The sequence below is a fragment of the Podarcis raffonei genome, chromosome 1, assembly GCF_027172205.1.
Source record: "Podarcis raffonei isolate rPodRaf1 chromosome 1, rPodRaf1.pri, whole genome shotgun sequence".
Classification (NCBI taxonomy): Eukaryota; Metazoa; Chordata; class Lepidosauria; order Squamata; family Lacertidae; genus Podarcis; species Podarcis raffonei.
In genome coordinates, this window is record NC_070602.1 from 94,154,371 (window position 1) to 94,298,549 (window position 144,179).

General features: G+C 42.6%; 3 protein-coding genes across 4 annotated transcripts; 1 reads left to right on the forward strand and 2 right to left on the reverse strand.

Moving 5' to 3' along the window:
• Positions 1-32,326: 32,326 nt before the first annotated feature.
• On the forward strand, positions 32,327-71,451 carry CCDC93 (coiled-coil domain containing 93). 2 transcript variants are annotated; one of them, XM_053405008.1, is made up of 23 exons: positions 32,327-32,477; positions 36,203-36,316; positions 36,923-37,017; positions 38,445-38,556; positions 40,628-40,726; positions 43,491-43,547; positions 45,474-45,574; positions 47,978-48,014; positions 49,425-49,517; positions 50,345-50,395; positions 52,207-52,293; positions 55,190-55,306; positions 57,852-57,914; positions 58,790-58,863; positions 60,003-60,084; positions 61,409-61,480; positions 62,860-62,931; positions 63,243-63,351; positions 65,758-65,840; positions 68,252-68,289; positions 68,859-68,943; positions 70,335-70,448; positions 71,129-71,451. In XM_053405008.1, the coding sequence occupies exons 1-23, from the start codon at positions 32,436-32,438 to the stop codon at positions 71,180-71,182; spliced, it is 1,851 nt and encodes a 616-aa protein (XP_053260983.1). In that variant the 5' UTR covers positions 32,327-32,435; the 3' UTR covers positions 71,183-71,451. The 2 variants fall into 2 exon arrangements, with proteins under 2 accessions (XP_053260983.1, XP_053260992.1); XM_053405017.1 differs by lacking the exon at positions 32,327-32,477 and adding an exon at positions 32,796-32,907.
• A 1,748-nt stretch (positions 71,452-73,199) lies between these two features.
• Positions 73,200-81,922, reverse strand: LOC128421809 (5-hydroxytryptamine receptor 5B-like). The gene is made up of 2 exons (XM_053405028.1): positions 81,005-81,922; positions 73,200-73,908 (listed from the first exon to the last, which is right to left on the reverse strand). Exons 1-2 carry the CDS (start codon positions 81,713-81,715, stop codon positions 73,576-73,578), a joined length of 1,044 nt encoding a protein of 347 aa, XP_053261003.1. The 5' UTR covers positions 81,716-81,922; the 3' UTR covers positions 73,200-73,575.
• An 11,307-nt stretch (positions 81,923-93,229) lies between these two features.
• DDX18 (DEAD-box helicase 18) lies at positions 93,230-109,425 on the reverse strand. Its single transcript, XM_053405042.1, has 14 exons — positions 109,211-109,425; positions 107,422-107,610; positions 106,627-106,773; positions 105,354-105,489; positions 104,326-104,426; positions 104,017-104,216; positions 103,823-103,937; positions 103,154-103,293; positions 101,269-101,430; positions 98,277-98,429; positions 96,714-96,827; positions 95,764-95,820; positions 94,552-94,729; positions 93,230-93,902 (listed from the first exon to the last, which is right to left on the reverse strand). Exons 1-14 carry the CDS (start codon positions 109,347-109,349, stop codon positions 93,757-93,759), a joined length of 1,977 nt encoding a protein of 658 aa, XP_053261017.1. The 5' UTR covers positions 109,350-109,425; the 3' UTR covers positions 93,230-93,756.
• Positions 109,426-144,179: the final 34,754 nt, after the last annotated feature.

A 144,179-nucleotide genomic window follows, 5' to 3' on the forward strand; every position in this document is an offset into this window, starting at 1 on the left:
TCAACGAGGCTGACATGTTAGAGAGTAAAGATAAAGAAACAGCTGTAGCATCAAATCATCAGCTCACATCGCCAGCTATAGAGGCAGAATACACAATTTGAGTTGCATTGACTTATTTTATCATTTATGAAAGATTACCGGATAGTCAGTTGGAAAGACTAGAGTTCTTTGTTTATCTGTAGGCCAGGCATTAGTCATGCACAGCTCACCCTTTTCTGATCATGCAACCTGTGTTTAATTTCATATTTGGAATCCTCTCAAATCCACACCCATTAATTTTTATTGTTAGTTTGTCTTGCTACTTACATCCTGCCTTTTGATACATGATAGATTGATAGAAGATAGATGATAGGTAGATAGATGATAGATAGATAGATAGATAGATAGATAGATAGATAGATAGATAGATAGATGATAGATAGATAGATAGATAGATATAGATAGATGATAGATAGGTAGATAGATAGATAGATGATAGATAGATGATAGATATAGATAGATAGATGATAGAGATAGATAGATAGATGATAGATAGATAGATAGATAGATAGATAGATAGATAGATAGATGATAGATATCAGGAAGCATAGGCAGGTTATTCACACAGGTTTAGCTGATGAATAAACACAGCCAGCCAAAGATATTTTTGGCACCCCTCCCCATCAGGGAAAAAAGGGTGAGTAATGATCTACATTGGGATCTAGTAGGGAATAAAGATCTACATTGGGATCTACTGTCTGTGGTTCCTGCCATCTGAGGCAGCTTGCCTCACAGGTGGGATGGCCCTGTGAATAAACATGCACCTGGCTTGGCCCACAGCTCCCTAATCACAAAGAAATGTGTTAATGGGGCCCTCAGGTTTGGGGACAGGGTGACCCAGGAGAGGACATTCTTTGTGGTAGCCCTAAATTGTGGAATTCACTGCCCACAGTGGTGTTTCTTGTGTTTTTAATATTCTGTTAGGAGCCATTGAGAGTGCTTGGGGCAACCCAATCAGATGGGCAGCATATAAATAATAAAATTATTATTATTCCTGCATTTACAGCTTTCCTTCTGTGCTCAAGATGCACCTCTTTAGCCTGGCCTTTCATAGTTGAGAGATATATTTTTAGGAGACATGTGACTGATTTCTTTTAAACTATTCTCAATACTGTACTGCATTTTATACTGCTATAGCCTGCCCTGCAACTTTCTGGTGAAGAGTAAGTAGCTAACAACAACAACAACAACTTGTTTACCAATGTAGGTTAACACTGCATGAGTTCAGGCTGCTTACCTTCTGTAATCAAAACTTAAAACTAAATAAATACCAGCAAATGGAGCAAAGAAACAAATGGGTGCTTCTTGAATCTGCCATTCTAGGTTGAGCTGTCTCACAGCTGCACAATTTAAGCTGAACCAAGCTGAACGCCCTGGGTGGTGCTCTTGCACAATTCCAAGTTGCTCAGAAGAACTTCCAGCAGACGACGCCTTTTGTTTTGTAAAGAAAATCTCCACTTTGACAAATAGAAGTAATTGGGAATCTTTCACCACCAAGAAAAATATTTCTTGATTTATTGGGGTGAGGGGATACTAGCACCGTCATCGAGAATATTCCGTTAAGAATAAAACATACACGTTTAATAAGCTTTAAAAGCCTATTCAATTCAAAGCCACGAAAGCCACTGTTATCTAAAACCCTTACCAGGTTTCGGCTTGGGAGCAGTCACTGAAAAAGCACAAATTAATAAATGGAGATAAATGTAGGGTTATAGGCAAATGTCATGTCATAGATTTACCTACCAACAAGACACTGGCAAGGTTTAGGTCAGGGGTTAATGAAAGACATCCAAAGGTCATTTGGTGATTATATGAGAGCATGGGTTTAATAGGGTGCCGAGACGACAGACACTGACAGAAGATTTATACCAGAGGTGATGACACTACTACGGATACTGCTGATAAAAAGAGCCCCAATATTGGACTGAACAGAATGATGAATGGCACCCCCGTCTATTCACACTTCTCATTATAAGCTCTTTCACTCTTGGTGGCACTTAGCTGCATTTATTTACTGTGCTTTGAAGGTGCAGGGCAATAGCCCAGTATATCTAATGTGTTTAAATGGAGACTTGCCATAAAAAAAAAATGAAACAAGAGATAAGATTAGGCCATTGAATAATTGCACAGCTTTCCTGCAGAGATTATATTCACTAGCGCTAACATTATTTTTTTCCCCTCCTAATGTTCTGAGTTGTGAGGAGAGCTCAAGTGAATTAATTTTCTAAGGCAGAAGGTCAAAGGAAAATAAACTGATAAGCATTATGCCTGCTATAGAATATGACTTTACAATATTCCCTCACCCTCAATTGTCAGATAGCGGCTACGAGATAATACGCTAAAAGTATATAAGCATATTTTTCACTGCGCCATATGTGCAGTTTGGCTTGTCCTTGGATGCTGTTTTTCTTTGTGTGCCTTGGCAAAGGGGAAGATCAAAGAAGTCAGCGCAAAATGTCAAATAATGAAAATAATGATAAAAAACAACAACTTTGAGAACTGATCTGGGCCTTTCGTGTGTGTGTGTGTGTGTGTGTGTGTCCATATAAGACCTGATGAATAACACACAGTGTCCCAAGAAACTCCTTTTCAAGTAGTTATGTATTTATCAAACTGCTGGAGTGTGTCGTCTGTGAATAAGACCTATCAGCTTTCCAGGAAAAGGAACACTATGAAGAGTCATAAGTACTGCAAATGACCAGCCTTACAAAAAGATTACTTATTTAGCAAATTGGATTTCTATCCTGCTGGCTCAGGGCAGGTAACACAGCACTACAACCGACACTCAGTACAGTAAAGCTGACAAATTAAAACTCTAAATATTTTTTAAACAGAATTTAAATTATCCTAAACCAGCTTAACCCCAATCATCAAAAGGCTGGGATTCCTTCAAGATACATAGGCTTGCCCTTTGATAAGTGTGTATGGGAAGAGTATCCCGCTGTTGTGAAAAGGAAAAAATAAGTTATATTTCAGGCTGAAGACAAGACGATAAGTATCCCCACCACCACCAGAAAGCTGAAGTGGAATAGAATCTTGAGGTGTTAACGTTTATTCCACTGTCGTCTCTGGTGAACAGGTTTTGCAAGTTTCTAATAGCGCTTCAAAACCCTGCACAACCTATTCAACAAGAGACAGGGGTGGGGTAAAGAAATTAATAAATTGAGCACAGCATGGATAATGTGCTATCATCTTCAGCTAAAAAAGGAAGTACTTCTTGCAGTGCACAGTGAAAATTTGGGATACTCTGTCACAGGAGTAGTGATGGCTGGTGGTCACCAACATGGATGACTTTAAAAGAGATAAATTCATTGAGAAGAAGGCTGTCAATGGCTACGAGTCAGGAAGTCTGTGAACTGCGTTCAGTATCAGAGGCAATATGCCTGGAGATCATGAGAGGAAGAATGGAAGGAACACAGCCGGACAGGGTGCTGTTGCGCTCATGCCCTGCATGCAGGCCTTCCCTGAGCATCAGGTTGGCCACTGTGAGCACAGGATGGTAGACTAGATGGGCCTTGGGTCAGATCCAACAGAGCTCTTCCTATGTTCTTATGTTGAAACTATTGTGTTTTTTCAGTGCTTTTGCGAAATTGCAAACCAATTGGAATGAATGCTCTCCACATAGCCAACATTGTCTAATTTCCGTGTCAAATAAAAAATAAAAGAAGATCATTATGAATGGTCAATATGCAGGTTGTCTGGAAACATCCCTAATTTATCATTCCTCGGAGGCAGTGGCATCACTCTTTATAGTTATGGTTTAAGAGGCAGAGTTGGGAAGCAAAACAAAATGGCCAGGGGTGCTTTAGTTGTGATTCCTATATTGAAATGGTTGGGAATAGATGTCCCTCAGGGACCAACTCTTCACACCTGTGATTCTATGAGACCTAGGATTTGAGGATTTGGTCGCTGTTAAGAGGTATTAGAGCGAGAACCAGGAACCCCAAAATTCATAAAAGTAAATACTCTGTTACCCTATGTTAAAAACCATTGGGGCTAGAGGTCTTGAGTACGTTTCCGAGCACAATTCGAAGTGTTGGTGCTGACCTTTAAAGCCCCAAACGGCCTTGGTCCAGTAGACCTGAAGGAGCATCTCCACCCCCAACGTTCTGCCCGGATGCTGAGGTCCAGTGCTGAGGGCCTTCTGGCGGTTCCCTCGCTGCGAGAAGCCAAGTTACAGGGAACCAGGCAGAGGGCCTTCTCGGTAGTGGCACCCGCCCTGTGGAACGTCCTCCCTCAGATGTCAAAGAGAACAACAACTACCAGACTTTTAGAAGACATCTGAAGGCAGCCCTGTTCAGGGAAGTTTTAAATGTGTGACATTTTAATGTATTTTTAATCTTTGTTGGAAACCGCCCAGAGTGGGTGGGTACAAATAATAATTATTATTATTATTATTATTATTATTATTATTATTATTATTATTATGTGTTATCTGGGCTGTAGAGTGTTCACTGTGTTCTAAAGTGGACTTCCCAATGGCCTCCCCTGATCTGGAAGAAATAGAACACCAGCTTGCTTGCCTATTCATATCGTGGCTTCGGCTACAGGTGCATTGCCAGCTTCAAATGCAATTACATCATTCTTTTTCTTAATTCAGATCAAAGCAGGTTAGGAGGAAATGCATCCAGAGCCAGTGAGAGTCAGTGCGGTGCAGTGCTTAGAGTGCTGGACCTAGGGCATCAGGGTTCAAATCCCCACTCAGCCTAACCTACCTCACAGAGTTGCTGTGGGGATGAACTGAGGAAGGGCAGAACCATGTTTGCCACCTTGAGCTCCTTATTGGGGAAGGGAGGATAAAAAAGCAATAAATAAATAACAAATAAAACACAGCATTTCCTAAGAAACTAAAGAACAGATAGCAGGATAGATATGAATTGTGACTACCATTGCATGCACAAACCCCAATCAGCAGTGGTAGCGCGCTGGATGAAGAGTAAATGTGTGTGTGTACACTGCCTTTGTTTGGATAATAATAGTATTCTTGTGCCTAAGCCCCAGCTCTTGACTCCTGGTTTGTGATTCTTGGCTTCTGACTCCTGGCTCCCATTCACCACCCAGCACCGCCGGTAATTAAGGTTGTCAGCTGATTAACACTTTAGCTTTCAGCCAATTAAATAGCTTGTTAACCGACTAATATAGATGTTGCAATATATCAATAAAGGTGATATTTTGAGTATATTTCAATTAAGAGTTCTCTTGACCAAACCGCACACTAGAACGAATGATTCCCCGGCAAATCATTTTGTGCACACCGCCTGAATCATACTACTGCATCTAAATTGTCTACAAGGATGCAGTCAGAGCTGATTTGAAAATTCTCATTGTGAAACCTACAATTAATGATTTAGTAGGCAAGAATGTGCATGTTTTGACCAGCTTGGAAGTGATTCTCTCTTTCCCCCCTTTATTCTATCCATGGGTTGGATTTGAATTACTTATCAGCAAGCAGGTAGATGATCAGGCATAAAAGGCCGCCTTTTGCAAAGTCAGGCCACTGGCGCTTGCAGTGCTATGTTGTCTACTAACAGTTGTGAGCATGCCATACATTTAAAATACATTCCTCCTCTCCCAAGAAGCTACGGTTCCTAGCACTCTTAACAAACTACAGTTCTCAGGACTCTTTGGCAGCGATGCTTTCAATCAGGGCCGGATTTAGGTTTGATGAGGCCCTAAACTACTGAAGGTAATGGGGCCCTTTATATGCCCAGCTGTCCAGTTTGTCAACAACAAATTGTCGCTGTTTTTTGTGTTGAATATATGCTATATGGTAATTTATGGACCTAATAGCCACTTGCGCACAACAAAATATGTATTTTATCAAAGTAGTTGTTGAACTGAAATACAATTAAGAAGAAGTATATTAATAATGAAATAATTATTAAACTACATCATAGGAGCCTACACAACACAAAACACTGTTGCTGTATGTAGGTTTTATTTTATTTGTTTTTTATCTTATATTTTGGATATGTACATCCAGGTTGTTGTTTTTCCTTTAAATTTTTTGGGGGCCCCCAAAAGAGTGGGGCCCTAAGCTATAGCTTGTTTAGCTTATACATAAATCTGGCACTGCTTTCAATGTACAGTCATACCTCAGGTTACAGATGCTTCGGGTTGCACAATTTCTGGTTGCGCACCACGCCGAACCTGGAAGTACCAGAATGGGTTACTAAATCACGCTTTGTGCATGTGCAGAAGCGCTGAATTGCGACCCGTGCATGCGCAGATGCGGTGCTGTGGGTTGCAAACGTGCTTCCCGCACGGATCACGTTCGCAACCCGAGCGTCCACTGTATGATATGAATGCAGCCAAAGTCTCAAGCAGCAGTTTTCTCCATGACTTGCAACTTGATGCCAGAGGTTGAACCTGGAGTGTTCTGGGTGCATAGCATGTGCACTACCCCTGAGCTGTGCCCGCTTTCAAATATGTGTCTCTGCACATGCTCAGAAAAATATCTTGTTGTTATTTGAATTAAGCCTTGGCGCTGAGATTGGTCTCCGAAACTAAAATGTGGCTCAAGGAAAGCCCTGAGCCATAATGACCTAACTGACTGGTGTTTTCGAGCTGACTGCTAATATGGCTGTAGAGCCTGATATGATTCTGGAAACATCCGAGAGAATTCGATAAAAGCAAAATGTTGCCTTTCATTGCATAAAATGGCCAGGGGCAGGGTTCTGTGAGATGTTCACCACGCTGCATGCCAAGAATACTGCACCAAAATTTCAGCTTTTCTAAGGGAGGCGTTTCCAGCTACAGTAGGGAGAGCTGGATAATTTATAGGTTAACATTTTCTTTTTATGCGAATAGCATTTTTTCTCATTTATAGTTAATTAGGTTAAGCATGCATGGGGAGCGAGGGAGGAAAGGCTTTCAGATAGGATCTAAATGATTAGTAATTTGAATAAAGTAAAAGAAACCTCGAAAAGATGTAGCTCTTGCATATATTAAATATGTGCTGTAACTAGCATGGGCATCAGATAGGAATTTTAAAAGACTCCATGTTAATTACAATGCTCACATAAGATACATGGCACATTTTTTATTTTATTTTGCTCATTCATTGTTATTTTTTAAATGCTAGGAATAATTAGACTTCGCTCGAACAGGGGAGGTTATTTCTCTATATGTCTTTTGGTGATACCTTTCGCATATATTTCCAGTCCCAAGAATGTTATTGATATGCACAAGATAACTTCACGCAGTAGGGTGTTGGGGGCAGGATGGGATCACGTTGAGATTTTAAATGGGTTTTTCACCCAGATCCACCCTGAATGGTGCCAGCTTGGGGCTGGTTTCATATGTTTGCTAAGTAATCTATGTAGGGATGCATTCGGACTGCGTACACACATTTTATTCTAGAATCAATGGAGACTGAAGCACTTAATTTTTCTAAGTAGTCCACTCACAACCTAGATCTGTTGCATATTTTTTGCCCCTGAAAATGGCTTCTTGTTCGGTGCTATTTTTCTAGAAAAAGAGGTCCATTGGCCTGATCCTGCAGGCTCTTCTTATGTACACTCAATGCATATTGATTTTGCATTACCTCACAGTGTGTCCACTTGGAAATAGATGAAGGAGCTCCTGGCAATGGGGAGTGAATGCATTGGGGGGCATAAACCAAGATCGCAAAACCACTTCCTTGTTCAACCACCTTGGGCATCTGCAGGGAGGAACAGACGTAGATAATCTAACTGAAGGGAGGGTATTCCAGCATGGATCAAAGAACAACAGCCACTCTTGGGAACAGCAGGATCTAGACCAGGGGTCAGCAAACTTTTTCAGCAGGGGGCCGGTCCACTGTCCCTCAGACTTTGTGGGGGGGCAGACTTTAGTTTTGGGGGGCAGGGAAATGAACAAATTCCTATGCCCCACAAATAACCCAGAGATGCATTTTAAATAAAAGGACACATCCTACTCATGTAAAAACACGCTGATTCCCAGACCATTCGCAGGCCAGATTGAGAAGGCGATTGGGCCAGATCCGGCCCTCGGGCCTTAGTTTGCCTCCCCATGATCTAGAATCAACCTAGATTGAAAGCAGCATATTGAGGAGGAGCATGGAGGAAAAAATCATTTTTGTACAATCTTCGCAATCTTCTGACATCACCAAAGATTACTCTCTACTCCTCACCTTTGTTGCCCCTTCTTTTCGCAGTGCACATGTTTCTGCACTTTACATTACCCACTCCCCCTGCTCTGCACACCAGGATTGTTAAACCTCATTTTTTCTCTGTCCCTCCTTCATCTTCCTGCAGTCCATCCATCCTGCTCCCCAACCCAATTCCTCACCAGGTTTGCCAGTAGCAACACACAAGGTTTTCACCCTCCATGCAGTTCACACTGCAAGGGAACTTCAGACCCAGACTCAAAATTCAGGTGTGCGACCATGTCTGCAGTGCAAGAGATTAAAGAGGCTGCACATCTGCATTTTGAACCATTGTTCTCTGAATTTCTCTTTGTACCAGTAAGGCCAAAACGCACTGGCTCTATTAGCCTTTTTTTCTTGCCTACCCCATTGGGTTTTTGTTTTTTGGCTTTGGCTTCCAGTCACCCTGTAAAAGTACCAGCACCCATTAAGCACCTAGCATTAAGCAGCTTTTGAAAGCGTCTCTTCTTAAGGCAGCTTCCTCTTGCAAAGGGTGACTCAGCCCTTTTATACTACGCTCTGTGGACTTTTGCAATTTTATCCTTTTTAAGGTCTGCTTTTTAAATTGCTGTGTACACTTTATTTTTTGCTGCATATATTGTCTTTCTGATGTCTATCGGTTTATAAAACCTTGCCTTAAAAACAGAACTATTTTAAAAGGGGGCAAAGGGAGGTGTCATCTGCAAGTGAGTGCCAGCATCTTAAACATGTAAGAAGGAAAGACTTCTTTCTTTCTTTCTTTCTTTCTTTCTTTCTTTCTTTCTTCTTTCTTAGTTGCATGGACAGTTGAGAAAAGTAGATATTATTCAGCAATTTGCAAGCAGCTTGCAGACACCAATGGGGCAGGGTCATTGCTTGTCTATCTCTCCCTTGCCGCCCCTTTCTTCCCTTCCCTTCTTCCTTTGGGCAGGTGGTCTAGTGGAACAGCAGCTGATCTCTCTCCTCTCCCCACCTCCCGCAATCTTTTTTTCAAATTTAATTTTAATTGAATGCACTGCTAGGGATGCCTTAAATTGACTCTTTTGGTTTAAATTTCCTAGGGGAGCTTGCCCCAAGATCTCTATCCTAGTGATAACTTATTCTGGCCAATGCATTCAGTCCACATTTATTGTATAGCTTTCTCTCTCCCCCCACCCCCACCCCCTCTCCCCACTCGGCACCTTCTATGAACATTGCAGTTGTTGATGCCTGGGAAATTACTCAAGTGTGAAGTGTTTCAGTGTCTGTCACTTTCCTCATTAGGCTAGCAGGGCGGTCGGAGGGGGGAGGGGAAGGAAGAGAAAGAGAAAGAGAAGGAAATATACCTATGACCCTGCCTTCATATGCTCATTAAAGCTGAGCGGTGCTGTGGGCCTATTGCCTCTTTTAAAAGATGTCTGCATGAAAAATGTTTATTTACCGGAAGGTGCAGAATGGCTTCTGTGTCGCAAAGGCAGCCTCTGCTTACTGCATCCCAAAATAATGCTGTTTGTTTGCATTGCCTGACTCATGTAATTATCTCTGGCAGAGAAGCTTTGTGGGAGGATAACAGGGACACAGGCAGAAGTGCAGCCCTTTCCTTAGCCTAAGCTGATCCAAACTTAGAGATTGGCAGTAACAAGTTGCTACCCAGCTGTAGATGGGATGGAGGTGGACATTAGCCTGATGGGGGCTGCTAGGATGGCCAATGGACTCGCAGCTGTCCATGGAGGCGCATGTCAATTCTGTGTCCAGGGCAGCTGTTTATCAGCTCCATCTGGTACGCAGGCTGAGACCCTACCTGCCCGCGGACTGACTCGCCAGAGTGGTGCATGCTGTAGTTATCTCTCGCTTGGACTACTGCAATGCGCTCTGTGTGGGGCTACCTTTGAAGGTGACCTGGAAAAAACAACTAATCCAGAATGCGGCAGCTAGACTGGTGACTGGCAGCGGCTGCCGAGACCATATAACACGGTTTTGAAAGACCTACACTGGCTCCCAGTACGTTTCCGAGCACAATTCAAAGTGTTGGTGCTGACCTTTAAAGCCCTAAACGGCCTCGGTCCAGTATACCTGAAGGAGCGTCTCCACCCCCATCATTCTGCCCGGACGCTGAGGTCTAGCGCCGAGAGCCTTCTGGCGGTTCCCTCATTGCGAGAAGCAAAGCTACAGGGAACCAGGCAGAGGGCCTTCTCGGTAGTGGCGCCCGCCCTGTGGAATGCCCTTCCAGCAGATGTCAAAGAGATAAACAACTACCTGACATTCAGAAGACATCTTAAGGCAGCCCTGTTCAGGGAAGTTTTTAACGTGTGATATTTTACTGTATTTTTGGTTTTTATGGAAGCCGCCCAGAGTGGCTGGGGAGGCCCAGCCAGATGGGCGGGGTATAAATAATAAATTATTATTATTATTATTATTCTGGAAGTTCCCTCGCTACGAGAAGCCAAGTTACAGGGAACCAGGCAGAGGGCCTTCTTGGTAGTGGCGCCCGCCCTGTGGAACGCCCTCCCACCAGATGTCAAAGATAAAAATAACTATCAAACTTTTAGAAGAAATCTGAAGGCAGCCCTGTTTAGGGAAGCTTTTGATGTTTAATAGGCTACTGTATTTTAGTGTTTTGTTGGAAGCCGCCCAGAGTGGCTGGGGAAACCCAGCCAGATGGTCGGGGTATAAATAATAAATTATTATTATTATTATTATTATTATTATTATTATTATTATTAACACAATGGCGAAGTTATGGGAGTTGAGATCTGTGCCTTGTGTGAGAATTAAGGTCTACCCTTCAAAACTCTGTGCCAGCCAAGCAACAGTGTTGATCCTTGAGAAGCAAAGGGTGGGGTCCCCCTCTGGTGCTGTGAGCTAACTAACCACCCTTTGACTCTAACTTCTATGGAGAGGAGAGGGGGCTTCCTTTGTGAGGAAATAATACAACACCCTGTTGTTTTTTCCTTCTTAGTGTACTGTTGTGTTTTATGAACCGTGTCTGAAGTGAAGAGCACATGGCGTCAACTTTGGGAAGACCATAGCTTTATCTTTACAGTTCGTGAATCATGAATTGCCATTAAAAGAGATTGCTGTTGTCGAATTGACACCTGCTTGCAGGAAGTTGGTAACCAGGTCTTCCTGGCAAACACAGAGTGCTCTGATCTTTTTTGGAACTATGGGGTTTTTTCCAGGTCGTGTATAAGATAGGAGCTTGTACCAGGGTCACAGGTAGCTCATGAGTAGTATATTTTAAATTAAACTTATGCTATCTGCAGATGGCATGATCCATAGAAATAAGCCATGTACAGTAAAAAGTTCAGATTAGCACCCATTGTTACAAATGGCAATGGTCATCTATATTTAGCCACAGAGGTCTACAAGCACAATGATGCTATATTCCATTCTCTGTGTCACACACCCAGGGCTAAGGATGCTCTGTGGTCCCTGGAGATGTATGAGCATATACACACTCGTGGTGGATTTAAGGCAGTGAGGACAGGTCCTCCTCACAGGGTGCCAAGCTGAGGGGGTGCAAAAAAGTAGCAATTAAAAAGTTTAAATTTAAAACCTATATTTACATGGGTACCTACTGAGAAGATCCATTGAAAAGGCAACTGTGACAAAATGAATTATTGTCAAAATAGGAATTATTTAGGGGAGGCACCAAATTTTGTCCTCGCTCAGGGCATCATATTACCCAAGTCTGCCTGGCACACCAACCATACAACCATCTGAAAATCTCAGTGGCAGAGTGCATGTTTTGCATTCAATCCCTGGCTACTCTGATTTAAAATGGATCTTAGGTAGCAGGAGTGGAAAAGTCCTTTGCCAGAAACCTGGGAGGCCTGCACCCATCAAGGGTGGTGGTCCTAGCCTGGACAGGCCAATGGCCTGACTCCGTAAAAGGCAGCTTCACGTGTTCATGGTACTTTCCAGAACAATGAGTCGCCACACCACACAGCTTGCAAAGAACATTAATCCACAAGAAGGATTGCTCTGCATACAGATGTGTGTGTGTGTACACAAGAGCAAGACTGTGAGTGTATAGGTGTGCAATGCACATGAAAATGTGGTTTTAGTTTTTTAATGCACTTCTTTTTATGTGTCTCCCTTTCCTAATTTTTATTCATGAGAAGCGGGGAGGAGGGGTAACAGAGATTGCATAAGGCAGGCACTGAATCTTCATGAAAATGTGCAGGGCAATTTTTAGTTGCCACATCTGACTTGCAGTGTTTATGATCCATTTTTGTTCTGCCACATAAACGTTCCCTCATTAGCATTTGTGTGCAGAGCACTGGAGATAGAACGTGGCTGATTAGGTTTGAAGCAGATGTGTTTCCCCTAGAGAGGAGAGGATGATAAATCTTATGGCTCTTTCTGTTATTTAAAGTTGATATTAGATCCAAAATTAAATTGGAGAATCAAATACTTGACTTGTTCTGCATACACTCTGTCTAATCCTTTCTACATATGATTCTTCTAATTATCTGCATTTACACATTCAAAGGCAATTAGCCCTGAAATTGCTAGAAGAGCAGAGAAAGAAGTGCCTTTCTCTAAGAAGTGCGAAGAACCTGCTCTCTCTCAGCTGAAGCTGGAATTTAATAAACTGAAGTCTAATGCACAGCAAAATGGTGCATAAGACTGTCGCTGGGTGCGTGAGTAGACCTCTATGCATCTGGGTGTCTTGGCAACATTAGAAAAATGCTTGAATAATGTGTATTGCCAGGAGTTCACAACACGAGCCCTGTTTCTCTGAGATCTTGCTAAAGTATGCTATACAGGTAACAGTCAGCATGCAGACTCTGCTGTAGTTGTTTCTCATGATGACACTTCTGCATGTATAAGAACACAGGATGAGCCCTGCTGGATGAGGCCTGAGGCCCATCTAGTCTAGCATCTTGTGGCCAACCAGATGCCTATGGAAAGCCCTGAGCACAAACATCATTCTCCCCACTGGTGATTCCCAGCAACCAGTGGAGGTAGGGCAGTGGAGGTAGAACATAGCCAGCCATGGCTAGTGGCCATTGATAGGACTATCCTCCATGCATTTGTTCAATCCTCTTTCTGAGCCATCCAAATTGGTGCCCATCATTGCATCTTGTGGGACCAAGATGTGAGCAGAGGAGCACGACGGGTATCAGGAGATCTTCTCAGTAACACTGCCAACTTCCAATCAAAGACTTAAACAAATGACTTGCTGCTCAGAGTCAGCTACCATGGTAGGTGTGTCAATGAAAATGCTACACATACACATTGGCTGTCATACCTAGAAGTGGGCAGTGCTGGTGGGCAAAAATTGCAGATGACTCTGAAAACTGACAGGCAATGGCCGATGAATGAAATCTCTTATCACATAACCAAACCCTACCTGAATTCATTGTCCTTCAGAAGTCAAAAGGCTAAGGACTATAAAACTGGAGTCAGGGTTGCAACCTCAGTGTCTAGGCTGGCCATTGAGTTTCAAGGTTTGTTTAGTTAGTCTAAATAAAATCCAGCCTAGTCTGGATTGTCTGTTGTTTCAACATTTGTCAGGAACCTTCTGTCGTTAGAAGCCCAACCTTTTAACATCCAAAACCAAAGTTCCAGAATGGTGATCTGGAACTCTAAGAGAATGGTTCCTAAATGAAAAGAATGGGTTTATAGCATAGTGACATTACTGATGAAAAATACTGTATTCCCTCCCTTTATTATCAATCCACAGTAAGTAGCGATATGTATGGGTTACTGAAAGGCTCCCAAGAGGTAGAACAATCTTCTTATTTGCGTGTCTCAAAGACATCAATCCCGGATTATAATAGTGGCTCTTTTTTTCAGCATGAGCTTGCCCGCTTCCAGAGTACTATGGATTTTTCTGGTTATTCTAGGGATCATTTCTCTGCAGTCTAGAATTTTACATCAAACATTCTGTTGACACTTCTGTTCTTCCGTTGTGAAGAAAGACCCTTGTTTTGGTGAATCCCCCCACTTGAGTAATGCATATCCAAATAAACCTATTATAGTCAAAGCTCACTTTATTGGCTTCTCAAAGAGTCACAAACAGGAATACAACATTAGAAACCCTACACAGAATTTAGTGAGGTGTGACTTCTATATGGATAAGGAATCCAATTTTAGGAAGCTACGTATGTAAGTAGTCAACAATAACAAGCAACAAACTGACAAATGTATGTTTATGGTAATACTAACAGCAAATCAGATTTGTAGGTCTTTGACATTGCAATTCATTTTTGATGTCACATCTGGACCATTCCAAGAATTTCCTAGTATGTCTGTTTCTTCTAATATATTCATTTTTTCTTTTTGAAACAGAAAATAGGTTTGGTAGCATATGAAACCCAAGCAGTGCCTTCCACAATTATGAAAGCAAATAATATTAACAGCAAAGCATAAAGACGTTCTATAAAACATGTCTTGAACCGGGGTCCAACTAATGTGTATATAACCTGCTATATAGAACCATAGCTTTAGTAGACTAAGTGCTTAATTGTTATTGATTGGCTCTGCCCACTGTTCCAATATCCATCATTATTGAAATCATCTCCATTCCCCTCATTAAGTATGCATCTGTTTCCATGGGAATGGATTTCTAAATAAGAAGTGCCATTTAAATCTTATTGGCTTCCCTGGTTGTACAGGCACTCTGCAGTGTGGTTGCCCAATCTGTCATTGTTAATCAACTCTCATCTCTTAACACTGGCTGGAGTTATCAATGAGGTGAGGATTAATATTCTGGGCGAAACAGATGATAAATCATTTGTACATAATTAGTGTACAGCAAGGTTACAGCTGACATGAATTTTTATCTTAATTATGATAGAAATTTGTTCCATTAATTTAATTTAGTTTGCATGAGTGGTTCAACACCTAACAAAGTTAATCTTACACCTGTCATTACAACAGTAAGGGAAGTCTCATTCTCAAGCTGTGGGCATCGAAAACTCCGCCACAGAGGCATGACGATCGTTTGGATTTGAAAACAGACCATTATCTTCAGAAAACACAGAAAAGCAATATTTAAATATGGTCTGTATAAAGAGTGCTCGCTTCCTCCCACCCACCCCTTACCACTATGTGAAATGTGAGGAGCATGGGTCACACACACTCCTGCATTTCTCTCTGTTTAGTTCTGTACCCCATCTAAAAAATGTATTTGCCAGTATGGCATGATTTTTTAAAAAAAATAATAATCTTAAAATGCATTTCATCTGAAGGGCATTTGACATGGAATGATGGATAAACTCCTATTTGTTTTTAGGACAGTGAATAAAGAAAGGCATGCTGCTAAGTTCCCAAGCCACCTTTCTGTATGGGAAAGAATAATTCATAACTTGATCGTCTCCACAAATGGTAATTATTCAACCATTCCCAAAGGGTTTGGCATACCAAATGAACCTAAATCCTGTACTAATTATCCAAGCAATTATGAAGCTGGATAAATCATATGTGATGGATAGATAAGGTGGCACTGTTTGGCTTGTAAGATGGGGAGTTATTTATTGATTTTCCTAATAATTAACCAAGACTATGCATGAACTATTTGTGGCACATCTTGTAAAACTGTTTACCTTTATAGATTTGTTGATTGGGGTTATTTCTCCTTGGCACGGTTGTGTGTGTGTGTTTGTGTGTTTTAAGAAATCTAATCTAGTAGCCTTCCTTATACCTAATGAATTGAAACTGGACTTGGGAGAAAATAAATTGAGAAAGTGTGTTCTCCTCCAGCAAAAAGTAAAAAAGAAAGAAGGAAACGTATTTGCAATACTCAGGCTGTTTCACATTTGATAGTACAGAAATAATCCTGGAGAAAGTAGCTTTAATTGAATCAGTAACTCAGATTAATGTTTTGTGATATTAGTTCACAATTATTACTCCCCGATAGGGTCAAGAAGTATATAGTTGGCTATTCACAAAGAAATGACTGATTTAAAAACAAAGACCTCTAATGGAATTCAATAGTGCTTTTTCAGTCATTCCGCTTGGCATCTCTATTACCTGAAATGATTCACAGTCCATTATGGGAGCCTCCATGCTAATAGAATGTCTATCTTCTGTAATACAGACACATCAGGGCACTAACGGAGAACCTGTCACAATGAATTTCATCTAGATTTCACTTCATCTCTTCATGGACTGTAAAATTTGCTCTTGTACAATGCCTAAATTTACTGTGGGTAATTGAGAGAGATCTATAGATGCAGTCGCACTCGGCAAGGAAGGGGGGAAAGCCTTCCTCCCCCTCCCCATTTTTCCCCCTTTGCAAATACCTGGGTGGAATCGCCTTAATTTTAAGTTAGCTGGAGGAAACCATTCTGTGCTATTCTTTGTGCTCGTGGTGGCACTGTAAGAAGAGCTCTGATTCTACCCTCCAATATTTTCAGTGGCAGGAAAGTTGAAAATAGCTTGCACTCCGAGGAAAGGTACAAACTGGAAAAGAGACCAGCAAAAGTCAATGAGACTTTGGTTTCATTATCATGCCATGTGGCTGGTCTTGGCATTTACCGTTAGGTTAACCTGGGACTTCATATACAGACTCTTGGGTCCTGGCTTACTCCATCAATGGCCCTGGGGCAGCCTGTTTTTGGAGTTAACCATTTGTGTTACAGATTCAAGGCTGAATAAAATGTTCTCCATTAACACCAGGCTTGTTGTCGACGTAAAAATGAAAGCAGAGTTCAGTAGATGGCTCCTGCTCACTACTCCCAAATTGCATATGTTACTTTTTTTCAGCTGTTCCTTCTCCTTTGCTTATTTTATTTCTTCCCACTGGAAGCTAAACAGAATTACCAGCTGCCCTTTGCAATCCCAGATGTCGCTATCTGTTAGCCAATTAGAACGGTGCTATATTCTATAGCTTCCCTTCCTCTCCCCTCCCTCCAAGCCACAAACTGAATAATAGCATCATGCTTCACTGGCAGCCAAGTGATCTCAGCCTTTACATTAGGAGAAAATCAGAATGGTATGACTGCAGTTCATTACTGAAATAGGTAACTGATGAACTGAAAAGACAAAGGGCATTGTTAAATGAAATGTCATTATTAGAGCTATTCATGTTTAACAAATGTACTGTGAGTTAATTCGGTAGTGTTTTCTATAAAGTTCTCAGCTGAATGTTCACTTTTCTTTTCTTTCTTTTTTAACTTTCCTCCCATGCCCAATATTTATTTTTAAGCATTTATTTGAGGAAGCCACACCATCCGTTCAAAGGCTTAAGGCCACAATCCCCGGCAGCAGAACTATGGTGCAGGGTGTGCCCTGTGTTGTAAAGTGCTGGAAAACATGCCACTTGAACCAAATGTGACGTAAGTGGTTTCAGAATTAAAGGCCAACAAAAGTGTTGTCCCTTCCCTTAAAAAGAAGAAGTACATCACCAACACCAAAAGAATATTTGCATAAAATGTGCATATGCTAACTTAGATGGATAAATGCAAATGTGGAAAGCATGACTACACCTGAAATCAAAATGTAGGGTGGGATTCAGTGAATGCATCATATAAGTGGAAATGTGATGGAAGTGTGATGTTGAATTCCTCCCATGGAATGTATCTCATCTCGGCAGAGAAGTTACCAGGAGACAGGTAGACCTAACAGGGAAGAACTCTGTGCCAGGGCCCCACGCAGAAAGCGCAGGGTCCCAAAACAGGACAGGATTTACTTACCACGCTTTGAAGAAAGCGAAGTAACTATAACACACGTCACCGTCTAAAGATAGTGTCAAAAGTTCTCTAACAGCGTCTCTAGTTGGTCCTGCCTTTGTCTATTTCAGCCTTTTAAAGATATAGGCACAGACGTTTTAAATTATTTATTTTACAAATCCATTCATTTTACAAGCTGACAAACCACTTCACAAACAAGATAAAAATGAGATAAGAGACTAATAATAATAATAATAATACTTAAAACCAACAAAACCATTTATATAGATGTACAGTTAATATTCCACAAAGGCCAGGGTCACACATCAGGGAAAGCCTTCTTGGAACCAAAAAGCATCTTCAGCAGGTGCCTAAACATCACAATACAACACTAGCTTATTCCACTAGCTAGGCCTTGGGGGTCTGAGGGGACTGGTATGGTGAAAGCCAAGGTTTGTACGTTTCACCTTCCCCTATTTAGCAAAGCTTGTCTTTATGTTGGGGAAAACTCTGTTGCCTGTTGGGGGGAGAAGATTAGAGTCAAGGATACACTTTTAAAACATTGTCACTGCACATCTAGGTGTATTGGAGTTCTCCAGGATTCAGTTTCTAGAAAATAAATCTCTGTGTAAGGGTTGGGGGGCATCGCTTGATTCTCGCACACAGGCATGAAAATGCACACACACCAAATCCTAGTGTCCCATTCTGTTTACAGCTGCTCATATCTAACTACATAGAAGGGGGAAAGTGCAGGATGTATTTGACTTGCAACTATTCTATCCCCAGATTAAGGGTAAGTTCACACATTCTTCAGGTTTTGGTGGCGGGGCGTTGTTTGTTTTTAGTGAACTGTTATGATCCCATTGGCAATGCTCCTTTCCTCAGAAGCCAGTGCTACTGCACAGTAAATGAACAGGAATAAAGGATGTGCCTTATATCAAATCAGACCATTGCTCCACCTTAGCTCAGCATTGTCTGCACTGATTGGCAACAGTGCTCCAGGTTTCACAGAAGATTCTTTCCCAGCTCTGTTCTTCTTTAAGCGAAACTGTTGCTACAGGCCTTCCCGTACAACATCTATTTGGTGAAGAATATTCCCTTCCACATCAGTTGGTTGGAGGGTGGTGTTGATCATGTCAAGGCTGCAGGTTCGATCCGCGTGTGGGACAGCTGCATATTCCTGCATTGCAGGGAGTTGTATTAGATAATCCTCAGGGTCCCTTCTAACTCTACAATTCTATGATTCTATGTGTTGTTAGGGGACGAAAGGGTGTGTTCAAGCTGTGGTCTTTGGTGTGAGAACAGGGCTTTCATTGTACAGTGGTACCTCGGGTTAAGAACTTAATTCGTTCCGAAGGTCCGTTCTTAACCTGAAACTGTTCTTAACCTGAGGTACCACATTAGCTAATGTGGCCTCCTTCTTCTGCCATGCCACCACCGCGCGATTTCTGTTCTCATCCAGAAGCAAAGTTCTTAACCAGAGGTACTCTTTCTGGGTTAGTGGAGTCTGTAACCTGAAGCGTAACCCGAGGTACCACTGTACAGAATGATGTCCCTATTTGTGTCAGAGAAGTAATGGATTTATTGGGGGGGTCAAAAGTATTTTATCATGTGTGCTTTTAAAGTTATATTAGACTCACTGGACTTTTAAGGAAGTAGATACCTGAATAATAAGTTGCTTAAATGCTTTAGAAACAATGGTGGTAGTGGTGTGGTGTGTGTTTTTGTTTGTTTTTTTAAAATCCCTCCCTCTCCATCAACAAAGACTACAATCCTAGGCTGCAATCCTATATACACTTACCTGGGAGTAATCCCCACTGAACACAGTGCAATTTGAACATAGTAAAAACAGATGGGCTTGAGTATAAGAATATATATAAAACATGTGGGTCATAAGAGAATCCAAAAGATAAGATCTGAGTTGGTGAGGTGAGGACTACGTAAAGCAAGATTATACTGAAAAAAACTTGTAACCTGTTTGGAGATTTGCATAAAGCTATGTTGTTCTTGCTGCTGCTGCTGTTCCTGTTGTCCTTGTTCTTCTTGTTAGTCAGATTTTGCACCCTGCACTTTAAACTTCTCTGTGTGGTGGCAAGATTGGTGGTCTGCATTACGAAAACAACAATTTGTGGACTTTTGATTCTGCCCCTTAACCCACCCACCCACCATCCCAAGAAATGGTCTCAGCTTTTGACAACCACAGAGAGTTAGTAAAGCTTTTCAGCTATATTTATGGATTGAATCCAGCTACACATTCTTTGACCTGTACTTGAGATTTATTGGCAGATACATAAGTCACAGCAAATAACCTAAGCAGCAATTCATGCTCAATGATTTGGGTTTTTGTTTTGCTTTTTTGGTTGGTGGGTGGGGACATGGGCTGACTGACAGATTGCAATAATCTACTCAAGATCTGGCAGCCAGGGTCCTAGAAGGTTTTGCAGAAGCTCTGCTAGGCTGGCAGAACTTAGGATACACTGCTGACGCAAAAGATGGGCCAGATGAACCCTCCAGATATGCCAGTGGAATGTTCCACCAGTGAAGCCGTTCCACCAGCAAAGGGTGGAGTCATGAGCAGCAAAAGGGAGCTATGTCTATCTTCTACCCATTCTGTCTATGGCTACGCTTTCGTCAATGGCACAAGTTTTGTCTAAGGTGTATTGCTCTGTTACCTGTGCCCTTGTGCAAGCTCCATGACAGACAGGTGTGCAGCTGTGGCCGTATGGTACCTTTCAGGATATTCTCCATCATGAGTGCTGATCAAGAGAGGCTAAAGCCCTTCTCGGGCATTACAGCTGTGAAGGGGAAGCTTGAGAAGATGAGGGCTGCAAGGTTGTATCTTAGACCCACAAAGGTGCAGTTCATGCCACCTTCCCCATGTTACTTACGGTACTTACTCTTTTGCCATTTATATACCACTTAACGCCATAGGCTTAAAGTGGAGTTCTAATGTAAAGGTTGCTCACTTGGAGCTGTCCATGGTCCAACAACCTTCGACTTGACTTGCCTCTTTCTCCCAGGGATCCAACACTCCCTCAGCAGAACACAACACTTATGGTGTGGGGCCACTTGGGCTTTCTTGTGTGTGTTGCATGCAGGAGATGTGTTGCCATCATTGTGGATTCATTGGCATATGGAACAGTTCCTAATCGGTTGATACCAAGGGTGTTTACATGGACATTGTTTGTATTTCCTTGCTGTGGGCTTCCTGCCTTTTCTCCTTGGCTGAGCATCCATTGGACATAGTGGCTGTTCTGCCTGTATATCAGCAACAGATGTACTGCCCCATGGCCTCTCTGGGAACACCTTACTTTGCATATTGCAACCCGGTTGCTTTAATCCTTGGGAGAGACACACTTCGTAGTGCTGTGGGCTCTGGAGGTTCATCTTGCGACCACCTTTAGTGTGGTGGCAGCTTCCCATTAAAGTGCAATCCCACTGAATATCAGGCAACCATGTACACCCTTGGCATTTAGAGACCTGCTTAGAAGTCGTCTGTTAACCCAGGCTTTTCCTGAGAGGAGATCTGGCTACTTCACTGTATTAAGCTGATTTGGGGTGTATTTTGTACTTGTTGCATTAATGTAATTTTATTGTTGGTTTTATGCTGTTCAACACCAACATATTTATTTAATTTTTGATGTTGGCAGTGTGTAAATTTTTGCAAATAAATAAATAAAGCGAGCTTAAAGCTTGTTCCCTTCGTAAGTGACCGAAACTGACGCCTGCTATAAAAATGTGTGTCATGCACATTTAAAAAAAAAAAAAAGGAAAGATTACAATATAACTGGAAGGTTAAAAGCATATTCCAAGTATGATTCCTATAGACAGAGAGCTGAAAAGATAAGATGTAGTTAGTCATGCTGTGATATGGATAATGAAATCATGAAGCAATCCTAGATGACTGCAAGAGCCAAGTGCCAACCACTACTACTGAACAACATTCATACATTTGGGAGAGGCATGTGTAGGAATGCACAATAAGGTGTAGTGTGTGTGTGTGTGTGTGTGTGTGTGTGTGTGTGTGTGTGTGTGTATCCTCACTAAGTTTTTTAAGGAGCTGTTCAAAGGGCTGTTGAACTTCTTGACATTTATCTCCCCCACCTTAATCTTAATGGGCTTAGGGTGTTACATCTCTGGGATATCTGGTAAGTACCTCTGGTACAACCTTGCATCATTGCTTAAATGCATTATGGATGGGTAAGGAAAAAGGAGGTCTTTTCTTCTTGAGGATCATATACCAGCCACATTGTAATCAGGGCTTCGAATGTGAAAGACTAGCAGCCTGATCTGAAATAGTAAATCCTATGTTCCTAATGGATCTGTTTTATGATCCCTCTATTTAATGTGGACATGACATTGAAATGAAACAGGCTCCCAAATCAATATTTAAAATTGAATTCAAAGGGAAAATAAAGCTTGACTTTCTGTTTTTATTTTTTCCTCATGGAGGGATTTTTTAAATGGTGACCAATATCTAGTCGAGTATGCCAAATTTTCTTCGAACGGGGGGAAGCTTAAGTGGGAAAACTTAAAGAGAAGTGAGAAAGGGGAAATAACTTTCTTTGAATCTTCAGAATTTATTTTGCTTGCAACGTTGGATTTGCATATCTAAATTAATAGCACTTTATTGTTTTGGGGTGCCTTTTGATGACCCATTTTGGCTAATGGAAAACAAGGCACCCTCAAGCGTTTATTTTGTTATGCTTCCTTTGGCAAAATGAGAACACATGTAAATGAAGTGCAAAATCACTGGAAACAAAGCACCATTTCACACATTATTTTTTTTAATTCAGTTGATTGCTAGATGCATGCATGGGTGTTTAGCAATCCTAAAACGGTAGGGAGGCGGGGCTGGAGATTTTGCAGTGGAGAAACCTCCAGTTCCCAAACTTGTGCCAAGTAAGGTGGAAGAAGGAGGGTGGATTTTCCCATTCGGTTTGGTTCCGTTCAGCTTCCGATTTCCACTAAGGAAGGCCAAAAGGAGTACGCCAGTTTCAGGATAGGCGTAACTTTTCACCTTTCCTGGGGGCATGTTAGGGAATGAAGGGGCTCTATATGTAGTGGGTCCATGGCTTCCCCTCATCCACCCAAGAGCGACCTCTGAAATAACCTCTTTTGGGGCCACGGAGGCCTCCATCTCCAGAAAGGTCTGCAGTATCATAAGCGTCTTCCCAGGGAACGTAGGATTGCTCTCTTAATGTTAAGGGATATTTTATTGTTACTGTGGCTTTGTACACACTCCTCTTTGCTCTGCATCCAGTGCACTCCCAGTGCTGGTTTATGAAGCCCAGTACACATGGTGTCAGCCACAATCCATATCTAGCCTGAAGCTCCTTGAGAAAGACTGCATTTTCGTGTGTTTTCTCCCAAGCTGTCTTCAAAACACATCCAACCGTACTGCTGTCAATATGCAAATACAAATTGAAATACAGTGGGGGGGGGGAGAGATGTCACTGCTTCATTTTAAGCCGGTATTGTACACCAGTCTTTAACTTATTGTGTGAACTGCTCTGAGATAGGTAAAACAAAAAGGTAAAGGACCCCTGGACAGTTAAGTCCAGTTAAAGGTGACTATGGGGTTGCGGCGCTCATCTTGCTTTCAGGCCAAGGGAGCTGGCGTTTGTCCACAGACAGTTTTCCGGGTCATGTGGCCAGCATGACTAAACCACTACTGGTGCAACAGAACACCGTGGTCAAAGCCAGAGCGCATGGAAACACCGTTTACCTTCCCGCCGCAGCGGTACCTATTCATACACTTGCACTGACATGTTTTCAAACTGCTAGGTTGGCAAGACAGACCAAAGGGAGCTCACCCTGTCACAGGGATTCGAACCGCTGAACTTCTGATCAGCAAGCCCAAGAGGCTCAGTGGTTTAGACCACAGCACCACCCGCGTCCCTGTGCTCTGATGATAAGTAGTATAGAAATTTTCTGATCTATACACAGAGAGCTCCATACCTAAGTAAGAATGCTTGGCACATCCTTGGCTTTTGATCCTCTAAAGCATTTTGGTAATGTGGAAATTATCAACACATTCAACAATAACAGTGGGATGTTATCAGATTATTCAGTTTAAGTTCCCTGCCTTGAAGTGGCATCCTGTCTACAGAGCTAAGCCTCTCAGCTTCTGCCCTAGCCTTTCCCCACCAGCATTATTGACACGATAGCTCACTTAATTCTTTCTGAAAATCTAAATGACATTATTCCACAAACTATCACATTCCTATGGAGGGAGAGGGTAGTGTTTTGGCATGAACCAGTTGGGGGCCCATCTATGCAAACTCTTTCAACAAGTTAAAATATCCATGGAATCATAGAATCGTAGAATTGTAGAGGAAAGGACCAAAAGCTAAAAAAAAATCTGGATTTTCACTTTTTGAAATATGGCAACCCTATAGGATACACACATTCGTTTTGGAAGGAAGGGAATCAATCCACCTTCCTGCATCTAGCGCAATGATGGCGGTGACAGGGGAAAGGACTGGATGGCCTCAGGGTACCATGGGAATTGCTATGTCATTTGCAGAGGAGCTAGAGAACGCCAAACAGATTGCCAAACAGAGTTAGCACAGCAGAACATTAGATCAATCAACAATAATCAAATAAATGTGTTATTTTGGTGTCATCTGAAAATACCTTGAGACTGGAAAACTGTTGGCTATTAATATTAAGGGTTTAATAAGAAGCTGCCTTGTACTGTCCGATCATTGCTCCATCTAGATAAGTATGGTCTACAGAGACTAGCAGCAGCTTTTCAGGCTGAAGTCTCTTTGTTCTCCTTGAATATACCAGGGATTGAACTTCCTGTGTGCAATGCAGATGGTCCACCACTGAGCTATGGCTCCAAAGCATCCACTCCCAATGGTACATATGTACAAAATGCTTAATTCCATGTTCCCACAATCCTGTGCTAGTGACCTGTGCAGGGTGAGGATTCTAGATACGTAGCTAGCTTCCAGCTCTAAGTGAAGGACCTCAAGGTAGGATGAGAGAGACTTGGCCTTTTCTAAGAAGACTCTTGTGTTTTCCAGTTGTATGCTACAGACATGAAGTGCTGCAAATTCCCATGTGGGACATGTGGTTGGAGTTGTTCTGCAGAAGTTCTGACCAAGCTTGAGGATGAGAGAAGGAAATTTATGCTATGCATGTGTAAAAGACAGACTTTACGTGCCATTAGGTTTGTGTGCATCACAGAGAATCATTGTGACCAGATGCGGTGATGGTCTTAGATGGCTCTCAAAAAGGGTCAGATAAATTCATGGAGGTTGGGATAACTAAGGGTTCATCCACCCTTCTGCTTTCCCCACTGCCTTCCCCTAGGGAGATCCAATCTTTACTGCTGCATCAGAGCAAATGTCAACTGAGCTTTCTCTGGATTAACATTTGCTCTGATTTAGAGCTGAAGATGCTTTCTAAGCCCAGATCCATGCCTAGAAAGCCCAGTACGAGCAGAAAACCACTTGGACCTGTGCTTTCTAGGCAAGAGACAAGTGGAAGTGTGGGTGAAGCCTTAAAATGGAACTTCTATGCTCAGAGACAATGTAACCTGGATTACTAGATGCTGAGGGGGACAACAATTTCCATTATGTCCTATTTGTGAACTTGAACTTCTATGAAAAAAGAAGTTCCTATTTGTGAACTTGAACTTCTGTGGGGGAGAAAGTTCCTATTTGTGAACTTCTTTTCTATTATGTCCTATTTGTGAACTTGAACTTCTATGGAGGGGAGTTCCTATTTGTGAACTTGAACTTCTACGGAAAAAAAGGTTGGGCCATATGTCTACCTAGTCCAGCAAGGCATTTCTTAGGTGCTCATAATGAAGCATGTGTGTGTGTGTGTGTGTGTGTGTGAGAGAGAGAGAGAGAGAGGGAGAGGGAGGGATGGGGGAGAGAAACACATATAAAGGCCTATCATTTCCATAAATTCTCTGGGCCTCTAAGTCCTAAACATTTTGCATGAATCACTTAGCCATGTAATAGTGCAAAAGCAAAAAAAAAAAAAATTGTTACCCACAGGACAAGAAGTTTAGGAAGAGTAAACACACATCAGCATCAACAGAAATTTAGTGTCCTGATCAAGGGAAATAATAGCACCACTCTGTTCTGTCTTGGTCAGACCAATACTGTAACCAGTTCTGGGTGTCACAATTTAAGAAAGATATTGACATGCTAAAACAGAGGAGGGCAACCAAGATGATCAAAGGTCTGGAAACCTTATGAGGAACAGTTGAGGGAACTGGGTATGTTTAGCCTGGAAGAGAGGAGATGAAGAGGAAATATGATAGCCATCTTCAAATATATGAAGGGCTGTCACATGGAAGATGGAGGAAGCTTGTTTTCTCTTGGTCTGGAGGATAGGACTCAAACCCATGGATTCAAGTTACAGGAAAGGAGATGCCAACTAAACATCAGGAATAGCTTTCAGGTGGTAACAGCTGTTTGACAGTGGGACGGACTCCCTTGGAGTTTGGTGGACTCTGTTTTCATGGAGGTTTGTAAGCAGAGGTTGGATGGCCATCTGTCATGGATACTTTAGCTGAGATTCCTACATTGGACTAGATGACCCTTGAGACCCTTCCAACTCTACAGTTCTACGATTCTGTCTCAAGCAGCAGAAAGTATGTGTTACCAAGAACAACAATAACAAACATGTGAAAATTATTTCCCAGTGCCAAATGTGCAGTCATTTAGACACTGGATTATATTTTATTTTCTTTCAAATACATGCACAATTATTATTAATATTTACCAAGAATGGATTTCTGTTTTCAAGCCCAAACTCAGTTGCTTTTTTTTTTTTAAGGCTCCTTCATTTGCTTAACTCCAGCGCCATCTGTTGTTAACTCGGGGAAAATAATGGCCAAATCCAAAGGGAAGCCACACCAATAGATAATGAAATATTAATTTTAACTTTCTGTTGTGAACATAAATGGTGGCACAGAAAACCATGTTTCTCGGGAGTGGAGGTGAAGGAACTCCCTTAAGGAACTCTGCTTTGCATGAGAATGTCCCAGGTTCAATCCTGGCATTGTGTTTCCTGCTTGGCAGGGGGTTGGACTTGATGGCCCTTGTGGTCTCTTCCAGCTCTATGATTCTATGATTCTATGATCTTCAGGTAGGGCTAGGTGAGACCCCCGTCTGAAACTCTGGACGGATATGCCAGTCAGTATAGAGAATACTGAACTAGATAGAAAAATCCTCAGACTTGGCTGAAGGCAACATCCTACGTTCCAAAAGTGAATGGAGTTGTCACCTTTCTTAAGCAGTGCTGTGTTTTTAACAGCGGACTGACCCACAAATATTTGGCAGGTGAAGCATCTCACCAGTTTGATTTGTGTGTGCCAGGCTACAGTGAAAAAGTCGCAAGAACATAATAAAATCCTGCTGGATCAAGCCAATAGCCCACTTAGTCTAGCCCCCTGTTGCCACAGTGGTCACCCAGATGCCTGTGGGAAGCCTGCAAATGGAATCCAAGCACAAGAGCCCTCTCCCCTCCTGGGGTTTTCAGCAACTAGCATTCAGAGAAGCATTGCTGCTTCTGACCATGGAAGCAGAACATAGCTGTTATGGCTAGTAGCTACTGATAGCCTTATCTTTCATGAGACAGGGTCAGAGTCCGTAAGCAAAAATGCCAACCCTAAAAAAAAAACTTAAGGAAACCGTCGTGCAATGTTCATGCCATTCACCATCATGTGAAGCCAGTGTGGTGCAGTGGTTAAGAGCGGTGGACTCGTAATCTGGGGAACCGGGTTCACGTCTTCGCTCCTCCACATGCAGCTGCTGGGTGACCTTGCTGGGAGACACTTCTCTGAAGTCTCTCAGCCCCACTCACCTCACAGAGTGTTTGTTGTGGGGGAGGAAGAGAAAGGAGAATGTTCGCCGCTTTGAGACTCCTTTGGGTAGTGATAAAGCGGGATATCAAATCCAAGCTCTTTAAACTCTTCTTCTTCATGTGGGCAATGGTAGCTGATCCATTAAGGCCCTTCTGCACCAGCCTCGGTCTCCAGCTAGCTTCCACCTGCCTGCCTTTTTACCAGTCCAGGGGGTGGCACCGCCTGTCAGTTCTTCCTACATAGGCTCAGTGTTGCTCTTTAAGAACTCATCAGGGTGCAGAATGGGGACAAAATTGGGAAAAGTGGCTGTCATTCTCTGGCTCCATCTACTCTTGGTCTCCCTGCTTTCTGCTCTGCCAGTCCCAATGGGCTCTGGCTGCCATTTGCCTCTTCACTGCCCCCTCCAAATCCAAAATTTACTTGCCAGTACATAACACATTCTGAAGCTTGGCAACCAGCTGACATTTCTACATGAGGTGCTGTAAAGATTCCACCCCTCACAGAATTCTGGGCACTGTAGTTAATTAGAGGTTGCTGAGAATTCTAATTCTATGAAGGGTAAACTGCCCAGAATTCTTTGAGAGAAAGAATATGCTTTGAATGTGCTTTAAAGGTGTGGCGTACCCTACACAGCCAAAGTTTATGTTTCTATGAAAGTTTCCTTTCTATGAAAAGGGAAAAAAATGGTATCTGTACATGCAATTGAGAAATAATGTAACTTCAATGTCAGCAAGATAATTTGAGTCCGCACCAATTTACCATTAATAATAATAATCGTAATAATAATAATTTTATTATTTATACCCTGCCCATCTGTCTGGGTTTCCCTAGCCACTCTGGGCAGCTTATAGTACATATAAAAACATAGGAAAACGTCAAACATTAAAAGTTTGAGTCACTTGCATTTGAATATCTATCTGTGAAGGCACCCAGATATTCTACCTACAGTCAAATTAGCTGATGCTACTGTTACCCAAGATTACAGCACCTGAGGTTACAACCCTCAAAGGGAAATCCATGCGTGAACAAGTCTTACATTTGTTATGTATGTTGTTTTCTTTGCCTGTTTTCCTTTGAAATGTCAGGTATCAACTGTTGCCAGGTGCAAGAGATGTTAGGTGGATCTGGCAGAACAGTTCATGCTACCTGCTTGGCTTACTAACAAGTAATTATTATTACCAAAGAGAACACAAGTCAGCATCATTGCAGAAGAGTGGGAGATATTTTATCATGCCTCTTCCATACACCAACAAGGAAAGTGCTATCGTGCTGCTGATTTTCAAATCAGAATTACAGGTGCCGCTGATAGCGAGCGCTGAGCCATGAAGCTGCAAGAACATGGCTCGATTCTCAGATACCACGCTGAGTTCTGCTTCTGGTGTCGTTAGAAATAATCTTACAAAATGAGCAAATGTGAATATGGAGCATAACTATGGGAAGCAGAAATGATATTCAGCTGCTTTCAGATAAGCCTAGTACCCAAGTAGAAATTTCTGTACTGATAAAACTAAGCAACATTCTGATTTGGTTTGATTCCTTTCCCCACTTTCCTTTTGCAAAGGAAAAACATTGCAACCTTCGCATCCTAACACTGCAATCTTTTCCATATTTACTCAGAAATAAATCCCAACGTGGTCAATGGGTCCAGAGAAGAGTGTGTAGGATTGCAACCCAAATTAAGGACTCAGCTACATTAGTAAAAACAAAATGTTATAAATGCGTTATAACACTGTGACGCCAGATGGCGTTGTAGAGCTGAAATCAGAACTCTGTGAAATTTTCCATTGTGAGCTTTAAAGCAGTTTTTTTCTGGAGCATTTTCAGAGTGTTTTTTACAGCTGTGTAGATGCAGCCTAATAATCTGATACTAATTCAGAGAATAAAGCATCTCTTTCTTTCTTTCTTTCTTTCTTTCTTTCTTTCTTTCTTTCCTTCTTTCTTTCTTTCCTTCTTTCCTTCTTTCCCAGTTCTATAATGTATGTAAGAACTTGCACTCAATATGACAATGCAGGTTTACTACTACTACTACTACTACTACTACTAATAATAATAATAATAATAATTTATTATTTGTACCCCGCCCATCTGGCTGGGTTTCCCCAGCCACTCTGGGCGGCTTCCATAGAAACCAAAAATACACTAAAATACTAACACCTGAACCTCACTACTTCTCTTGTTGAAATCGCCACCAGCATGGTTAGAATGTGGGAAAGGGTACATATTGTCACCCCACTTCTTTCAATATGGATGAAATGAAGGCTCTAATCTTCACCAGTGATCTTGACTAAGGATCCAGGCAATGAATCCCATTCTGCATGCATTAATACAAGGTGTGATTTTGTGTACATGGCCATGACCCATACACCATTTGCATCATAGGTTTTGCAGCAACTTAAACAGCAACAAGGTCATTTCTGCACACACAAACACAGCTGTGTTTCAAATTGCATCTTTACATTGCTATACACACCATGGGGGGAATATTTAGGAAGTTTTTAATATCTGATGCTTTTAATGTATTTTTAATCTTTTGTTGGAAGCCACCCAAAGTGGCTGGGGAAACCCAGCCAGATTGGTGGGGTATAAATAATAAATTTATTATTATTATTATTATTATTATTATTATTATTATTATTATTATTCACCCAATGCCCATGACCTGATTTGTTTCCCCGCATCTGAAACCTTCCCAACTTCTATTCAAAGAAGCTGTAACCTACACAAACGTGATGGATGTCTTACATGTACACAGGTTTTTAAGTGAGATGGAAGCTGCTTTGAATGGGACTGCATCACAGGATGTTTTCAGATTTGGTTTATCTGTAAATGAATTAAGAGAAAAGTCCTCTGAAACCTAAGGCAGTGCTCCCAGCAACGCTTGAAAATGATGTTCCATTGAAATCAGTGGGACTTAGAACAGAGTCACAAATGCAAGCTTGCCATACAATGGCTCGCCACTGGATTAATCCACAACATACATTGACTTGCAGTGGATGTATGAACTGCCTCAAGTTAAGTGTGTTATTTCAAGTGGTCTGCCTCTTTGGCAGCACAGTCTGTTGTAGGGAAAAGAGAAAATAAAGCTCCGTCCTCCCAAAACGTATCTAGCTCGTTCCACTCTCAGTATATACATTTTATGATATTCTGCACGGTTACATGTGATGGCTGTTTCAGACATAAAAGTTACCACTTGACATCACAGTCATGAACTGTGAGCTCAGTTTCCTTAGCAAATGTGTTTAGGATTTATAGTGAAAATACTTTCATTCTTTTACACCACGTACTGTATTGGAAAGGAAATGTTGCAAAAGAGGGTCAGATTCCCTCTCTTTGCAGCAGATTGGCCTGATGCCTGCAAACTGTTTTTGCCATCATAAACAATGGACCCAGAGATATTCTGAAGAAATGAAGACGATAGGTGACTCCTGCCTCATCCAGCACCTTGCCTAAGAGTGCAAGGCAGCATGGGGTAAGGGCACCATCAAACCTGGCTTTTTGACCCTGAAAAAACAACACCACTGCTCCCTCAAAGTGCTCCATGGATACCAAAACTGTGCACATGTTGCCATTTAGTCTGGCTCAAATGCACTCTCACCACTGGTGTTTCAAGCCAGAATTACAGGTGACGTTAGTTGCAATCTATATGTATCTTCTTGTTTCTTGAGAAATTCTGATGTTTCATGCAGTGCTTTTTTCCCCTTAAAAAGTGGTTAGGGGTACTCTCATTTTGACTCAAGAAAATCACCATTTTATAGTTCAAATTGGGAAAAATGCAGTAAATGGACAAAAGCACAAAGATTCACAAATTGTTTAGGGGTATGCATACCCTTACGTACCCCCCCCCAATAAAAACAACATTGGTTTTATGTGTTCTCCCTGCTGCACCCCCACCAGCACGAGAGGAGCAGTAGCCAGACCACCTGCAAAACAGCTGGAACTTTTGCTGCAATCTTCCTGCTTTGCCTTGCTATTGCTCCCCCCACACCCAGAGACAGGAGAGATTTTTTTAAAGGGAAATTCCCTTATTCCGAATAGGATTCCTAGCAAGAAAAGAGAAAAGTTGACAGCTATGTGGAGGACACTAGACCCACCCGCTGATTTACTACAGCTGGCCTTGACACCAGACTGCAGGGTGGGGAGATTAGAATGCTACTTAGCGGGCTAATTGTTTATTATTTGAGAATCATCAATGTTGTTTGTTATTTATATTGTGTGTTGTTTTTATTTTTTCATGTTAGGTTAGACAATATATTGATGAGCCCCCTTTCCCCCTTCCCCATATGGGGTGGGTGTGGGTGTGTTGCTGTAAGTGGCTTGGAGACCTTTGGGTGACAAGCGACTAACAAATTTAATAAACCAATTCCTTCAAACGTTATCCAATGGACACATCTCCGCTTCACCGTGGCTTAAAGTTTTCAAATGCAGTGCACGGAAGCATTATGCCGCAATGCTTCTTGCTCAAATCCGGGGAGCCTCGCTCTGCAGTGACACCCGCAGAGCTCCATGCAGACGATCACTTCCCGGGAATGCTGCTCGGAGACCGGCCCCGCTCGGATGAACCACGACGCCGCCCGCTCCCCGTCTTCCGTTCCAGGCAAGTCACATGAGTGGTCTGTGCTCACTCTTCCCCCATTCCCCCCCCTTTTTTTACAAAATGGAACGGTCTGCGTTATGCTGCGTGCCGTAGTACGGATGAGGGGCGGAGCTGGGTTGCTGGCGGAACAAACCAATGAGCGGGAAAGGGGAGAGGGCAAGTTTGCGGAAGGAGAAACGCGTTTTGTAGCCTTTGCGCGCTGCGGAATATTAGCGGGCTGGGAGTCGAGAACCTGGCATGGGCGCCGTCAGAGGGCAGGAGCACCAGCCTCCTCAGGAGGTAAGGCTGAAGCGGCGGGGCTGTGTTTCCCTCTCGCAGGGCAGGCTGGCCTTTCCCTTGCGGGTGGCGCTTCCCTGCCCCGCTTTTGTCTATGGGCTGCCGTTCCCCATAGCGCTCTTGGGGGCGGGAGCTTTCCGGGCAGCGCTTGCTTTGCAAGGCGAGCCCGCAAGTCCTGTTGCCTTGCAAGAAACGCGCCCCGAACACGTCGAGGTTCGCTTCTGGGGAAGGAAGCGTGTATATAGGATAAGCGCAGCCAGGGGCGCAGGCTTCTCCAGGAAACGTTAGTCCTGGGACCGGTGTTTGTTTGTATGACGGGGAGGAGAACTCAGCGAGGGGATAAATTGCTGGGCCAGTGTCACACTCTGCACATGCTCAAGGCGCTCATCATTGCTATTACCTCAGATGTCTTCCTGGGCGGGTGCTTAGTTCAGTAAGCCCTCAATTTACGCGAGGGATCACGCCTAAAGTCAAAATCGCATATGGGTTCAGTGGACAGTGGGATTACCAAAGTAAATTTCCCCTGAATGCCCCGTCCCCTTTGTGCACTTTTTATTCATCTATATTTTTTTTTACCACATGCATAAAGCAGAATGCAGTGGTTCCCAGCGTGGGGCACACGCCCCACAGGGGGCAATTCAATTTTTAAGGGGGGCAATTCGAGAATGAGTTGCTAACAGTGAATTTTTTGCATTTCTTGTGGTTCTAGGGGCCTCATATACAGTATATAAATATATACAGTGGTACCTTGGGCTCCATACGCTTCAGGTTACATACGCTTCAGGTTACAGACTCCGCTAACCCAGAAATATTACCTCGGGTTAAGAACTTTGCTTCAGGATGAGAACAGAAATTGCGCGGCAGCAGCGGGAGGCCCCATTAGCTAAAGTGTTGCTTCAGGCTAAGAACAGTTTCAGGCTAAGAACGGACCTCCGGAACGAATTAAGTACTTAACCCGAGGTACTACTGTATTGTGACATACATATTTTAAAAATTAAAATCAGAATGCACACACAGCGGTGACAATGGAGAGGTTATCTAAACAGAAAAGTTTGTCTAAACAGAAAATACACTGGGCGCATTCAGGGGTAGTAGCGCTCCGGGGGGGGGGCAATCAGGTTTTTACAGATGCTTAGGTGGGGCATGGCCAAAAAAAGGTTGGGAAGGAACCAGTGGCTGAATGCAAGCAAGTTAAATGCATGTAAGTTTGCAGGCTTACTGTATTGACAGGCAGTACATCAGCTTCATTTGGGTGAGTGCAGATTGAAATAAAACTCTCCTTCAAACTCCCATGGTGTACCCAGAGGATAGGAGGCTGCTTGGAGTTGCATATTCTCTGTTCCAGAGAATATTTCCCTGAGTGTAATGTCTTGCGCTTGAAATACCCTGTGGATCCTTTGGAGGTGGGAGTGGGGGAATGAAATACCACATTTCCTTTGCTGTTCAGAAATCGGTAATGGTAAATGTTTGTCACAGAGAACTAGCTGTGTTTTCTGTGAGCATTTTCTATAGAACAGTTATATGTCGTACTGTGAACGGACAGTCCACAATGTTGCACCACATCTAGAAGGTAAAAGTTGTTATTATAACAAATTTATTTGTACTCTGATGTGACTCGAGGCAGCTTACATATAAAATGATAACTGATAAAAACATAGAAAAACATTAATTAAAAACAGTAAATCATTGTTAGAAGTAAAGTTCTGCTTTTTGTCTAGCAGAGCAATCCTATGCATGGTTTCTGAGAAATGAGGCCCACTGTGTTCAGTAGTTACTTGGTCCCAGGACTGTAGTTGCTTGTCATCCTTTTGAAGAACATCTCACAGGTTCTGAGTGATGCGGGGAGTGGCAGCAGAGAGACACTTTCTCTAGAAGGTTACTCCCATAATGTGCTTTAGTACCAACATACACATACGTGGAGCTGCATGTCTACCAACATACACATTTTTTTAACTCTGTCAAAGTACAGCTCTGTATTGTAATACAGGGGGAGTCACTGTGGAGCTCTACAGATTTTCTTCCTCTTCAAAGACTACAGTTCCCATCATCCTTGACCATTGACTGTTCTGGCTGGGACTGGTGGGACTCGTCATTCAACAACATCTGGAGGGCTGTCTGTTATGATGTATGAATAGCATGGCTTTGTGACCTTTGCAAGCATCCAGCTTGTACGCAAATATAGACCAACTTGTAACATCAGCACCGGTCTGAAGTGGATATGATGTTTACTACAGCGGTACCTCTGGTTACGTACTTACCGTATTTTTCGCCCTACAGGACGCACCGTCCCATAAGGCGCACCTAGTTTTTTGGGGGGGGGGGAAATAAAGAGGGGGATTATTATTTTTTTTTTCCCAGGCACGGGGCTGGGGCGGGGGAAGCCCAAGCCTTCCCCCAACCCCAGCCCCCAGAACAGGCAACTCTCCGCAAGCCGTGGGAGCCCAGCGCCGGGCTCCCGCGCCTTGCGGAGATCTGCGCGAAGCCTGGAGAGCCAGAGGGGTCGGTGCGCGCCGACCCCTCTCGCTCTCCAGGCTTCAGTGAAAGCCTGCATTTGCCCCATAGGACGCACACACATTTCCCCTTCATTTCTGGAGGGGAAAAGGTGCATCCTATGGGCCGAAAAATACGGTAATTCATTGCAGAGGTCCATTCTTAATCTGAAACTGTTCTTAACCTGAAGCACCATTTTAGCTAATGGGGCCTCCCGCTGCTACCGTGCCACCGGAGTATGATTTCTGTTCTCATCCTGAAGCAAAGTTCTTAACCCGAGGTAATATTTCTGGGTTACCTGGGTACTTGAAGCATATGCAACCCGAGGTACCACTGTACATGCATTTTTTTCTACCACTACTACTAATAATAATAATTGTATGCCACCAATCTGACTTGGTTGCCCTAGCCACTCTGAGCACCTTCTAACAGAATATTAAAAACACAATAAAACTTTCATAAATTGCACATAATTTTGTGTTTTAAGATGGTATTTCCCTCTCTCTCCAAATGACATGGCTGTTTTATCAGCCAAATTCATCTGATCTTCATTAGTGCAAGGGCTTCTGTCAGAAGTGCCTCAAAACACATGATAATAACAACTTTGGTTCAAACTTTACATTTCTTAGAGCTGGTGAGCTAGCAGAAGCTAATGCAAGGACTCTTATTAGTTCAGTGGAACTTTCCCTCAAGCACCAAGATTCAGGACTCTGAAAAAATACCAAATAGCTCAAGAGATATAAAACATTGTAAACATCAGTAACGCCACACTGCAATGGTGGTATTAGAAATGTAATGGTTGGGCTAAGCTGTAGAAGTTTTAGAATGTTTTGTTAAAGAATTTGGGAACTTGGTTGTATTGTCTTTATAAGTGACAAATGTGCCTGTCTTCCTTGAGTTGAGGAGCATTGGTTACTTCATTATTCTTTTGTCTGACAGAATCAGAAATCTCAGCATATACTACTGGAGGAAAAACCTGTGCAATAGTTGAACAGTTTTCATACACCAGACTTCTACCATCTTGTTTTTGCAGGATTCTTTGGGGCTATGTGCATTGATATTTTTATAGCCATTTCCGCAGGACGGAACCGGCTATAAAAGTGTTAAAACTGTTTTACAATGTAGTCAACAGTGTGTCTACTAAAAGGAAATATTTTGCAAGAAATTTATAGTGTGTACACTTAGAAGAACATGGTTTTGTTTTTTTGAACATAGAATCAGTTTACTATCTCTTCTAGGTTGAAACCCGTGAAGATGAAGAGCAAAGTATTAAGCTGAGTGAAATCTTAGAGCTGCTGGTGGCAGCTGGATACTTCAGGGCAAGAATTAAAGGGCTGTCCCCCTTTGACAAGGTGAGAGTGTAACAAATTATGCACAAGGCATGCTTTAATTGGTAAAAAAAAAAAAATCAGCAAGGGCTAATTTGTACAGACGAGTACAAATGTTATCCAGATGGTTGTGAATTAAGAGTGCAATTTTAAAGGTTTTTTTTAATAAAAATGAATCTCTTTTTATATGTGTCTCAATGCAATTTGCAAAGATACCATAAAAGCAGCTAAAATAGTTCAAAAACGGACAGAATGTGCAATCAGCATAAGCATTGTTGCTTGCCGGAGGGAATAAACCTCCCTCTCCTCCAGATGTTTACTGTTTGGAGGTTCCCCTGACCACCCCAGGCCGATTTTGTGGGGTTCTGTGGGTGATGGAGAGGATTGCCCAGTGTGAGTGGAAGCCCCTATACAGTGCCCAAGAGTACTGCCAGGAACTGGTATTCAGAAGCAATACTACCTCCAGCTGACACTGGAGGCAGAACATAGCCATCGTGAAAATGTGACATGGGGGGGGCTATCTTTTGTGTTTCATTTTTAAATAAATGCACAAGATGCTTCTGTGTAACTTCTGCGTTCTTCCACCAAACATCTGCGAGGGATAAAACAAGTGTGCTTGCCTTGTTCTAGGTGGTAGGTGGCATGATGTGGTGCATCACAACATGCAGTTTCGACATTGATGTGGACTTACTGTTTCAGGAAAACTCTACCATCGGCCAAAAAATGTAAGTGGGAGCTTGCCAGAAAGGGATCTTTCTTTCCAGTGGTGTGATGTGTTCAGTACCAGTCATATTTGTAATTGAAGCTTGCATAAGTGGTCACCTGAGCCTTAAGAATTATTATGATGTATTGAATTTCTATACCACCCTTCATCACAGGGTGGTTTACAATATAAAAACACAAAACTTGCATACCATTATAACTAACAATAAACTGCAATTTAAAAGGCCGTCGTTTGTTTAATTAGCCAAAGGCCTGGGAGAAGAGAAATGTTTTTGCCTGGTGCCTAAAGATATGTAATGAAGGAACCAGCCAAAGCTCCCTGGAAAGAGCATTCCACAAGCACGAAGCCACTGCGGAAAAGACCTGTTCTCATATTGCCACTCTCTTGACATCTTATGAAGGAGGCACACGAAGAAGGGCCTCAGAGAATGCTTGCAGGGTCTGGTTTGGTTCATATGGAGAGAGGCGGTCCTTCAAATCTGTTGTGCTCTCTATTTTTTGGTCTTACTGCCGCTGATGTGCCCTCCCAGTAATAAAATCTCTTCTCATCCTAAGCCTGAAAGCAGCCATGAAAATAAAGTGAAATGTTTAAGTACAGCAGGAACATGTAGAAGCCCACACTTACTGTCTGCTGCCTCCTCCTTCTTTTTGCACTATTTAAATGTTAGGACTTTTAAATAAAACAGTGACAATTACAGTCGTACCTTGGAAGTAGAACGGAATCCGTTCCGGAAGTCCATTTGACTTCCAAAATGTTCAGAAACCAAATTGCAACTTCTGATTGGCTGCAGGAAGCTCCTGCAGCCAATTGGAAGCCCCGTCGGACGTTCAGCTTCCAAAAATAGTTCGCAAACCGGAACAGTCACTTCCTGGTTTGCAGCGTTCGGGAGCCAAAACGTTCAGGAACTAAACTGTTCCAAAACCAAGGTATGGCTGTAGAGTGTTTCTATTAACACATGAATGTCTTAAACTGTTGTTACTTTACCATGCGCTACCTTGGGAAGCTCAGAACTGATTAGATGTGCATCCCATTGGCGCACTGGATCGAATTCACACTTGCTTAGCTTCATTCTAGAATAAGGAAATCACAGACCATTCCCTGGACTGAAACTGAAAACATTTTATGAAGTAAAGATTGATTGTTTGATAAGAAGCTTTTAACAACAGGTTTATAAAAGAAACAACAACCTTGAATTTTTTCTCAGTTTTTAATAAGAGTTTGCAAGCTTGTCTAAAGATGATTTTTAAAAAAGAAGTGCCTCCAGTCCTACAGATCAGCATTTATCAGCACAGTTCTAAATTGCTTGTGTATTCACTTTTTAAAATCTAATATTTTATTTCAGCCACTAGAGGGCAGTTTCAGGCTAGTTAAGGCTTTGCTTCCACCAAGTTTCACCTTAAGGTCTGTCATCCTTCACCTTCTTTCCAGTGCCTTGACTGAGAAAATTGTATCCGTCTTGCCGAGAATGAAATGCCCTCATCGCTTGGAGCCTCATCAAATACAGGGATTGGATTTCATCCACATATTTCCTGTTGTGCAGGTAGGTGCTCCTTGAAAAGTTGCTCCCCCCAACAGCTCCGTATAGTAGGCCTGCTGATGAAAAACCATATTGTAACCCTCTTTCTCTCTTCCCTGCAACTCTAATAGCCACTGGGGCATGGTTTTGATCAGGAAACAACCAAGTAGAATGTGTGTTCCTAATCATAAACAAATGGTTCCACTAATGTGGGTAGGAGGCCCTTTAGATGCTGTGGGGCTCAAAGCTCCCTTCAGCCCTAGCTAGTGTTACCATTGGTCAGGAATGATGGGAGTCTAGCAACATCTAGGTGGCTACCCATTCCCCATCCCTGCACCATTGATTAATCCCTTTTGTAGCCTTGCAGCATTTCCTGTAACCAAAAAGTGTATGGAAAGAGATACTGCATCGCTGTTGCTTGCAGAGACTGTATTGGAAGCATAGTTCTGTCTCTGATTAGATCCTGAACAAGGAGCAAGTTAGAGGCATCTTCTAAACCTAGTGTTTAACTTGGGATCTCAGAGTCTTTTATGTAATCGTTTCTATACCACCTTCTGTGAAATAAAAATAATTCAAAGCATTTAACCCATTTCCAAATTTGAGTCAATTATTAGCAAGACTCGGAGTGTTCAAATGGTTTGCTATTGCCCATGTAAATGGGAATACTGTTGCTTTATAGTTTTATATGTGCTTGCTTTTCTCTGTCTTGGAACGTCATTTGCAAAATTGACGTTTCAGCCAAACCAAGCCAGGAAGGTGTTTCTGTTGCAAGTGAACAGGGATGAGTTCTTTGCCTGGAAAGCTGGCTGCTTAAATAGAGAGCATGGGTTCCCCCCCCCCACACACACACACCAAAGTAGAGTTGAGAGCTGCAGATGTAAGAGCAAGGCAGCAACTATTTTTGCCTGGTTGTCAGTTTGACAAAGTGCGGAGAAGTAGGTTGATAGCCAGAATGAGGCCAGCACCTGCTACTCTTCCATGGCCTTTGTTTGTTTCTGTATTTTTCAACTAAGTGCAGCAACGACCTGGTTGCACCAAATAGGAGCTGAACTTAGCCTGAGATTTCTAGTTGCCGACTCCTGATCTACAATGACAACATGAGTTAAGATTTTCCTTTAGGTCACACGTCCCAAGCCTTGTGCCTGTGCACCAGTACTGTGTTATGTCCATTGGCATGCTAAGTCTTCGGGCAACCTGATAAACAAGTGACACATCCGATCTGGGCCTGCAGATTGTCGTTTGTGACTACTCAGGTTTTGCTGCTATGCACCTTTGTGATATGGTCATGGAAAAGCAGGAATTGGAGTTTCATACAGCCCAGTCCAGGTGTCTCCAGATGTTGCTGGACTATAGCTCACATCATCCAAAGTATTGACCATACTGGCTGACAATGTTGGGAGCATCAGAAGGACGGCATATTGGCCACTCCTGCCTTTAGTCCCTGTGAGGCAGAGTTGGACTCATGAAGAACAGATTAACTCACACTTTCAGAGGAAAAGCACAGCAAAGGCTGAGTGAAACATGCCAGAAATATCACCAGTGAGAAAAACAAGGGCCTAACCTGTCTTCCATCATATTTGTGTTCTTTCAACATGTTTAGCCTCCTAATAACCCTATGTGGTAGGCTGAGTTGAAAGGGAGTGGCTGGGTCAACATCAGCCACAACAGCTGGCCAGAAATTTAAATCCTGGCCAGAAATTTAAATTTAAATTCAACTGAGTTTTACTTGAAGTAGACCTATTGAAATTAATGAACCCAACATAACTATGTCCTTTAATTTCAGTGGTTTTATTCTGTGTAACGCTTAGCTGAATCTAGTCTCAGTCAGACACACTAATCTTTTATGTCACGCTGAGACTCAGTGGGTTTTCTGTTTCTTGGTTCAGATGATGAACATGCACTGATGGCCATGTTCAGTGTCTAAATGTTTCAAAATATGAAAGGTAAGTAGCTGTAATAAGTGTAACCCTTTGTTTATAGAGTGTTGATTTTCCTTATTTTTTATTCCATTTTTGATATCCAAGTCTGTCCTGAGTATATATCCATCCAAGGCGTTGCTTTAATGCCGATGGTTTCCCTTTTTCTTTTCTCCCAGTGGCTTGTGAAACGTGCAATAGAAACCCGTGAAGAAATGGGAGATTACATCCGCTCATATTCTATATCTCAGTTTCAGAAGACACACAGTCTGCCAGAGGTAAATGTTTGGCTGCGTCTTTTGTAATTCAGAACTAGAAGTGATTCTTTTAACCATCTCTAAAATGGATAGGATTGATGCAAACCTGCACCAGCTGATTTGGCTCATAGGTTTTAGGACATAAGCGGATAGATCATACGTTATGAGCTGGCACTGGAGCAGAAAATATGAGTAGAGTAATTCAGTCCAAATCCTTAAGTATTAAATGCCCAGTTGCGCATCAAAAAAGGTAGATGAATTTGCAGTGCATCCAAGTGCATTCATCGGATGCTCTGGGAAGCTGTTCTTGACACAAGTCACTTTTTTCTTGTAAGATCTTTTTCACAAAATTGTATTTGAATATGTTTGTGCAGTGGCAACACAAACCTACACTGTGCAAGCACCAAAACATTTCCCATTCTTAAAAATACGTTGCCCATCTATTCTTAGTGCAGAATGAGCCATTCCTTGAGAAGGAAAGTCCAGGTGTATTATTTCTCTATGATTAAAAGGTGATTGGCAGTTGATAATGCTATACCTTAACATGACAGCTGTCCACTGAAATAAAATAGTTCATTTTTTTTTAAGGCTGTGTTTTGGGGGTTTTCACCCACGTTGTTGAAAGTTCAACTTACGATTCTTGCATCTCCCTGTGTATGTTGGTGCCTTTCATTACTTGTGCAGCTGCAAACTAGTGAGCATCTTTCTCTGCCTCATTTGTCAATAAATGGAAAATGATGTTAAAGGTGTCAGTGCTGGAAGATACTCTGAATTTTTCTATCTGATGGGCCAAGTTCCTGCTAATGTTTTACTATTAACACCATATGTCTAAGATGTAAATTGCATTGTGGAGCTTAGTCCTAGGTAAATTAGGTAGGATTGCAGCTTCAGTAGTGTGGTTTATGTAGCCTGAGGCTATTCCTGGTTCCCACCTTTAAAAGTTGCTGCAGAGGCGCAGAGTACCTGTTTCCAGCTCTGGTCGGTTCTTCAGCCACAGCCATTCCTGGATTGAAGTAATCTGACCACAGTAATCCATGCTTTAGTAATTTCCCAATTAGACTTTTGTAATATGCTCTACAAAGCAGAGACATCACCTTGCCAACAAAGGTCCGTATAGATCAAGCCATGGTTTTCCCAGTAGTGATGTATGGAAGTGAGAGCTGGACCATAAAGAAGGCTGATCGCCGAAGAATTGATGCTTTTGAATTATGGTGCTGGAGGAGACTCTTGAGAGTCCCATGGGCTGCAAGAAGATCAAACGTATCCATTCTTAAGGAAATCAGCCCTGAGTGCTCACTGGAAGGACAGATCGTGAAGCTGAGGCTCCAATACTTTGGCCACCTCATGAGAAGAGAAGACTCACTGGAAAAGACCCTGATGTTGGGAAAGATGGAGGGCACAAGGAGAAGGGGACGACAGAGAACGAGATGGTTGGATAGTGTCTTCGAAGCTACCAGCATGAGTTTGACCAAACTGCGGGAGGCAGTGGAAGACAGAAGTGCCTGGCATGCTCTGGTCCATGGGTTCACGAAGAGTCGGACACGACTAAACGACTAAACAACAAATATGCTCTACATGGGGCTGACCTTGAAGACCGTTTAGAGATTATAGCAGGTGCAAAATGTGGCAACTGGGTATTGATTGCCACAGAAAGATCTGCACTGATTATTTGCTACCATGTCCAATTCAAAGTGCTGTCCATGGAGGCTCAGGTCAGTTCTGTGTCCAGGGCAGCTGTCTACCAGATCCACCTGGTATATGGGCTAAGACCCTACCTGCCCATGGACTGTCTCACCAGAGTAGTGCATGCCCTGGTTATCTCCTGCTTGGACTACTGCAATGTGCTCTAGGTTAGTCTACCTTTGAAGGTGACTCAGAAACTACAATTAATCCAGAATGCATCCGCTAGACTGGTGACTGCGAGATGCCGCCGGGACCATATAACACCAGTCCTAAAGGATCTTCACAGGTTCCCAGTACGTTTCCGAACACAATTCAAAGTGTTGGTGCTGACCTTTAAATCCCTAAACAGCCTCACCCCAGTATACCTGAAGGAGCATCCTCCTCCAAGGGTCTTCTGGTTCCCTCACTGCAAGAAGCGAAGTTACAGGGAACCAGGCAGAGGGCCTTCACAGTAGTGGCAGCCTCCCCGTGGAACATCCTCCCTTCAGATGTCAAGGAGATAAAGAGTTACACAACTTTTAGAAGACATCTGAAGGTAGCCCTGTATCGGGAGGCTTTTAATGCTTGATGTTTTTGTTATGTTTTTAGAGATGCTGTAAGCCACCCAGAGTGGCTGGGGAAACCCAGCCAGATGGATAGGGTATAAATAAAATAATATTGATGATGATGATAATGTAAATATGTAAGCAAATTAATACCCAGCTACCTGAAGGTGTGTGCCTCCTGATATATTCCTTCCTGTTATCTGAAGTCTGCCAGCTTGGTATGGTCATCAAACAAAGCCTTGAGTTCCCAAACTTGGAATAGGACTTTGTCAGTGGTAGCCTCCTAGCTGTGTAACATGAGATTAGGCTGGAACCTACATTAGTCAGTTTTCTTCACCAGCTTAAAACATATTTGTAAAAATCTGTCGGGCCTTCTGAAGTGTGTACATGGCCCTTGATTACTTGTATTCTGCTGAAGGATTAGTTGTATTTTTTGGTACATTTTAACATCACAGCTTTGGACAAGTTGACACAACAACTGGCCAATCTTTGTTGACACTGTTGAGTTTAAATATGTTTGTATGCTGGTATTTAAAGCTATCTAAATTGCTTTGCAGGATGATGGCTTCATGCAAAGAAAAGAAAAGTCTGTCAAAGCAGTTAGTGAAATCTCTGTAAGTGTGGCATTCAGCAGTGTGGGTTTTCAGAAAATTTACAAATAAATAATAATTGGATTTAGCTTTGTTTTGATTATGTATATATTTTGGCTTTAATTTACTCCCCCTTCCCTTTTCAAGATGCATAGACCATGTTTGTATGATATATCTGCATACCTGCTTCCTGGGGATAGTAACTTTTCTTCAAATGAATTGCAACTTCAAAGGTGCTCAGTTTTATCCATTGTGGTATCCATTCACTACATTCCTAGTTAGTTTTTATAAAAGAATGCATTTTTAGAAATTGATCTCCCCTGGGGTTCATGGCGGTGGGGAGGGGGCTAGAAAATGTTTCATCCCACATCATTGGTAACACACTAAATGAGAATTTTCTGGTCAAGTTGTGGAATGCCAACAACAATCCCAGCACTTTGGCATATACAGCCCTCAAATGACTCTCTCTGCTAGGTTAGTACAAGTGGCAGCCCTAGTTAGAGTCTGTATTTGAGTCAGGTGCAAGTTGAGTCAGAAACACAATATTTTAAAGCTGCATTCTTGGACACATTAACTAGAGGATAAGCCACATTGAATATATGTATATTTTTGTATAAATATGTGTTTATTTACCGTATGTAAAAAAAAAACCTGCCGAAATCATCAGGAACACCATTAAACATTGCAACTCTGCTGCATAGGAAAATGTGTACAGTGTTGTGCAATAAATCAGCTCCTTTCCTACCTACAGAGGGTTTACTGTGTCAGGATTTTATTTCTCTGTTCCTATAGATTGCATTGCTCCATTATAATACCATATTAATTTTAGTTGGAGTTGACATGTGGCTCTTGGAGGCTTGATAGATTGATATCCCATTGTGCTCATCTTTTGAATACCAGCTCTGTGTATTCCTTCCCTTGTCTCTCTTTGTCCGGCGCAATGTCACTTTTAAAACGCCACACAAAACAGAACGTTGCGCTGCTGTGAATTCGGAAACGTGGGAGTTTGAACGGATTCCGTTGCATCTCAACTGATGTGCTATAGTTGAAAAAGATTTCCCACTTGCAAAACTGCCAACATTGATCAAAACATTTTTAAAAGAAAAAAGGAAGGAGGGTAAAAAGCTCTTGACATATCTTCCTCTGGCAGAGTCAACAGAGTAGAGAAGCCAAGTCGTGGAAACAATGATCTCGTTTGTCATTGTATCTCAGGGAGAGTAAACTGCCTTTGTCATTGTGTCTGGAAGAAAGTGTGGAGTGTCATCTGAAGGCACTGCTTTTTCCGAGAGTTCTTCTTAACAAAGGGTGTCTGGCATTGATGCTTCTTTCTTTTTAACTGTAGCCGTGTACAAGAACTACTTGGCTGTATTGAAACATTGCTTCAATGGAGGGGGGGGGGATTTCCTTGAACTTAGTTCAGCAACTTTTTTTTCTTGCACATTCTTACCACCACCCCAATTATCTTAAATCGATTTTCTTTTCCTATGTGACTGGCTAAAGTAGCCATAATGAAGAGAGTAGTAATTAAGCATAATTATTCAATAAGAGGCTAGAAGTGGAATGCATGAACACTAACCGCAGTGACTCGGAATTAATCATCTCTTTAATTATGCATAGTATTTTTCCCCCTTACTTTGTTTAAGATGTTTTGCAGATATGTCTGAGATCAGGTTGAATAGATTCATATGTTCTGGAGTAGCCATGTTCTTAATAATAGTAATAATAAGCTAGGAAAGTGCAAAAGGGAGGGGGAGGGGTGAGTCTAGGTCAATGAGCAGCCAGTGAAGGATATTATGTTATGACAGACTGTGTTGTGTTGTATTATGGAGCCACAAAAGCCCTGAGAAGGTCCAGGTAGGAGGTTTCTATGGAGAAAGAATGTTGACATTGGATTGCTTACTGACCATTTGTAGTTTGACACATGTTTATGCTCATTTTGTTGGCTTTCAGGAAGTTTACAAGCCACAAAGGAAATACCAGCGACGAGCAGGAGCAGAAAAGTTAGTCGACGAGGAGTCTAAAGTTCATGCTACGCTTCTGGAATATGGCAGGTATATTCGTTTTGTTAAAGTGTGTTCCAGGGAACCCAGGATTTCTTGGGGGCATCTGAAGGATTCCAATAATGGCAGACAAAAGATCTGAAAGACAGCATGCTGTGGCTCTCTCTTCCCTGTAGGCAGATGCAGGAGAACCTTAAATGTATTCTAGGGGCCAACTAAGAAGGGATGCTAATAGTGTAGCTTTGCTGTTGCTGCTGTTTCTCTTTTTTTGCAAATTATCAGGCTAGGGGACCCATTCCGGAACTGTACAGTGAGGGGTAGGGGAGCTTTTAATCTTTTGCCACCCATTCTCACTAGGGGCAGTTTGCACCACCAGCAAAGGCCCCATATGTTTAGATGGAGCCTTCGTTGGCTATGGAGTTGCAGGGGCCCTGATCCTGATTGGGAAGGAAAAGGCTAAAGCCCTCTATGCTCCATGCTAGGTTCATGATGGGGGTGGGGGGTGCTAATCACGTATGCCATCTTGAGCTTGGAAGAAAGACAGGGTGGTAATGTAATTAATCATGCCCTCTGCTCAAGTTCTTGGGGGGAAATGTTGCTCCACAACACATTTAAGTGTCAAAGACTCTGGGTTAGTGACAGCAGATTTCCTGGAATAATCTAAGTGTGTACAGAGCACAAAAGCAATATGTTGCTTGCCACAAATAACTGGTGAAATGGTTATAATATAAAATGTATTGACATTTTGATTCACTAGCTTTTCCACTGCAGTTCTTTAGTCATACAGGTGGTTTGCACACTACAATAAGCCAAAGTGTGTTTGAAACTGTGGCCTAAGTGTGTCTTCTCCTCCCTATGGCAAGCCAGATCGCTTTTCAAGTTCTTCATCTTTTTGTTTTCCTATCCCCCTTCTTTAGTATCACTGGTTATTTCTTGTGAGTATTTTTCCTCCTGTGTACGTGTGGTGTGGATCCCCCTCCCCTTCCAGTTGGCTCTTGGCACTTGAATTTGCATCTTTCACGTTAACATGTCTTCCACATTTGGTATTTAACAGCATTGTTAAATTAATGTTCACGGGGACTGTCTTTTTTTCTCAGCGCAAAAGTCACAGTTTTCTCTAGGGGCTAGGGGGTGAGAGAGAAGAGTGCATAGGAAAAAAATCCCAACTTCCACTCTTTTCGCATACTCCCCAGGAAAATAGGTTCCTAGCTGTTACCTCCCTGATCTGCTGCTCCTTTATATGTAAATATTTTAAAGGACTCCTTTATCACATGAACCCAGCTAATCTCAGACGGCAGTGATTAAACACAGCAGTATCATGGAGCCTAGAGTGATTTTACGTGGCTTTGTTAGTTACAACAAATATAGCAGCCATTGGTACCGTATATAGCAGTCTACAGAACATAAGCCTAATCCCCTTTCAAAGCCATCAAAGTTGGTAGCCACAGTTTATAACTGCACTGTGAAGGACTTTCTGTAGACCATCCATCAGTTAGCTTCAATGGACAACCTTGGGGTCTAGTGTTATATGAGAAAGAGGGGAACACTCACTCTATCACCATGCCCACTTTTGCCACATTGTGCATGGTGTTTGAACCCTCAGATCAGATCCTGCCCTGCCCTGCCCCTTACTTAGCTTTTTCCCTGATCTAAAAAGCTCCAAATGTCGTGAACTTTTCTCATGGGAGAGAAAATTGCTCCAGCCAGCCCCTTTTCCTGCAACTTTCCCTTTTGCTGGGAATGGCTGTTCAGGTTTTCAGACTGGGTCCCCTGCACCAGATCAACCTGGAGATGACCAGGACTGAACCTGGGACCTTACGGCATGCACAGCGTGCCTTCCTCAGTATCCTCTGCTTTATAGGTTGTGTAGCAGCATATTAAAACCTGGTTGCCTGAGTGCAGTGGAACTACTCCCTAGTGGGAGAGTGAAATACAGCTGCAGCAGAAGGAGATGTTTAAACTAGAACTTCAGTGGAAAGGGCATATACAGAGAAAGCAAATAAAGCTAGGGAGGGCTGGCAGATTAATGCCTTGGGGGGCAAAAGTGAAATGTTCTTGGAATTAAAACGGGCTTTCATTAGCAATTCAGCAACAAGCCTCGGAGCACCACTGTCATTAACGATAAGGCAACCCCCCTCCTTCCCCCCTTTCAGCCCCCCTGGAACCTGCTGTACTGCAGAGGTTTAGAATGCACTGGGAAGGCTTTGATGATGAATTGCACTGTTGCAACAGGAAAAATGGTTTACTTGTTAATGGCATATAAATTACAAAATGTACACTCAAAATAAAATGGTGAATATAACTAACCCCAAACTGCTGCTGCGGCTGCTGTTGTTTTTCTAAAAAGCACTGAGAGCTGGTCTTGGCATGTTTGCAAAAGCACATCTTCTGCAATGAAAGTGAACCCAGCTGCATATTCTGATTTGTTTCCCCGTTCCTTTTTACTTTTTCTAGGAGGTATGGTTTCAGCAGACAAGGGAAAATTGAGAAGGTAAGCTTGTTTCTTCATCTGGAATCCAGCTGAAAAAATATGTGTGTTGGACAAAATACTAGACACCAAAGCAGGTTTTTATATATATATAAAAGTGTGATGCAGCAATTGATTATTATTTTTCATAATATTGAAAACCACTTGTTTGCTTGTTCTTTCTAGGCCACCCAATCTTACTGTGTTGTGGTCACCACCCTGATGCTGCTGTATTCAACACATTGTGGGGAAATATTGTTAGAATTGTTCGTGATCCTTTTCACTGTGGGCTAAATTCAGAGCCAGTTTGACTTTTGTCACTGCCTGTTCCAGACAAAGGGGCTCAGCAGTCTTTATTTTTGTTTGTTTTTATTTTTCAATGTTTGTAATTAGCCCTGCATGCAAGGATCCCAGGGTGGCACACTGTAAACATTAAAACCATTGCTAACAATAAAACTAAAACAAAAGTAACTCAGCATAATGCAGTTTAGCAATTCACAGGCAACAGAAAACAAACAAAGAAAACCCCTCTGTTATTGTTATTTTCTTGGGAACTGCTAGCAAGCATGATGTAGCCCAGTGGCGCCCTGCAAAGCAGTTTCAGATTGGCAGACTTTCAGCACACGCTGTTGGAAAGAAATGTTTCCTAACATTTCAAGCTACACTCTGGTTTTTTGGGGGATGTGAGTTAAATTAGTATTAGAGAACGAAGAGCACTTCACCCAAGAAAGTTGCCAGTGAAGTTAATTAAGCCGATGGAGCTTATTTTCCGCTTGCAGAAATGTACATGCATTGCAATGTTGTCGAAGGCCCCAAAGTTCCATGCAGCAAGAATGCCGTTCCTAAAGCTGCATCTCACTCCCTTTGTTGACTTCTACAAAATATGGCTGCAACGCTTCATCATATCTTATTGACCTTGCATGCTTTTAGCCTAAGTGTCAAATGCTTTCGTTAAAATTTAGCCACTGTGAGGGAAAGGAGGTTAGGAGGTCCTGTTCAGGATACCGTTCTGCTTCTTCTGGGCTTCATCCGATGCTATGCAAGAGGAGTTCTGCTCATGCGGCAAAACTTCCTCCATCCTCTCAGTTCCTGCACATGCCCAAAATCTGCTCTCAATGTCCTCCAGCCCCCTGGAGCAGATTTTGGGGGTGCTGGAGGGGCTGCAGGGGAGAGGAGGTGGGAAGTTAAATTGTACAAGCAGAGGTCTGCTGCATGAACAGAGCAGCAGTGTTGGATACATGCCTGTGTCTCAATTATTACTGTAGTGTGTTTTTAATGTGTCCATGAAAGGCTCTCTGGAGCCTTTCCTTATAATATATTCTGAAAGCATACGTTGTTCGTTTCCTTTTTTTTAATTCCGCCCCCCTCCCCGCCTTGTGATTTTGTAGATGCACTTTTCCTCTTAATGTTAGACAACATCCTTTTCTTCAATAGGTTGAAGACAAGAAAACGCTGCTGCCTGCTGGGCTTCCATCATCTGGGAAAGCTGATGCCTACACTGAAGATGACCTCCAAGCTGCAGAAGAGGTGGAAATCACTGATAATTTGTGACAAGGCTCAGTTCAGGGTTGCCACTTCCTACTACATGGAATGAAACAAAGCTGGTGGTATAGAGGTTTCCCCCACTTCCCTTTTTGTATATGTAGATTTTGCATTCTCAGAACCAACATGCACTCTTACTTGAAATTGAGTTTGGTGCAGATACATAGTGCTACAAAATGCATGTGGTAGAGTTTTAGTGGTGCACTTGCCTTTCAGTAGATAGCTTTATTCTATGTATTGCATTTGTCCCGCTGTCCTCTAAATGTCTTATGGTGCCTTAAAATGGGATTAACCCTGCATCGAATATGGAAACTCAGCCATTCAAATGTGTGAGTGCTGTTGACAGCTGGTGCACCACATGTATATAAACTTGGGTATATGCACCTGTTTTCAAATAAAGTGAAGTGTGACTGTTCAAAGAAGAATGATGCTGTGAGGGCCTAAAGAAAATGATGTTTTCTTTTGCTTTGTGTTTGCCCAAAGTAGAGGAGCAGAGACTTCAGACTATTACACAGCTTTTTGTGTTATGTTTGTTTGTGAATAAACGAGTGAGCAAAAGGAGAGGGGTGTGTGTATATCCATTGCTGTTTTCTTCAGTGGAGGCAATGTACTAAGGAGCCATGTTTGCAGTAGCTTCCAGGCTGCCATCACAGTGTTGAGAAGGAGTTTTGTATGAAAAGGGGAGGGAAAGTGTGTTAACCTCCTTGCTAACCTCCAAGACTTGTCACATTTTTTTCTATAAAAAAAATTAAAGCATGTGCTACATGTTTAGAAACAACTGTTCTGATCTCAGCACTTTTATTTTTTATCAGCTTCGTATTAAAACATTGATGACTGAGATGGCTGCAATGGGAACAGAAGAGGTAAGCAGTTCTGTTTGTTAGTCAAAGTTTTTTTGGGAAAAATATTATTTCAACCACTACTCTGGTATTATTAACAGGGTAGCACAGGCCAAAAAAAATTCTTTCCAGATATCACTCCATCTTGATTTCTGATATCTGAAAGTTCCCTTCTTCATGGGGCTGTGAATTGAAACTGGAGCGAACTGCAATTCAGTAGAGAAAGAAAGGAAAGGATGCATATTTCTTATTGCCTAGCTGTACTCTGTACCTATCAAGCAAACTCTGCAGTATATACAACTAAAGTTATTCACATCCCTGTTCTTTCCTCCTGCACCTGCAGATTGACTTGAAAGCTATCACAACCCGTGAAATAGGGTTAAATGGAGTCAGGCTGCCTGAGGCCTTACATTGCAGTGTAAATTGACACAAAGAAAAGACTACTAAGCTTGAAAGGTGGTCTTTTTCAAAAGGTGTTTAGCCTTTGTTGGCTGTGTCCTTGGCTACAAAAAGTATAAGGAGAGTTATCTCTGCTTTGTAAGCAAAGATACGGCAGCTCACAGCCTTTTCACTCCTTGCTTTGTGAAAAGAAGAAACAAATGAAACTTCCAAAACTCCCAGTTCCCTTTTTTGTACAAACCATGAAACTATGGTTTAAAGCAGGGGTCCCCAAACTAAGGCCCACGGGCCGGATAAGGCCAGAGGGACTCATTTATCTGGCCCACAGCAACCCCCGCTGCTGCCAGCCGAACTTACCTGTGCTGCGCTTCGCGGCTGCCCACTTCCGGGTCGGAGGAGTACCAGAAACAGCTTGTGCAGATGCACAAGCATTATTTCCGGTGCACATCCGGGTTGGAGGAGGCGCACGCACATGCACACAAGCTATTTCCGGTGCTCCTCCGACCCGGAAGTGCGCCGGAAATAGCGTGTGTACACACGTATGGGCACGCACTCCTCCACCCTACTGCGCGTTCAGCGCTGGAGACACCTGCCCAAAGCGCAGTAACTTTGCTGACCCCTGGTTTAACAGCTTCTCAACAAACCAGACTGTTAAGACATAACTTAATATCTTTGCTGAAGACTTTCTGATTCGTTTGATCACCAGCAGTAAGAGAAAAGTACTTCTTGCTCATCTTTTCTGTCTCCCAAGACTGCGGAACCTTTGAAGAGCCTTCTCATTTGGCTAGGTTCTAATGGAGTCCACTATCATCCTGTACACAATTTTTTTTCTGCTCCCCTGCCCCACAGCACACATACCTCAGCAAAGCCAAGGTCTTCGTTCACTCATAGTAATGCTTATCACTTCTATGCACACATGCAAACTTTCTGCTGCTGCTACCTACATTCAGTGACCAGCAGATGTCACTCAAATTCTCTTCCCAACTGGCTCATTTGCATGGTGCCTCATCTACATACACAGCCCTTTCTTCCATTCTTGGGATATGAGTCCAAAATGCTCCTTATCTCTCAAATATACTTTAAGCAAGGAACTTTCATAGCAAAGCAGCAGCAATTCTTGTGTTCTGACTTGATGTAACTGAGCCAATGCCATGGAAGCCTTGCTAAGGTAGCAAATGTTGTCCTGTTCCCACTTCTGTAGATGGATTTTATGATGAGATAAAAAGGCTTGCTAGCTGATGCCCACTCTTCCAAGTATCTCCCCACTGCCCCGGCCAGCTCTGCTTGCTTATTCTCCATCCAAGCCTTGCTGCTTTCATGGAGGACAGTGGTACTTCTTCATGGAAAGAGACATTGCATTTACATCAATTCAAACTGCTCTGCTTTTTCAAAAAGCTATGTCATGTTCCTTCATAAGACTTGTGTTCTACTTTCAGGGCAGACTGACCGCAAGCACTGTAGGGCAGATAGTTGGACTTCAGTCTGATGAGATCAAGCAGATAGTATCTGAATATGCTGAAAAGGTAGGTGATTTTTTTAAACTGTTTTAAGAAAACCATACCTGAGCAATTGCCTATTAAGTCTTCAAATTTTGAAGCTTCAGTTTTAAAATATATATTCTTTAGACCAATATCTACAATAGTGATGCTAGTTGGTGTGCCAATGCTTCTTTGTGCAGGCATACAAATCTGTGCTGTCATCAATAAAAATCAGATTCCTGTGTCTCTGTGTCTTCTAAACAAGTAGCTAAAAGTTGCATATGACTTTGTAGAGGAATAGTTTCTCCCACGTCCTTGTGCGCCATGAAACAGTGCGTGAAGTTTTACAGCTGTAATATATGGAGCTATTCGATGTCGTGCTATGTTGATCATTCAGTCAGACCAGATGGAGCAATTCTCCCTCTCCTTCCCCCCACCAGGGAGCTGTTTTAGGGGTCCTCCTGACACACACACACACACACACACACACACACACACCCAGGCCAGTTGTGAGGGAGCAGAGGAGGATAAACCCCATTGCTCAGGTGGAGGACCTTGCCTGGGCTTCCACTGATGGGGTGCATTATTTGAATTTCACCCATAGTTGTTGGAGTCAAGCTTTGTTTTGTTTGCAAGAAGACAAACCCTCCCATCCTGATTTCTTCCTCTTTATCTATTTCCTCAGCCCATTCCTCTTACCTTTCTGCTAGTTATAGGTTTTTTTGAAAATCTGGCTTGGCTATTTTGGGCTTTTATAATAGATTTCCTGTCAGTGCACAATGAAGATTGCTTAAAGCAATGGTGTGTGTTTGTGTGCCCTTGAGTTTAGTGGTTACTATAGAGCAGTCACTTAATTACGTCTTAAATTCAGGAAGGCCAGTCTTTCCTGGTTGTACTTGAATCTAAAGATGTGAGTGATGTGTTTGGGAGGAAAAGGAGAAAGATACACATAGTCTTGCATGAATTGAGAGGGAATTATGCAGTTGCAGTGTTTAGGCTTAGAATCTGGAATCTGAGCCTGAATCGAGAGGCTCATAGGGAAAAGAATATAGTTATTAACTTTGGTAGCAGTTTTAAAATGTTCAAAGTGCTTTACCATTCTCATCTTGGCTATTTCCCCCGATTTAAATATACCAACTGCTTGGGGACTCCTTATGGGATTCTTTTTGACAGTATATAACTAATAAGTTAACAGTGTTATGGGAATGGAAAGAGTTTCATGCATGGGGATGTTGTTCAACAGTTGTGAGAGCAAAAAAGGGCAGGGGGTCAAGTGCCTTGCACATAAAGTACCTTACAAATTGCAGAACCACCTGCTCCTGCAAAAATTAAATAGTCTGTTTTGCCATTTTGGAAATAAATGTCCCTGAGATCTTCAGATGAAGGGTGGTATATAAGTTTAAAAAATAAAATTAAAATGCTTGAAAAGCTTATTTTTCTGAAATAGAGATAACTTTGTTTATATTTTCTGGTGCCTCATTGATCTGTTACTTTTTCTCTTCAGTTGACAAATGAATGGCAAGTTTAAAAGAACTTAGGTGGGTGTTCGTAGCGACTCCTGAATGTTTTAATTAACAAATTTAAAAACAAAAGCTACAATTTTGCCAAGTGAATTCCTGGGTTTTGCCATCCATCTGTGAATGCAATTTTGTAGTATGCAAGAAAATTTTCAACTAAATGTTTATGATCTGAAGATAACAGAATGTGTTGGCTCTCACTTAAAACTGCTACACATCTAGTGTGGTTTTGAAAATAAATTACTTTAGTAGAAACCTTTTGGACTTCAATTTTAAGCAAGAGCCAAGAAGCTTCAGTTGTGTTATAACACATGTCTTCCATAGCCCTACTTGCTATACCTCATGTTTCAGTTCGTAAATAGCACAAATAGATGATATTGTTCAAAACTTTGTTTTAACAGGTCAGATGTTATATCCTTCTTTCAACAGAATGTTTTTTATGAGTACAAAGGAAAAATAAATCACGGAGCAGTGGCTTGCAGCAAAAACTGCAAAAAAGTTGTTATTTTTAAATGGATAACTGTTGTATTTTACTGACTGGACTTAACCGTCCAGGGGTCCTTTACCTTTACCTTTTACCATACCAGACTGCTCTGGACTCCTGCGGGTGAAGGAGCATTACAGAAATAATAATCATAATCATATTAATCATGATCAAAATGATCTTGATTGCTGCCTTCCGCATTTGTTGTATTTTTCCATGAACATAAAACACAGAATGAGGTAGCAGCTAAATACAGTAATTAAATTCCAGTCAATTTATGTGTGCGGGGAGAATTAGTCTTGCAGCATAGTCTATCTGTGTTTACTTTGAAGTCAGTCTAGTGGCAATCAGTGGCAGGGGAGATTCCCAGTGCTGGGCGAACATTGCTCCCAGTTACGAAGCGGGTGAGAGACAAAGAGGTAGGAAACTTGGCATGGTGCTCGGCGTCGGTAAGCGCCCACTACAGAGTCAGCCCCATTGGTTTCAATGGGACTTAAGTACACTTAACACTGCAGTCCAGTCCTGGGAAGTTGGTGCTGAAATTCAAAGTAATGCTGCGAATTCTCACCCCATCCCCATATAATGATGTGCTGTTGAATTTTAACAGTATTATCCACCTGCCCTTTGCTCCCAGCACCGTATCTCTTTCTAGGATGGAGGAAATGTGTTGAGTCAGCCTTGCGGGTCAAAGTGGAACATGCCCAGTTCCCCTCACATTTCTGCCTCCAGAAGAGCTCTGCCAACTTCCACACTTGCTTGCTCCCTGTAATGCAGGACATGCAAGCATCCAGACCTCTGCACACTTGCATGCGGCTGCCCAGTGGTTTATGGAGCAGTCTTAATGCACAGATTAGGCAAGTAATGATTCCTGTGCATCTGACAAAGTGCTGAGGGGGGTGTTCCATTCATTGTGTCCTCTCCCCGCCCCATCTTTTTCTAGCAATCAGGACTTTCTGCAGAGGAGCGTCCAGAGAGACTTGGAGCTGCCCAGCAGCACAGAAGGAAGGTGGCATCTTTAAACAAACAGATCTTACAGAAAACCAAGCAGCTGGATGAAGTATGTGGGGATTTGTTGTTGTTGTTCCCTTATTTTGAGGGTTTGTAAACCACTTTGCCACTTTGCACTTATGGAGAAGATTATAACTTCAGCATCCATTTAGGAGAATTACAATATGAGTAACCTGGGTTAGTAAGCATTGGTTACATGGATTTTTTGCACATAAGTTGTAGGGTTTGTACATAAGTTTGCACACTTTCCTTGATTGTCTCTACGGAAGCAACAGGTGCTTACTGACTGCCAGCAATTCCGAATTAAAGCTGTGAGCTGTGTTTATGTACAGGCAAAGGCAGCATTTAAATTCTCCACTGTCAAAATATCAAATGTTGAGGTCAGACAGGTGCCCTCCCTGTTCTACTCCCAGTGCCTACTAGGGCTTCTTAATTCCAGCAGGTTTTTTTAATTACATTCTGATATTATAGTTTTAACTCATTTTAGACTTACTGTATTGTACTGGATCTCCTGCACACTGCTCAGAGACAACCGTGATTAAGTGTACTATAAATTGCTGAAATAAATAAATAAAAATAGTTGGCATTTAAAGCTGCACAGAATTGCATCGTTAACAGAATCTTTCAAAGGAGTTGTGATTCTTTTTCTTTTTCTTTTCCAAATGCTGGAAGGTCCACAAATCATAGAATCAAAAGAGTTGGAAGGGGGACCATCAGGATCCTCTAGTCCAGCGGTTCTCAACCCGTGGGTCCCCAGATGTTGTTGAACTACAACTCCCATCATCCCTGAGCTCTGGCCTTGCTAGCTAGGGGTGATGGGAGTTGTAGTTCAACAACATCTGGGGACCCACAGGTTGAGAAAGGCTGCTCTAGTCCAACCCCCTGCAGTGCAGGAATATACAACTGTCCCATGTGGGGATTGAACCTGAGAATTTGGTGGCACCATGCTCTTACCAACTGAGCAATCCAGTCCTTAGCTCCTGTAAACATTACATTGGTGCTCACTTGGCTGCTGCTGCTAACATTATTGTTTTGCCTGTCAAAATCTTTGCGGATTCGCTGATTTAATTGCGTTCTGTTCCGTTCTATCTGCCATTCCTCCCCACCCCCTTTTGTACTTTAAGGAAGCCAAATGGAATACAATTTCCTAGAATCAACCTGGTTTTTTCTAATATACGTGTTCTCCTGAGTTATATTTCCTGATGCTTTCCCAATATTTGTGCATCATGTCAGTGAATTTTATTTAAAGATGAACTGCGGTGTCAGCTACAATCCAGTAAAGGCCCCCACCAAAGAAGAGTGGGGGGATGATTTCCACTTGATTTCCACCAACTGTCCCAAGTGCCACCTTCCATATTGTTGACGAGAGTCCCCTGAAGCCCAGAACAGTTTTTGGAGGGTACAGGCCTGTTGCAGGAAGTGAAAGCCAGCAAAAAAGGCCTATCTCATGCACACATTTCCTCCAGTGGAGCATTCTGTAAATAGAGTTCCTCCCACAGTATAATTCATCTGTTGTTGTTCTTCTAAATCCAGATGTTTTGATCAAAAAAAAAAGGGTATCCTGGAACTGCTACATTCCGTTCTTGTTCAGCTGATAGCTGTCCAGAGAACTTTGTTGATATATGCATAAATACATGGGTGTAAACTTTATCTCTCACACATTGCTTGCTTCTAAAACCTTCCAGACTCTCAAAGTGGAAATTTACTGTAAGTTTAGACCTCAGGAGAATCAGTGCCTTTGTTTTTTCTTTCTGTCCATGGATAAGCAACCGAAGGAAGCTATAGGAGACACTTTGCAATAATATACTACAAGAGAAAATAGTTAAAATTATGGCCCTGTTCACGCTTAATGCTGAAACAGGAAACATTTCATCCATCTTGGAAGCACTGACCCCTGACACCTTGTGGACACCAGCCCTGCCTTATTTCTTCCAAATTTTCCTGTGATGAGTGGGGGAAGTCTGAAGGGAGCTTCTACCCATGTTTGCTTGAAACCTCCATGTGATCAGAAACTCTTACAAAGCACCGCACTGTAGAGAAGAAAGAAGGACAGGAATAAATTTGCCAGTGCAGGGACAAGCAAAGAACCTCAAAGGTGCACAAAATTAAGATTGATTCAGCCCAACATGTTTAGGTTTAAAGAATTTGCCTGGGGCATTGTAAAACAAATGTTATCCACCTGCTGCATTGCTAATTGATTCCTCGGGACATAAAACATGAATCTGGGAAGTGGGCATGAAATGTTTTTGGTAAAGACGTTGTAAAATATTGTCCTTTTTATTATGAATAGCTACAGTTCACCATGCAGTGTATATGGTTTGCATAGACCTATTTCTCAGATGGGGTGTTTCATAAGCAAAAGCCTCGTTTCTGAGGTTTCTCACTGCTACTTTTATAAATTTTCTTTACAATCCAGCCTGAGCAATGCTTCTGTAGATATTAGAAGAACCATTAAGTATAGTTCCAGCATGTTTCTTGGTGTGTATGTGTGTATACGCATGCCATTGTTAGGAAATGTTGCTGCCTTTGATTAAAATACCAGATTGGTGATCACTTAACTTGACTTTCCCCCTGTGTTCTTCTTTTGAAAACAGTTGCAGGCAAAATGTGCTGACCTGCAAGCAGGATGTAGTGAGGCTAAGAAGAAATTGAATGAGGTAAGCTCGTTCTTCCCTTTGTCCTCCCCTCTTCTACTTAGACTGGTCTCTGTCAACTCTGTGTTGGCCAGATGCAAAAGAGACCTCTACATCTAATTGTTGTGTAGAACAGAATTTTGGGATGTAATGCAAGCTACACCTGCTGAAATTCATTCTTCTGCTCAGTTGCATAAGAGCCCTGTCACCTTCTTCATTTGACCACCTGGACCGAAATGAACTTGAATAATTGTAATTGTAATAATTGTAACAATGTGCACCCGCACCTATGCAAATAAGAGTAAGAGGCAGCCTGGAATACCACATTTTCCATTGTTGCTTGTTAGGGAAGGTTCTGCTACGTTAGTAAAAGCTGCCTCCTGCTGGTTATCCAAATCTGTCCCAGACAAGCATAATGCCATATTGACTTTTGTCTTGTAATGCTACTGCAGCAAGAAATAGGAAAGATGAAAGAAACTTGTGCACAAGATGTACCAGTGTTTTATCCCTTGCAAAAAAAGGGGGGGGAGAGACCTTAACAAATGCTGTACAAGTTGGTATGAGAGGGGACCATGCACTATCCTGGTAGGCAAGTGTACAATCCAGTACTCACCTCTATAGGCAGCTGGAGGAGACAGCGCTGGTACAGCAGAACTGTACCGAGCCTAGACTCACATCTCAACACTAATGCCAAGGGTTACATCCAATTGTGACGGTCAAGGGCCCTGTGAGCTATTCCTGGTGCCTTTATGCTATTTGAGGAAAAAGTAGGTAGAGCTTGCCAGAGTTTTAAATAGAACCCTATCATTCTTAGAGGGCTTTGCTTAAAGCTTTGTTTTTGGGTTAAATTGGTTTTTATTACATTTTCACACCATGTGTTATTAATTCCAATCCTTTAGGTTAAGAATCACAGTGAAAAATTGGACAAGGAGCTGGCAGCCTTAGAAACAGTGGAATCCCAAGCAGATTCAAAGTATGTGTCTAGTTCCTCTCCATCCTTCCCTGTCCCCTTTGCAATGAATTGTGTTAATTCAGCAGTAGTCCCTGTTGGTGGTGGTGGGGTTTTTGTATCTATAGTTTATATTGTGTGTGTGTGTGTGTGCGCGCGCGCGCATACACACACATTCTAGTCCAAATGTTTCATGGCAGAATGTTCTTTATGCTGGAAACTCTGTCAGCCTTCCTCAGCTTGGTGACCCTGTATGGTTTTGGCTACAACTCTGATCAGCCCAACCAACAGTCAGGGCTGGTTGAAGTCTCACGTTAATTCTTGACATGGTGCAGTCACTGCAAAAGGATGGTTAAACATCATTTTCAAATTAAGACTTGCATTGATTTTCAAGGATTAGGGGCTGGGAAAAACATCTGGCCCTTCTTGAATGTTCAAAAACACCCAGCATCAAAAAAGGTTATTTTAAGAATTACTGTTTGCTCACTGAGCCTTAAAATAACCCTGTTAAGGAAAGTCAGCGTATTTTCTTCCAGATGGGAGACTTAGCAGCACAGTCCTGTGCAGGTCTACTTGGAAGTAAGCCTCATTAGGTTCAATAGGCCTTACTCCCAGCAGTGTACTGGAAGGGAGAGCAAGTAGCAGTGCTTGCACTGACAGAACTATCTCCTTAGTGCAACACTGAAATCCACCTGTGTGTTTTATTGTTTTAATGTACTGGCTTTTATGTAGATTCTGTAATGAGCTGGAATTTTTCATTATGATGAGCAGTATAAAAATGTTTCTGCCTTTTAAATCAGTGGGTATTTAGAAATGTTTAAGTTTGATTGAATCCTGTCCATTGTATCCTTCCATAAAATGGTATATATTCAAACTGGAAGACCCTAAGATTTGCCAGTCTCTCTTTTTTCCTTCAAAATTAACCCATGAGAAACAGGTGCACTCGATTGATAATGGAGTCATCCAAACTGTGAGCAGCAATATAGGAGAACGTTTCTTCTGTGAGATTCTACCTTTCTGTTTTATTCAGCTCTGTTGCTGCCCTAAATTGCTTCTTTAAGATATTTTGTTTTCCCCACTCCCCAATGCTTCATTTTTCTTAGAATAAATGTCTCTAAATGCTCGAGAATAAATAATGTGTTGTTGTTGTTGTTTTAATTTAGTGTATTGCAGAAGCTTCGGGCACTGGTGGCAATGAATGAGAACCTCAAAAGCCAAGAGCAAGAATTTAGAGCACATTGCAGAGTAAGTTTTTTAGATGCTTCATTCCAAGTCAGTGCCTGCACACAATTCTTTTTAAGGATCCAGATTGAGGATCCATAATCCAGATGTACTCCTGTGCTTCTTTGTATATGCAGCAGAATACATGTATGGACCATGTTTACTAATTCCTGTTGCTTAGGAATGCTCTTGCAACGCAGTAACTGGAAAATCTACTTCCATGTGGTTAGGGGCTCTGTGTCAACATGAGGACCAGAGGTGTAGTGGGGGACGCACTAAACACCATGACAACGCACTAAACACCACATCATGGGAGGGGAGCCCACACTTACCACGGGGCATGGCCTACAGTGCACCTGAGCCACATGTTTCCTGGGAGTGACACAGTGGCTCGGGTGCCTGCAGGCTCCCTGCTGCCCGAAACAGCAGCATGGGGCTGGCATCTGCCCACCGCCTCCCCCTCAGGCTCAGCTGCCCTACAGCTGAGGCCCCAGCTCACCCCGCCCCCAGGTGCAGGGCGCATGTGATGCCCCAGACGTCTAGCTAAGCCGCTGTTGGGTACCTTGTAGTAAAGCAGAATATAATCTTTTTTTATAAAAAAAAAAACATTTGCCTTGGTCACCTGGCTGGTTCCCATTCCACAGTTCCCAGATGGACCTGTGCAGTGGGAACCTATGAACATTGCAGTGTCTTAACACTGGCATCTGTTAAGATTGCCGTGTGGAGCTCCCACCACCTAGGTGCCAAGGTAATGTATGAATTGGACTGAAACCATAATCAGTGGTTCCTGCGAGGTACCTTGAAAAAGTGATCAACATCAGGAGTTATAAAATGTGTAAATTGTATGAGAAAGGAGGAAAGAAATGGAACGGGGCAAGAATACAAATTGAATTTTAAACCCCTGTAACTTAATATTTTGGGGTGGCTATTTTCATTATGGGATGCAGTGTGCTCAGTGTTGCTTCTGCAAAAGCGCTTTCGAAATGGTTAGGGACAGTAGGGCTTGTGCAAGATGCTGTAGTCATGGTGGTGCTTATATTTTGATTTTTTTAAAAAACTCCAACTTATTCCCTTGCCCTTCTGACTTGGGTTCATTTGCATAAGAGTCAGACTGTGTGTTTTCCCCTCTCTCTCCCCCACCCCCTTGACAATAGAGTGCGCTTTACTTTACATAATGAAGAACATTCACCTCCTCTGGAGCCCTAAGCACAGAATGTCTATACGTTTTTGGGCTCTTTCTGATGCATATTTTACGAAAAGAAAACACTGTCTCTGGCTTCTGTTTCCATAAAGAGCACACGTTGATTGCTAATGAAAAGAAACAATTATTATTTTCTTGCTGTTCTAGGAAGAGATGGCACGCCTCCAGCAAAACATTGCAAGTTTGAAAACAGAAGCAGCTGAAAATGGAGAAGAGAAGGTAAACAGAAAATATTTAAGCATTCTTACTGAGCTTTGGAATCTTCTTCCCATATATTTTTTTTTAAAGAATTTAAAAATGCCTGCGGTCCCTTTGCTCTATTTAGAAGTGTTTGCCCTCATTTAGAATGCTGCCTGAATTTTTTGTTTTGCCAGTCTGTTAATTAAAGGTGCTGACGTGTGTGTGTGTGTGTGTGTGTGTGTGTGTGTGTGTCTTTTGATGTGATTCACTTTCTCTGGTTACTTAAAATGAACACTTCATTTCACTTTAACAAAACTTTATATATTTGAACTCATGTCTTTCTTATCGAAGGCAATTTCTTATACACAAGAATTGGGACTTGGAACACTGGAACACAGTCAGTTCCCAAAAGTGTGTGTATTTTTTGGAGGGGGGGTAGTTTGTTCCTTTATGTACACTGAATAGCAAATCTGATTCTGTTTGCCTGTGTATTTTAATAAAAGAAACATCAGGACACATGGCGGACATTTAACAATGGATGTGGCATGCAGGTGTTTTCCATTAGAGGACCTCTAAATTGTTGCCCAATTTAAAAGTACATGAGGCTTGAGTTTGGACTCCACCTTCAAGAAGATTGCTCAATTCAGATGATTCTTGAAACCTTGCAGTCCATCCTCTCTTCCAGAAAACTTCTCTTTTGTTTTGCACTAATCATAGTTGGTTGTAGTGTCCAAATCAAACTGCAGAGTTCTTGCACTCCAAGAAAAACCCACTTCAGACCTTGGCTTCTAATTTCTGGCTTGGAGGACAAGCCTTAACCATGGTCTGCCGATTCGGATGCCATGGCAAACTGGGGTTAGTGTTAAACAGGAAAAAGCAAGCCATCTGTAAACCTGCAGCTCATTACTGAATGTCCAAATAATGAACAAAAAGATACTTTGAGCTTTCCTGGAGCAAATCAGAACTCCAGGGTAGCTTACCCAGGATTGTATTCTCCACAAGGAGAACTATGTTGAATAGTCTTCTGATACTCTGACTGGTGTGCTTCCTCGAACTCCCCTGTCCTTCCACCTTCTAGTGTGTGTTTTTAACAGCTGTACAACAAGCAGAGCCTGAACAGATTCAACTTTACGCAGGATGGACTCGTGGTGGGGAATGTTCTTCTGCTTCTCTAGGCAGCTTGTTTTTAGATGAATACGCTACATATGTAGTTGCACAAGTTAACATGTTTGGTTGGATCCAGTAAAATGTGACAGAACATAGCTTTCTTGAACCCCTTCCCCTCGGTATGTTTTTAACTTTGGTGCGGAACCAGTATAAACCCTGGGCCTGGTATGAATAAGTGACCCTTTGTCATCATAGTATCGACTGAATTTGGTCAGCTGGAAATCAGTTTTGTTTTATGTCTCCAATGGTAGGAACCCGCTAAAATTATAGACCAGCAGTACAAAACCGAGAGAGAGAAGCTGCAGAAGATCAGACTGCTTCTGGTGAGTTTTCCAAACCGTACGTCTCGCTGGGTTGGCAGATGTATTTGCTAAATGTCTTCCTGTCCTGTGCAATGTAAATTTCTGGTGCACATGAGACTCCCGGATTCTTCTGTAATGGATGTTTTAAAAGTTGGAAATACCAGTTTGGGGGTAATTATTTGGAAAACGTCACCTTTCGCAGTGGAGCCAAGAGGGCAGAGGTCCGCATGGCAGCAGTTGATTCCGTTATCAGGTTGTTTCTAAATGTCAGTTTGTTTTTTAGAAACCTAGTCACAGTTTTTGTTTTGTATATTGTTTTCAACTCCCCTCAGGCCCGACGAAACAGAGAAATAGCCATTTTACATCGCAAGATTGATGAGGTTCCCAGCAGAGCTGAGTTAACACAGTACCAGAAAAGATTTATTGAACTTTACGGGCAGGGTACGTATATCAGGCAGAAATGCATTCCTCACAGCTAAGCACTATAAACCTATGGAGCATGGCAACCACTTCTTGTTTAATGTTGTTGTATCACTGGCTGTTTGACATTCACATCGTATGCCTTCGCAGACAAGCAGGGTTTTTCCAAAACATGGATTTTAAAATGCCCTCAGGGCCAAAGATTTGGCGCTTTGGGGGTAGGTTCTTGAATGTTTGTAGCTGGTTCTGCCACTTAGTTCCACAGTCTATATATTAAGACACTGTTCCTTATGACACTAGACAGGGGGGAAAACAATAGCAACAACCAACCCACTACATGCAATGGGTACGTCAGGGCTGCCCTCCCCACTAATACACCAGTTAATATGTGTGATGTGCAGCATTCATATTTGTTTCCAATCCCTGCTGTTCTTCCACTTCAGAAACAACGTGTGTGGGGCCTGTGCATGCACACAAATAGGTGCACGCTCATACATACGCATGCAGTGCAAGGTGAGGAAGCCTTCTCCAGGCCCATGATCCCAGTGCACTTGTAACGCAGTTGCTGCAAACTAGTCTTCATCTGCTTGTTAGTGGCTGACTACTTCAGTGGAAACCCCTACAGCAGCAACAGCTCTTCTGCTCATGGAGCACTGGCTAGGGGTTTAAGTAAGCCTAAGGAAGAAGAGGAGGAGGAGGAGTTTGGATTTGATATCCCGCTTTATCACTACCCTAAGGAGTCTCAAAGCGGCTCACAATCTCCTTTCGCTGCCTCCCCCACAACTAATACTCTGTGAGGTGAGTGAGGCTGAGATACTTCAGAGAAGCGTGACTAGCCCAAGTTCACCCAGCAGATGCATGTGGAGGAGCGGGGACGCGAACCCGGTTCACCAGATTATGAGTCCACCAACGAAAGCCTGCTTGTTTCCCACATGCTCGTCCTCTGGTGAAATTCTTTGTTCTTTGAGAAATGGGGTGGGCTGTCCAAAAAAACGAGGGGGGAAAGACAAAGGTGACAGAAGAAGAAAATCAGAGGTACTGCGTTCCATAGGAACCTGTCGTTTTCTGGTACCCAGAGGTAAACTCCTTCTGTTGCCCTTGGCCCTCATTTTCTGTCTGCCCCAGTTGTTCACTTAGTTTTTTTCCACATACCTCCCTTAATGGAACTCTCTGCTCTGGATCCTCTATGTATGCCTGGCTCTCCATTGCCATTTCCAGAGATCGTGGGGAAACTGTTCCTTTACACTAGGTGAAATCTGCAAGGTATTTTCCCGGAATAGGGTACTCATTTGCAATGTCATTTCTCATTGGCTTTTCTCCAAAACATCTGTTGGGGGGGTGCACATACATGCACGCGCACTGAAGCTTTATCAGCAGCCAAAGCAAAATAATATATGGGTTTTACCGCTCTGCCTCTTCAGGCTATTCAGTACCATTAATGGCTATAAAGAGTGTTCTGTGTCAGAAAGTACATTACCTCTCCTTAGACCGGAACCATCGTTGTATCACTGTCCCAGCCACACTTAATGTAGTGAATTGATGATTTAGGAGAATTCTACCTTTTGCCTGCCTGATCTACGCTAAATGAGCATTGCAAATCATTTAGAATAACCCTTTTTGCTTTACAAGCTGAAATACTGTCACTCCCAATAAATTTATGTGAGCTACAATTCACAGAATGTTGGTTTTATGTTAAGATATATTGCCAGCCTTTTATAGGTTGGCTGAGTACTTGGGAGTGTGTTCTTTCCCTCCTTGGATTTCTATGACAATGTTGAAAAGTTGAAAAGAAAGTTTGCAAAATTGTATTTCCAGGTTTTGGCTGGGATCCAAATAGGCTCATGGAGGAGTCCTAAAGGGTTTCCCTACCCTTGGAGGATGTTTGAGACAGTTGTTTTTTCCATGAAATGCCAGCTCAAAAGGTCCCCTGGGTTTTGGGGGTGGTTTTATAGGAAGGGGAGTATGGTGTGTAGGGAGGGGTGTGAGAAAGATACTGTGCATAAATGGAAGTCTTATCCTTCTGTTAGCTTTCAGGCCTTTACATTTCTTCCTACAGAGCTAATAGGAGCCATGGAGAGATTCTGCTCCTTAATAGGTGGAGAACCAGCCTTACATATGACAGCAGGTTCACCTTTTAACCTTTAACGTGGTACACCTTTCATGTTGTGCACCATTAAGATGTACACCTTTTGTGTGCCGTTAACTTACTTAAGTTAAAAATTATCATGAAAGCCAGCTTTCTCAGTCACCCAATTTTGAGTGCAGGTGACACTGGGACTTCTTCTCCAGAAGCTTGTGTTTAGGAGTGCAGTCTAAGGTTGCAACTTTATACTCACTTAACCAGACTAAGTCTTACTGAACTCTGTTGTACTTACTTAAGAAGGCATGTCTGGGATCACGCTATAAGAATCTTCCCTTCGTTTGCAGTTTCGGCAACACACAAAGAAACGAAGCAGTTCTTTACCCTCTACAACACACTGGATGATAAGAAGGTGTATTTGGAAAAAGAGGTAAGCTGCTTGATCAGATGTTCTAGCTGACCACAAAGCCCCACCCGCAGTATAAGCCGTTATTTTTGCAATAAGGGGAACTATGGGGAATATATTTGGGTTCCTGTTTGGTTTTTTCTGTCTGTTCTGTAAAAGGGTTTTCCTTAAGACAGGAGTGGATGGGGAACCCATGGCGGTCCTTGATATTGCTGGACTACAGGTCCCATCTCCCCTGACCACTAGCCATGATGGCTGGGGTTGATGGGAATTGGAGTCCAACGACATCTGGAGGGCAGCAGGTTCTTCCCCCAGCAGGTTCTTAGTGGGGGGAAATCATTAGTGGGAGACATCACTTCACAGGATTATTATTTTTTAAGAATTGCACAATGCTTTTGTGTGCCGTATAGCGTTAATTAGTTCTAATGTAACTCAGCGTGGGTAGAATGTCTCCTCTGTCTCCTCCACATAGGAGTTCTTGCCAAAAAGTTAAATAGCAAGGTGTAATTATATTACTCTCACCCTCCACTGATGAGAGCGAAACCAGACATAAATTCAGAGATGCCTCTTAATGAGAGGCATTATTTCTATAACCGATGTGCAGTTAAAATATTCATTATCTTTTCCTTTCCTTGATGTGATTATGACAGCGCTGAGAATGTAGTTATTTTAAAAGTCATATTTTAAAATGCAAAGTGTTAAATTGATAAATACTGCCTGACTGTGTATCAAGAACTCAGTGGTATCGAGCATGTGCTCTGCATGCAGAAGATCACAGAATGCAGCAGCTCAGTCCCTCCTAACATCACCAGGAAGGGCAGAGAGAAAACCCTGCCTACAGTCCTAGAGAGCCCCCTGCCAGTTGGTGACCATACTGAGCTAGATAGACCAATTGTCTGACTCTAAGGCAGCTTCCTCTGTTCCCAATGGTGAATTGAGACATCACGGAATTGTGGACCAGCTAGATTCTGCTAAAATTGCTTATTGACACCTGATTATGCAAACAGCTGTGGTCTTCACAGCAAACATGGAGTGAATTGGAAGAATGTGTGCGCTTTTGTGTGAATGCATGGACAAGGAAGCCATATTCCTGTAACCTGCTTACAATTTTTTTTGTTAAGTGGTGTACATAAATCTTGTCAAATAAATAAATAAATAATCCAGGTTGACTCCTGAATGAGATTCTCCTAGCCAAAGAGGATTTTCCCATTTCCTGCTTCAGCCCTCCAAGAAGGCCAGCAGATCCTAATTCGGTGGGGATGGAGGTCACAGAGATTGATTATAGGGGGCTGGTCTGAAGTGCATGGATTAAATCAAGCAGTGGATTCTAATGCGGGCCTCCTCAGGTAATCGTGTCAGAATGCAACTGCTTCAAGGCTTTTGCTAAAAAGAGGTCAATACATTATGAACCTTCCTTCAAACTGACTTGAGACAATTGGTCCATCTATCCTGATTTTGATTCTTCTGACAGGCAGCAGTTCTCCAGGGTTTTGCTTTGAATAAAGTGAAGCATGTGATTGATTGCCCTGTTGAATTTGGCAATGTGCTGTCTCGTGTCAAGTGTTATTTATAAAGGGGCGGGGTGGAGGGGGAGACCCATGGTTTCTTGGAAGACCTGCTGTGGTTTGCATTGTTGTGCCGCATAAATAGGAAACCGATTGTGTTCTTTCCAGCAGCTAATGCAAGGCAAGAAAAACGCTAGCGGAGCAAAAAATGTGCAATAGCACTCTGTGAGGCAAGGAGAATTTTTGTCTACAGCTTAGTCCAGGGTTGTCACCCTTTTTCAAATAGTGGATGCCATGGGGTGTGTGGCAAAACACAATATCAAGAGTACAGTCATTGCTGCCCAGAATTCACTAGGGTTTTGTAACTGTGGTTGCATATCCCTTTGTACATGGTACTTAAATTTCTTATGAGGTGGCTTTGATAATGTTTTGATAAATAGGATAGCAGCAGCCCAATATTTATTTGAACACATATGCTAGCTGTGAGGAGCACAAAACATTGAATATATGCTTCTACAAAGATAAAAGTTAATAGGCACATAATTTGTCTGAAGTCATCTAAATTCCCTACCAACACGTTTGTGTGTAAGGCTCTGAATACCCTCACACTGTTGTATTTCAAGTACTGTTCTTAGGGTAACATATTACTGGTTCATTAAATGCATGTTCATTACTTCATGTCTGAAAGTATTTGTGAATACAATAAGAAATTTGTGGTAACCCAGTGAGGCCTCAGACACAGTGTTTTTGAACAAGTTGGTTCACGCACACTAAACTGCAAATCAATTAATTTAGTGCAGCAAAGTCTGTATAATCATGCATTAGCCAAGCCATATCATTTTCTGAACCAGCCCTATGGCTTAAAAAGCATTTGCTTTTTTACATGGAAAACTTTGCATAAAAATGCATCCTTGTCTTTGTCTTTCCCAGGTTAACTTGTTGAATTCAATTCATGACAACTTCCAGCAGTAAGTAGTCCTTTCTTTTTTGTGAGTACAGCCTTTACTAACACAGCTTGGCCATTTCACCTCCCTTATGATGACCAGCCCTTGATTTAAATAAACAGTCACATGCCTTTAAATCTTTCCAGAAGTTTCAATGGTCTTAAGAAAAAAATTAAAGTCATGTATCCCATTCAAGAAATTATGCATGTCACATTATGCTCCTAAATAGTTCATGTAATATTTGTTTCAGTGCCTTTTCTCTGAAACTTTGACAGTATGCTGCTTCTTGTTTTTCAAGGGGAAATATAGAAAACAGTCCTACATTATTATTTCTTTTGTCAGACAAAGGCACACTTTAATAGGCTAGCCCTAAGAATTCTGCCAAAATCAGTAGGACTTGAATAAGCATCACTGGGATCCAAAGAGGCCAAGTTTGTCTTTTCTGTCAACTGCAAGCAAAGTTTGACTTCCATGATTTACCATTTAGGCTGCAGACATATTGTGTGGACTCTCCCTCTTTCCACAAGTGACTTTGGCACCCATTCTCCTTTGTCTAATGCCCTCGTGCCATGTGTACCCCATTCTCATTTCAGAGCCATGGCTTCTTCTGGTGCTCGAGACCAGTTTCTGCGGCAAATGGAACAAATTGTAGAAGGAATTAAACAGAATCGAATGAAGGTTGGTTTATTATTTTTCACATAAGTTTTGATGGCGTTTCTTCTTAGACCTCAATATAACCTTTATGATTTGTGCAATGAAATACAAACCTACAGAACATCTGGAATATGCGTTCATTCCTGGGCTGCTACAATATGCTCATTATTACCCTGTGAGCATACTGCAACATTCTAGCAATTGAAATAGAACCCAGAGGTTGAAGATGCATCTCTATGCCAAGCACAATAGAAATGATTTGGATTCATAGACTTGGTCCTGAAAGCAAATGCCTTGGAACATAATCAGGTGTGTGTTGTGTTCCTCCATCATGCAGCCTTCACCTGTTAAAACACATGCACAGTTCTTATCCCAGATCACATATCTGCCAAAATTCCCTTGCATTATACTTTAAATTACCCCCTTTTCTTTCATTCACAGAAATCCTTCCTTCAAATAAATGGCCATTCTGTTTTTAGATTTAATGATTTGTAACTAAGATGTGCTGAATAGAACAAGGGATAACCTAAGGTGTAGAAAAGCCACTATTATTTAAGGTAGGCAGTACTACTGCACTTGATAATTTGGCTTGACTCTGGCAAAGGCAGTTCAATATCTGAGCACAGAGCATCTCCGACTAACGATTAAACTTGGATTTAAATTAATTAGTCAAGCTTATAAAGCTTCTCTAGTCTAGTGGATGGCATAACAAAAGGAAAAATAAACCCAAGGGAAGTTTGATCTTCTTGCTATCTCTGCATTGAAAGGACCCCCTGTAGATGTTCTCCTGTGGAAAATGCTGAACCTTAAAAAAAACAAAACCAACAAGCTTCTTTGCTACAGCCACTCTCACTCAACAAAGTAGAAGGTGTTTCCTTCCTGCTTGCCATTTTTTAAACTCATCCCATTGGGGTGAGACAAGCACTTCTAGCACAAAGCACCAGTATGGGCCGTATACAGTGGGTTGTCCAGTAGAGAATCTGGCTCAAGTCAGTACACCTGTTGAAACCATAATGCAGATTGTGTAGGAAAGAAACATCCCATGAGCAAAAAGGCAAAAGTTCACTTGGTCTTGATTTTCATTTATGAATGCAGACCATGAAGGTGGGGCCTCATGAGTTACCTTACTTTTGAGATTTTAAGCAAAGAGGTGTTGGAAAACCTTCACCACAAGATAACTGACCTGTGGCAATGAAGGTTTCATAGTGATTTCACTTTTTAATCCTTTGCTATATTTCTGCTCTTTCCTAGTTGTACACTACCAAATGTTTGTATTGTTGGAACAGATGCAGGCAGCACTTGTTGTTTATCTGGTGTTTTGCTTTTTTAAGAGAGGAGGGGGGAATGCTGGAGGATTTCGTTTTTGGTCTTGCGCGTTGCAAGGTACCATAATACTTTCCCCTTGTTACCAACAGATGGAAAAGAAGAAGCAAGAAAACAAAATGAGAAGGGACCAGCTCAATGATGAATATCTGGAGTTACTGGAGAAACAAAGGCTCTACTTCAAAACGGTCAAAGAATTTAAAGAGGTAAATGGGACAGTGGTGGTTGGGGGGGGGGAGAGAGAAAACACGCACGCAGAGATACTTTGTCTCAAAAGCTCTGACCATGACGTGGTGGCTTAATAACACACACACTGATTCAGCACTACTTTGTGATGCCACAGTGTCCCATCCCCACCCCCACCGCCCAATCATCTAGCGCTGTACGTTTGTGGCCAGAATGCAGATTAGCTGTTCACAACCTGGTACCCTGCAGATGTTTGGTGCTACAACTCACATAATCTCTGTTAGCCATAGGGCTGAAGAGTTAGTCCTAAACACAGAGGGCATGAGGTTCAGGAGGGCTGGTATGAATGATTCTAGGTAATATAGTTGGTAGCAGAAGGCTAAGAACAATCAGATGCATTAGTCTGGTTTTTTCAGATATTATTTTCCAGCATAATTCATAAGGACCAATCACATCCAGCACCTTTTCACTTTAACAGTAAATTCCACCTGCCTTGCCTTCCGTATTACCTACAGCATGTGTTAAAAGATAGACAGCTGATTTGGGCTGTGATCCTATATGCTTAGTTGGAAATAAGACCCATTGAATTGAATTACCCTTCCTTCTTTGTTGCCATGCAGGTTTGCACTGTTAGTATCATCATTTAACTGACATGTCTTGTTTAATATTTTAAATCTTCCATCTCTTTGTTTATCAACAGGAATGCCGCAAAAATGAAATGCTTTTATCCAAGCTGAAAGACAAGTGTTCTTGAAGAACTTCAGACAGCAATTCATTTATATGATTGAATTCATTTTCATTCTGATCCAGCCCAATGACTAGATGTATTCCTTTTTGAGATTTAATGCAGTATAGCAGTTCAGAAATATTATTTGATTGTCTTTTTATATATGCACACACATATAAAGTAAAGTGACACTGTTTTGTAAATAATTTACCTTTGCACTAGTTAACATTTCATGTGCACTAGAAAACATATATTATGTGTTAAACAATAAATATGTATAAATCAAAAGCTCCAAATTTGTTTGGCTGACTAACTTGCTTTCTAAGCTGCTTTTCTTCTTCTATTCATGATAAAAAAAACTTCTTCACTAACAGGGATGAGTGCAGATATTGATGTTTTGCCCATTTCTCTGACAAGCTACAACATTGGCATCTGAAATTCTGCCCAAAGCATAGAAACCTTCAGCACAAATGACAGAACCTGATAGGATTTAGAAAATTCTAAAAGAGCTGAGTTCACTCTAGAAACAACACGTGTACTAGCTGAAGACTGAAAGGGGTCCCAGACTGCAGAGGTAAATGGGCTGAAAAAAGTGCAAATGCCTTAACTGAATCCAAGCGCCCCTGCTTCCAAAGTTGGCAGTAGGGCTCCTTTTGCAATGGGGTGGTGGTGTATGTGGAGTACCAAACAATACAAGCAGGAGAATCAGATGTTCCCTCTGAACAAGCAGACAGCACTTCTAGTCACACACTAGATCTGTGTGTTTCCTTGTACTCTTCATACGATAGGGACACACCTACCTGCAGTCCCCTACATTGCGTAATATGCCTTTTTGAAGGGTTGTCTGACCAACAAGCAGCTTAATACGTGTGGATACTGAGAGTCTGCAGCAGGTAATGGGGGGGGGGGGACTTGATATAGGCATAGTTTTCAAACCAAGCTGATGCAGATGTTTCTTCCTGTACCAGTAAATTGATTTAAAACAAACAAAACAAAAACCTCCCAGTCTCTGCTTCTGGAGAGACTAGGATCTTGAGGTAGCCTGGAACCTCTAAGCAATAGTTTAAAGCTTGAGAATTCAGTCTGCATTGATGTCACCAAAGTATATATTGCATGCTGTTGTTGTTTAAAATATATTTGACAAGTTATTTTATACTGACTAAGCTATCAGACTCATTTTAAAGAGCCTGATGCCAACTTTGCATTGATCTTAAAACTGAGGTAATAGCTGAACATGCAGCTGAGTAAAAGAGCTTTATCCCAGCATAGTAAAACATACGTGTGATGCTGCAAGAAAAGATTGCACTTATTTTTCATTAAATACAAATTAGTATTTTTCTGGAAGAAAAGAACACCAAGAGTTTGCCAAAGTATGGTGGTAACCACTAAATGACTCTAAAGGAAACCAGTTGATGCAATATGTTTTCTGCTCTTTGCAGAGCGATACACTGTCCTCCCCAGTTACCATTCAATGCTCAGAGTCATGATTTTCCCCATAAAATGCATTTAGCACTATGGTAACAGGGCTAAGACATAAAACACATGCTGGCTACATGTAGGCAAATCCAGTCCAGTTAATAGGGTCATTTGCAGCTACTGAAGGAAAGTTTCCACGTATCAATATTTCCTTCAAAACAACTGATTTGAATGGACTTGCGATCTGGGAATTTAGTTTCAATGCTCCCCTGCTGTAGTCTTCAGAAAATTGCCTCCATCCTCTACTTAACCCAACACTTCCTTGTGCCATTTCACATGATTGTTTTTGCTCAGTTTTGCTGCAATTAAAGTTTTAAAAGTTCAGCCACCCAAGTTCAATGATTCTTGTATCTTAGCAGTCAATGATCTTTATCCTGGTTCATATCTGAAGAATTACTAAAGCAAACAAATACTCTTAGGGGTTTTATTTGTTGCTGACACTTTACTTACCTCCAGGCTCTGTGCATTGTAGTGCCTTGTAACTCTTGGAATTCTTGTTTTTGGTGCCTTACTACGCCCACCATAAATGTTTCATAGTATAAGTTAGTGATGACATTAAAACTGGCCGTTGGCAAATGAGCAGAACAACGTTAAAAATACGGTCTAGCCTTTACAAGGCAACACAGGACAGCTTGTTGCACAGGCTTCATTGTGATCGAAGTGGGGTTTTTTAAATTATTTGCTGCCTTTCATATAGGGAGCTGCAGCCAACTGGGCAGGAGGACTTTTGCAATGGTCAGAGATTTCATCTCTAGAAAACTGGGCTGCATTGCAATGGAGGGTGTGTAATGGGCTATGTTTCTGATATATCACCCGTTCTTATTGCTTAATTCCCACAGTCAAGCGAAATATGCAAACGGAATTACCTAGCAAACAAAATTTGCGTAAATGTGCTTAGTATAATCCAATAGGAATGGCAGCCATGCACCCCCCCATTGCTCTTTTTACCTCTGCCTCACAAAAAGGTTCTTGAATGCATTGTTGTAGTTTTTGTTAAAAGCTGTATAAATCAGAGGATTGAAGAAGGAGTTGGAGTAACCAAGCCAGAGGAAGATGCTTTTCCAGACTGGTGCTATGGTGCAGGAGCAGAGGGGGCTTATTAGTTCTGTGACAAAGAAGGGAATCCAGCAAAGTACAAACACACCAATTAAAATGCCAACCATCATAGCCGCTTTCTTCTCTTTCTGTTCTCTCCATGTTTCTCCATCTGTCTGGAAAGTGACAGTCGCATGACGAGCTGTAAACACCATCTGCGGCTGATGAGAAGCTTCTTTCACCTTGACATAAAAGCAAACAGGAATTATTACCAAGACAGTTTTGTTTAAGTAAAGGATTTCTACACACACACAGCCCTTCACTGCTTTTCAAATGACAGACCAGCTGTGTCCAAACCCAAACTCTAGACTTCAACCAGTGTGTGTGTGTGTGTGTGTGTGTGTGTGTGTTGCAAGACTTCTGCTGGGGTGGAGGGAGGCAATAAAAACACAGATCAGGACAGAACTACGTTGCCCCATTATTCACTCCTGCAACATACAGCACAAACTACTGCTCAAATAAGTCACTACCTCAAATAAGTCAGAATCCAAAGGCTGGTGAGGTATTGTGCATGGATTTATGCCTTTCAAAGCCATTTTGCTCTAAACCTATTCCCCTTGCTCTCAAGCAATGCAAAAGAACATCTGACGCAGCACAAGAAAAGCAAAAATGGCAATGTCCCCAGGTGAACATCTGCACATAAATGGGCTTTTTTTTATCCTAGTCATATTGTTTGGCACTTTCGTTACAGTGATCCAACATTTGGCTAGATTGGGGAGCCAAAGGAAAACTGGCCCTCTTTCCTCTAGCCTATAGAAATGTATCCCCCTGTCCAAAGCACACACACACCCCACAGACAGGGTACTACAGCAGCATCAATAACTAATGGAATAAAACATAGAATGAACAAAATGGGTTCTATCCAGTTCTTCCACTGCTAGATGTCTTTGAACTGACCATCATCACATGAGAGTCCAGGGTGGTTTGATCTAGCAGAGGGTAACATCTACAGGAGAAAGCAGAAAGATTTTTTTTTAAATCAATTAACCCTTCCCTGTGGACCCCCATCCAAAAAAAGAATACACCAGTCTGCCTCAAAACGGTGCACCCTCTGACATGAATCATACACACAACACTGGAATGACCCCATCTGTTTGCTCTTTGAATGGCTGCTATTGCTGGAAAATGTTACTGGAAAGCTATAACAACTACCATCACCACCAGCAGCAGCAGCAGCACTGCAGGACTTGCCTGATACTGGTTGATGAACAGTATTGAGGAGAAGCTCTGGTGCTGAACCCAGCTCCAATTAAGGGCTTCCGGGTGACATCCAATGATTTCCACCTGCTTGTGCAACAGACATCCACTCATGCAGTGGGACGTCTGGTCTTTCTCCCACTTCAGCCCCACCAAATCAGCTGGAGATGCTCCCATGTAGGGGAAGCAGCAGGGTAGTAGGGAGAAGCCTTTTTTGGATCTTACTCTTTGTATGAGGCTTTACTGACAAACAGCAGAGACCCAACATGAGGTACAGCTCGTTTTGGGACTGCTCTGGCCTAAAGAATGCTCTGTCTGTCTGTCCTCAGCTTTATTCAGTAATCCAACTACAAAGGAATGGACAAAACATAATCGTTATCACTGAAGTGAGAAATTAAAAGGCATTTAATGTTGCTTTGCCCAACTCAGGGTTCCATCTGTAAGGGCCTGGCTGTTTTGAACCTCTATAGTATGAGAGGAGGGTAGCAGCCCCAGAAAGGCTAAGTGTGAGCAAAAAGTCACTTATCAGTCATCAGGGTGGATAGTGCAGTCTTTCCCTACAGGTGAGAGGCATGACTCTGAAACCTATGCTAAGAAATAGAAGGGCATTTATTTGCCTATTCCTCCTCCTCCTCTGCATTGATATTCTCATGATTCTCAACCAATAAATCAATGACTGCAGATCTTTCCCCTGGATCTATATTAGTAGCCTAAGCAAATGCTTCTCTGTTGAACTTGCACAGGGAAAAAACGAAATTGCTATAGAAACAGAAATTGGTAAGTGGGGCTGGGAGTATACCTGCCAGTTTCACTTCAGACTTTACTGCCTCCAGGACATGCAGTAAATATAGTCTGCCTCAGTGATTTGTTCTCCTTCCTGCTGCTTCAGGTGTTTCCTGTCATCCTGGACCCTTTTCTGCAGCCTCCTCTCCTTTGTATTTGCTTCTACCTGCATCAAAAGTCCTGGCAACCAGAACTGAGCACCCTGGTCTACTTTGATCCTAACATAAAAGGCTTGGCCCTGCAGATGATTAATTGCCAGGAATGTTAGCAAACCTTATCCTGCTAGCAACCTTACCTGTAGTGATCCCATTGATGGCAGTGGGACTACATTAAAACAAAATATATTGTCCATTTTATGTCCTAATTCTGTTGCATGTGCAAGTCCTACTGAATTTAAGGGGGCCTCCCCCCCCTTCTTCCAAGCAGATACAGGGTTGAAGCCACAGTTACAAACAAACAAAAAACTGAATCGATTTTCTGTGTGCAAAGATTAGGGGCCCCTCCAGACAACCTGTTTATTGAGCATTCATCATGATTTGCTTGCACAAATCAGGAGATTAGATTATATCCTGTCTTTATTGAGTATTCATTCTGATTTGTTTGCTGCAATGAGCATATGTCCTGCATTCCTGATTTGCTGGCAGCCTTTTTATACATCACCCCATTAATCAATTGTTCATCTAACACTTTTCATTGTGTTTCCCTGTCACTTTCCTAACAGTAGAAAGTCTGGGGGTTATTATTTTTTAAGTGGATTTGTTGCACTAGGGCAATAGAACTCCTTAATCCATTTAAAATGTGCAAGCCTAAAGTTCCTATGTGTGCTTGAGCCACTCCTGTGAAATAGCGATAGCTTGCAGGTACCCCAAGTCTTGTTAACTCTGCATAACACCTCTTCCTTTCCCAAAAAGATAACATTGGCTCAATGTTTCTTATCGCTTGTCCATTCCTTCTATGTTTTATTTCAATATTGAAACAAGGACACAGTGAATAAAGAACTCCAACAAACATATTTGCAAAAATGTACAGAATGTCAATAACCTATTTCTATCTGGAATGTGACTAATCAATCTCCTTCGTAGATCATATGAGAATACCAGGAAAATGAAGAACCCAACTTCGCAGTCCTTGCCCAGGCAAGTTTGATTACACTGGAAGAGAATGCAGTGACTATCACTCGGCTCACTTGAAGCATCAGTAGCACTAGTAGCTGGCATTGTTAGTTATAATTAAAACTGCTCCACTGTAAAGCCAAGCATGAAAGAAAGGTTTCAAGACAATGGTGTGCACACAATGAAATAAAAAGACAGGCTTAAAATAAAGAAATTCATTTTGGGTTGGGACTGTATATAAGGACCTTTTGCCTATCAAGAAAGGAAACTGGACTGGGGGTAGTGGAGCGCTTTCCTGATCAAGGATGCTAAGAGACTTATGCTGTAATCCTATCCAAATTTACATAGAAGAAAGGCCCATTTACTTCAGCTGAGGTTACTTTGACATAATGTGAGTAGCAACCTGCTGTTGCTTGCAACAACTAGATCTGTATGTGCATTCCCCAAAATGTAACTGTTATATTCAGGTGCCAATTCATACATTCAGATAAATTGAAAGTTGCAAAACATGCAACAACTTTACCATGATAATACACAAATCTAATAAAGGCAGCACCGTTATCTTTGCTGCACCTTCCCCTCCCACGTGGTGACATGATGAAAATCTAAGGGCCCCTTGGGGTTTACGATCCACAATTCCCTCCGCCCTTGCTTAATATGATAACAATAAATTATTTTTCAAGTACTATTAAGTACTTGCCTTAAGAAATGAAGATTTTTGTCCCACACAAGTTGCAGCTTACCAAAACATTAATAACATGGTGCATGTTTACTCAGAAATAAGTCCCACTACTTTTCAATGGGGCTTAATCCCAAGAACTGCACCCTCAAATTTCAGTATGTGCGCACACACACATTCTCTTGTGTCTGTGTATCTTATTTCCAGACACAGCATTATACAAATTTTGTTTTTAATATCACAAAAAATGGTATCTATCAAAGTTCTTTCTCTGCCTACAAAAAAAGCAAACGATTGCACACTTGAAAATTATGGAGCCAATAACATAGGAAATGCAATTTTTAAAAAACGTCAGAAGGTTAAGCTTTTGTAGACTACAGCCACGTTATCACATGAATGCAGTTTTATTCTGGGCTACCCATGTGGTGGTGGGACTGTAATGCAGAAAAGTGCAATGAGAGTTTTGTAATTAACAGCGGGAGTTTCCCAAAACTGATCTTTATAACAACTGCATCGTTATACCAGTAAGCCAAAAAACCAAAAGAATCTGATAAAAATCCTCTTGGTTTTACAGTCATTGCCGCCTGGAAAGAAACAATTCCATCTTCTTGTCCCCACACACTACCGTGTGTGTGTGTGTGTGTGTGTGTGTGTGTGTATTGTCTGTAACTCAAGATAACACTTCATGCATCTTATGAAGTGGACTATAGTTACCAAAAGCTTCATGCAATGATACATTTTGTTAGTCTTTAATTTGCTACAAGTATCATTGTTCTTTTTGCAACCAACTAACATGGCTAACCCCTCCCCCCCCCAACTTGCAAATTGCTGCCATGGATTTTGGACACACTTGAATGAATTAAAGCTGGAATCTGTCACAATCATTCACATCAAGCCGTGCAAGGAAGCTATAGGGAAATCAACTGGGATCATTTATGAACTGAAACGACAGGCACTGAAGATCAAGCCCAGACAATGTAAACTTTTGTTGCTGACTTCAATGGTATGGAGACTGTGACCAGCATGAGAAATGGTAGTACATATTAATATGGATAGCTCAGTCGGCAGAAAATGAGATTCTTAATCCCAGAGCCGTGGGTTCAAGCCTCACATCGGGTGAAGGATTTCTGCATTGCACCCTTGCAACTCTACAATTCTATCAACAGTAATTCCTTATGATAGCTAACTAGAACCTCCTTACTCAGAGGCAGTATGCCTTTGAATACCAGGGAATGCAGCGAAAGAGCCATGCAGCAAGTGAGCTCCCTTTGTAGGCATTCCAGAAGCACCTGGCTGGCTAGGAAAGAGGAGGCTGTACTAAACAGGCCTGACCACCCACTCTCCTCTCTTATCTCCTTTACGTGACATGCAAAGTTCATTCCTGCATATTCTACCTCCCCCGCAATTCATCTTTACTTTCTGCACGAGTGGCTATGAGTTAAGAAATGCACGCAGGTGGATTTGGTTATGTAGCTGCTGATGCATAGATGGACAGACAAATGGATGACTCTAAGAGAAAGACTTCATTTCCAAACTCTTTGCCACAAGCAAGCATGCGTGACAGAATAATTCAATACATAGTTAAACCATTCTGTAATACGCCAAAACAGTGCAGAGAGCTGGGGGAGATGCGTGCATGCCAGAGATATTGATACAGTGGTACCTTGGTTTAAGAACAGCCCTGTTTACGAACTCCTCAAAACCAGAAGTAGTGTCCCGGTTTGCAAACTTTACCTCGGTCTAAGAACAGAAGCCGAACTGTGGAAGGGCACCGACGGTGGGAGGCCTCATTTGGGAAAGTGCGCCTCAGTTTAAGAATGGTTTCGGTTTAAGAATGGACTTCCAGGACGGATTAAGTTCGTAAACCGAGGTACAACTGTAATTCCCTTCCTACCAAAGAATGAGTCCCAAGATGGTTTATAATAAAAAACACCCCCTCAAAAAAATGAAATGGGAGACAGACACTATTAAAGACTCTTGAGGATTAACAGCGTAATCCTAAACTCATAAATTTATTCCTACTGCCTTCAGTGACACTGTGTGTTTAGGATTGCAGATGAAGACTACAGCAGACTCAATTTAATTGAACATGGTGTGGGCTTCCTTCTGTGTAAACACGTACATAATTGGGCTGCATGTGTATAAATAAAAATATTAGCTCTTTTCCACTTGGGTTGTGCCAAAGGATAAAATGGTGGAAACTATTATTTGCCTCATCTTAAAGCATTGTAAAACCTTAGAAGCACTGCACACCAAATATTTGTATTTACAATGGTTTCTTTCTTCACACAATGAGCATCAGCTTTTGAGGCTGCAGCAAAAAAAAAAGCAACGCATAAGACGAAAACAGATTTCAAACCAGCTGTGTAATTTTGCACCTCCCCATTTATCCTGCCACACTGGCTGTCTAATGCCTGCATTTATCTACTTTCCATCTCAGATGTGCCACTCCACTCTCATCCTCCAGCTATTCCTAGCTGAACCTTTCTGTCCTGATGTTCACTTTTGCTGTTTCTAATACACCCAGAAGCCCCGACAGCTGTTCTAGAAACTCTTTCCAAGGTTAGAGCTAACCCCGGAGCATAAATAACACTGAGTAACTTTCTCCAGACCCCACACACCTGGGATTAGAGGTAGACACTCTCCGCAGCAGAGAACTTCCAAGCAGGCTTGGAAAACCTACACTTCACACTTAAGAAGCTAAGCAAAAGCTCTGCATAAACGCACTTCCTCCCCTTTTCACTGTGGCCCCCTGAATTTCCAGCTGCATCCAGCTGCAAATTTCCAGCTTGCATCTTTCAGCTTGCAAGTTTCAAAACTTGATTCCGAAAGAAAGAGAAAGAGAAAAAGAAAGAAAGAAGGAAAGAAAAAAAGAAGCTTTCATTCAAGGCTGCATAGAAGTTTCAGGCTGCTTGAAGCAACTTTTCCAAAGGGCGAATGAATGCCTCTCCTTTACAGCCTCAGTTGCTTTTGAAAAGATCTGAAATTCCGGAGCTATGAAACCAAAGTCTGAACTGCGCTGGTTGGAAATAACCCTGGCTTGCAGCTACTGCTGTCTACACCTGCTCAACGGCCAAGTTCAACAATCAAACCTTGAATTGTTTGGATGCCTGCTGGTGAAACTCAGATTTAGATTCATGCTTGTTAAACTTCTCCGACCCACCGTTCGCCCTATTGCTCAACCACCCCTACTGTCTATGCTGCGCGCGACCCCCTGCTCCCCCCCCACAGAACTGTAGAGTTGGAGGGTCATCAGCCCACACCCGACAGATCCGAGGGTGGCGTTGCGGGGGAGCCAGATTCCAACGAAGCCTCGCATATCACGTTCCCCCACCCGCTGTGCGCGCGAACCCACAAGTTGGGAGGGACCCCGGGGTCATCTAGCCCAACCCCTGACAGACCAGAAAGAGGCGTTGCGGGGGAGCCGGATTCCAACGCGGCCTCACATATCACGTCGCACCCCCGTGCTCCCTGCGCACCAATCCCCCCCCCCCGACGGTGCTTTACCTGCCCAGTTTCTGGGAGGGGCCCGACGGCGTTCCTGACTCCGACGCGGAACTTGGCCGCCTTGTAGATCTTCCAGTAGACGAAGATCACGACGCCCAGGGGCAGGTAGAAAGCGCCCCCGGTGGAGAAGACGGCGTAGGCGGGCTCGGGGCTGACCTGGCAGCGCTGCTGCTCGGCGCTGTACGAGCTGCCTCCCCAGCCGAGCAGCAGCGGCAGCAGCGCCAGGAGCGCGCCCAGCGCCCACGCCACGCCGATGAGGGCGCCCGAGGCTCGGCGACGCGCGCGCGGGGTGTAGCGCAGGTGCCTGGAGACGGACCAGTAGCGGTCGAGGGCGATGGCGGCCACGCTCCAGATGCTGGCCGTGCAGCAGAGCACGTCGAGGCAGACCCACGCGTGGCACAGCGCCCGGCCCAGGCGCCAGCGCCGCCCGCCCCCCGACAGCTCCTTGGCCAGGCTGAGGGGCATCACCAGCGCCGCCACCAGCGCGTCGGCCGCCGCCGTGGACGCCACCAGGTTGTGCGGCGCGCGGTGGAAAGCCCTCACGCGCACGATGGTGGCCAGCACCAGCAGGTTCCACACCAGCGTGGCCAGAGTCAGCAGCGCCAGCAGGCTCAGCACCAGCAGGCGGAAGAGGGACAGGGGCTCGCCGTCGTCTGAGGACGAGGTGCGGTTGGCTCCTCCGGCGCCTGAGGAGGAGCCGTTCAGCGGCATGGCCGGCTTGGCGGGAAGAGCAGCCGCTCGCCGCCGCCCGCATAGAGCTCCCGGCGCGCCAAACTGAGGGGAAAGGGAGCGGGCGGAGGAGGCGGCGGGTCCAATCAACGCACCTCGCTCCTCCGAAGTGCTTGGGAAACTCCCGCCGGCGGGCAGGTGGCCGGCAGCAGAGCCGAGCAAAGCGCTGCAGCTGCTCGCTCCGCCCCCTTCGGAAAGGCCGCTCCCGCTGCCAGCGCCACGTGCTGCTGCCGCTGCGCTCCTCGCTGTCCCTACCCCGGGGGTGCGCAGGGTCGGATTTAGGTTTGATGAGGCTCTAAGCTACTGAAGGTAATGGGGCCTTTTATATGTCCAGCTGCCCAGTTTGTCAACAACAAATTGCCGCTGTTTTTCCCCCTGCGTGTTGAATATATGCTATATGGTAATTTATGGACCCAATAGGTATCTAAAGCCATTTGCACATAACAAAACATGTATTTTATCAAAGTAATTGATATAGAAATAAGCAAACCAGTGATATTTGAGGGAGCAGGCTAGCAGGCGGGGCCCATTACTTAGACCATAGGAGCCTACACAACACAAAACACTGTTGCTGTATGTAGGTTTTATTTTATATGTTTATCTCATATTTTGGAAATGTACATCCAGTTTTTTCTTTACATTTTTTTGGGGGGCCCACTTGGGGCCCTAAGGTATAGCTTGTTGAAGGTAAAGGTAAAGGGACCCCTGACCATTAGGTCCAGTCGTGACCGACTCTAGGGTTGCGGCACTCATCTCGCTTTATTGGCCGAGGGAGCCGGCATACAGCTTCCGGGTCATGTGGCCAGCATAACTAAGCCGCTTCTGGCAAACCAGAGCAGCGCACGGAAACGCTGTTTACCTTCCTTCCGGAGAGGTACCTATTTATCTACTTGCACTTTGATGTGCTTTCAAACTGCTAGGTTGGCAGGAGCAGGGACCAAGCAAAGGGAGCTCACCCCGTTGCGGGGATTTGAACTGCCAACCTTCCGATCGGCAAGCCCAAGGCTCAGTGGTTTAGACCACAGCGCCACCCGCGTCCCTATAGCTTGTTAAACTTATACATAAATCCAGCACTGGATGCATAGGAGCGGGCGAAAAGAGCAGTCTCCAAACTGACTGCACTGCCTCTAGGAGAGCTCTCCAAGGTCCCTGGCAAAAGATTATTTCCCCAGCTGCAGGGAGTGGGGGTTGAACCTGCAAGGCAAAGCACACACACACCCCACCACGTGCTACACACTATCTTATCTTACGGGTCTGTCATACAGCAGTAATGTAAAGCACCTGACCTGGCCCCTGTGCCTAACCAGTGTGATAGGCAGGAAGAAATTCAACTAATGCAGCCTTTGTGCTAATAATAATAATAATAATAATAATTTATTATTTATACTCTGCCCATCTGGTTGGGTTCCCCCAGCCAGTCTGGGTGTCTCCCAACAGAATATTAAAAATTCAATAAAACATCAGACATTAAAATTTCCCTAAACAAGGCTGCCTTCAGATGCTAGGGATTGTTTCCCTATTAGTTTAATCCTTCCTTTCTTTGATGGGCATAGCCGGGGGTGGGAGGAGGCAGGGGACCAAATTTACTTGATTATAAATCAAGGAAATCCATAAAAAAAATCCTAAACTAACTGAGGTTCTGCCCTGAACATAAAGCCTGCCCTGCCCCCTACATAAATCCTGGCTATACCTATGCTTCCTTCCTTCCTAAATTAGACTCTTGGGAGATTTGCAGTGCAATCCCATGCTGATCTACAAAAACTGGATGCCTTAATCTGCCCCAGCTGCAACAAAACATGTCTCTCCCATATTAGTCTCTACAGCCGCAGCAGGTGCTCCAACCTTCCAACAGGTTGGCTTCACCCCCCAAAAGCATGCTTCCCTGTTGTCTCCTGAGATGGATGGACACCAACAACACTAGAAGTAATTTCACCTGTTATGGTGGGAACTCCATGGAGTGTCTTTAATCCAGGAATTGGGAACCTGTGCCATTTAAAATATCATTGGAAAATAAATGAATAAATATAATTATAATTTTATTTATACCCTGCCCATTTGGCTGGGTTGCCCCAGCCTCTCTGGGCGGCTTCCAACACATATAAAAATAATAATAAAAGATCAAGCAGTAATAGTAACAATCTGATCCAATATGAAAAGTTACAATAACTTTAAAATAAACAACTTATATCAAATAAAGCAATATTCAATAACTCATCAGAATCCAGCTACAATTCCCATCTACCCTGGCCGTTGCCCATCCTGGTTGGGGCTAATGACAACTGGAGGCCAACAACATTGGCAGGACCATAGGTGAAAGCAGGCTAGGTTAAGTCACTTCTACAAATATAGCTGATTTTCAGTAATGCATAATAATCCAAACAATCCACTTTTGAACTGCCAGAGCCACTCTGCTATCACCACTTTTCACATTTAAATATTTATGCTTCTTTTCAAAAAAGTTCCATTACAAAGTAAGTAATTCTTAAAACCAGCACCATAATGTTAACACAAGACCCCAAAGACATATGAAGTAGTCTTTTTCTCAACCCAATGACAGCTAGAGACAATGCACCTTCACACACACACACACACACACACACACACACACACACACAATGAAGAGAGATTATTTTCCTTTTATTTCTTCTTCTTGTGGGAAGAGGTTCCACAATGGTGAAGCAAAAATTGTAAAGCGCGTTGCCATCAAAAGCTGTGAAGACAGCAAGGACTTATATGGGGAAAGAGTTGCCTGCTTCTGATGGTGGTGTGTGGTGTTTTTTGTTGTTGCTGTTGTTGTTTTATAAAAAAGCTGTCCTGTAGTTCTGCATACCTCATGTTCACAAGATGCTGATCCCTCCATCTTGTTTTTCAGTAGCCCCATTTTGACTCCAACTTGGTTGGCATTCAACCACTGGAGTTGGTTATTAGAGGGACAGATAGCAACAGCAAAGGCAGGAACAGTTTTAATAGAGCTAACTTTTAAGACAGGAGCAACAGCACTAGCTGTAGTGAGTGGGATGAAGTAATTGCATCTGTGGAAGAGTCACCTCTCCCTCAGTCTCCCAATTGGTTTTCTACGCGAGAGGCCATCTCACAGGACACTGTTGTTATTTTCTTCTCGATAAGAACTGTTTAATGTCCTTTGAGAAAGTTGCGTTTATCGTCATAGATAATCATGCCGCAGTTGCTATGGCAACCGGCTTCAGCATCTCAAGAGCAAGGCTGTAATTTTGAGAGAGAGAAGACAGATCTAGATGAGGTCCAGATTTTCATAAATTATAAGTAATGGAAAAGCAAATTGGCCCACTTAATGGAAATGGAAGGAGGGGGGAAATACAGAGAGATGGGTCCTACTTCTTCCACAAAGCAATTAAGAAAAAGAAGGGAGGAAATAAGTTGTTCGCATTGCATTTGCAATTACTATTATGCAAAATGTTGCCTCTTATTAGGCACAGGAGAATTACAGTTTGAATTCGCTTTTTCTCTGCAGTGGCTGAAGCAATAATCTGTGGAACAGGCTCACTTCAATTTCCGGTCTGTCCAAAGGAGCCTGCTGCCTTGGCAGCTGATACAATCGACTTTTTCATTACTGTTTATCATTTCTTTTGTTGAAAGGTGGGAAGTGTTAAGAATGATCAGTGAAGGCAAAAGAGCAGGAGCATGCCTTCTGCGGAACCCATGTTTCTCTAGATAAGGGGGAGAAGCATGACTGAGATAGCATCAGTTCATGAGAAAAATATATATGAAAAATGGGTACCTTCATTTTTAAAAAAAACTCCTTTTGTGAGTTGGTGCATGTGAAAATGTAGTGCTAGGGCAAAGAAGGTAACATAGATACAAAAATGCATATAACATGTTGGAAAGGCTGAGAACCGACTCATGAGATGTTCCCCCTTTCATTGAAATTCTGAGAAAGGTACTGAAGTAATATTAAAATAAGGAATCATTGGTTTGAGATATTATTTGCCACATAGTTTGAAAACTTATGGGATTGCTCTTCTTTACTCACTGAAATGAGTAGCCACTTTTCAGAACACAACCTGCAAAGCTTTGTGGGGGAAATACTTCAAATCATGATAAAATCATGCAGTTTATCAACCAAGTCAATATTTTTCACTGGGGTTTTATCTTTGCCTTCTTAATCTCCAATTTCTGCCCTCTGAAGATCATTACGCTGACCTTCATGCACTAGAACAAGATCAGCAAATCTGTTCACAGCACCCTATTTTAATACTGTTTTCTCTGTTTCATTTTTGCTATATAGGTTTGTGGGTATTTTTCTAAATTAAAAAGTGGCCATGCACCACTTTGGAAACATTTGTTGGGAAGCAGTTTATAAACCCTCTAACAAATAGGGGGCGGGGAGAAAGAAGGGGTGAGGTTACTGGTTTGTGGGTCTCATTTGTTCTTTTTTTATTATGCATTTCATTTTCTTTCTTTTTTATTTATTATTTCTATGTTGTGAACTGCCTCAAGATCTACAGATTAAGGGCGACACACAAAATGAACGAACCAATGAACATTTCCTCCTTGTCACTTGTTTATTTTCCAGTTCAGCTATGGAAGAATGGGAAATGAATTAAATCTGTGATGGGGAACCTGTGGCCCTTCAGGTGCCTTTATATTACAACTCCCATTCCTGCATCAGCACTGGCCATGTTGGCTGGGGCTGATGAGAGACCTGGAGTGACCCATGAAGCTCACTGGGTGACCTTGGACCAGTCACGACATCACAGTGTAGCCTACCTCATGGAATTTTTGTGAGGATTAAACGAAGAGGGGTCGAACCATGTACACCAGGCTTCCTCAACATCGGCCCTCCAGATGTTTTTGGCCTACAACTCCCATGATCCCTAGCTAGCAGGACCAGTGGTCAGGGATTGTAGTCTCAAAGCATCTGGAGGGGGTGAGGTTGAGGAAGCCTGGTGTACACCATCCTGAGCTCCTTGGTGGGAAATGTTTATAAATGTAATAAATATATTTTGTTTTTATTCATGCCCTGCCTTTCTTCCCCCATGGCGCCCAAGATGGCACACATGTGGTTCCTTGCAGTGACAAGCTCAGCTTCCACAAGGTGGTAGCTTCAAGGGCCTACACACTATGTCTTTAAAATATGTTGAAACACCACCACCCCACTCAAAAAAAGTTCTGGGTACTTCAGTTCATTAAAGGTTGATGGGCACTCTAACTCTGAGGGGTAAACTACAGTGCCCAGAATTCTGTGGGGGTGGTGGAATGTGCTTTAAAGGTATAGTGCATATACAACCAGAAAACTACCCTTCAAGGCTTTTATAGGTAGTGTAAAACTTTCCAGCATGTTGAGAGAATGAGAATATAAGTTTGGGGGAGGGCGGAATAGCTTTCTTCGTGAGCTAAGGCTTTCTCTTGGTGCCCATTCACTTAAGTGGAACTCGGCATAGTTTAAGGATACGATTAAGCAGCCCATTTACTGCTGTTGAGGCCAGATACAAGGGTTTGTTTAAAAATCTCCCCTGGGAATTTTCTTTAAAAAGCCATCGGTGCACAACAGGCTATTCTCATCAAACTGATGACTCTGCAGAGCTCCGTTTGCTTCTAATCAGAGAAAGTTTTGCTAACGCTATCGTTCTGGAGAGAAAGTACATTCAAGCTTATCAGCCGTGTAACAAATATCTCAGGAGTGTACGTACCCAACTCCTCAGCATTATAGATTGGTTCGGGGGGATGCAAGATGAGACTAATGTGACAAGCACTATTTAAATGTTGTTAGCATCATAATAGATCCCTTTGCCAATTGCAATCTCAGGCTTTGGGGGGCCAAATGTATCTCTTGGAATTGTCTGCAAGCCGAAGGCTCCTGCAGGCCATGAACCCTCACCAGCCTAACTTCATGACCTCAGGTACTTTTGCCTGCTTGAAAGGTGTCCTAGAACTGTGATACTGACTCCTGCTTCCCTGGATGGACGGTAGAGAGAAGTATGTGACTGTGCAGAAACTAGCCTACCATAGGTAAAGGTAAAGGGACTCCTGACCATTAGGTCCAGTCGTGGCCGACTCTGGGGTTGCGGCGCTCATCTTGCTCTATAGGCCGAGGGAGCCGGCGTACAGCTTCTAGGTCATGTGGCCAGCATGACTAAGCCGCTTCTGGTGAACCAGAGCAGCACACGGAAATGCCTTTTACCTTCCCACTGGAGGTGGGAAGTGCTTTCTGCTAGGTTGGCAGGAGCAGGGACCAAGCAACAGGAGCTCACCCCATCACAGGGATTCGAACTGCCGACCTTCTGATCAGCAAGTCCTAGGCTCTGTGGTTTAACCCACAGCGCCACCCGCGTCCCTAGCCTACCATACATAGGTAGAAATTACATTAATTGTCCCACCCACTTTTGCTTCCAGCCCTGCTCACTACAGGCATGTGCACTCTCCCACCAATGGATTTTGGGCTGAAAAAAATTCCCCAACTGTTTTCTGGTTACAAATCACAGAGTAACCTGAGGCCAAACAGCAACAACCTACACCACTGAAGACAGGTTGTGCAAAAGAGCTGTAGAGGAAAATGGGAGGAAAGGCAGGTGCAAGAGGAGCAAAGTGTGTTTCAAACTTGGTTATATCAGGAGAGAGCTGGCTTGGAAGGAAGCACTATGGCAGCCCTGTCATCTAGGAGAGGCGGCATTACAAGGTGAGGCTGAAGAGGATCCAGCAGATGAAGACAAGGTGGGGGCAAAAGAAATTAGGACATGACTGGATCTCCTTCGGAAAAGTCATGCGCCAAAGGATCTCTCTCAGCCAATATTGCTCCCAGGGGTGCAAGGCCTGGGTTTACTGCAGCCAGCTATTCACGTCTCACAGAAACAACAGAATGGAGTGGAAATCTAGACCAGAGATACAGACCTCCAGTATTAGAAAGCAAGACTCAAAGGAGACAAGGCCATGGAATACTCAGTTGGGATATGTGGACAGGATAGTGCCCATCTTAGGCTTCAAATCAGTGATGTTAATTAAAGATTGGTATAAGGAAATTCCAACTGCTATTATTATTATTATTAGACTGGATGAGACACTGCAACATTAGAGAGACACAGTACTTAAGAGTAACAACCAAATATTCCTGCCCAAAGAAGATTGCGATCTAATTTTCAATCTAGCTTGGCTCCTATCTGGTACTTTTTACAATATCAATTGAGGAATGGGGACTTGGTGGGCGGTAGGGGGTTCTACGGCACAAGCTGAATCCTCTTTCCATTGAGCACTGGTGGGCGGTAAGGGAATTTTACCATCAAGAAAGATGCATTATTGGGCAGTAGGTATAAAAAGGTTGACTACCCCTGTATTAGCCAATAGGAAGTATCTTACTTGTACAACATGCAAAGTGTTTCCTTGTGTTCCAGCCTTGAAACAGTGTTCCAATCACCTTCTGCACAGCAGAGTTCTTAGCCAAAATTGCCTTTGAAGGTTGTGCTGATTCTCAAAGCATAGCTTTCCAGAGCATCTCAACATGTAGTCAGCTCCTCAGCCTCAGGTCAGGATCTCTCAACCACTGTCAGAATCTGTGTGCGCGGTGCATATTCCGCAAGACTGTGTGAGGTAGTAGGCACATAATTCTGCTTCATGAGAATCTCAGATTTCTTTTAAGGCAAAAAGCAACAGAAAGCCACCAGCTCTTATGGCTAACAAAAAAATCTACTTAGGCAACAGCTGCTGAAATCCCAGAAAGGTGGCTCAATAAAGCTTTAGTGGGTTTCTGAGTTTTTGCCTCTCTAAATATTAACAAACCTGTAATGCATTTATGCCAATTTGCATACTGTATACATCACAGAATTCAGCTTAATGAAGAACTACAACTGGCACAGAGCGCATATGTGTATTAGAGGTGTGTAACTGACCAGCACATGCAGCAGTATATGGTTACAGAAACTATTGCAACACATTTCATTCAAAATGACAGAAATGTAATCAAATCAGTAGGAAGAATAATGCTGACTCCTGCCGTTTTGCCACTATGGTTAGGAGGAGTCCAGTGACTGAAGCATGAGGAGGCGATAGAGGGAAACACTGGGAGAAACCCCAGCACAATGGGTGGAGGGAGGAGAGGGGAGACAAGCAGAAATGCTTCCACTGACCAAGCCATCTCCTTAGCACATTGAATATGACCAGAAATCTCTCTCCTGTTGCCAGTGCCTCTGCAAAATGCAATCAGATAACCTAGACAGCATGATAAAGGGTCTGCTGAACTTGGCCGCTTCCACCAAGGTATTGTGATATCTTGTATTCCACTGTGAAAACAGAGCCAGTCCTTACACTCTTTGAGCCAGCTCCATTTCACGTCACAACTAACTACTCAAGTGAATGGCTCACTCTCACATGTGACCAAGAGGGAAGTATTTCTTTGTGAGTCATTGCTAACAGAAATTTCAAGATGTAACTTTTCTAACTGGAGGGATTAGGAAACCCCAAGAATTCTTCATAGGATAACTGACTTCTGGGATGAAGGTTAGCTTCTCCTAGAAGTCATTAAAAATAGACCTGTGCTTAACAAGTGGGTGTGCAGCTACAAAATAGCAGCGAAGAGAATAGGGAACAGGCTCCAATAATCAAGTGGAATAGGGGGGAAAGGGATGAGCATGGCATTTCAAACCAAATTAGTAATGAAGGTTTGTTTTCCTTTAGTGGTGCAGCAATAAAAACTGCTACCACAATTGAAAAGCTAAGCAGGGTCTGATATGGTTTCAAACTGGATGGGGTATTGAGATTCCTGTATTGAGATTCCTGCATTGCAAGGGATTGGGCTAATGACTCTCGGGGTCTCTTCCAACTTCACAATTCTATGATTCAATAGAATTTCCCAACTCTTACAATTCTAATAACATGCCTCTTTTTTCACGTGAAAGCGTGCAAGTAGAATATAAGGACGAATTTCACATTACAGAATATGCTGAAAACTGCACTAACCCAACAAGTGAGTGGTAGATCTTTTCAAATTCTTGTTTGTTTGGATGCACCCATAAGAAGTACATTTCAATAGGGTTTTTTGGTGGGGAGCGGTCAAAGAAATGTTTCAGATGGTGCAAGCCATCGACATAATCAGACCTCCCAATATGGTAACTTAGCTTATCTGGAAAAGTGAACTATCAATCTGTGTGTCATGGTAATCTGCAATGGCCTTAAAGTCCCCCCTCCCCCCAGTTACTATTGTGAAACCATAGAGAGGCATAGAGTATCCAACTTGATAAACTCTGGCTGCATGGTCAATAAATCTCACATCTGTATCTCTTAATCTTGAATGATTTTGAAATTAATTGCTATTCTATATCTGCACAAAGCAGCACAGGCCTGTAGCATTCTATAAGATGTGCCTGCATCATGCCTGGCTTATTCATTCCTATTATGGGAAGCTTCAGCAAAGCAACTGTGTTTTCTTTTATGGGTCTACAGTGGGGTTGTTTTTAAAATCTCCCCACAGCCATTTTGATAACCTCCCTTTAACCGGCTTACGAAGTCCAATTTCCTCGTCAAGGTTTTCCGAGTGGGAGGCAATTCCTCAAGAAATACAGTATTAGTGCGCAAACCATCAGTCACCTTTATGAGACAAGCCTTGAGTGCGCGATGGCCGAGGTCTATTAAATACCCATAAGATTGATTATGGGAAAAGTGCACAGGAAACCTTACATTTCCAGTCCATTTTTATAGTATTTACAGCTTCTTGTGATACTACTCATATGAGAGCCAGAGCTCAACAGACTAAGCTGTTATCCTATCTGCAAGCTACTGTATACATTAAGTGGGATTCAAAGAGCTGCTTAAGACTTACAATTGCCCAGTGGACCCTTTTCCTTTTCTTCTTCAAACAACTGAATCGCAGCTGAAACCCTCAATGTAAGAGTTTCCATTTCAAAAGCAGCTTGCCATGCAGCACAAGGAAAGATGCCGTTCAATAAAAGCCAAAAGTCCCCTGGGACTCATGAAACTATTTTCAGAGTTTTGTAAATCATCCCGTAAGTAAAAGCAGAGGTGAAGTCAAATGCATCTGCACAATCAAGCGAGAGGCATCTGTGAATCCTAGTGAATTTCTGGCATCAAGTCTTCCAAATAGGAGACTACAGGAAGACACTTTTACAGTAGTTCAGCCTTGCAAATTAAGCCCTTGAGTATTCCTAGCCCATTTGTTTGAGGCAGGAAGAGGTGTTGAGAGGGGGAACACCCTAACTCTGCAGAACTGCTCTGCCAGTTTGCCTGGAGATACTCTCCAAGTTTTCTTACCTGGAACAAGCTCTCTGAGCAGCCATACATCCTCTGTTGCTATTCCAGCCATCTCCCACACAGGTAGCTATGGTTGTATTAGACCTCTAACAACTGAGCATCCCTCAGAAGACTCAGCGGTCTTCTGAGTTTTGACAAAATTCAAAAATAGCATCATAAGCCAACTGGCTCCAGGAGGGCAGGTGTCAACTAAGTTGTGTGACTGGAACGAGGTTCGCTTACTCAGCAGGATTCTCCCCCCACCCCAACTTAAATCTGGGTTGGGGGAGCCACCAGAAAAGATTTGAGGGCACAGGGGGGAAGAGAAGGCGGAAGTCTTCTTGCATGACCAGACCTTGTTCCTCCACTTAGCGCTTTGTTGAATTCCATCCCAAGGGTGGAATTCAACATAGCTCTACAGCAAATGTCCTCGCAGTCCAGGGATTTCTCCTTGCAGAATGGAATGTTACCCCTACTCCAGATCACGGGTTCCCACAACCCTCCGGAACATTTGGGCGAGCCTTTAAAACTGACATTCCAGTTGTGAGAGTGTGGTTAGGACAACTGCCACTTGCTTGTTCCAACACAACATATATTACTATATAAACAACTCATCAGTAGGAAACCTGGCTTTCAGTGTTACTGCAAACACAACCACTTGGATTCACAAGTACCTCGCTGCTTCTGATGTTGCTCTCCTGCTGCCATGTGAAAAAGGCAGTTCATGCAGTTAAAATGCACAAGCTGGATGCCCTAATGGAACACGGCTGCAGGGCCTGAAGCCTATTCCAAAAGGGACAAAAAGGAAAGAATCCGCTTTGGTGGCAGAACCAATAGCCTGAGAAGTGTGCTATGTGCCCAGAACTCTAAAGGCATTTATTCGTGTGACACGGTGATATATAATTTTGGTTGACCTTTTGAATTCTAACCATTTAAACTCAATTCAAAAATTCATACAGAGTGCAATACCCCTAAACTTCTTCAAAGCTTTCAATTCAAGGTAAGATATCACTTTATATACGTCTCGGATAAAGGTTCTCTCTTCTTCAAACATCCTTTATACTTCCAAAAGTTACAAAAAGGCTTTTGAAGCTTTGGAGGAAAAAGGAATTGCCACTTGGGACCGGGTGGGGTGGTGGGAATAATCACCTACAATTTCTAAGCATGGCCCCAGTGGGCTGTCAAACCTCTAAAGCGCTTCTGAACAGCCATGTGGCATAGCAGGCAGACAACCTACGTTTACTTTGTAAGAAAACACAAGGAAGAGTCTCTGAGTACAAAAACTTAAAGAGTACATAAAAAAGAATTGTATTAATCACCTCTTGCAAAATCTGTGTACGTACAGCCTAAAAATTCCGAGAGATGCCAAATCACTTGGGAGTCCATGGAAGAAAATAGAGCACCCTTTTAAAAGTGCCACATAGTATCAGTGGATAGAGACTTGAGCTCCAATCCATTGTAGCCACAGTGTTAGCTCCCGGAGGACCCGCAAAGAGTCAGCCAAGACGTATATCAAGAATACTAATATCCTGCACTGCAGAGGGGAATAGGGGACACAGGAAGAGGCATTCTATTTTCCCGGGTAAGAGAACTGCAGCCAATTCATGTGAGCATAGGCTGGAAGAAGTGGGAAAAGCTAAAAGGAATCTTCCATGCATAGGTACAATGATCACAGAGGACTGGACTGTGTCCTAAAAGTGTGTGCTTCAAAGTCTATACCAAATTCTATACTGAATGCACCTTGCTTTGCAGAGAACAGAGTAATTAAGTGAAGGATCAAAAGCCATTTCTGTGAACACGGAACAAGCATCTCAGCGGGAAAACTGCCTGCTATCTGATTGTTTCTTGTTAATGTGCTTGAAGATTTTGGATTTCTGGACGTTCTTTGATTTCTGATAGCCAAACCCTCCACCGCCACCTCTTTTTTGCAATCTCTTCCCGTGGCTGCTGTTTACATCTGAGAAAATGGTGTCAAGGAATGCAAGTTCATAAATATGTAATTAGCTTAAGCTATTAAAATTCTAAGGATGGCACCAAGGCCTCTTTTTTTTGGGGGGGGGGGGTGGAATCATAGCATTAGCAGTACATTTTCAAAACTAGGTTGCAAGTGTGGCAAGGGAGAAGAAAACGCATATAGAAATTTATCTAGTGACTGCCATCGCTCAGAGTTTTCCAATTAAGTTTTTTTAAGGAGAGCAAAGTTAGCCCTCTGTTAGATACCATTATTATGTCAAGCTTGTGACGGAAGCAGTCGTGTTCCAAAGGATAGAATAACTAGTCCATGTAAACACAAAGTCAATGGGCATTTAAGGATGCAAAGAAGATGGAATGAAACAACAAAAGCAGACCATAATCACTTGCCCTGGCAAGCCCTCCTTAAGAGTAGTGCCATCACTACACACTGAAAGCTCATGCCCTCCACCTTCTTTTACACATGAAAATGTCATGTTTAAAATTTACACCTGCAGTTCTGAATTTCCAAAACTGCCATTGAACTAGATCTACTACCAGCCCACAAACTGGTTTACTGACAAGTGAACAGTCGACCCCAACACATCTGAATCTTAGAAAAGGGAAGAAATCAATACTTTGCAACAAAAGGATACTAAGGTCCACAAATGGTGGGACCTTGAAGCCAAAAGAGAGTGCAACCTTGAGCAGATCCAAGTTATTGACGTTGTAGATCTGTTTCAGAGAATGGGAATCATAAGCTCTTATATAGGCTTTGTAAGCTTCTTGGGCAGATTTGTGAAGAAAGTAGTTCTTCTCGATCAATTTTTCCAGCTGAAAATTACAAAGGCAGAAGGAACGTTCAATTATACAGTCACCTAATAAATGAGGAAATGGAACATTTTGCAGGTAACTGACATTGACATTTATCATTTGGAAGAATAGAGCAACACAGTTGGAATAGTACACACATTTATCAAATTGTAGTTTTCAAAGTTAACAATGCAAGCTCATTATCAAGAAATACTGTTCTTTTCCTTATTTTTTACAAAAATATGTGGCTATAGAATTTGAAAGTTAGGTATAAATTTCCTTCATAGAACGAAGTGTGAAAACTCCACATTCTACAGTGGGACTTTTTACCAGGTCTCTGAAAAAAAAATATCCTGGTCTCCATCTTACCTACTGCTAAAAATATACACAGCATGTTGCCACTTCCAGGTTTTTAAAAAATATATAATGCCATAGAGGAAAGGCTTCTAAAATCACGCCCCAATGTCAACCTCTCTGATATTAACGTCTTGCAGTCAACTCAGTTTACACTCACATGCTGTCATTTTATCCTGCGTAGTGAAATTCTTGTGGGAGGAAGTGCAAAACGACATCAGGGTCTGTTCCAGCTATGGCCCATTCCTCTGCTTGCCCTGAGACCCTCAGGCCATATACTGTCAACTGCCTGTGGGAACTGTTATTATTTTACTCTCTTTTCTATTAGAAATCCTTCCATGAGGACGTATAAATATTCTGAAAGGCTACAAATAAACACTAATAAGAAAGACCATAAGGGTACCACTCAGGTGCCTCAACATACGTAAGACACACATTGTGCTATGTTCGTTTTATAAGTAGGTTGCTGCGGTTACTTTAAATGTAGCAGGATTAAAATTTATCCAAATTTAGTTTCACTCAGACCTCACAATAGCTTCAAATTTGTGCACTGTGTGTTCTTCTATTATGATTTATTCATTAGATTGCTTTTTGTATTTATTTTTAGTTACCTAGATATGTGGGGTACAAATTTTTCCAAAGAAATAGGTGAAGCAAGCTTAAGAATGCAAGTGGCAGAAACGCTTTTATTTTTATTTTACCTGAGATTGGATGTCAGAAATTTTGGACCAAGAAAATTCAAATTCATTTAATGGTACCTAAAAGAATAATTAAGAAAACTGTTACATTATATGCAGAAGATACTGAAAAGGCAGGTGCTGCTCAAACATCAGTTCAGAGAACTGTCACTAAAAACAAATAGCAGCTGTCTAGAACATATGGAGGCTCACCCCAAATCCCATTCTTCTGCACTTGCTAAATTAGTGTAAATAAAGCAGGGTTTTTTTGGTGATGACAGAAATCCAGAGAGCGATTTCAACACAAAAATGTTTCAAAGAGGAATGGAAGTTCATACACAGCATGAGCAGCTGTTTTGTAATCGCATTCTGAAACACCCTCATAACCAAAGACATTTCACATTTCTATACCCAACAGGGGACAATTACTCTGATGCATTCCTGTGCAAATGCGTCATGGAAGTTTCTGTATTTGCATAATTCCTGCAAAAGATGTGTTCGTGAGTCATTTTATGGTGGGAAAACAAGCTTATATGAACCCCCTGTGGGCTACCACCAATATATGCAGAAGCACTGCCCTGACAGCTTCACGGTGGTATTGCCTCCATCAAAGCCCTCACCATTCTATGCAAAACATACAAAACAAACAATTTTATTGACAACTTATGACCATCCTTGGCATCATGGGAATTAGAAGCTGATTCTGTTTGCTCTGATACTGCTGGATATGCGATGGGACCAAGAACCAGGATATCAAAGCAGTGCATCCATAGCTTGTGTTAAATTTTCTCTACTCCCTTAAACTCCACATGCATATGATGGAAAGCTTCTTCTAAATTATGCAGTTTCATTACAGCAGCCGCTCTGCAATTCTACTAAGGTTATTTAGTTAAACACTCTTTAGGCAATTAAGGCAGGTAGAAATTATTTGATTAATCATTAAAGCTTAGCTGCAGTGCTCCACACTGACTTACCCTGGCTTGCTTTAGGTAACGCAAGAAACCCAGTTCTTCCGGACGTAAAATCAGCAGAGCATGTCCTCTTCCATTTATACCCCGGGCAGTCCTACCAACACGGTGAATGTATTCCTTTTTAAAAAGAAACAATGCAAGAGTAACTAACATTTTTTTTACAGTAAACAGAGGCACAGCAAAGGGCGCTCATACATAAACAGATCCACAACTAAACTTACATAAAAGTCTCCTATTCCCCAAATGAAATTCTTATTTACTTCAGTTATGGACTTAGCTTTGACAAAATAAATTAGAAAAAAAGAGGAAAAGCATGGATGCTTTGGAAAAGTATACACAATGGGAAAAATAAAGCATTGTGGGGGGTTTTTTTGGGGGGGGGGGAGTTTGGAAGCTTGACTCTTCTTGGTTGGAGCCGACGCAGCTGGAAGTTAGCATCTTCTGGCTGCTGCTAAGGTCCCAACACCCTGGACCCACCACTGCCCATGATCTTTATTTCTTGCTGCTCCTCATTACTGTCACCATTTGATTGCTCAGGCAGCTAACAGCACATTAACCAGCTCTTTCCTTCTGGGCTCCCAATGTCTCACCTAAATGCCACTCTAACTTGCTCTTGAATATCGCTGGAGCCAGCTATGATTCCAATACTCTTGCCTTATTCAGGCATTCCATGCCCACCGTTATAGAACTGCCTGGGTGAGGACAGGAACATGCTAGCTAGATCTGCTCCCACCCTGGTCATGTCCGTGTTACTGGTCTCCACATACCGGAAGGCAAACACCTGCAGCATGGATCCTGCTCCAATCCTGAAAGCTACATGCATGTTTCAGCAAACTGATCATGCAGCAACAAGCAATTTAACTGGAAGGCAGCGTGAAAGTCTGGCCTCTCTCTTCCTGGGATGCTGCTGTTTCTGCGCTGATGCAAGCCACCCCACATGCCAATAACTATTGGTACTAGCATTGTGACTTTTGCTACTTAAGCAGATCTTTGGTTCAGCATAGGGATTTGACGATGGAGGGAAGGAAAAGAACAGCTGACACAGAGGAATGAGGAGCTCTGCCATATGCAAATGGTGCTCTCTGCTCACTATATACCAGATTTTCCAGTTCCTTTATCTTTTTTTTTTAAAGTTTCCTTAGAAGAGCAATCTTGTGCAAATAATTTCCCCCCGAAAGGGGGGGGGACATTCTGAAGGGTCTCAGAAAACAGTCTGAACGTACAGGATACAGAAACCCTGCAGAAGCAAAACGAAATTGGGTATAATCACTGTATGGGACAGAAACATATGCATGCCACCTTGCGCTCCTTGGAGGAAATGTAATGGATAAAATTTAAATGTTAAATTGTGAAGTCAAGCTTAGCAGGGATTTTATTGATGGTCTATTTTTATTCCTATACGCTGTATGCCACCTTGCTATATTATAAGTGCGTGTTATAAATATGCATAAATAAATATATTAAGATTTGCGGTCTCATTTAGTTTCAGGAACACGGGGGAATTTCTTAGGTGGGTTAAATCCACAGCGCCTCTGAAAACATACATCTTTCAGGAAATTGTACTACCTTTGGATCATCTGGTGGGTCATACTGAACAATCCAGTCAACCTCCGGAATGTCCAGTCCTCGAGCAGCTACATCTGTGCACAAGAGTATTCCAGAATCTGCATTGCAGAACTGGAAAAATGTCGTTGTCCGCTTCGTTTGCTTCTGCTTGCCCTAGAAGAAAGTGAGATGTTCATGATGAGGTTCATAAGCAACTATGGGATTCTCCAGAGAGAGCCTGAAAGCCAACACATCCCTATAATGTACATGCATCACACTGCATGAATAGCAACCTGGCTACAAATATATCAGAATTATGTCAAAAATTATACTGCCAAACAAACCCCAAATCCGTTACAAAGCCATAACTAGGTGTGAACAAGTGTCAGAACCACCACTGTGTGGGAAATAACCTGTGATATATTATGCACGGCGAAATAAATAGTGCTTTTTAATTCTTACAAGAATCCTGTAAAGAAAGGCCTGCATTACTATCCCCATATTGCAGCCAGTATGCCAAGGCTCTGCAGTTTGCAAAAAAACACTCCAGCAAATCCATGCCTAAGGCAAGATTTAGATCAGAGAATTGCTGGCTGTCAGTTTACACTTTTAGCCACCACATAAAATCAGAAGAAATGTCCAGCATGGAAAAAGGCAGCAATTACTGCTTTTTATGAGAAAATGCAATAAGAGCAGACTACAGTAGGAAGAGGGACACGGGTGGCGCTGTGGGTTAAACCACAGAGCCTAGGACTTGCCGAACAGAAGGTCGGCGGTTCGAATCCCTGCGACGGGGTGAGCTCCCGTTGCTCAGTCCCAGCTCCTGCCAACCTAGCAGTTCAAAAGCACGTCAAAGTGCAAGTAGATAAATAGGTACCGCTCCGGCGGGAAGGTAAACGGCGTTTCCGTGCGCTGCTCTGGTTTGTCAGAAGCGGCTTAGTCATGCTGGCCACATTACCCGGAAGCTGTACGCCGGCTCCCTCGGCCAATAAAGCAAGATGAGCGCCGCAACCCCAGAGTCGGTCACGACTGGACCTAATGGTCGGGGGTCCCTTTACCTTTACCTTACAGTAGGAAGACTGTGAGAGAGACCTGAGTGCAACAGTACTTTCCTCACTTGCGATTCCCAGAAACTGGCATTCAGAGACACACTCCAACATGGGAGGCAGAGCATAGCCATCGAGAGTAGCAGTTCAAGACTGATTTATGTTGTATATCACACTTTCTACTTCAGTGGGAAAATAACTCAAAAAGTATTGAACTATAAAAATCTCCAGGTAGATGGTTAGAGACGTTGTCCAATAACGCATGGTTAAGTCTGCATTCTCCTCTCCCTGACCCCACATAAATCTATGGTACACCTTTTTTGGTGAACCTGTTTTGGGGTGTAAAGAAAACCAGCAGCAGCTCATACAATAAAACATCCTTAACCAACCTAGTGCCCTCCAAATGTTTTAGACTACAATTCCCATTAGTCTCAGCCAGCATGGCGTGCTAATGGGAGTTGTATTCCAGAGAGGTTATAGTAAAACCCATACACAGGAATGGCTTCTACCACAAATAAAAAAACCTCTGCCATTGAATGGTTGTTAAACTGTTGCACAAATCTGCCCTGAAGTTCTTTGTTGCAATGACACATTTCACTGGAAATACTCAGGGCCTTCCAGGTTAGGTAAACTGGCAGAATATGAACTGCATCAGTTGTAAACATAAACAAACAAAAACATAAACAAAACAAAACAAAAAAAAGCCCGTTTTTTTTTTGCTTTCTAAAAAGTGCACAGTATTGCAGTTAATTTAGTAAATTCTACCTGAATAGTCATTTTTGTGTTAATTTAAGAAGAAACAAAGGGTGCTTTGCTTCTTCCACAGTATGGGCATTGGGGGGGAAATCACTTTACTACATTAATGCAGACACACTTAAAACGGTTAACTGTCAGCTAACAACATTCTAACAAACAATTTCAACCTTGCTGACAAAACCGAGTTCTTCACATAAGCATTTTAAAGGCAGGTTTAAGAGAAAGGTTCTGCTGATGACATTTAAAGGTTAATTTATGACTCCATTGCAGAAATCTTGCTGAGATGCTGACATTCTTGTTATGCACTCTCAGGCTTCATAAAAGGCCACCTGCAATTTACAGTAACTTCAAAGCTACATGCATTATTCAAGCTTGCAAGTCGGCTCAAAACACCCAGCTGTAGATGCAAAAGGGGTCTCATGATAGCATAGAGCAGGGTAAATTTCTTGCCAAAAAGAGGGGCTATTGAAATCATTCACAGTGTGCCCTGGAAGTCCCATAACTCTGAGATCAGATGTCAGTTAAAGATGGCACTTAGCTGGCCAAAATTTTTGTAAATGTACTGGTTGAACACTGTCAAAATGCCTTACAGTGGTTCTCAACCTGTGGGTCCCCAGATGTTGTTGGACTACAACTCCCATCATCCCTGAGCTCTGGCCTTGCTACCTAGGGGTGATAGGAGTTGTAGTTCAACAACATCTGGGGACCCACAAGTTGAGAACGGCTGGCTTATAACATCCATCACATCATAATGACCGCTAAGCTATTGGTTTGCTTAAAACATGGTTCATTTAACTGAACACCAGCACCATCCTTTAGTTGAGCAGAAAAACAAACTATGGAGCAGCTGGCTTAGCATTGCTTAAACCAGCCCTTTTGGTTTGTTTCTCTCAAAGAAACCATGAATGAGCAGGGAAGTCAAGAACGAACCTTGGCAATAGATTGTGGGAGTACTCAAGCAGCATATATCAGCATGCACCTCATGGATAGTTAAACAAATAATACTTCAAAGCTTAGCATTACCTCTGAACGCAGCCAGTGAAAAGGGAGCCCGCAATAACTCACAAGTGATGGATTACTGCTAGATTCTGGTTTATCAGATTATCAGCTTTATGTATATTAACCCAAAATAAATCTTGAGTGATCAAAACAGTCATGGATAAACACTGCCAGTTTCAAAGTAGATTGTCATTTCCAAAACATATACTTACGTGAATGGCCAGGACTGGGAGATCAATGTAATTAAGAAGTTCATAATGATACTTGACAGACATACATGAAGAGAAGAACACCATCAGCTTTTTCTTCCGATTTTTCTTGAGGAAAGTGAAAAGCAGGAGGAACCTCTTTTCTGAAGGGCACACTACGTAACCCTAAAAATGATTGGAAAAATGGTTTTATGTACATATAGCCTTCTATAGTACTATTTCTAGCAACTTCCAAATGGAAGCACACTGTACCAAAATGCACCTAAAGAATTGTGTTCTGATAACCCATTTCCTAATCTCTTACTTGTGAAAAATTTTGATCAGAAGTGAAGGTGTGTGGTTGACTCCCATCGACTAAAGGAAAGAGATCAAAAAGGGGTTTTAAAAACAAACAAACCCGATTCCAATGCTATTCATCTGCCAGTAGGAAAGGCACCACTGGCAGAATGGATTCCCCTTCCTTCTGCAGCTCCCCCCGCCCGCTGTGATGGCAAAATCTGCTCCGGAGGGTTGGATAACCCTCTGTAGAAGACTGGGGGCTGCAGGAAGAAAGACATCCCATCATAGAAAACAGTTACGTTTTCTTACAGTTCCATCCTATGCACATTTGCCAGCAATCCAACTAAATTCAGTCGGATTTTCCAGTGAACATGTTCAAAAATTATGGCCTTAGAAAATGCCAGGCTACCTGAATAAAGATTTCAGTGAAATGTGATTTTCAGTGAAATGAGATTTTGTAGTAATGACTTTTTAAAGCTAGTCACTGCCTACTGTGTTATCCTTTTGGTGCCAGGCAAAGATGGTTCCCGCCCCCCCCCCCAAATCGCTTGGGCAGCACCTGCCTTTAATGCGACTGTGTTTTTATCTTCTTTATCCTAATTGCAAATTGTTTTGAGACTTTAGTAGGAAGCAATATACAAATTTAATAAACCTAAGCCCAATCTAAATCTGGTATAAGACCATTCCAAGTGAGATAGTAGACAATTAATATCTTCAGGTAGCAGAATGGAGTCCACACTATTTCAAAGCTGCACTTAGCTGTAATTATGCCACTGCAGGTGCATAGGAATCAGGTTTGTTATGAATATTTGAAAAAAGTGATCAGCTGCAAGCCAAAATTAGAAACATTATGTACACTGGCTGTACCTGAACTTGGATGCAGATCTCAATGTCTGGGTTTGCACGTAGCACTTATTTATTAAGATCCTAGGGCAGGCTACAGCAATATAATATACAATTATATATGTTACAGTACAATTAAAAAAACACAAGCAAAACATTATAACCAGAGCAGAACAATACAAATTCAGCAAACGCAGGGTTCCACAAAACAAAGGTATTAACTGTCCAAAGTCCAGAGTGAAGTTACAGCTTCAGCATATGGTGAAAGCTATACAGTGAAGATGCTAGATCAGGCACAGGCAAACTCGGCCCTCCAGATGTTTTGGGACTACAATCCCCATCATCCCTGACCACTGGTCCTGTTAGCTAGGGATGATGGGAGTTGTAGTCCCAAAACATCTGGAGGGCTGGGTTTGCCTATGCCTGTGCTAGATGCATGTCTGTGGAACTATACGTGGTCAACAGTAAAAGCTTATGAAACAACAACAAGCCATGGTTTAAAAGTGTGGTTTAGTCATGGGGAATAAACCCTGGTTAAGACACTGAGCCGGGATGGGACAATTGAATTAAACCATAACTTAAGAGTTGCATGAGAACCAGGACAATATGAAAAACAAAGGGCACCTGGAGAAAGTGAAATATGATAAAAGCAGAGAAATGAGTGTCCAGGACAGCAGCAAAAATGAAACAAACTCTGCTAAGAAGCTAATGTATCTTTATACTACCACTTCCACCAGCACCACCACCATCATCGCTTGATAGTTACCTGTTCAAGCCCATCTACAGTTGCTGTCTCTTTATTGTCATCAACCCCAACATACAATGGCTCCTTTTTTAGAGAAATCTTGGCCAGGTCTTCAACTTTACGGGTTTGTGTAGCAGAGAACAGCATGGTCTGCCTACGCTCTGGGAGGGAGAAAAATAGGAAACAACTTCAACTGAATGGATTACAGCAACAGACTTTGAATGAAATAAACACACTAATGCTTTGAGAAACACACTTGCTCTTTGTATAATCTGGATATTTCTAAAATTAGCCGGTCACAGGTTTTTTTCAACTAAGAGCCAAATAGTTTCATAGCAGTCCAGTTTTGAAGTAGAAGCACACCAAAAACGTTACTTATTTATTAGCAAGTGCTGATGCAGATGGGCTGCAATCCTTAACGTGCCTACTTGGGAGTAAGATCCACTGAATAGAATGGAAGTAATTTCTAAGTAAATATGCATGGGATTACTCTACAAATGTTACTATTTAGCCCGCTGTAAGGAAGGAACATCCATTTAAAATTCTGCACAGTGCTTAAAATGAAAACGCAAAAGACACTGAAGAAGTGAGCAAGAACTGCAAAAAATAAAAATAAAGTGTTTTGAGACCGCCGCTCTCCCTGCCATCTCAAGAAAGAAAGAATGAGGACAATTTGAATGTTTGGCTTACTTGGTAAGAGCTTAATGATCTGTTTCATTTCTTCCTCAAATCCCACTTCTAAGATTCTATCTGCCTCATCGATCACCAGGCACTGCAGGTTCTTGAACATAAACCCGGGAGTATTCTGCAAGGCATTTAAACAGTGTCACCAGCTATCACAAGGCACACAAAATAAGCCCTGAGCTACACACTTCTTTTCCTACCTGCATATGGTCCAGAAGCCTGCCTGGAGTTGCCACAATGATGTTAATGCCATTTGCAAGTTTCTGTGCCTCGGCAGATCTATTACTGCCTCCCATTATCAGGCCATAAGTGTGGACGTGATGAGTCATCAATTCTTTGAGGACACCATAGGTCTGCATGGCAAGTTCCCGAGTAGGCGAAAGGATGAGGACACCCGTTCCTGGAAGGGGGCAGAGGGAAAGATGCAGAAAGGAGACCATAATGGCAAACAATTATCCCCAAATTTATCTTCAGACTTTCAAGTGAGAAGGCCATGCAGAAAATCTTACCATTCCTGGGCATGAATTTTAACTTGTAGATGAGTTCTATGGCTGGAATAAGAAATGCCAGAGTTTTGCCACTGCCAGTTTTTGCTGCTGCTAGAATATCTCTGCAGATAAAATAAGTACAAAGAACTGAATTTAGGAGTAGGAAAGCTGAAACAATTTAAAATCAAATAAGAATAGCTTTAAAGCTAAACATTAAAAATAAACCCGGAGTTTGTGCTTATGCATGCCTAGGCAAAAGTAAGTCCCACTGAGCTTATTTCTAGTTATAGGATTACAGCCTAAACTACATGATTACACATGACACAGAAAATAGTTTGCCAAAATACATAAGTGGGACTGCTTGAAACTGTCACTATTTTAATTTTAACCACAACCTTAACTGATTTTAATGTGGCATGCTTTAATACAATGCTCACAATCCAGCAATGAGATAGAAAGAAACGCAGCCTGGTCCTATAAGCAATTATTCAAATTAAGTCCCATGGGGTGATATCCGATTGTGATGCCCTATTTGCATATGAGACTGTTGCTTGTGCAAACAGGCCCTGCTCTTCCTCTCCTTTCCCTTACAGATGTGCGTTTCCCTGTTCCATATGGTGTGTTTGGGAGTCATGCTAAATATTACCCCTGTATTCACTGGGCTCTTATCGGGCTAGTATGCACAAGATAGCAACCCCAGTAACAGCACGTGGGGTGGGGAGGAGAGGAGAAATCATTCTGTGGCTATCCAAGAGCTATCTCCTTAGTTACTTTGCATTCATAGGAACATACAAAGAGCCCTGTCGGATCAGGCCAATGGGCCATCTAGTCCAGCATTCTGTTCTCAGTGGCCAACCAGATGCCTCAGGGCAGAATCCGAGCACATGATCACTCTCCCCTCCTGTGATCTCTAGCAACTGGTGCTCAGAAGCATTGCTGCGTCCAGTTGTGGAGGCAGAACACAGCTATCATGCCTAGTTGCCATTGATACGATTACAAAAAAAAGAGTCCATACAAAACACACCTGCCTTCCACAAGCCATTTCTTACCTGCCTTCCACAAGTGGTTTAATACTTTTATGTTGAATTTCTGTCATGTGCGTAAAGCCCATGTCAGCTATTCCTTTCAACGTGTTCTCACTGACAAGGCCATTAAGGGAAGCAAATGACGTATCCTCAAAAGCACCTGAAGGCAGAAATGATCTTGGTCAGTTTCCATTGACAACATGCCAAAATAAATAGCAACAAACCCTTATTAAAGTAGAACAAAGCTGGTCTTTCAGTATCAAATTTCGTTTCTGCACACCACGGAAAATTCTGACGACAGCTAACTTATCCAGCTCCTAAGCATTCACAGCCTCAGTACACACAACTTTCTCTGGAATCATCTGACCACCAAATAAGCTTAGTGTATTGCTGAGATGGTTTAATTTTTCCACATATGAAAGCCACATTGCAGCAATGCCTGAAGGAGTTACACATCTGCAAGTCCCATACACAGCCTACTGCAGGGGCCAGCAAACTTTTTTAGTAGGGGGGCAGTCCACTGTCCCTCAGACCTTATGGGGGACCAGACTATATTGGGGGGGGGGGAATGAACGAATTCCTATGCCCCACAAATAACCCAGAGATGCATTTGAAGTAAAAGCACACATTCTACTCATGTAAAAACACGCTGATTCCCGGACCGTCTGTGGGCTGGATTTAGTAGGTGATTGGGCCGGATCTGGCCCCCGGGCCTGAGTTTGCCTACTCATGGCCTACAGCATGTGTAGCATTTGCTTGCCAATATCTCTTGGCTTGAGTTGTGCAGATTAATATGGGAAAGTTCCACATGTCTGGACAATTTAAGGCTACAATGCTACATACAATCATACACAGGCTGGAAACTGGCCCCGTAAAGGGACATCCCTCCTGCCCACCCCACCTTCCACTCTAACCAATGTGAATGCTGGAGCCGCAGACATAGCGTGGGCTGCACTGCTCCATCAAGCCTTGCCACTCCTGATCAGAGGTTCGTGCTGCAGCCGGATGCCAAAGCAAGGATAACTTGATCTCCAAGATCAACAGAAATCAAAATCCAGAGCCCTGGAGCCCAGTCCAATAAATCTCACTGAGTTCAATGAAATGTACTCCCAAGGGTCAGTACACAGACAATAAGTGAAACTACCAATTGACTTAACGTTCGCTTTTAAAAAAAAGAAAACCCAGTACCATCTGAACATTTTGATATACAAAATCTCACTAAACAAGAAACAGAACAAAGAAGTGTGTGTGTGTGTGTGTGTGTGTGTGTGTGTGTGTGTGTGTGTGTGGAGCTTGCCTGTTAGTCCAAGAGGCAAAGCAGGTCCATCAGCATCTTCAGACTCTTCTTTCTCATCCAGATTTTCACTACTTTCTTCTTTGGGCTCCCCATTTAAGGTGTCTTCTTCCTCAGTGCATTCTTCCTCCATTTTTGCTTTCTTAGTTTCTGTGTATACACAATGCATGGAAATTAATCAATGCCAACACCGGACATGTACATATGAACTAGCAGTCTGCAGCAAGAATCTATATGGCAGTCAGTGTAGTTGGTATATTCATTGAAAGGGCCATAGGAAGAATTCCACATTGTTGATCTCTGGTTTTAGCATTTAAACTATGGACAAACATGTACTTATGCCACATATAAACCACCACCAAAGTTTCTGCATCTAAGCTGCAAAAGGAGGGAAAAGCTGGTTCTGCACTATGTGGAGTAGTCACCTAGAAAGCAGAAGAGAACAAAGAAGAAAACAGAGAAGGCAGAATTGTGTTGCTCAATCAGATGAACAGCCAGTTTATCTACTGCTCTTCCAATATGGACTCCATTTTTCAGGTTTCCATTCAACAGAAGCTGCGTCTCCCTCCCTGTGCTGCTCTTTGAAGAAGCTTCACACTTGCAAGGCACTTGTGCTACTTCTTTAAACTTTGAAACCAGACAAGGTAAACTTTGAAACAGCACAAGGCAACTTACAAACATAGGACTGGCAATCCCCTTTGCACTGTGGTTCCCAAGCACCTAATAGGCAACTGTTGGGCACCTGAGCACCCCATAAAAGGCATTTTTACAACTGGATAAAAGTAAGAGATATAATACCATTTTCTGTATCAGCCACAATTTTTCTTTTCTTTTTCTTCTTCTTCTTTTTCAACTCAGGCTGTGTGTTTCCAGCCTCACCACTGTTTGGTGTTACTTTAGTCTGTTCCACACCCTCTGTTTTTTGTTCTTCAGCTGCTGCTTCTGAGATGCTGGAAAAGTCTTCTGCGATGCCCTCAACTGTTGCTCCTAATGAGAAAAATAATAAATCAAAGCAATGTCTGATACCATTTAACAACAACAACAACAACTTCACACATGAAGGGCCACATCACATTCATAGCTCTTCCAGTTAATTACTACTGGTGCATATACTCTCTCTATTGGACCCAATGGACAACCTCTTCTTGCTCACAAAAAGTAAGTGTGCACATGTTTTAGAAAGAAAGGATATTGTAGAGCTGGAAAAGATTCAGAGAATGCCAACCAAATACGATCAAGGGGATGGAATGACTCCTCTACAAGGGTTGCAGCACTTGTGCCTTTTTAGTTTAGAGCAGGGGTGTCCAACCAGTAGATCATGATCTACTGGTAGATCCCTGGCTGATCATAGTAGATCACAGGATCCTTATTGTGTACAAAAAGTTACGGAGGGGAAAGCTAAAAAACTCTGTGCAATCCTAAAAAGCTCAACAACTCTGGCACTCTTCCCTCCTAAAGAAAATCCACCCACCCCATGCACGCTCCTCCTCCGTCCAATGACAATGGGTAGATCACTGCCAGTTTTTTTATACTGCGAGTAGATCACAGTCTCTCGGGAGTTGGACATGTCTGGTTTAGAGAAAAGGGGAGTGACATGACATGAGTTTATAAAATTACACATGGCATGGAGGAAGTGCATAGTTTCTCTCCCTCTCTTGAACTCTTAGAACTTGGGTAAGGGTTACAGCTCAGTGGTAGAGTAACTATCTGCCTTGAAAGCAGAAGGCTCTGCGTTCAATCCCCAATACCATCTCCAGGTAGGGTTGGTAGAAACTCTAGCCTGAAACCCCAGACAGCCGCTGTCAGTCAGTGTACACAATACTGAGCAAGCTGGACCAATGGTCTGGCTCGATATAAGGCAGTCTTCCTATGTTCTCATGACCTGAAACTGAATGTTGGAAGATTTAGGGTAGATAAAAGAAAGCACTTTCTCATGCAGGGCATAGTTAAAACTATGGAACTCACTCCCACAGGAGGCAGCGGCGGCCACCAACCCATATGTCCTTAAAAGAGATTCCTGGAGGAATCTGCTTCTCCGTCCGTTGGCCATGATGGCTATGCTCTGCCTCCATGGTCAGAGGCAGTCAAACTTCTGAATGCCAGTTGCCCCCAAACACAGGAGAGCCCTCTTGTGTTCGAATCTTGCTTTCTCACAGCTCCTTGACCAGCCACCTTGAGAACAGGATGTTGAACTTACCTGGGCCATTGGCCTGATCCAGCGGGCTATTCTTACGTTCTGTTGCCTCCTGTGCCTGATCGGGGCGCAATACATGTGTGTGGGAGGGAGCCACGTATCACCTTTTGGCGCCAGACAAATACATTCCTCTTCTCCCAGGCCTTTGGCTAATTCAATAATCTTTTAAACTGTGGGGTGGGGGAGGTTGCTGTTTTTGCTCGTTACACTGTTATGTTTTTTTTTTTTTTTTGCGTCTTTATACAGCCACCCGCCCTGTGACCCCCGGATGAAGGGCAGCGTAGAAATCCAATAAACCAACGCAGAAATAAAACAGAAAAAGCCCGTCCCTGGTCTTCCCTCCTTCCCTTCGCGGCGACCGTGTCCCTGTGTCCCCACCGGCCGCCGTCTTACCGGAGGGCCCGGGGCCCATCGTGCCATCCGCCGCCCCCGCCGCTTGCCGGGCCAAGTTGCGCTGGCGAATCTTGAGGTTGCGCTTGTGGAGCTTCTTGCGCAGCAGCCGCATCGGCAGGTTCCCGGTATTGGCCGCCATGGCTGCGGAGACCGAACGCCACCGCCGAAACCCACGTGCGCAGAGGGAAAGGGAGGCAGGAAAAAGGAAGGAGCAGCCGGAAGCAGCGGAGGCCGGTGCACGAGAGCTTCCGGTGCCCATTCGCTTCCCTCCTTCCGCCCCAAAGGGGCAGGTTGCAGCGGCCTCTAGAGGCTCGGAGAAAGAAGCGCAGGCAGCTGGGAAGTGAAAGCGCGCAGAGTTCTCCCCGCTTCTCCTCTTCCTCAGAGCTCCGTCTTTCAATGGCAGTTGAGCCTGACGCGACTCTCACCAGAGGGCAAAGCCACATTCTGCAGCTCTACGCTCAAGTCACTGGTGCTGCAGACACACTTACCTGGGAGCAAACCTCGTTGGATTCAACGGGACTGACTTCTGAGCAGACAGACACACGCACTGGACTGCTTTTGCAGAGCCAAGACGGCATTGCCGGTTTGCTTAGCGATGCTAAGATGCCCTGTGCCATCCCCGACTGATGCTGCTGATGCTGCCAATGGTCATTTTGCATACAAGCTGAGCGCCATTCGAACGGCGCTTTTTGCATTTCGTTGCCCTTTAACCTTGACCTTTCTATTCTCTATGCCCCCGTGAGCGTAGATCACATTCAATGCATCTAATGAAGTGGGTTTTAACCCACCAAAAAATTATGCCAAATAATAAATATTTGCAAGACTGACTCGTTTTTGCTACGGCAGATGAACCCAGCTATCCATCTGCAAGGTGTCAGTTATCTTCAAACCCCAGCTATGTAGCAAATCAGGCCCCAGTATGCACATAAAGCACCAGAGAGGTATGTAAACTGGTTCAAGGACAATATTGTTCAAAGTTCAGACATATACTGGCAGGAGGCGCTCTTAATATTCATGGGCAAAGTTAATGCAGGCTAATGAATCATTTATATATAAACATTTTTTCTTCTTCCAAAAAGCAAAGGGAAATTTATGGTTTTTAGGACCAAACGAAAGTATCACAGAATAGTGAGGAAGCTTTTTATAGGCTCATATAAATGTAGAGGGGAAGGGACCCCTAGAGTCATCTAGTCCAAACCCCTGCAGTTCAGGAATCACAGCTAAAGAACCCCCGACCTCAGGGTCAAAGAAACATACCGTGGTAGACGGTATAGTGTAAATTGCAGCTGCTATCCAGATTAGTCTCCATCCTTAGGCAAAACTTGCAAGGTGATTTTTGTTTTGGTAGGTGGAAAACAGAAATACAGTGGTACCTCGGGTTAAATACTTAATTCGTTCCAGAGGTCTATACTTAACCTGAAACTGTTCTTAACCTGAAGCACCACTTTAGCTAATGGGGCCTCCCGCTGCTGCCGCACCGCCGGAGCACAATTTCTGTTCTCATCCTGAAGCAAAGTTCTTAACCTGAAGCACTATTTCTGGGTTAGAGGAGTCTGTAACCTGAAGCGTATGTAACCTGAAGCATATGTAAACCGAGGTACCACTGTAAAGAGAAACTAGACTGCATTCCTCTTCAACTTGGTATAAGGCTGTAACTGCATGGCATGAGTGAAATGGCATAATGTGCCAGTAGCCAGGAAGAGATTCTTGTCCAGGCCAATCATGCAGAAATTGCTGTCTATTTAGTTAAGGAATGAGGCTTCAAAAGCACCAGGCAGTGACAGATCACAGAATGTGGTACGGACTGTGTCTCTTTAAGAAGTATTTCCAGATTTGAAAGCAAAACTCATTAGATAGTGATATATGAATCTCCAAAACAGAGGAAATGCAGCACAATAAAAAAGAGGACCAAAATTCCCATAAAAAGTGCATATGTACATTTGCAGTTTATGAATACTGTACAGAATCAAATTTAGAAATAACTACTGTAGTGTAAGTAGAAGTAGAGTATATCGCTCCACAGTTGTCTAGGGACTAAGCATTGATAGGCAACTTCAGGGCTCCTGCTCTCCCTTCTTAGGGTCCCCCCCTTTTTTCCTTATTAAAAAAACCATTATTCTCTTTAAACCAGTCTTTCAAACAGAGGGCTGCCCTCTAAAGCTAATGGATACATGGAAATAGCAGAGTGGAAGTTGGAAGAGAACAGCACAGAGGGATTCCGGGCAGAATGAGGATAGCGAGAGAGGTGAGTCACTTAGAAAAGTGGACCACAGAATATAGGCAGGCATGCTGTGGATATGAGAAATGCATCTTTATTCTAGCAAATATGGGCAAATGGTGCATGCAAGGATATTGCAGACTCGGAGGTGGATTTAGGGGAGAGCAACTGGTTTGCCCACACTGGGGCACTGCAGGGTGTGCTGAAACAATGATGAACAACAGAAGGCAAGAGAGGCGGGGGCACTGAATTTTGGTATAGCACAGGGCGTTGCTGAAATTTTAAAGCCTCGTCTGCCACTGGCAGACACTAGAGTTACCTAAATACTGACCCAGTTGTTTGGCTGCTATCAAGTGATGTCATGGGTTTGATTCAACTCAATATCATTGAGAGATGTGGGCTGGCAGTGGTGGTCATGCATTTCAGGTACATGTCTTGTTTTGGCCTTGAGTATCTGCAGAAGGTTGTGTGGAAAACTGCCTGTAGCTGCAAAACAGTCACGAATCATGGCACTGTGCTAGAGGTGTCTCACTGCAGTATTTTTGATAGAGGGCCGATCTGTTTCACTGTCGGTCCCTGGTGCTAGACAGACCTCCTGTAACACCAGCTTTTCAGCTCTGAATTGGATTATCAATTTAGGAGTTCTGGCTGCATTCCTGGGATGAGAATTGAGCAGCTACTTTTCACTTGGTCAAGTAACTGAATTTTCCAGCTGCTCTTTCAGCAGTTGGCACTGAGTGACCTTTTGTTCTAATGTCACTTCTTTTAGTTCCCATCAGTCCTATCAAGCCAATATGTTCCACATACTTTTTTGGACAGTAGGTGGTGCAAACAGAACAGTTATTCTGTAATGCTTTCACTGTCACTAGCCAACAGCAGTGATGTGTTCTTAGAAACTGGAATAATTTATTGCTACCTTTTATATATTACCACTTCTCGATGCAGAAAGACAATGGTTTTAATGTACAGGAATGAAGAAAAAACACGTTCTTTTTAATGAAACCCAAATACATGTTTATTTTTCTTCCCACGCATTCTGATTTCTGTTTGGGAAAGTATATATGAATGATTAAAATATATTAATGCTTTAAAAACTGTTTTAAACTTGTACCAAGTCCTTGGAGTTTATAGATCGCTTAAGAAAAACATAACAAATGTTTTCTCTTGGCAGGAGGGGGGACTTCAGAAAAGTTTGGGAGGACTGGAATGAGTAAGGCTTGTTAGGTGACAACTTTGTAAGAGTAACCTTGGGAATGCATTTCAAGTTGTCACTGAAGGTAAGAAGCCGCTAATTGGAGGTGCAAATCCTTCATGCAGGCTTCATTCTATCTGGCTTAGAGAGACATTTCAAGCACCACTTGTCACAATTTGTGATTCTAAATCTTGACAGTTTGCTGAAGCATCCTTTCCCAAAGGAACACAGGAGGATGTCAACGAATTTAACCTTGCCTGCCTTACAGCAGTGACTCTCTTCTGTTTGGAGGGCTTGGGAAGCCCATTCGGTAAACCTCGTCGGCTTGAAGAAATTGACCCTTCGGTAATGTCTAACCCTCCAGACCACTTATTAAAACACATGCAGAAAACCCCCCAAAACTACTCTATGTTTTCATATTTTTCTAAACCGAGATAGACACATGCTGAATCCAGGCTGAGGGAGTGCGGCTGGCTTAAGATTTTGGGCCAGTTTCAGTTTTCATCCCAAAAAAGGTGAACCCTATCCCAGAAGGGCCACCAAACTTTTGTGACTATATTGTTATGTTGCTTTCATTGCTGTTGAACAAGCTCATGTGAACAGTTTGCTGCAAGAATTTAGCACAGTAGGGTCAAGCTTATAAAGTGGTCATTTTTTCGCTTCTGCCTTACTGCAGAGATAGCCAATGAGATGTCTTCAAGATGCTGTTAGATGCCAGCTCCCACAAGCATGGCCAGCGATTGCTGATGATCATAGTTATAGTCCAGCAATATGTGGAGGGAGTAGCAGTGGGGTGGGGTAGCAGCACTCACCTGACCTCCGGTCGCTTGCATCACTGCAGCATATTAGGATAGAGAATTGGAAGGTACAAGGTTGGTGCAGTGCAGATACCAATCTGGCACTCCTGCTTGTGCAACACACCAGCCTTGCCACCATTTTGCTGCTCCCCATCCTGCTATGCATCAGCAATGCAAGTGACTGTGTAGCCTTATTGGAGTTCACCGATTGGGTCTGCGTTGCTCCAGGACAGGAAGAAGGAAGTCAAATGACACCAAGGTTGATTCCAAGAAAGAGTTTATTCTGCTCTCCGGATAGCAGAAGGCACTTGCGTGATCAAGTCCACAGCAAGTCCAAAGAAATGACAAGTTTCATGCAGTATATATATCCTCCAGGCACCCTCTCCCTCCTTCCCATATAAATCCAACCACGTCAGCCTATGTACGCAGGTTGACATCACATATGTTCTTGCTCTGGTATTCTTAACCATAAAAGGGAATTCCTTCCTGTACTTCTGACCATAAAAGGATCTTCCTCTTCCTACTCGTATCTTGGAGGAAGAGGTGTCATCTCCGAGAACACACTTTTGGCGTTGTTCCGGACTTAGGTCTGTGCGTCTTTTGTGGTCAGCACATAAGATAAGGCACGGACGTGTCTTCTCTGTTCTGCTGGTGCAGTCAGGGTCATTCCTGCTGTCACAAACTGATAAAGGAGAGGGCTTTTGTTTATACATTGTCTCAGAGCTCAAGTTAATGGATTTTAGCTAAGGAAAAATAGGGATTTTGGTGCAGTTTCAAACTGCCTTCACAGTCAGTTTTGGGTTTGGGAAACCCATTCCTTCAACTGAAGGTCAGGTGAGGTCTTCTGCCCCACCCTGTGGTCCACGAGGCCACCATATTTGCTATCCCTGTCTTAATTCAGCATCTTTTTACTGAATGCTAGTGCCAGGCATCCCCTGGACCAAACTAAGCCCCTAAGTGGTACCATCCAGCCCCTTCTAGCTGCCATCTCTAGAGGCAAGTGCAAGGTGATGAACAGTGTCTGCAGCCATTCACTTCGGAAGCAGGTTGCTTTGGGGTGGGGCCTGAAGCCTCAGCGCAGACTCCAGTTTCTTTTTCAAAGTGGCCCTCCAGCAAAGCTGCAAGACAAGCTGCTAGAAAGTTTCAGAGATTGCCTCAGAATGTCCTCTCAACAGGCCTATCAGCGCACATTCCCTGTAGAGAAGCTTCCCCTGTGGCTGTCAACACATCGAGAATTTCTGCGGAAACTTGCCAACGGCCAAGGATGATGATATTTTGGAAGATCTTATCTAAGTTGACACATGTCAGTGATTTCTGTTAGATGGTGAATTTTATCCCCTTGGTATTTTTTCAGCCTGTTTTGTTAATTTGTCAGCTTGCCAGTACCCCAGGACTCAAGTGTGTTAAAAACAGGATAAAATCAACAAGTATTTAACACTATTTATATGCTGCTTAATCAACAAAACTTCTAAGCAGTTTATAAAGCAATATAAAATATATGTAAGAAATTATCAATAAAATCAAACCTTTGAAACAAACACACACGGGGGGGGGGGGGCGGAACCAGGTGAGGAGGGGAGAGAATAATACATAACTTAAAAGTCTCAAAATGATCTGAAGATCTGGAACTTTTCCATGCCATTTGGGGAGAATTTCTTCTCACTTAAGTAGTAGTGAGTTCTTTGCCTGTATCAATATATGAAATCTGAACCTTATGATTTATAAAAAATGTTCTCCTCTTGATCTTGCTCATTGGGCAACAATTTTTCTTTGATGTACATCCCCTAATTGTATTTGTTATGCCCTTTTAATTCCTGCTATTATATAATTAATTATAAAATAAAACCAGCATTTTTAAACAAATACACACAAAAAAATTACATGTCTGGGCAGACTTGCCTAAACTGAAAAGTTTCTAGCAGCTGTCGTAACACAATGCATTGAATGCCTGCCTAATGGCAATGTATAGGGAATTCCAGAGAGCAGATGCTGCTACATTTTAAGATTGATATCTTGCAAGTGCAGAATGAACATTATTGTAAAAGTGCCAGTTCTGCATTTCAAAGTGGTCAAGCCAACTATGGGGTAAGGTGATCCTTCAGGTCTGCTGGTCTGCTTAGTTAACTGCACATGATAAACTTGGGGAATGAATATGTTGAAGTCAAGACAGGTGCATGGTATACTTTTGTGGAAAGCTTACTTAAATTTCTGTTCTAAATGTTTTTCCAGTGCAGTTGTCATACTGGCTCACTGCAAACCGTCACTTGCTGATCGGCCACCTCTGAAATGCGTAGCTACTTTTTATATTCCTGGCCTCTCCAGCACAAATGCCTTCCCCTCCCCTGTTTACCTGAATTTATGGTTTAGTGTTGCATGTAAATTCTAATTCCATGTTAACACTAATCAGGTTAATAATGCATAATCAGGATTTGTTTCAAATCTGGTTATGGGAGCAACCCTGGTTTGTCAGGGAGAGAGTAAACATACCAAAATTTGGTCCCTTCAGACCACCAGGAGGAAAGTGCCAGTGTCTTCAGGGATGGAACTTTATCTGACTTTGCTTCCATGACTTGATTTTTCTAGCTTATTGGAAATGTGCCAGTTAATAATCCAATCAAGAGCAATTTATCAAATCAGAACTGATGAGTTTGAATTCCAATGTTTATCCCTTACAGAAATCTTTCCGGAGATATTTTCTCTTCTATAACTGGATAGAATAATGACTCTTGGAAATTATACTTGCTGATAAGGTAGAAAGGTTGCTACTAAACTCTATTTAAAGATATTGTTTGAAATTCAGATTTAAGGTTGCCAGACACCCAATGTTTTAATATACATTTGCTTTTGCAATTCCACGATTATTCACAGTGATGTTCAGGGACGCCCATACCTTATTTACATGACTAATGCAGACATATAAACTGTTCAAAATGGAGGAATACACAAGACAGAGAACATTTATTGGTTTTCCTATGAGAATTCTAGAATCAAGTGTACTTACTCTTAAGCCCTTTCATATAAGCCTTTTTCAGACATTCATTTCATGTAGAATGAATGCACAGAGAATAACACGCAACCAAGTACATTGATTAGAACATCTATAGGAAACCCCATCTGTGCAGCTGTATACAGGGAGAGCTCTCTACACACACAAAACTGGAAATATTTGTTAAGTATAATTCTTTAATTTACACTGAAATGGAGAATACCTGAATGTGTTTAACATGGGGGTTTTTCCATGGGTTGGGGTTACCACTGTATAGTTGTTCTCTGCTAGGTCTGACTTGGTGTTTAACCTTAGATCAGGTGATTAAGGTATTGAATTGCAAACACTCCACTTTGAAGGGAGTTGCCTTGGTCTGTTGTTTCCAGTCAAAGTGGGAATAAGATGTGATAATGGAGCTCACTCCAGGAGCGTCAGGCTGGAATGGGGAAGAGACAGAGTTTTGATCTCAATCCTGTTTGAAGTTATTTCTAAGATGCTGAGTGTGTGCTGGACATGCATGTGATCTTATGGAACTGTTTGGATTTACTGTTATGAAACTGTTTAGATTTACTGTTTTTTTGTACTGTTTTGAAGAAAGTTCTGCAAGTCAAGTTTTTAATCAAACTTAATGGGCCTGGACAATGTTTGCCACAAAAATGAATACGTTTTTATGCATCCAGTTGCTTCATGCTGCACAATTTTAATACCGTATTGGCCTGATTATAAGCCTCACTTTTCCCTCAAATTCCAACCTTGAAAAGTTAAAGTGCAGCTTATATTCGCGGCCTTACGGTATGCAGCCAGGAGTGTGGGGCAAATAGCGCCAGGTGTCCCCCAAGACTGGGAAGGGAGAGGGCAAGAAAGGGGAAAGGCCGCAGGCAATGCAACACGCCCCTCCGCCCAGTATGCACCCAGGAGCAGCGAGGAATGGAGCAGCTTATATTAGGGTATTTTTTCTTTTTTCCTCCCCCCCCCCTAATTTTAAAGGTGCGGTTTATATTCTAGTGTGGCTTATATTCGGGCCAATATGGTATCCTACCATGAGATCGCTGTAAAAGGAGCCTGGTGCTACAAGGCAGACAAATCCTACAAAGTCATCGTACAAAGAATGAATGACTGAAAAGGGGTTGTGTAAAAGGGAGTAGTGAAGGGAAACCTATGTCAGCCTGAGGGCTGCATTCCATTCTCGACAATCTTTGGGGTGAATGCTAATGTTATCTTCGTAGAGTAGGTTTGTTTTTACACAAACACACACACACACACACACACTACCCCCCATCCAAGGAAGCAAGAAGCATTGTTGGAGTTCAAGGGCACATTCCAGCCAGGCAGAAATACACAACAAGGGTTCAAAGCAGGGCTGGTGAGCAGTGTGGCCTGGGATTGAGGCAAGTGGCTTGGGAGTGATGTTGCCTGGGCCTTGTTCTGAGTGCCAGATAGAGAGGCCTGTAGTGCTTAATTCACTCCCAGGGCCTGAGGTTCCCCACCACTGGCTAAAATAGGAGTACACCTCATTCTAGTTATGGAAATCAATAGACATCCTAACCTGCTGCGCCCCTGTATGCATATGCAAAGGATTGTGGCTTCACAATGGAGCTTCATTTCCTTTGATTGAACAGCAGCTTCCTTATACTTCTGGGGAGTTTAAACAGCAGCTCAGAATGTAGCAAGAGATAAAGTTAATCAGAGCCCCAGCCACTGCCTTAAGGGTTCTGCCCTTCATTTCTTTGGATTAGATTTCAGAATCTGTGTTGCAACACAGTGGCTTTTTATGTATGCTTCTTTTGCAGACTCTTAAAATTACTAGGATATGCAGTATAGGATATTGAGGTCTATTATATGAATACACACACACTCATCTGGTAATAAATGCTATGAATTATAATCATTAGGAAATTAGGCTACCCATTTATTCTGAATGATAAACATCTCCAGTGACAGCTCTGGCTGGCATTATTCTGGGGGAAGCCCTCTGTGTTGATAACTGCTATCATTCTTAGGGCATGCACATGCCAGATTTATTTAAAATGTTGGACTCATTCATTGCAGCCAAGGGGCCTATAGTACACATACTTAGCACACTTTCAGCTCAATACTGAAATATCAAATGGAGATCAAGGGCAAGCCCTGTGCACTTCCTGCTCCATTCATCACTTTTGCATTCTGCCTTCCTAATAATCTGTGCTGCCAGTGCACATCATTATATTTAATTCTATCCAGTTTTGGGAGTGGGGAGAGGAAGAACTGACCTATTTCACACCTCATTTTGGTACTGGACGAAGTCAGGGCACATCAACAGAGGCCATTTTTGAGTCATGTGTATGCCTTTGAAGGCTGTCCCCAGCGCTGCATTTGGGCACCTGAGGGAAGAAGGGGTGAGTGAAGATCTAAATCAGGAATCAAATCAACTGTACCCAAAAATGGGAATCAAATACAGCAGTCTCTGCACGGGGTGAGGTACTCTGAAACATGCCTGAAAGGTGCAGAGCCCAGGAGACCCCAGAGTCAACCCCTGCCATTTCCTCCCTAGCAATGGCTTCTATTTGCCAAGAAGCCACTGTGGAGGCAGTGCTGGGGGTGGGGGAAGCTGCTGAGGAGGCAGCAGATCTGGCCTCCAAGGAGCGCACCATAGCCTTTGCTGCCAGTGTGGGAGAAGCAGGTGATGCTCTTGTGGATCCTGCCACCTGAGGCATCCTGCCACCTGAGGCTACCACCTCACCTTGCCTGAACCAGCCCTGACTGCTCCCATGCCAGAACAGGAAGAGGGGAAGGTTGCATTCTTTAGCCAGTGAGAGCCAATAATATGTGCCCTTGGACTCCAGTTCCCATTAGTGCCAGCCAGCACACGATCATGGATGATGGGAGTTTGAGTCCAAGCATATCTGGAGGGTCCCATGTTGGCTACTCCTGCCTTAAATATCAGATCTGCAGCTTGGCTCATGCATTCCTCAAACCAGATTCTGTTTGCAATGTATTCTTAAACTGTCTCCGTGAAGCCTCCCCTTCTTCCACTGTGTGTAAAGAGCTAAACACCCCAATATTAGGATACCACCCCTAGTGCAGACTGCACTGTTGCAGTTGGGTCAAGTGAATAATGAGAGGGTTAATCAAAAGCTGCAGAATCGGCAACCAACTCATAATTTACAGTTTTGGCAGGTACATGATCCTTAATAATACAACTGTCTTTGGGGTAAAAGGCTTTCCTAGAATGCAGTGCCTGTACTCATTTCCAAATCTCCTAATGAAAGAATTACTGTTCTTTGTTCCAACAAAACTGTACTAATTTTGCCAATTTGTGGTGTATATCTATTCATCTACAGAAGCTTTTTCTAATGTTCAAAGGCTAGACCCAGTGCGGGCTTAGTCAGCACAATAGCTTTCCCCCTTTGTCTGAGACTTAAAAGCACTGTGTTTTTCAAAATTGATGGCACAGACCAGAGTCCAGACCATTAGTGTTCTGTGATTGCCGTCCTGCACACATACATATATTCAATGGGACCTATTTCTGAATAAACATGAATAGGATCAGATGGTACTCTGGTGATTTTCCATTTCATTTCATTTTGCTTTTAATTTGTATACCACCTTTCTACATTACCATTAGATGGTTCACAAGCAAAAACAACAAAAAGACCCCAACAACATATACAAGATCACACATCTTACAGGAATCCAATCCAAATAAATCATAATAAAGACTTAACTTAAGCAACTTATATAAAGCAATATTTAGCAGGACTTTAGAATATAATAGTTGTGATGCCACTTTATTTCCCACCACCTAGCTGTACCCCATATTGTCACACCCAAACAGGTATAAAACATATGTAATCTGAATGGGAGGGCTGCCGTAGATGTGTGCTTATATTTCATTTGTATGAACAGTCTTCTACCAGATTATTGTACAGGACAATAGCTCTCCCGTTTTTTGTGGCAAAAGCTAGCACTCATGGGCTGGGACTTGTGGTTTCATTGCACCATGTATACTGAGAGCAGTTTTTAATGAAATTCAAAATTGGTAGTACTGAAAAAACCAGCACCACCAATTGTATGCATAATATGTGAAGTTTTAAAAATAAAAAGGAAGGCAACCTGCTAGAGTGTTATGGGTGGGAGTAAGACAGATGACAAAATCAGCATTTGATTGCTCATAAGTCTTTGATTGCATGCAAGTATATTTCCCTGGGCTCATAAATTTCTCCCCCATTGCAAAGGCAGGAAAGTTGTTTCTCACCCCATGGGGGGGGGGAAATGTGCAGGGACTTTTTACAGTATGCTGTTTTTTTAGCAGTGTTCATATGCCACCCTAACAAAGATTTCAGGGCAGCTCATAACAAGAGCTGCATGCAAACTTTAGTCTCATACAACTTGATAGGGTCTGGCTTGTTTCAGCTAACATACAGACTAGTCTCCTCCTACAATTAAAAAACATTGGATTGTGTTGTATTACAGAGAGCGTGCACATGAGTGCACATATTGTAGATTTATGGATGTCGCAGACCATGGGCAAGGCGGGTAAGTTACATGGGGACAAATGTGTTTCTGCTGTTCCTTTCAGTAGTTATGAACAGTGGGTGAAGCATTTTGTGAAGGAGTGTTGTGCTAACAAATGTAGAGCTGATAAACTCAAGTTCCTGCTATGCAGTAATTGATCCAGAGAGCCTACAAGCATGGGGTAGCCTCCTCTTCAAAACTCACAACTAAAGCCACCAGGCATCCTGTCTTCCCTTGAGTTGGGGACCTGGGGTGTGTGCTGAACATGTAGAGTTTGGGGAAATCCATGGTCTAAGTGAGGTTGCTGGGCCTTGAAGAGCAGACACCAAGTGAGGCGAGTCCAGAAATCCCGTTTGAGCAGTGCTGTGCAAAAGACCACTGAGTAGCACCTTGGAGAGCACCCTCTAGCTAGGGGTGCTAAGAACTCTCCAAGAGTGAGCCGTTGTCTCAGCAACCTTCTCAGGCCTTATGAAGACTGAATGACCCAATATTTCCTTTTAGTTCTGGCCCCCAAGGAGCTGTTTAAAAGGTCATTTTTGTAACCACTGACCTGAGGCCCAAGGGTGACAAGGACTGCCAAGTGTGTGTATGTATATAAAATTTCCAGACACTTTGAAGTCATGATAAAAGCCACTCAAGGGGCCTGCTTCCATTCCCACTGCCCTCCTCTTCTTTATACAAATAGACAGAGTTACAGGAAAAGTGCAACTTAACAGCCTTCATTAAGCATTACATCAAACTCTAAATATTCTGATCTAGGCTGCAATCCCACTCAAGAGCTCCACTGCAAGGAATTAAGCATAGTCCTTATTTTACTTAATTCAGGAAAGCAGTTCCTTTCCTGGTAGTTCAACTGTTTTCTGGGGCAGGTAGGAAGAAGGGGGGGGGGACCTCATCCAGCTGCCTTCCATGACTTTTCCATGCTTCCTGGTAAGCAGACATTGAAGTAAAAGGGTCCACTAATTTAGATTTGTTTCCCTGTCTACGCTTACTTTTTCCAGGTGTTCAGAGTGGTACCTTTCTTCCCGCATTGACTGCTACTCACTGGACACCCAGGTGTCTTCTTCTCCAGGAGTTTTCTCTCAATCTTTGGTTTGAGAGGAACTCCAGCCTGCTATTCTGGTGTGGCCCCTTTGTCTTCCACCAGAGCTCCTTTTATAGAGAACTCTATTTCCAAGGTCATTCCTTGCAGCTGGATCTAACTCCAGCTGTGCTCCTCCCACCCCACCCCCCACCCCATGGATTGAGGTTCTGATTTTGCATCAAAGTAGGTAGGAAACCTCAGATGCAGCAGTGGTGGTGTCCTTTACAATACTAATTATATATTTTCTTTAATTTTGCAATAGTGTATTTTATTTCATATTTTTAAAAAATTACATAATCAGAAAACAATAACTTGGGTGTTTTTTGTTTTTGCATAAAATTAAACCGGAGTTAAAAGGAGCAGAAATTCCTGTGTTTGCTGCTACCTTTTTTCTTTTGGGTGGGCACAGTACTGCACAGTCACAGCTACAATGGAATCCTCAACTTCTGAATCATCTTCTCCGGGCAACAATCATTTCTCTTTTTGGAAAGCTGAAAAAGCTTCAGAATGACCCAAGCCTTCAAAATGCACCTTCTCCACTGGCTGAATCTAGAGGTAAAAACTGAGAGAGAGAGAGAGAGAGAGAGAGAGAGAGAGAGAGAGAGAGAAAGAGATGCATCAAAGAATGACTTCAAAATAAACCAGGAAGCCTCTCCTCCATTGTTTGGATAAGAATCTTCCTCATGGGTAGGCCAACCAAGGCCCAGGGGCCAGATGCGGCCCAATCACCTTCTCAATCCGGCCTGAGGACAGTCCGGGAATCAGCGTGTTTTTACATGAGTAGAATGTGCCCTTTTATTTAAAATGCATCTCTGGGTTATTTGCGGGGCATAGAAATTCATTCATTTTGTATTTTCCCCCTCCAAAATATAGTCCGGCCCCCCACAACATCTGAGGGACAGTGGACCAGCCCCCTGCTGAAAAAGGTTGCTGACCCCTAGTCTTCCTGGATCATTTTGAAACGTGTGTGTGTGTGTGTGTGTGTGTGTGTGTGGCTTCCCTTGGGCTTGTAGGGCTCTACATTTTCCTTAACCGTAGCTCTGTCTTCACTCATTGGCTAAAAGCATTGAAAGGTGGTGACACATTTTGTTCCAGAACTTTAATTCTAAAAGCTCAGAGTCAGGCACCTCTAGGCTCTTTGGACCCAGGTACAGCAGTATCCTTTGTGTCCCCTTTTCATTGGCCCTGGAAACACCCAAGACGCACTTCAATATAGCAGCTTCAGTGGAGACAATTTAGAGCAGGTAAATATGTGGAAAGAAAAGATTAAGCACCTGACCCCCTAACAGCTTGTTCCGAGTGTTCAAAGTAGTGAGTGGGACTAGGGTTTTTTTAGGATATAAAAAAAACCACTTTAAGCCACATCAAACCATGGTTTATCGGGGCTCTATCTAGCGTAGCTTTGATTCTCTCCGCAAACTCACCCCAAATTCTTTCTCGGGTCCCTCCAACTTTAGGGAAGCTTTTAAAAATATTGTATTTTAATATCTTGTTGGAAGCTGCCCAGAGTGGCTGGGGAAACCCAGCCAGATGGGCAGGGTATAAATAATAAATTATTATTATTATTATTATTATTATTATTATTATTATTATTATTAACTTCCAAAGCCTGGGTCCAGGAAGGAACAGGTGGGCTCTTTTTGTCAACCCCTTGAGCTCATCTAAGCCAAACCATGATGCTCATTTAAGCAGAACCACAGCGATAGTGTAGACCCATTCAAAATAATCAAGAGAACCAAGGCTCTTGACACCATATAATAACAATGGATATTGTGTTGGCAGCAGGGAATGAGTCTTTCATAATTTAGCTGTTTAGTTAATGTTTCTGCCCTTTCTGTTAAGCTCCCTCTGTTCTCTAAATTAATTTTTGACTCTTATGTTGGGTAATGTTGCTGCTCAGTCACTTATGTAACTCTCACCTAACCGTGTCTTCAGTTTGTCAAAACCGTACAGAGCAGAGCTATGACTATAATAACATTGCTCTTAAACTTAACCTATGTAGTACAACAATAATAAATCTGCCTATGTACTTTCAGCAGTGCACTGCTTTATTATCAATGGCATTTTCCTGTAAAAGTTCAAAGCAAGCTTAACTTTCAAGATCAAACACATTCATTAACTGAAGCGGCGCTTCCTTCTGACAGAAAGGTGCTTTAATGACAAAACCAGAAGATGGCACTGTTTTTTAATAGATGAGAGCAATATATATAATATTATTTTTTTTTAAAAAAAAAAATCAGGATGGGGAGACAGGCAGGTCTGGGAATACAACCTGAAGCTTTAACTTGTTCAGTAATTCTTGTTCTGGTGGGTAACTCTACAGAATTTGAAGGGATAACAGGCTTCAGAAAAGATGTGCAAGACAGAGTACAAAGCTAGCCAGCCAGAAATTAAATCATACAAATACTATGTCGGAAAAAAGCTCATGAACTGTCTAGTTCAGTTCAGTAGGAAAGGACACTTCTATTATGTATTACACGCTGCCAAAACAAATTTCCTGTATGTATGTATGTATGTATGTGTATACACACACACACACACACAGAGTATATACACACCACAATAATAAATATATCCAGCTTCTCTGATTTGGAAGGGTGGGCTGTTTGTTGCATTGGCAGCTTCCTGAGTAGCAAGTAAGTGGAGCCACTCATGTGGGCTGCATGGTCCACTTTGATTCCATAGCTGCAGATGTTAGCCATGTGGAGAACCTGCCCAACTGAAAGCGCTGAAACAGAAGATGCAGCCCCTAAACTCAGAACCATCTGGACGTTCCCCTTAAAACAGTAATTTTCAATGGCTTCAGAACTTCTATGAAAGAACAGGTTTCTGAGGAGCCATGAATCTTATCAGATATTAGTCCATGAGAAGAAGAAAAAATCAGTAATGAGGGACAGCTATCACAATGTTTTCCCACAATGTGCTGTCTGAGGAGAGAATTGACTCTGTTCTGGAGTTCCCCCCTCAGTAGCTGTCGCATCAAGGGTGAAGCCCTGACCAGCACCCCATGTCTGTCAAACTTCAACCTTTTGACTCCATTAATCCTCTCCTGACCACCCAGCCTTAAAAGTCCATTCTTGTGTTATATGGAAAAATGTGTATGCAAGGGAGAAAGGGAGCAGGAGGAGAATGGTGGAGGTGAAATTGTAACAGCTTCAGTGTCTGTCTGTGTGTGCAAGTGCACTTGCTTAATAGGTTTTACTCGGACCAAAGGAGAAGGGAACAAAAAATAAATATTGACAGGAGATAGGGAGAGAGAGCAGACCATATGGTGCAGAGGTTTATCACATCATTCTCCCAAAAGGGAGATCTTCCCAGCAGGACCAGGTCACCCATGAGGCAAGGTGAGGTGAATACCTCAGGTGGCAGAATGCACAGGGGCAGCAATTCTGACCTCCAAGGAATGATTGCAGCACACTCCTTGGAAGCTAGATCTACCATCTCCTTGGCAGCACGCTCCTATGCTACTCTACAACTGCCCCTTGGCAAATAGGAGGTGCTGCTGGTCTCCTCCCACCCTTGTTGCTGATGTAGATGTTCACTCACCCCATTTTGTGGTTTGTTTCAGGTGCCAAAATATACTGGGCTGGCTCTCCTCTCCAGTGTGGCTAGAAGGCTTGGACTAAAGACATGGGGACACCTTACTTCACATGCTGTAAGAATCAAGCTCCCCACACCTGTGGTTATTGAAGGGGGGGAAGCAAGATAAGTAGCTGTATGCCGTGAGAACCTCTAGTTTGACCCCAAGAATGTTGGATCGGTCTTTGGTTGTGCATATCTGTCAATAGTGGCTGGGGCAGAAACGCTCATTTCAAACTGTCAGCCCGATGATCTGCAGAGGTGAGTTAAACAGACTGGAAGAGCCCAGACAGGGCAGCTCTGCTGGAGAAGGAGATATGCTGAACGAGCCAGAGGCGAAAAGCATGGAGAATAGCACATTTGGACGGAGTTTCAAGCATGAAGGGAGTTAGGACAGAGAAGGAGTAGCAGGTAAAGAAAAGAGCAATGAAGCCATGGGCAAGCTTTCCTGCAGCAACTTAGGACGTAGTCATTCTGGGGCTAGCCACCACAGTTGCAAGTCAATGAGGGGAAGGGTTACCTTAAGGAAAGCATAGGCTGCTGATACATCTGGTGATACAGGGATTAATGGGGTTGCAAACTGCTTTACAAAACCCACCAGATTTCAGAAGGTCTCTGAAATATAATGAATGATTTTAGAGTGTTGTTTGTGTTGTACTTTTGTATTGTTTTATTGTTGTTAGCCGCCCTGAGCCCGGCTTCGGCTGGGGAGGGCGGGATATAAATAAAATTTATTTATTATTATTATTATTATTATTATTCAAATGGATCCATAGTGAGACTGTGGGAGCTCTCGCAATGTCTCTGAACATGCTATTGATAGATATGAAATTTGAGGAGGAGGTTTTGCAGATACACTTCATGCTACATATATGATAATAATAGGTGGGAAATTACTACCAAAGACACATCCTTTGAAGCGTACTACAGGAAAAGAAATGGCATGTCAACTGTACTAGAACGCCAAAGAACAAATACATTGGAATAAAGTGACAGGATTGGGTCCCCCAAGAACTAACATAATGGTTTCTCTCAGCGCAAAGAAATGAAAAGTTATAATGGTAATAACAATTCAAAGAATCCACTGCTTCAATTTCCATTCATTGGCAAAGCTCTCATTATACACATTTATACCCCACCTTTCCTTCAAGAAGTTCAGGATTGCATACATAGGTTCTTCTATTTTATTCTTACAACAACTCTGTGAAGTATGTTAACTTGGTTAATCTAAGATCACAGAGGTTGCTTTATAGGTAAGCGAAGACTTGAACCCAATTATGTGCAGTTGAACATACTAACCACTAGACTGGCTGTTGCAGTGGGTTAAACAAACCACATTCCTATACAAATCAGGGCTTTCTTAATATTTAAATCTATTTCTGAAAGGAACCTTCCAGATATCTATACATAATATGCCATGAGCAGCAGTTCTGAGGGAGATTTTCCTAGCATTAAGTAGCAACAAGCCTTCAGGGAAAGCATTCAGAAAAAAAAATATATATGAAAAGCTGGTTCCTTTTTTTAAAAAAAAGCCAGGTGTATTCCCACTTGAACTGTTGAGAGAAAACCAGTGGGGGATTTGAACCCAGATTCCCAGTTCCAGTGCATTAAGCAGAAGTCCTGATATCCACAGCAACAGTGTGCTCAATACCCATACAATTCTTCATGAATGTGCATTAACCAGAAGGGTAAAAGATTGCTGGTAATTATTACATAATTTCTTTATGGAATTCACTTTTTGGGAGGTTCGGGGAAGGCAACAGACATGTTATACTTTCCTCCAGGACTCACTGAGTCTTTGAGACCTTAATAACAGCAAGCTAGAAATGGAGGCAGCTGATATGCCCTGGAAAACCTCAAGACATTAAATAAAACAAAATTAAGTGAGATCCGAACCTGCACACATCTTCTCAACGGCAACAGAATAAATATTTTATAGCACGCCAGGAGGCAGAAAGTCCAAAAGAACCTAGCATTTCAATTGGTGAGATGACAACTTATTAAAGAAAAATAATAATCCTGAGCTTGGAATAATGTGAGTCAAGAGAAATAAATCCATGACAGAGATTGCAAGGATGAAGGAAGTTATTTCAGACGTGTCACGTTACGGATGAAATTGAGGCATATGACGTTTCTCATTGCATGTGCCCCAAGATAACCTGATCAACCTGGTCCATCTAATTTGTGGAGATGTTGCACAATTTCAGTGTCCGCTGATTCAGCAAGAGCATCTCAGTTCATGAATTTAAAGCCAACAGGGACTATTCTGTGCCTGGGGTTTGGTTTTCAGGTGTATTACGGCCTTTCTCAAATCCTCACAGAGAGCCTGAGCAGAAGGTTTAGTACTAAAGCCTGAGGCATATGCATACCTAAAATCCAAAATAAGCACCCAGGAGAGGTTTCACTTGTGTCAAGATTACAGTGTTTTACCCTGCCAGGCTAAGACTTATTTATTTGCTCAGGCTGTAGTCTGTTTGGGGATTTTAGCTTGCTGTTTTATTTTTTTCTTGTCATACGAAAGGATTACATTTTGTTTTTATTATATGTTGTTGTCGATTGCCATGAGATCCATCTGGATGAAGAGTGGTTCAGAAATTTTAAGATTAAATAAACCAGTAAGCAATACTAAATCCATAACAAAAAGGGGTCACCAGCCCTTTGGGGCCAGTGGGCACATTTGGATTTTTGAGAAAGTGCCATAGGCATCAGTCACAAAATGTCTGCCATGGGAATGTGGCTTTGCACAAAATGGCTGCCACATCTAAAAGAACAGAAAAAGATACAGGATCACAACGGGAACAGACATGCCCATTCCTCAAAGCAGGTCCCCCATCAAGAGACACACCTACATCCACCACCACTGTGCTTGCTCACAGACAAAAGTTATTTGCATCTCTCCTCTTTTAAAAGCCTTTACATTCAGTGAAATGTGGTCATGTTTAAGGGGCTGTGTACAATGTAGAAGTCAAGCAAGCACAACCAAGAATTGGGAAGATAGAGCAAACTGTCCCCTATGTATTGTGGATTACTGGGACCTTTTTCAGGCACTATAAAAGGTGGTGGTGCCTGTGGGTGCTGCATTGGTGACCCCTGTCTATGAGCATTTAACAGATGGAAAATGAACATCTTGGACAAGCAAATGACTCAGGACCTGGAAGTTAATTTGTGAGATCTGAATCGGATACCTCCAAAAATGTTTTTTTGAATTATTATTAAAAAAACATTGCTTACCTCTGTTAGATAATGAAACTCTCTTTCTCAGCCTATTGTTTCTCATCTGCAGCCAATGAGAGTAATTCCAGGCCACTCTTAACTGTAATTATCTACCATTGATTTCTGTGGGATTTAAGCACATTGAACTGTATGGTGGATTGAACCAAGAGTGATTGTTCCCTTATTAACACTAAAGCCAAACTATACTTGAGATCCATGCATATTTCAGAGGTGCTCATTTATTAACAAGAAACAGGACAGTTTGCTGGGGTGATGTGAAAGATGGAGATTTGACTGAATTTGTGAAATGAAAAGGACCTTCTGAGTATGGTATTTTAGGAAATGAATGTGACAAGAAGCCAATCTTTTTCCTTAAAAAAAATACAGAGCAGGTCCACTTATGTGCATTAAGGAACTTGTGCAATTTAAAGAATTTTGCCCCAAAAGTTATGGAGGAAGAATAATTACTTCTAAGTCAATTTCCTGTTCATTTATTCAGCCTGGATTTTTTCTCCCCCAAGTCCATTTTCAGATCGGCATGCAGGAGTATATGCACATCCCTCGTTATCACTAATGGGAACTTCAAAGCAGCATATAATTTTACTGGGCTATTTTGTCTGACTTGTATTACACCTGTCAATCCGATTTCCTTCTGCTATTTCATTAATATTTAAATGCTAATATTTAAAGGTCAAGCTTAGCTTGCAGTAATATTTAAAATACCATTCTTTCCTGGTTTCTAGAAAGACCATGTGGGAAAATATTCATCAGGAGATATATATGTGTAACATGAAGCGAGGAAATGAAATCAGTGCTGCGTTTTATGTATTCCCCTCCTCCACTTCCTTGCAACGTCTTCATCTCTGCCAACTATGCACTCTCCTTCAGATCAGATCAGCCTTCCCTCTCCTACCCTCCCCCAATCCATTTAGAATGTGTATTTGGCATTTAAGCAGCTCATTCCAACCAAGAAACCTCAGCTCTTGGCATTTGTGTCCTTCGCCACGTTTTCTGATGGTTCCGTTAGTTTTCCATATGGCAAATCCATATTTACCAAAATGCTTATGACATATCATTCAGTTTGTTTATGACATTTCCGAATTGCTCCTCCTACCAGAGGAGCCCAGGACAATGAACATGCACATTAGAATATAAAAACAAAAGACACATTCCACAAAACGGAATGATGAGCAAAATAGCTGTAAAACCAGAACCATTAATACACCCCCCCCCGACACAAATCTGCAGTCTTCACTAAAGGGGCAATATATTTAAACAGCCTACCCTGAGTTTGTAAAAGCTGACTTAAACAAAAATATCTTCAACCGATGTCTAAATATATACGGTATTCCAAATTACGATGCCACCCAGGACCCATAAGGAAGAGTGAAGCAGCTGCAGAATTCCAAGGGGCGAGATCTTGCCCCACCCCTTTCTTTGCATAGGATGGCCACTTGGAATTACTGCAGAGACTTCCAGCCTGGCCCTCCTGTTCTCAGGATCTGTACTGGAATCTGGCTATATATCTCAAGGCCTTACATATTCACGACACATTAAAGCCATACTTTAAGAGACCATTGCTTCTGTTCAATATTTCACACTCACTCGAGAGGTTGGGGAAGCCTGTGGCCCTCCAGATATTATTGGACTGCAACTCCATCACTCCTGATCAATTCACTTCATGGCATGGACCTCATTGGCTTTGTTTATTTTAGTTGAATTATTCGGATTGCAGGAGGTGTGCTCTAGGAGGCTAAGGCAGGCAAGGACCCACAGCCCAGGTGGGGCTCGCCAGCTTGGGGAGGAGGTGTGTGATTCCTCAGCTGGAGTAGGCTCAGATGCTGCAATGAACATGCAAGATATAAAAGGAAAACTGTCCTGACTGGTGTCATGGCCAGGCTTCAGAACCTCAAAGCTCAGCAGGAAAGGCTCGTAGCTCGGCGGTAGAGCACGTGTTCTTGCATACAGAAAATCCCAGGTTCAATCCGTGGCATTTCCAGGACTGCCAGTCAGTGCAGACAATATGGAACTGGAAGTGCCAACAGCATAACTCAGCATAAGACAGCTCCCTATGTTCTACCTACAAAGCCCTGTGTCATTGCTGATGTGGGTTGATTTCAGATATGCAGGCAAAGCAGGGGTAGGCAACCTAAGTCCCGGGGGCCAGATGTGGCCCAATCGCCTTCTCAATCTGGCCCGCGAATGGTCTGGGAATCAGTGTGTTTCTACATGAGTAGAATGTGTCCTTTTATTTAAAATGCATCTCTGGGTTATTTGTGGGGAATAGGAATTTGTTCATTTCCCCCCTTCAAAATATAGTCTGGCCCACCACATGGTCTCAGGGATGGAGGACCAGCCCACAGCTGGAAAAGGTTGCTGACCCCTGAGGCAAAGGATAAGGCTTCACCTGCCACCATTGTGATCTCCATTGACTGACAGATGGGCAGCCCCCACCTACCTGTCAAACTGACCCATGGACATAGGTGACTTAAGGATCTGGCCTACCAGCTAGAAAGTATTCCCCTACTCATGAGGTATCAAGAGTGCTCCACATTCGCATTGCATAAATAAGCTTCCCCAAAGATTCGCTGGAGTGCTACCCTAAGCATACTTCAAAAGTGGTAGAAGACTTTCCCCTGTGTTGTCAGACGGAGATGAGTAATTTGCAGTTTATTCACTTTCGTTTACATTATTTATAGCAAAATGTGTTACCTGCCCTGAGCCTCCAAGGGAGGGCCAGATATAAACTCAATTAACTAAATACATTTCCTGGCATCTCCAGTCACTTGTGGCTTTTGATCTGCGATATTTAGATTTTGAACAGTGATTACAAGTTGTTTTAGCCTTGAGTCTCCATTCAGTGGAAATGTATTCACAACTACGATGGCGTATATGTCTGCTCAATGTGTAGCCCTTACTAAATTCTGTTGTCAGACTCAAAAAAGGAGAATCTAAAAGGCTCATAATTTTGAACGCTGGAGATGATGATCAACGACACAGCTGTTTATTCTAAATGTAATCTCATTTCTGCAAATCTAAAGGAAGGGTTGATGGCAAATCATGACTAATTTTCTTGCTCTTTCTATTTCTCCTCACTTAATATTGTTAATTAAATTAGGTTCTCCCTTCCAGCTGTTTATAAGACAACAACCAGATGCCTGCCTTCATTCCACAAATGGTAAAAGTTTCAACTAGAAAGGGAATTAAAATATGGGGAGAGGGAAAGAAAGAAACACATTTGGACGTGTCTTCTTTTATAGTATAATTATATACAGTATTGCAGTATATAAATGCCTGATATTGTATCATTTCTGGCATAGCATAAGAAAACAAAATATTTCATGGAATAAGTGATTGTTCTTAAGTGCAGCAGTTTCTTTGAATAACAGTAGTAATAATAAAAATAAAACATTCACATTTTCTGCTGCCATAGAAACCATTTTGGGAAACTAGCAGATTGGAAATAGAGACATGGGCCTCTGGCTTTACATTTATATTACATTTCCGTTCCCTTTTTAAATATGACAAATGATCCCTTGTTTCTGTTTGATTCACAGTTTATTGATCACATTTCTAGATTTAGGTTTGTGGTGTTTTAAGAAATGCTTTCGGATTTAAGAGACAAGATTTGCACTGAATCAACAAGTAGTGTGTATACTGAGCAGCTGCCCCCATACACAGTTCAGGGCAGGTCACAGGTGATTAAAATGGATGAGGTGATTAAAATAGATGAGAAGTGATCACTTATGAAAAGGTGCTTTGTTAATACGGGCCATATTTCACATTATTATGGTGAGCTAGCCAATGAGCCCCTGTCACAAATAATGTACATTGCACCAACTGCCTGCAATACATCACTGTCACCATGTTAGTTCTGACTCTACTGGGGCAACCATCCAACATTCCAGAGAGGACCATCCGCAGAACTCATTGAGTTGATCTTCTACTGCATCTCCATCCAAGTTTGATGCTTGTTCACCAGGATGGAGATTCAGGAGTACCAACATCTTTCGAGCATCTTGCAAAAAAGCACAATGATCTACCATCAATTCCTCTATGGGAAGGCTTCTAGGAGAGAGGGGAGCAGGTGAAGATACCTTCAAGGCCTGTTCCAGCAGAACAATCTCCTCCGTCCACACCCACCCCTGCATTGGATGTGTTGATATTTTAATAATAATAAAATTATTATTATTATTATTATTATTAATACCCCGCCCATCTGGCTGGGCTTCCCCAGCCACTCTGGACGGCTTCCCAAAAAAATATTAAAATACTGTAATACATCAAACATTAAAAACTTCCCTAAACAGGGCTGCCTTCAGATGTCTTCTAAAAGTCTGGTAGTTGTTGTTCTCTTTAACATCTGGTGGAAGGGTGTTCCACAGGGAGGGTGCCACTACCGAGAAGGCCCTCTGCCTGGTTCCCTGTAACTTGGCTTCTCGCAGTGAGGGAACTGCCAGAAGGCCCTTGGTGCTGGACCTCAGTGTCCAGGTAGAACGATGGGGGTGGAGATGCTCCTTCAAATATACTGGACTGAGGCCGTTTAGGGCTTTTTTTAAAACAGATATTAAATCTGCTAATATATTTTATTGTATTATTATTATTATTTAAATGCAATTTAATGTCCAATATTTTGTGGGGTATGGGTGTGTTGAACAGGACACTGTAGTGGAATGCAGCAACTGCAAGTTCATTAAAAAGTCATTTTTTCAAGGAATCTCCTTGACCTTAAAACACCTTTGTTAATGTCAAACGTTGTCTTCCTCAACCTTGAAGAGAAGTGTAAAACACCCATACCCAAGTGACTTTTCCAAGGTCACACAAAGAACTGGAAAGCAGAGTTGAAGTCCAAGTCTCCTCTTTTAGCCACTTCAAAGCGGTGCTGAAATTTTCAATTTAAAAGCGCAGCAAAGTCAGCTCTGGTAATTTTAGTGCTTTCTCTGCTTTATCTAATGGAATCCAAGTATGCTATTTCCCATTGTGAACCTGCTTGAACTTTTTGTCTTTATTGATAACTCTGAAGCATGCAGCTATAATAGAAACCCTTCTGCCAGCTTGTAATATTTGCAGGGACTCTAAAATTACATCTCAAAACATTTGGCCCCCAAATGCACGCCACTGGTGCATCTGTTCTTTGATGTAATAGGAGATTGCACATTGCAGCCCAGAACTTCTATGACCTTCTTAGTCTTGAAATATTAATGACTTTCTGGGCAGATAAGAACAGACAATTGGAATTGGAATACAGCTCTAGAAGAGGAAGGGCAACTCTTTTTGTCTCACTGCAGCTGCCATTTTCTTGCAATGGCAGACTTTCCCACCGCTTTCCTGTGCAAAATTGACGCTGGTATATAATGCAGCATCGTGGACTGAAATAAAAACCAACCCCTGATTACAAAGCTCTGGGAGAGGCAGGAAAAACACAACTCTTGGTAAAGAGTTTATCATAATGTTCGACACTCCTTGTGACATATTCAGGCACAGTGAATTAACTCTCCCCTTCCCTTAAGTGCAGCACAGCTTCCAACCTTCCTTTCCTTTCTCCTCCCTTGGCCTTGGGCAGGGATGGGGAACTTGGGACTCTCCAGACCTTGTTGGACTGCAACTCCCATCAATTGTGTGAATGCTGACAGTGTTGGCTAGAGCTGATGGCAGCTGGAATCCAGTAACATCTGGTTCCCCATTTCTGGTTTAAGGGCCTCTTGGCCAGAGAGCTGTATATAAGCCACTTAAGTGGAAAAGTCTCCCTTGGCAGGTTGTGGACTCTCCTTCCTTGGAGGTTTTAAAGCAAAGGTTCAATGGCCATCTATCATGGATGCTTTAGCTGAGATTCCTGCATTGCAGGGGTTGGACTAGGATCAGTGGTTTCTTAACACTGGTTAAGAAAGTGAAATACCTAGGGGTCAACATGACTGCTAAGAATGTGAATTTATTTAAGGATAACTATGAAAAATGTTGGATGGAAGTGAAAAAGGATTTAGAAATATGGTCAAACCCGAAGCTATCATTGCTAGGCCGAATTGCTGCGATAAAAATGAATGTATTGCCAAGGATGCTGTTTTTGTTTCAAACATTGCAAATTTTGGATAAAATGGAGTGTTTCAAGAAGTGGCAGAGAGATATCTCTAGATTTGTCTGGCAGGGCAAGAAGCCTCGAATAAAATTCAAGATATTAACTGATGCTAAAGAAAGAGGTGGATTTGCCCTGCCGGACTTAAAACTTTACTATCAATCAGCCGCTTTTTGCTGGCTGAGAGAATGGATGCTTCTTGAGAACACTAACGTGCTGGATCTAGAAGGCTTTAACAATGTTTTTGGGTGGCATGCATATTTGTGGTATGATAAGGTCAAAGCACATAAAGCGTTTAAAAACCACATTGTCAGAAAAGCACTGTTTAATGTTTGGATAAGATATAAGGACTTGCTTGAAAATAAAACCCCAAGGTGGTTGTCACCAATGGAAGCGAAGGCTCAGAAAAAGCTCAATATGGAGGCCAAATGGCCGAAATATTGGGAAATTTTGGAACAAGAGGGAGACAGATTAAAACTGCAGAGTTTTGAAAAATTAAAAAATAGAGTGCGAGATTGGCTTCATTATTACCAGATAATGGAGGCATATAACTTGGACAAAAAACTTGGCTTCCAGGTGGAAAAATCAAAATTGGAAACAGAACTGCTAGATCCTAAAATTAAGAACTTGTCAAGAATGTATAACTTGCTGTTGAAATGGAATACTCAGGATGAAATGGTGAAATCTGCTATGATTAAATGGGCACAAGATGTTGGACACAATATTATGATGGTTGACTGGGAACAGTTATGGACCACAGGTATGAAGTTTACGGCATGTAATGCCTTAAGAGAGAATATAATGAAAATGATCTACAGGTGGTACATGACACCAGTCAAGCTTGCAAAAATCTACCATTTGCCCGATAATAAATGTTGGAAATGTAAAGAGACTGAAGGTACATTCTTTCACCTTTGGTGGACATGCCCAAGGATTAAGACTTTTTGGGAGATGATCTATAATGAAATGAAAAAGGTATTTAAATATACCTTTTTGAAGAAACCAGAGGCCTTTCTCCTGGGCATGGTCGGCCAATTGGTGTTAAAGAAGGATAGAACTTTCTTTATGTATGCTACAACAGCAGCAAGAATACTTATTGCAAAGTACTGGAAGACACAAGATCTACCCACCCGGGAAGAATGGCAGATGAAGGTGATGGACTACATGGAACTGGCGGAAATGACTGGCAGAATCCGAGACCAAGGAGAAGAGTCGGTGGAGGAAGATTGGAAGAAATTTAAAGACTATTTACAGAAACATTGTAAAATTAATGAATGTTAGAAGGATGTTGGAATGATGTTATGTGGCTTTAGCAAAAATGATACAAAGGATTTGGGAAAAACTGACTGTTAATTGGTGAAAGGAGGGAAAGTAAAGCTACATTATACTAAGATAAATTACAGGACTAAAATTTGAAAAGATGGAAAGGATTTGCTGAAATAGATAATCGAACTAGAATACAAAAAAGGGAGGTGTGAGGAGGTCAAGGAAATAAGCTAATGAAGGATAAGTAATGGGAAGATTTGCTGTATTTTTCTTTGTTTTTTTTGTTTAATGGATTTTATTTTTCTGTTTTTTCTTTTTTTGTATCTCATCCTTTTTTCTTTACTTATTGTGATGTGTTGTATTGTTTTTTGTTTAAAATGATGTTTTTTTTACTTTTACTTTTTGTAACCCTTAAAACTTTAATAAATATTATTTTTTTTAAAAAAGGATCAGTGGTGGCCAAATACCCATCATCCCTAGCTAACAGGACCAGGGGTCAGGGATGATGGGAATTGTAGTCCCAAAACAGCTGTAGGGCCAAGTTTGGCCACCACTGCACTCCAACTCTATGATTCTAAGTTACAAACACATGTGTGGAATTCCATCCTTCAACAATTTTGGCCAGTAGGCTAGCCAACTATTCCCCACTGGTTTCTTTGATCAGCCACGATGGATAAAGGTCTAAATTTTTGTGCTGGTGTTCTCAAGTACTGAGGGATGTGCCTATGATCCTTGAACTACTTTTACCAGTAGGAGATCTGTTCCAGGAAATGAGCTTCTGCAAATGCTTCTAGCAGCCTGTAAGCTCAAAGGGGAAAGAATATACGAGCATAGCAAATTCCCTGCATGCATATTAATAATATTTTTAATTTGCTTTTAAAAAACAAGAGCAATATTATTGCTAAGAATTTTTCCTCCACCCATACAATGCAGGGGTTATTGCCGAGCTCCTGCCTTTGATTTTGTACTTTTCTTCAGCTTGTGTACCAACCAATTCTTGTTAAATATTTATGGACAAGATTAAAGACTTTATAAAACTTTGCAGCTGGCAGCCGTCCTCGCCTAAAGGATAACACACTGAGTTTTCATTTTAATTGGATAACTATGTGACCGAAATATACAAACCCCAAGGGATATGCAGACATTAAAATATGTAATGCAGTTCATTTTTAAAAAACTGAAAAGGGATCCTTTTACATTTCATCCTTTCCTTTCCTTTTCCCTTTGGTAGCTGTTACAAATGCAGACTGATTATTTCACCTTTGCGCATTTGTGGTTCTCTGCTGCCGTTAAATTTCTGAAGAGGCATTTCATTTATGTTGCACACTGAAAGAATTAACTATAACTTCATTTCCCTCCATTCAACCCTCTGCCATCATTCTTTCTCTCGATTTCATTGACATTATTAGAAACACTCACTTCAAGTCAGTCTCTTCTTAAGGTGGACTCTGCCATCATTGAGCCAGGGTACCATGCTGTGGAGTACCTAAGCAAGCTCTCTTAGAGGTTTTTAACACGCAATCTTCACCTCAGTTGCTGCAGGCAGCACTTCCACTATTATATATGGCAGCTGTGGGGAACCTTTAGCCTGCCAAATGTTGCTGAACTTCAACTCCCATCATCTCTGGCAGTTAAACATGCTCGCTAGGGCTGATGGGAGTTGTTCTTCTTCTTTGGCGATCACTCATAGCCAAGTAAGATTGTCTTCCATAAACACAGTATTAACAGTACAGTGGTACCTCGGGTTACATACACTTCAGGTTACAGATGCTTCAGGTTTCAGACTCCGCTAACCCAGAAATAGTACCTCAGATTAAGAACTTTGCTTCAGGATGAGAACAGAAATCGTGCTCCTGCGGCACGCTGGCAGCGGGAGGCCCCATTAGCTAAAGTGGTGCTTCAGGTTAAGAACAGTTTCAGGTTAAAGAATGGACCTCCAGAACAAATTAATTTCTTAACCCGAGGTACCACTGTAAATGACTATGGAGACCAATTCTGGATCCACACGTCCTTCCACAGTGGGGACATAGGTTTCCGGGCGGGAGTTGATCATGGTGAGGGTTTGCCAAACATGCCTTCCTCTTAGCGCATTTCTCCCTTCCGTCCTGAGTTTGAGCGTCTTCAGAACCAATGACATCTTTGGTAAAGGCTGTTCTCCAATTGGAGTGCTCGCAGGCCAGTGTTTGCATGACCAGGTGGAAAGGGACCACCAGAATGAATAATGACTCATGACAACATGTTATGGAAGTAAAATTTGGCCACAACTTTATGAAACTTTTAAATGTAGAAAGACTTTGGCTTAGGCATTGGGCATGTATCCCTCCCAGCCCCCCAGCTGGGGGAACTGGGGCTCCTCAGGGTGAATGGGATATGGGAGGTGCACTGCAGTACACGTGTGTACGCAGGCAGCGCATCCCATATCCCTGCAATGCAGGAGAATTCACTGACAACTTTTCAGTGTATGGCCAGTGACACCCATTTACAACCCCTTTAAGAGGGGACCCTGGAATCGCTGCCGCGTGGGGGGGGGGGTGAGTCACCACTTCACGCCCCCCCCCATTTTAGGTAAGAAAAGACTAAAGGATTCCGCCCAAGGCCTTAAACCGCCAAAGTTGTGACGAATTGCTATGGGGAAGACAAAACCTGCCAATGCAGGAAAATTTCTTCCTGACACTTCAACAGCAACCAGTCAAAAGACCGTAGCAGGAAGAAAAGGTTAACCTGCAAAAAGAACATTAAACTAAGGGACAGTTGGGTGGGTGTTGCTCCAGAGCCAACTGCCTGGCTGCTGCCGGCTCCGCCGCCTATTTATGCAACTGGCCCCACCTCCAGCAGTGCTAAATGACTAACTGAGCTTTGGCGGGAACCTCCAAAGAATAGCACTGAGAGGCAGGCCAGCCCAATCAGCCCATAGGTCCCCAGGAGCCTGAGGCGCCACGCGCGATCCCGCAAAGGGCGCCCACAGTGTAAGGTGTGAGCGCTCATTCCTAATGGTTGTGTATCTCTTGAGGAAAAATACACTTCGACTTGTTTGATCTATATCACTTCCTGTCTTTTAGCTCCAGTCGGTAGAGCACGAGGCTCTTAATTTCAGGGTTGTAGGTTCAAGCCCCCAAATTGGGCAAAAGATTCCTGCATTGCAGAGCATTGGACTAGAATAGATGACCCTTCTGGTGCTTTCCAACTCTGCAAACCGATGATACTATTTACCCACGTTGGTGTAGCCAATGGAGTTTACTCCAGATGTTGTTGAACTAGGACTCCTGTATTCTCTGACTGTGGACCACACTATGCAACAACCTTTTTTGGGGGGGAGGGGACATCGTGTTTTTTTAATAAATTATTATTATTATTATTACTATTATTATTATTATTATTTACTAGATTTATATACCACCCTTCACCCAAAGATCTCAGGGCAGTTCACAAGATAAAAATGCAAGATAAAAGCACAAATATACAGTTAAAACAGAAACAGCAAAACAATAACTTCCCTCCCACAAACCCATTTAAAAAGGTATAGGATGCTATGAAGTCCAAGGCCCGCTTTCAACAGCACCCAAGTGGCTATGCTAAGAATAAGCTAGAACATTTTGTAACCAAAGAAATGTACCACTGCTAGGCTGCCTCCAGTCACTGTAGTTTGTGGTCTTACATCTGCTTAAAATCCTCCTAGGTCGCATCATATTCTGAAGGTGGATGAGGCAAGAGGGATCAGAAGGGGCAAGGATTATTGATTCAGGTAGAAGAAAGCGTATTTTGTCGTCCCAGGATACTTAAGATTAACTGTCGCCCTAATTCAGGGTCCTAAAAAAAAGGAAAAAAAGAAAAGACGCCTCCTTTGAAGGTCTGCAATATGCTATTTAGAATTAATGGAGTAATTGCGTAAATGCTAGGCGATCAATTAATATATTTAATGGCTGAGCATAAAGGTTGCCATCATGCTTTATATATTGTAGAGGAGGCATCATAATAGACCTGAAGAATTATCCGTCAGGGGTAATTTAATAAGGGTTGCTTAGGGAAGAGACTGAAATGTGGCTACTTTTCTGTTCCATTAATTAGGCTGCAGTGGGTGGCTTTACAAGAGATTTCTGCATACAGATTTACACAGCCGTTGGGAATAAGTCATGGGGGAAAAGCAGGAGAGAAGCGAACAGTGAAGAACTCTCTTCTTAGCAGCTGACATCCTGCTCTTTGCATTACATTGGTTGCCTGTGGTTCACTACAGAACACATACACACAAACCAGGTGCTGCCACCCTTGTTTGTTCCAGTCACCAACCCCTCCTAGCCCTTTACCCACTAGGGACTGCTGTTCTTGCTCACTCTGCTCATGAACCCTGTCTACTCCTTTGCCAACCATCCTCCCCACCACCTGACAATTTCCCTCCATCTACACCTCCCCCATCTCCTTTCCCCTCCCCCAGATAGTTCATCCAAAGTGCCTCCCCTCACAGCTCACCCAACACTTTTTAAAGGGGAGGGGAGGCACAGCTAGTTGCTGTGTGAAGAACCTCCCTACCCCATTAAACATGGATGCAGCAAGGCTTAACCAGGATTAAGAGTGCAGGAAGCGGATGTGGAAATGTGATGTGGAAATACAAAGAGCTGCTTTGGCCCTATATGCACATTTCCCACAATGCCATGCATTTTTAATGTCATTTTCACTTATATATGCATTTTTATGCACAGTTTGCCCTAGCAGTATGCTGTCGGATAGCTCAGTTGCTTAGGGCGTGGTGCTGATAACACCGAGGTTTCAGGTTCGGTCCGCATGTGGGACACCTGCATATTCCTGCATTGCAGGGGGTTGGACTAGATGATCCTCAGGATCCCTTTGAGCTCTAAAGTTCTATGAATCTATGCATTTCCGTACATGCTATTTGGTTGGGGATACACACTGCAAAAATGCACAAGTGTGCATTTCAAAGGATGGCTGTGTTGAGTGCTGAAAAACTGAGAGGAAGCGGTATGGAACACAGCAATCCTTTCTGTGTTTCTTTCTTTTGTCATTCATATTTTGGCACAGGCACTCACACCCCGCCCCCTCTTACCCCCCTGTCCTCGCTTCATTGTGAATCTGGAGGTGTGAGTGAAACCCAGCACCTGATCTTTCCCCCACTAAGCCTGCTCCTGCTTCAGGCTTGAATTAACTGCAGCAGTGACAATGCTGTCTGATGCGCCTTGCCAAGCCTTTGCCACTAAGAGTCCTCTGGGGGTTTAAGCAGCCTTGACAAAAACCTTGCCAGAAAGTGATTACTTTCCTCTTCTGGCCCTCCTGCATCTCCATGCCCTGAAATTCCAGCAGGTCTCAGCCACTAAACATTCGGATAGGAGGGAGAGGGAGGGAAGGAGAAGAGGAACAGCACACACACACACACATACAAAAAGCAATTAGAGGGAAATATAGTGTGTTCTCTCAGGTCATTGCAACCTTCTTTATCTCGAGCCTTTGAATCCGAGGCTTAGAAGTGAACCTGGCTCCTCGAGAGTCTGCATGCAGAGTGGCTCTGAAACGCGGGCTTTAAGCAAGTGGGGAAAGAAATAGTTATAGGAAAGCAGCGATTACAAAAGAATCTCCTGAGGCATTAGTTTTATCATCAGCTGCCTTGAAAACCAAACACAGAATGGAACAACTAGCCGCTCAGAGAGGAACTTGCAACAGTTTAAATGATATTGTATGGATTTAAATCAACTCTTCCTCTTTTGGGTAGTTAGGATTCATGGCTGGAGGGGAAACTGTGTTGCTGTCACCTGCAGCTTGCGAAAAAACAATGCTTTATCATTATTGAATATTTTGCTCTTTTAAGCATGCGGGAGCCCAGAGTCCTTTGCAAATGAGCATAGACTTCGTCACCAAAAGGTTGCGAAAGGAGAACCCAGACAAATAATTCGATTCCCTGGTGTTGCTGCTGAGTTTGCAGCACAACGGAATCCTTTCGGAAGAGAAGGGGCAGTGGCGTAGCTAGCTGTTCAGGTGCCTGGGGCAGTGTGCACCCTGCAGCCGGGGGCGGAGTGAGCCACCCATGGAGGTGGGATGAGCCAAGGCAAGGCGCACTGCGTGGAGCCTCTCCCAAGCCTCCCTCTCAGCTGTAGGGTGGCTGAGGCAATAGGCAGACGCAAGGCCCACACTCCTTGGAAAAACAGTGTGGAGCTTGCAGGCAGTCCACCCACCGCCTCCTCCTCAGGAGAGATGTGTGGCTCAGGCACGCTGCAGGCCCAGTGGGACACTTGGAGGGTCTATATTTCTTCACACAGTGCTTAGTTCAAACCATGGAACTCGCTCCCACAATATGTAGCATTGGCTTGGAGGGCTGTAAAAGAGGATTAAACATGGAGAATAAGGCCATCAATGGCTACTAGCTACATGGGCTGTTCTACACCCACTGTTGGAGGCAGTAAGTATCTGAATATCAGTTGCTGGGAAGTGCAAATGGGAGGAGTTGCTGCAGGGCTTAGGTCTACTGTGTTGACTTCCCATAGGCCTCTGGTTGGCGACTGTGAATGCTGAACTAGCTGGACCTTTTGGCTTGATCTAGCAGGACTCTTCTGATGCTCTTATATCTGGCTTTAGTGCCGGCTCCATGATTTGTGGGAATTGTTAGGTAAGATTCCTTCAGTGAGCCCCACCTCCTCCAACCTGCCATCACCTATTTACTTTTGACCTGGACCTGGTTCCCACCACTGGCTAGAGGAAAAGGAAAGTGAGTGAGAAAGTGAGCAGGCAACAATGGCAAGAGGAGGAGGAGGAGGAGGCGGCTCTGGAACTGAGCTCTATAGCTTTTGACAGGTATCCAACCATGACACTGGCCATGTGTGGCTTTCATATGATGCTGGGTCAAGCAAACAATCAAGACATAGGATAATTGAGTGGAATATTAGGATGCAGGAACTGGCAGAGGATGCAGGTGAAGGTACCCATTGTGCAAGACCTGGACAGCTGCTAGCCCTATGAAATTGCTGCTGCTGCTGCTGCTAGTTTGGTCTCTGAGAGTTAAAGCGGTGCATCCCATAAGGTCTCTATGCTTAGATTTCACACAAATAGTTTAGAGCATCAATCTTCGACTGAATCACTCTAATAACACAAACACCATTTGCTTTTCTAATTAGGATACTACTACTACTATTAGGAGAGAGTGTAAGAGAAAATGAGAGAAACAGTAAGAGACACATCCGTTCAAAAGTATTGTATTCGTCCATATTTATGTCATATTTATATTTCATAAATTCAACAAGTGGTTTCCATTTATCATTACAAAAATCTGTTCTATGTATGCTGGAGTTTTAAAGTTATAAGGAAGGGCAGAATAGAAATTTTGAAAGAAAGAAAGAAGAATTGTCCCTCAAAATGACTGGATTATGACACATAGACTGCAATTCTATACACACACTTATCTGGACGTGAGGCCCATTGAACTCAATGGGACAGGTTTAAGAGTAAACTTACTTGGGTTTGCATGGCTATGCTCTTTGTCCCTGGCACACCTTAACACCAGAGACAGAGCTGCATGAACAGCAAGAAGGTCAGTGCTTTGAGTGCAACCAAAGTACTCGCAAACATATGAGCCTTCTGTCTGCCACTTAGCAGAGCGAAGCAGTTTGTCAAGCAGCCTGGGAAACATATGATGCCTTGGCACTATCAGAACCTACTCCTGCGCTTTATTCTGAGCTACACATCTCCCTGATGAGAACCAAGCTATTGATACACTCCCAGTTTTGACTTATTGCCTGCATTTGTGACTTTGTCTTTTAAGTATTTGTCCATCTTACATCCTACTGGTTGGAATTACTGTAGTGATCCTCTCACCACCTCTGCCACCTGCAGTCCCTCATCCTGCTAGAAGAGAGGAACTACCATTTCTGTTAGCCTTGGCATCAAGTCCAATCCATCATCTTTATTTCAGGGATAAGGACACTAATAATCATGGAAATCGTTTGCTTGTTTGTATTAAATGTGCTCGATGTTCCAGTTCCCAAAGTAGCATTAAAATAGAATTTCAGGTTTATTTTTAATCCTGCAATTTTCTAAATTGTTGAGGTTTTCTTTCCCTAATGTAGTTTTCCCTCT

What these genes read in the sequence shown, in the direction of transcription:
- CCDC93 (XM_053405008.1), top strand. Translation starts at nt 32,436, where the DNA reads ATGGGCGCCGTCAGAGGGCAGGAGCACCAGCCTCCTCAGGAG. An exon ending in ACGCTTCTGGAATATGGCAG is followed by an intron (nt 45,575 to 47,977) that starts GTATATTCGTTT and finishes TACTTTTTCTAG; the next exon opens with GAGGTATGGTTTCAGCAGAC. An exon ending in AGGTGTATTTGGAAAAAGAG is followed by an intron (nt 65,841 to 68,251) that starts GTAAGCTGCTTG and finishes TGTCTTTCCCAG; the next exon opens with GTTAACTTGTTGAATTCAAT.
- LOC128421809 (XM_053405028.1), bottom strand. Translation starts at nt 81,715, where the DNA reads ATGCCGCTGAACGGCTCCTCCTCAGGCGCCGGAGGAGCCAACCGCACC. An exon ending in CCCTCCCAGAAACTGGGCAG is followed by an intron (nt 73,909 to 81,004) that starts GTAAAGCACCGT and finishes TTTTATGTCAAG; the next exon opens with GTGAAAGAAGCTTCTCATCA.
- DDX18 (XM_053405042.1), bottom strand. Translation starts at nt 109,349, where the DNA reads ATGGCGGCCAATACCGGGAACCTGCCGATGCGGCTGCTGCGCAAGAAG. An exon ending in TTTGCCTCTTGGACTAACAG is followed by an intron (nt 105,490 to 106,626) that starts GCAAGCTCCACA and finishes TTCTGCCTTCAG; the next exon opens with GTGCTTTTGAGGATACGTCA. An exon ending in AAACCACTTGTGGAAGGCAG is followed by an intron (nt 104,427 to 105,353) that starts GTAAGAAATGGC and finishes TTTTATCTGCAG; the next exon opens with AGATATTCTAGCAGCAGCAA.